Raw genomic sequence first — 121896 nt, 5'->3', positions numbered from 1 at the left:
AACCGATCTATTCCATACCTTTATCATCTTCGAGAAGTTGATAAAACGATACTTTCCAGTGTTTTTAGCACGGGGTATAAAATTGAGAATTTAGTATAAATTGTTGTATTTTTAAGCTGCGAAGATCTCTGTAATTATAAACGGAAGCTTAGATATCGTTGTTTCATTCCAATTATTTCGTAAGAAAATCTAACTTCAGCAAATCCGTTCGATTTCACTTTCAGAAGACTAGTAATTTTTACAAAGTCACTGAAACGATTGATCTTTCTTTTCACGAGTCAATTCAATATTTCAAATTGTTGATCATGATCAATGTTTGTTTAATGTGTAAAATTCAATATTTAATGATGCTAACGTCATAGAATAAGTTTTTCAGTCAATTTTTCGATCACGATCATCATAGGTTCTAACAATTTCGATGCAAATCGAAGTTAAACTTTTGTTGATTATTACATTATTTCTTTTTTTTTTTATTTGTATGAAGATCTTGGTAGCTTAAGTATATCATGATTTGAAAGTGATAAGGGAATAGTCAGCTGTTTGTTCACTTCTGAGACATATTGCGTGAACATTTTCTCTGTTGACCTTGAGTTTATACGTACGGTTGATAGTCTCAAGTGATTGACTGATAGGCCGTATCACCTTTCCCTCGAGGTCGTTGCCATCTGCAGTTGACTATTATTCGATGGCTATTCATTTTACGTCAGGTATGCCACAGCTGTGTTATCGTCTGAAGTGTGATTATTATCGATCGACTGAAGCCTGAGAGTTGAATGGTGAACCACACCATGCAAGCACGAAGGTTATCGAAACTAATTGTGAGATCCAATCAGTAATTAATACCAACGTAGCTTGACTCGATGAAAATGTCGAATAGATACTCGAGTCGTGAGCAAACTTTGGAGCAACAAGAATGCCTATCATGTTTCATTTTTTAAACCGATGGTTGTAAATAATACCTACTATCTTCAATTTATTCACAGCGTTGAACGATGATGTTGTCTACTTGTTATTTATGTCCGAGAAGGGTTCACGTCATAAATGTAAAATATGATGGTTTTGCAAGAACACGATGTTTCTTTTCAAATTCGATTACGTTTGTTCTGTATATAGTCGATGTTTTGATTCAAAGAAACCCGTTGCAAAGTCCTCTTTCCGAGCTCGTCTAGTTCGTGAATAGCTTCAAGCCTCACTCCAGGCTACATAACGCGACTCTTACGATTCAATTGTACGGAGTTTCATTGGCAATTTGTCGCGGCCCAGATAGAAATAGGGCCATACCGCGGTACCGGGATAACGAATAAGTCAGTTTGGATCTTAGAAACGGTAAGATCCGAATTGTAAATCCAATTCGACAAATCGAGCAATTACAAATTCGTTTTACGCTGTAATTTCTTATACCGAAGAATTTCATTCAACAGATGAACTGTACGAAGGTGAACTTGAATGTTACAACAATGGTATTAATTAACTGAAAATCCGTATCTGCTTCATTTTCACATCTATAACTATCATCAGTATGTGACCAATAAAACGTAATCAATTTTTGAGGCCCCTGAACATTAATGGAGTCGTCCAGTGTGAAGGCTGTTTCTTTGAAGGTTTTTTGGGTATTTTTTTAAACACAAACCACTGAAATAAAATTTATCGTAATTTGTACATTATATTTATTGACATATAAACAAACTTACAAATTTTTTGGAGACGAAATATTGAATATAACCTAAGTAGAAAAATCTTTATTATACCTGTACCTATCGCGTGAGATAGGATAATCGTGATTGGTTTGGCAGTTTTTGTTTTACGAGTAATATAAATGGGAAAAATGCAAACTTCAAATTTTTTTTCGTAAAGCAAAAACTACTGTAGTTTCTTACAGTCCTTGAAAGCTTTGGAATCCATTTTACTTCTTTCTAAACTTTTGTGATTTCTTTGGATTTTTCATGATATCTGTGTAATCCGTGAAATCCTGGTAATCTTTGCAACGACTTACAATTCTTGTGATTCCCTCTAATCTTGGTGATCTTCTCGTATTATGTGCAATTTTTGTAATCATTTGTAATCCCTGTAATCTTTGTAACTACTTGTGATCTGTGTAATTACGAGCTTGAAGTTTCTGACGTTAATGCGTAACGAAATGTGAACAAAAAAAATATCATGCTGTACAACCACTAGATCTTGGTCTTAAATATCTCAGACTGAGGAATACGACCCAAAATGCTTAACGCTCGGTACACAGTTATTTTCTTTTTCGTACCTATATTTCCAGGATTTGCAATAACCGATGAAAATTTCGTTAGGTGCACTCACGTGTCCGATTGAATAACATTTATTATCCACTAGAATGACTAGGGTGTTGATTACAATGTTTTACACCAAGTCCATTCTGCTTGTGAAACAACGAAGAGAGAACTTAGGTACGAAATGAAATTGCTTATATGTATAGTATAACGAATTTAGGATTGTGTCATCATGGTCGATGAACGAATCTAATAGATTTTTCACCGTTTTTGAACAATTTGAGTCAAAACATGCATGTCGAAACTTTAGTGTATAATTTTAGGCTCATTTATTACATTTTTAGGGAAAACACCGTAGCCCAGGAATGTAATAATGAATAACAGAAAAAGCAAAATTACTTTCCATAAGGCCGCAAGCTCGTGTAAGTTGCCTGAAACATTCGCGTGCACTACGAGTTAGTATAAAGTTCATACTAATTTGCCAATAGCGTGATCCAGTGTTTTGAAATAATTTTATTTAATTATCAAAGTCGTTCTTAATCAGGTCGTAAAATCTTATGCAGCCGCTGAATTTTACACATAGTTTCGTACGGTCAGTGTAGCGTGCACGTAACAAACTTCAACCTCATATTGTTCTTTATTCTAAGGAATAACTGTCTCTCGCTTTAATATTAGTCTTATCTAACGGCACATAACGCCGTTGGTGCAAGAACTGACTGTAAAACGCTGTGAATTTATATGTGTTAAAAACATGCAGCGTCGTATTTTCCATTATTACGCATGAATCTAGACTTTAATAAATTCCTTACACGGTACGGTTATCAAGTTTCCATGATCAATCATTCGGAATTACCTGACACAGCCTTCATCATGTTGAATCTGATGACCAATTGTTTAAAATAATTATATCAAAAATCATTGGATTGTAGTATTTAATGAACTGAGTAATCACATTTGATATTGTTAACACTCGTGACGTTTTTTGGCAAAACTTCTATCAAATAGTATAGTAATAAAATAATAGTTTGTGAGAAGTTGCATATTATTTGGGACTTGCAATAATTACCTGCCAACTCGTCTCACAGACCTGAAGTAAATGGTCATCTCTGGGAGACAAAACAGTACAAGTGAGTATTGTAGTCGTAAGTTTTTACGCCGAAAGTGAAGAAGTAATAATATCAAAGTAGTTTGCACTCTAATGGTTTAAATTGAGATCCTTTCTCCTTTCTTACACCATAAATTTCTCTTATTTATTTCACATATTTAGAACATTTTGTCAACGATGGATGTATTTAGTTATGTAATCCCATGTAGAGAGGCTTTTTTACTGTCAATTTATTTCTTACAAGTTCTTTGACTAATGTAATGTTAAGTCGTATTGCTTTCTGTGTCCTAAAAACGGTAGGTTTTCTTTATAAGTTTTGAGAAACAACTAATTGTACGTGAAACTTATCATAAGTATTTGTAGAAATGAATATACGTGTTATTTCATCAGAGTAATGACTGTAGTAATAGAACAACAGTATAATTATAGTAATTAAGTGGTAAAGATGGTAAAAAGACCAATTTCAGCAATCACCATTTTTCATTTCATTGAAACATTTTTAGGTGATAGCTGCAACCTCTAATTTTTTTTGTTTTTGTGTAAAAAATTATTTTTTAATTAAAATCCACGAAACCTTCGAGAAGTTCCACCTTTTTTTTCGAATGCTCGAGGAGTTATAAAAAATTTAATTTTTACCTCCGATCATTATTTAGGATTAGTCCCACAATTGAACGTTATCACTGATGTTTTTCAAGCGCAAAATTTGGATTTTGCAATTCCCGTAACCTCGCTTTAATCAACTTATCATCTTTGCAATCGCCATCAACGTACGCTATTACTAGTTAACAGAGATTAACCCTTCGATCAGCTCATACCAGTTATCCTCATAAACTGTCAACCAAGTGCACGTCGAACAATGATTTGTCCTCGTAATTGCGAATGCTGTATACTTGCAATTTACCTTCCAAACCGACTTGATATTTTCCGAGCATTGACCTTAGCTGACGGTGGTAAGCGAACCTCTGGAAAAACTGAGCGAACCAGAGCCGCCCGTGCATGAGGAATAAAAAAACTGATCCCAACTCGCTCCCTGGTCTGCTTGATGAAGGACCACGTGCGCTGTTGGCGGAATACCCTGCATGATTACCGACGCGAAGACACCACGAGGAGATTACCGTTGCGTCATCTCCCCACGGATTCGGTCCATTGTCCTTCCCGGGCTGCTGGGCCGGGTTCACGGACCATTATTATGCCTTCGGGTGTACGTGGACTATGCGAAGTGATGAACTAGTCCGCGATTACACCGTCTCACTACGATTTTTCATCACAATTGCGAGCCAATGTTTTGCAAAGAATTTTTTCGTCGCTGAATACGCAAGTTTTCATGGAGAGTTCCTATCCCATTGGATATAATAAGTAGAGTGAAAAGAAAAAACCTTTTATAACCATTTCAAAAAAAAAAAAGAAAAAAAAACAGTATGACAGTACTGATTATGGGTGGATTCTGTTAACAGATTCGAATCCAAAACGAGTCCTGCTTTCGAGGATACAATAAAAATGAAAATTACGTATAAAATTTTGATACCTCGTAACGCTTCGTAACGTTAAAAGGTGTCTCACGATCAGTTTGGAAAATTATTGTATAAAATATTTCATTTCATTTTCAAAACATAAAAAAAAAAGTGTTTTGCGCCAACTCATCAGCATGAAATCCTTAGAGAAAAACCAATATGACGGAATGATTTTGTTGCTGAATAAACACAATCCATTCTTGTTGGACAGTGTCATGAAACAGTTCACGGACTACCGTCTCTTGGTCTGAGGAAGGTGTCCGCAGGAGCAGAACGTTGTGCGCAATTTGAATCCGCAGCCAATGACAGTCTGGGAGTTGAACCGATGAGAGCGGGATAAAGTGAAACGAACGAGACGGGTGTAGAATGTTTTTCGTTTGTTTGTTTAAGACGTATCATGGGAACAGGACCCAGTCATGCGTGAGACGGCTTATTTCGGAGTATGCGATTCGTTCCAAGAGGAAGTCGTGGAAAATAAAGAATCGATGATGGTATACCGTTAGCTTAACCCTGGAGCACTGCACAAGCCGGCTGTAATTGTACAGTGATGTGGAACGCCTCTCCCGGTTTCGAGGCGTAGTATGCACGCTGTACATCATTCGCCTCTTGGTGGGTATGTGCAACGTATTTATATCAACTCAATCAGGAATCGTACTGACGCCGAGTAGCCTATGACGGTAAAATAGATATCGCAACGAGTCCCTGCCCGTCAATTATGAATGGACTGGTCACAGGACTTGCTAAAATTTGAAGTTGAAAGAAAAATTGAAAGTCTTACACCGAGTAGGTTTACTGAATTGACTATTGGAATAGAATTTTGGGCTCCGATGCCTCGAAACGCGACCGTATAAAGATTGATGTTACACTTAGGACTTATGAAAATTGTTGATAAACCTCAAATCAAAAACCACTTACTGACCGATTATATAAAAATGTTTGATTTCGATGTCTACAACGATCAAGAAAGCTTGACGACGCGTCGGTTCACACTGATTCAAAACCGAATACTTAATGAATTTTGATTCAAGGATTCTACGTATTCGCAGATCATCGACTTTCTACCTATATAGCCAATTAAAGGTGAAAGTAAATAAGCGATACTACGTCATTACGAAACGTTTAATATGTTCTTGGAAGACTGAACTCTACGTGAAACCTATGAATGGCCCAAGATATAAGTAGATATGTGTTGCAATATTCTGCGACAGTAACAAATGCATTCAGTCACGAACAAAATATTCCTGATTCGTATGCCTACGTTTGATTCAATTATCTACGTCGATGGACGCTGTAAATGTGATATTCGGAAACTTTCCTAAAAAACGACACATATTTCATCATGTTACGACATGTTACGTTACAGCACCAACAAATGTGTATTCCTAAATATTTCAATTTGACACGCCTGAGGCTTTATTGTGGTTCTCTTTTAACGGCCTACCTTAAAAGATGTATATCAGATTTCGAAAAGATGCCGTGGCCTCCATTTTTCATGCAGCTCATCGTAATTATGATGATTTTAATCTATTTTAATGCTCTCCAAATACTTGTACCTAATTGTAGTATGCCATCTTCCAGTAGTGAGTGTTAATTCTTTAATTACACCCAGTAAAGTTATACTGTATGTTACTAGCTGGTCTTACCTGCGACACACGAAGTTCTTCGTTCATATCTCGAGAACTATGTTTCGTATAAATTGCAATGACAGTAATGTTTCAAGAGTATAATGTATAGTTAGATATTTAACCGAATTTAAAATACGTTCTTGGAAAAATTCCTGAATATTTACTACGATTTCTTAACTCATGATTCACGTGAAAAATGGGACATCCTGGCGTAAAGAAGTGGAGGATCTTAGTCACCCAAAGATTGAATACGGATTCGAAGACGGAACTTATTACACTTAGTGTCACAATGTTGGATCAGACAGCTTAGCAAATTTTGGAACTCATTATCAAGTTCCATTGAAAAATTTTCAAATTGTCTTTTAATGACTAGCCGATGGGTACCAATTTTCCATATCCCTACCGATTACTCCATCAAGATGGTGGATATATAATGGATAACACCCAATATCGTACAGTTCTCTTCAAGTTTTCATTACAAGATGTTGGTGTGGTCAATCATATTATTTTCGGTGGTCGGACTAGCCAACCCTGCACCGGTACCGAACGTGCCGTTCTTTGGATTCCCATTCCCAGGTAGGCGGATGGTATTCCGGTTCAATTTGTAATTTTCACCCGACACCGAACTGCTATACACAAAACTACAAATACGCTTGAGTGTAAAGTTTTTTTTCGGATACTGCAATGACGTTTTGCTACGTCTTCAAATAATCCACGGCTTCTATCTAACCGTTGTCCAAGTGCCAAAGTGATTGTTTATGTTAGCCCCATTATTCATCCGACACATTTTGCTGAAAATCAGTGTTACATTTCATTCAGATTTCGGTATGAAATGCGGCTGCATATCGTCTCTTCAATCTTGGTTGTAGAATACTTGATTAATACATTCGTGTAGAATAATTTATGCTTCAGAAATAGCTGCCCATTCTAGTTCATTTATATCATTAGAATTTTTGTTCACGATTAGTTTCTCCTGCTGCCGCAGTCGTGCCAGAATTTTAAAATTACAGTAACAACCATTTTTAGGTGGTAACGTGGAGTCTTCGTCCACGTCGTCTCATTCATCCTCCTCTTCTTCCTCGGCGTCGTCGCAATCCTCTTCGTCTTCGTCTAGGTTCTCCTCTGGTTTGTTGCCGGTAGTGTTGCAACCGGCGATTGCCGTAGGCCAAGAACTCACAAACATATTTTCGGTCGGACAGGGAGGCGCGAATTCCCAGTCCAATATAGCAAAGTTTTATGGCAATGAGAACTTGAACGCCAACTCGCAAGGCCATTTCGGAAATGTTGAATCTTCCGCCGGACAGATCGGCTTGACTAATGCAAATACCAATTTCAATACGGGATTCTCGGAAGCAAATACGAACCTGAACGTAAACGCGCAATCCATCGGGCAAAGTAGCAGCTTGCTTCAAAACCAACAGAACTTGAACGCTCAGCAATTTTCGAACGCCGGTATTCAGCAGGGAGTGTCCGTTATTCAAGGTTCTGGAGCTCTCGCGAATGCTGGACAAAACCAAAATCAGGGATTGAATCAGAATAACGGAGCTGACAACTTGGGTGGAAAGATAAGTTACTACGCCCAAAGCGGACCCGTAGTACACATTGTCAGAGCTGACAATGATCTCGGCGTTACAGGATCAGGCAACAATCAAGGATCTGGATCTGTCAATGCCGCTGGAGCCGTTGTCAATGCGGTATGAACAATTCTGTTTTTGTATACATTCGTAATTAAGGGGGCTAGTATCGTATACGACATGCATATTTTGGATAATGATCATATCAGACAAACATTCGAGTTATTTTATTTTTCAGAGAAAATTGTCGACGACATTACATATCTCAACACTTCATTTCTGATATTGTATCGAAAGTTTTGTTCACTGCATAGCACTTCAATCGAAAACATATCGTTGCAGGGTCAAGTTGGCAGCCAATTTTTTCAGGGGAGCCAGAACAGTGGATCTTATGCGAACGCTGCAAACCAGGAATTCGAACACGCCGACGCCGATAAGTTAGATTTTGTGGGAACAAACACTGGCTATAGTAATCTCGACACGGCTGTGACAGGCGAACAGACCCAATTCGATGGAGCTTCTTCCCTCGATGTAGCCAACATTGGTCAAGCCGGAGGACACCAGAGTTCTTCATCCTTCTTTGAAACTAGCTCAAGCGGAAGCTTCGGCGGTTCCGAATCTAAAAGCAGTAGCTCGTCAAATTTTAATACCAATTTATACAACCGTGACTTTCCATTCTAATGCTTAACTCTACTAACTGGTTGGAGAACCTATCATTAAGATTCATTGCCTCAATACTAATATTAACTGCAGATTTCAGCCTTGTGTTCATGTATATTAATTTACAACATGTGACACAAAGGTGGTGCAGTGACTTTGCTTTCTTGTTGTAAACAATACACTATTTAACAAATAACAGTATTATATAAATATTTTCATACTTGGATAAACCCAGTTGCAACGAAACCAAAATTGACCAAGCCGTTTCAAACATGTGACAAATAAAATATTTGAAATCTCGTGACCTGCCGCATTTCCTATCACCCATATTATCACTGCCATTGAAATAAGATCTTCGGGCGATTTTTAAACATGTGTGTATGTCCACGCATCTGCGTTACGTCTGCATGAATAATATGAATATACTTCAATTGGTTGACAAGGTGGTAAGCATTCGTTTTCAGGGAGCTTCAATACTGCTCTCGCATTTTACACATTTCGCTTCAATTTTCAAAAATTAGTTATCATTCGGGTGGTTAGTTTAGAGATCACTAAACTTGCAGGATACGCTGGAAATCCGTTTCTCAATTCTCCACGTCATTTCTCATCCGGATCTTCTGGAGCTGTCAACACGAACACTGCCGAAGTGAACGTTAACGCTGGAACGAACATCAATTTGAACACGAATACTGATAACTCTGGCTCTTATTCCGAGACGAATGTCAACATGAATACAAACACTGCTGAAGTGAATGTTGATGCTGGAACGAACACAAATACTTATGACTCGGGCTTTTATACCGAAACGAGTGACAACGCGAATACAAACACCGCCGAAGTGAACGTTAATGCTGGAATGAACACAAATACTTATGACTCGGGCTTATATACCGAAACGAATGACAACGCGAATACAAACACCGCCGAAGTGAACGTTAATGTTGGAACGAACACAAATACTTATGACTCGGGCTTATATACCGAAACGAATGACAACGCGAATACAAACACCGCCGAAGTGAACGTTAATGCTGGAACGAACACAAATACTTATGACTCGGGCTTATATACCGAAACGAATGACAACGCGAATACAAACACCGCCGAAGTGAACGTTAATGTTGGAACGAACACAAATACTTATGACTCGGGCTTATATACCGAAACGAATGACAACGCGAATACAAACACCGCCGAAGTGAACGTTAATGCTGGAACGAACACAAATACTTATGACTCGGGCTTATATACCGAAACGAATGACAACGCGAATACAAACACCGCCGAAGTGAACGTTAATGTTGGAACGAACACAAATACTTATGACTCGGGCTTATATACCGAAACGAATGACAACGCGAATACAAACACCGCCGAAGTGAACGTTAATGCTGGAACGAACACAAATACTTATGACTCGGGCTTTTATACCGAAACGAATGACAACGCGAATACAAACACCGCCGAAGTGAACGTTAATGTTGGAACGAACACAAATACTTATGACTCGGGCTTATATACCGAAACGAATGACAACGCGAATACAAACACCGCCGAAGTGAACGTTAATGCTGGAACGAACACAAATACTTATGACTCGGGCTTTTATACCGAAACGAATGACAACGCGAATACAAACACCGCCGAAGTGAACGTTAATGCTGGAACGAACACAAATACTTATGACTCGGGCTTTTATACCGAAACGAATGACAACGCGAATACAAACACCGCCGAAGTGAACGTTAATGTTGGAACGAACACAAATACTTATGACTCGGGCTTATATACCGAAACGAATGACAACGCGAATACAAACACCGCCGAAGTGAACGTTAATGCTGGAACGAACATAAATTTGAACACGAATACTGATAACTCTGGCTCTTATTCCGAGACGAATATCAATGCGAATACAAACATCGCCGAAGTGAATGTTGATGCTGGAACGAACATCAATTTGAACACGAATACTGATAACTCGGGATCTTATTCCGAGACGAATGTCAACATGAATACAAACACTGCCGAAGTGAACGTTAATGCTGGAACGAACATCAATTTGAACACGAATACTGATAACTCGGGATCTTATTCCGAGACGAATGTCAACATGAATACAAACACTGCTGAAGTGAACGTTAATGCTGGAACGAACATCAATTTGAATACCAATTCTGGTGAGGCAAATTCTCATTCCGAAGTGAATCTGAATTCTGCCACTGCTGTAAACTCTTATGCACATGATGCGAATGTGATTAAGAATAATGGAGCGTCTGAGGCCGTGAGCATCGGTGGCAATACTGCTGGTGTGGTACGAGCCATTCTATTTTCAATAATACTTTTATGGGTACTGTTACCGGATGTTTCCTATTTTCAATTGAAGATTCATTTTTTATTGTTTTTTTTAACTTGTCCGTAACAATAGAATCATCACAGATCAACTATGTCCTGAAAATCGGTTATTTTAGAAATTATGAGTACTTCGCATCTGTACATTTCTTGGTTTCAACGAATGCAAATGTCTCAAGATGAACAATGTTGTAGCATCGGTTTTTTTCGAAAAGCTATATTTAATTTCTTGTACTAGAAGTTGAAAGGAATCTGGCAGCGATTGTCAACGAACACAATTTCTGTGTAATGTCACTGACATGATTATCTGTGCGACTTATGTCCACTTCTAAATGACGATCTGCCGTAATTGTAATATACTCTTTTGGCGAAAAAACGGACAGAGCCATATTCGAAAATACATTTCATTTTGAAATGACTTTTCCGCATATAATCGCCAATTACTACTAACTTACCCTGGATCAAATGACACTTTTTCACGTTTCGTTCTTGTATTACTAAATGTTTCATAAGCCTAACTCAGATAACTTTCGTTACAGAGTCAAGTTATCAAAAACTTTCAATCGGGCACGGAAATATCTAAATCCTCGAGCAACGTCCAAGGCCAACAGCGGCCCAATACGGAATTTGGCACATTTGAAGCAAAGTTTCAGCAGAGTAGCAGCTCTGGCACTGGCTCCAGCAAATCAGCGTCTCGCAACAGCAGCTTTTCAGTTTCAAGTAACAGCTTTCTCAATTTGACACTTTGTACCCATCTTTAGCCATCAATCAGTTACAAAATATTTTGATAACACGAATTGTTTTGAAAAATCGGACCTTTTCCACCAATGATCAATGTAGCAAAAGCTATAAAATCATATACCTACAATATTACTCAATTTTGAGAACCAAATTATGAAGTCTAAGGTGTCACATCGTTCTAAAATATGAATGACCTACTTGAGCTCAAGAAATAGAATTAAGCGGCTTTTGAAATTGCAGGTTTTTCTGGAAATCCTCTCCCTGGTGATAAGCTGCAATCGACATGGTCAACTTCGGTAGTGGGTTCAAAAAGCACGGGAGGCAGCCGTTTCTCGGGAATCACAGGCCAGCAACAAGTGAATCTACATGTTAATCCGCTTTTGAGTTCTGTCACTCGAAATACAGGCTCCATTGTTTCTACTTCCATAATGACTCCATCGGGGTCCCAAACCCGGTACGTCAACTATGGAGGAAACTTAGGACAAAGTTTGAATGAGAAATACGGAAGCGGAGTTAACATTTTAGTAACTGGCCCCGTTGATCACGGAGTAGGACGTTTTACGACCAGTCAGATTGGCAACATCAAGAATCCTGGCACAATTGTGCTACCCAACATCGTGAGATCTCCGGGTTTTACTACCAATCTGTTTGGTTGAACGCTTTGATATCTACAATGTGCGTTCTCGTAGGAAGGAGAATATACCTTATAAGAGAAAGCCCATATATAGGGACGGCTAATTTTGTATTGCTATGTTTTAAACGCATTACGACGATCTTCATCTAAAATTTCCAAGATCCAGATCTTGACATTCCTGGGTAAGAATTCGGAACAGGACCACTAGTTCCTATCCAACACAGCACTTTCATTTTGTTTTTCAATAACGACAATTATTTGAGCTCTGAAACATGTATGAGAAAGTTACTAATACGATACCTACAATCCAAGTAATGTAAGATTCTGGCCGATATACGTATTAATCATAACTGAATCGGGCTAAGAGCCAAGTATCGTTGTACGTCAGTAAGTTACTTTACATGCCATTAATGTCATATAATCGCTAACAACTGTGAGTTTTGTAATTTTTCGTAAATTAGGCGTAGGCTAAGAATTTGGCGGTCCAGGTTTATGCGTGTATTGTTCAGCCTATGTATCAAACTGTGCAGAACACTTCGTGTGGTCTAACATGTTTTTATTTCCCTGTATAACCGCTAAGTGAATATAGAAATAGTACATTTAGTTTCTATACCATACAATGAATAGACATTTATGCATGGCTTTCACCGAATATTCTTCATTTATTGACCACTTCTCAAGCCGCATTCAGGGAGCCAGGCGTAATTCAGTCACAACCATCGATAGATAGGATTTGGAGAAATCGATAACCAAGATCTGCAATATAACACCTGAGAGGTAGGTAATAGTTGATTGTTCCAAATCAATCTTTATAAGCTCTCTTGATCTGAAATCTCGGCAGAAATTTGCTTTGCGAAAATAGAAAGTAAATTCACCGAGAGATAATATATTGTAAAAATATAATCATCAGATTCGGCTTACAGCTACTGAACTTACGATCTCATCGATTATGTGTTAAAGCTAAGGTTTTACCAAAGATCCCACAACATTTCGGACATCGAACAAGTTTCTTCTTCAGCGGCTGGTACGTATCAGCGTGCACGCGATTTGAATAATCCTCTGGCGTTAATCGAGGTTGAATCAAGCACCGAGATAGTCGCAGAAATTAATCTGGCTGCTCGTGTCGGGACATTGCCGCTTGTTTTGGTAAGTTATTCACAGTTGTGTGTAAGTTTAAAATTTGTGGCACATTCTAGCAGAATGGTGAATTAGGTGAAAACATTCTAACAGCAATAACTCTGAACTGTGTGTATTTTTGGACAGGTCTTTGGTTAATTTTCAGACAGAACGAGTTTAGACTCATGCTAAATTATCATATAAAAGAATATTTGCTTCCATATCTATACCTACTCCTTTCTCGTTTTTACGCTTCTTATTAAACTTGGCGTCCGGATTCCGTGATGCGAAGAACGAGAGTACTCCTCTCCTAAACTGCTCATTTTTCGAGCAGTCTAAACTGAATAAGTTGACCATTATAATTTATCGAAGTGGCAGTCTGCGGCAATGAGTCATCTCGGTGAAGTCGTCGAACACAATGCCAAAGAAGCGATGATCGATTTCCACCCAGTCACGATCCCCGTGAGGATAGTGCTTACGGTGAACGTGAGATTTCAAACCCGTCAAATTGTCGAACGGTACAGGTGGATAGAATTAGTCTGTTACATTTTTATCGAGTCACGGTTCAACCACACTTAGGGATTAGCAAAACCTCGACAGTTCGAGTCGTAGGCTTGGAAATCGTATATAGAAAGAGTTTCAAAGGTTCGGCAAAGTTGGCTTGCATTTCTATTAAGTGAGTAAGTATAACAACTTGACGTTGAGCAGTTCAAGAAATCTGAAATTTCGACGAAAGTAGCGGAATTAGGTTTGCTACAAAGGATTTCGTTCGTGAGAAAGCTCCGTCTAAACGTCAGTAAAATTTCGTCTCGCATGAATTGCTCATCGGTAGGATTTTATTACAGTCTCAGATAGCAAAACGAGTCTAACATTTTATAGCAGGTCATAAAGGCTCAATTACAAAATACACAGAATGGCTATAATCGGTTACACTTTATGTTCTGATCAACACGGATCTAACACCCGTGAATGGCAATAACGATTGATAAAATCAAAAGAGTAAACGAAATAATGATTTATTGAATCTCTTGATATCAGATCAGTGTTTACGGAAAGATTCCAAGTGCCCGGTTGTGAGACCTTTGGAATTAAATTTTAGGTAATTGAATAGGCGCCTGCTAATTGGCTGAGGAGATCAGTGAATCTATAGTTTCAACGCCAGCCCAGCGAAAAGGAAATATTTTGACTAGTTGCTCCGGCTCTAGTGATTATACACACATGCGCAAGATTCTTCTCGAGATTGTGTATATATACGTATAAGGTGTATATATGTATACGTATAAAATGAGGAAGGAGTGGAATCCAAATGAGTTCATTACACAGGAGCGATGACTCCCAAGGAACGTATCCAGGACAAAATGTCATCTGTTGCAAAAACTTTGCGAAGTCCTCGCAGCGGTTTTACCAGGTAAAAAAGAGCTCGCTTACAATAAAAATTCTTGCTTTATTATTTACGTTTTTTTAATCGTTTTGAGCACTAATAAATATTGAATGATCAATCGTGTTCATCGTTATTTCTGCACTTCCTGTCTCGACTTGAAGCTGAAAATACATAATAATTTGTTAATTTCTGCCACGAATTACGATTGCATGGAACTTATAAGCGAGCCAGTCGAGCACTCGGCAGTCATTTGACTTCAATTAAAGCTTACCGGTAATTCTTCGTCACGCACAAAGGCACGGTGAACTCGAATTTGCCTTTCGGCTAATACGACCAGCTAGACGACTGAGCTGAAGCTTGTGCCGAGGATTGAGAGCCACCACCCCTGAAATAAGACAAGTCGTTTTACTCTCTTTCACTGTATTTAATACCTTCACGACACACGCACTCTCGTAAGATCATTTTTGTTTTCCAGTATTTCAAATTTCTCTGTGCCACACTGTGCGCAGAATTTTTTGGGGAATCGCTCGACTCATAGGAGATATGGTTGTGATTTTACTTGATGAATTTTCTAACTAAAAACTATGTATCTTACGGATTGTATTTTGACAAATTCATCTTTTTTCTGTATGTTTCATTTAGATCTTTAAGCAGTAAGTATACACTTGAAATCGTATAGTCTACAGATTACATTTAATATTTTTCCAACTTATTTTGGACATCCTGTATGGAAAAGGTCATTTCCTAAAAAATTTTAACACTGACGTGTCTGATACTTACAAACACTGAGATAAATTTGAACAATAATTGTCAGATATGATTACCTATTCGAATACTCAGACATATTACGAAATTATAAATTTTCTCATTCTAAATTTCAGGCAGTAGATGAAAAAATTCAATATATTTTAGCATGCTCGGAAAGTTTTTGATCTACAAATAGTTGGAATATGTCGAATTGAAAAGGCGTACCGATAACAATATCTACGTACAAAATATACTTGTTGAAGTTCGCAGAAGCTATGCTTGGTAACAGTTACAACGTTATGCCATTAAAAAATACTATAAGCATATGTGCATTGTACGGGAATGCATTCGAGCGATAATGTGAGCCCCTCTGTAATCGTCGAGAATAGGTACCGCGTTCAACTTCCTCGAGAGCAGAGGTGAAAAATTACTAGAAAGAAGTGGTCCATTATACAAGAATTCCGATTTTGACGTTGTAAATTTCACCGGGTTTCTTTACTTGCCCCCCCCCGCGCCAATCTGAGCTTGTCCGCCAACAATTATTAGACATTATTCGGCTTTGACGATGTTTTCAACTCCTGAAGAGTTTTTCGTTTTTTTTTCACAGAATTTAGTTTTGCTACCATCGTTCCCATGAAATCCGTTCACGCAGAGTTGGTCTGATGAAACTATTGAGATAGGACTCACCTTCCGCCTCCTACTGGGTAATATCCACCACCTCCATAGTTTCCACCTCCGCCCCCACCTCCGTGGTGTCCTTTGCCCCAACCTCCGCCGCCGCCGCCGCCATACACGCCGACAGGTACAACAAATACGGGGATTGCAACAGCACCATATCCACCCCCTCCTGAAAATAAGGTAGCAATGTCTAGATTGATTTAAAGTAACTTTGACATCCACTCCGGTCTATTCTCGCTCTGAATGGAACCTGCGCTTGCGGGAAGGTGAAGAGAAATTGAGTTTGAGTTAAACTAGAGGTGACTTACCGAAAAAAAATGGTGAAACTTTTTATCAGGCTGAATGACCAGCTGAAGAAAGTAATTGAACTCTACTTTATAATTATTAATAATATTTTCTAATAACGTATAACATTTTTTCCTCCAATTTGGCAGGGAAGCCAATGTACTCGTGAAATGTGAAACTCTCACGCGTCAAGTGATAAATCAAAATTGGGTTGTTATTGTGACTCTTGGTAGTCATAACGCAGACAACAAAGCTTGCGCATGCGCAATCAGAAACTTGAGCTGCTTGGTTTCACGATTTCCCCTCAGTATGAATTGAGAACGCGGAAGAAGAAGAAGGAGATGTCCGACTGCATTTGGAGAATTACTGTGAGGTTGAATACCCGAAAGGTTAACATCAATTGACACTGATTGCGAAGGTGTGAAAATCAAGATAGTGGCGAAGCAAGTACACCCGGAAAATATTCCTATCTCATAGATTGATTATTTTCCATCTTCCAGTTAAACATGCTTGAGGTGAAGGGCGCTACTTACTACCATAAGAACGATTTGGGTAGCCACCATATCCGCCACCACCTCCGCCTCCGCAGGAGTAGCATTTTCTGGATGGAGTTCTCTTGCTACGAATCTTCCTCAGCATTTTGAGTTTACCCACTGCGACATCACGGTTTTTAGAGACAATCGTCTCGACACCAATTTCTTTCGGCGTTTTCTTCGAATCGGTACTTTGAGCCGTAGCATAGTCTTCTCCTAAATTCCCGGTCAAGTCGTCTGAAGTGATTTTTTTGTTTTCTTCTTGGTCAATAAGAATTGCAGAAGCTGTGGGTCCTGTAATTGAAAGTTTCATTCATATATCGTATGTATTGCAAGCCATATTGCAGTGACGGTCAAAATTCTGAAATCGAATTGAATCCAGTTTTATGGTAGTTTTTTTTCACTAGAGCTTTGATTGAATAATTTTTGTAAATCGAACCTTCAGACTCTTTAGAAAAACGAGGTCGACGTACCGCCGATTTCGAGGATTCTGTATATGTAATACAAGTAAACGTTCACTTAGTAAATGATTTGAAATGAAATTCAATTCGAATGTCAGAGAGTCACGTCATGTGTTACGTAGTTTCATCATAATTTTCAGTAGAATCTAAAACAGTTTAGCTTTCTAAGCAGCCCGGCAGTTTTTAGGGTTACTTCCATGCACACGCAATAAAATTTCAAAGTATCTGTCCATCGCTACGAAAATTCTGTGAGTAAGTGTATCAGATAGAACAATCATTAAACATACCGATGATTTCCGGGCCGTTATCGACCTGGATATTTTCACCATTTTCCTCGGAGATGTCAGTAGTTTTGTTTCTGGCACCGAACTGATTGACCAGGTAAACGATTCCGCGGTGTTCACCCGCAGACGGAAGTGGCGGGGGCTTGAGTTCGGTGGACAGTGTTACCATATCGCCATCATTCGCAACAGTTGTACCTTAGATGAAAACAATAATAATAAGGAACGAAACGTAGACAAATTGACGAGTAATAGCTTGTATGATGTGCTTTCCTCCACATATGTTCAAGTTTCGCACACGCATCACTGAACTTAAATTATAAACGAATATCAATTTATTTGGCATATCCTGTTACAGAAGCTGATGCTCAAGTGCTGCTTGTTTTTGGAGCGTGAAAATTTTGATTTCCCTAGGACTTGTAAGTACGATGGCCAACGGCTTTTAATGCCTTCTATCGAAGAATATGTCTGCATGGCAAAATGGCATCTACAATAACCTCCAATTAAAGGTCAAGACTTCGACTGTACGTCATTTATCCGATCACTGTCCCGCGTCTCTCATTAATCACAAGTATCGCAGTCGCAGACTGTGCCAGTCGATTAATGGATCTACTGATTAAAGTTAAGTGAATTAGAAAATGATCTCTAACTTGCAGTACACTGCTTGAACACGATTCGCATTAATAATCATTGATTGTAAATGTGAAAAGTCGCTATGTCCTGTAAGCAGCGAAATTTCGCTATACACAATGAATGAGATCTACGCACTCATTGGATCAGGGAAAACACCGATCTAAAGACGATAACTTGTTAGCTGTTACCCAATGAGCAAAGATGCGGGATTTACGGTAGTGGAGAAAATTTAAGATGAAGTGGAAAATGACTTGACGTTAACCGGACCTTTATGAATTGGGATTATTCAAAGTGTATCGTGCCTACACGGCAGAGTTACTTGTATTGGGATACGCGTATGTGATTACGTGTGACACACACCTTCAAATCTGTGCAGAACTCGAAAACAATGGCTACCTGACATGCGCAGTACGGTAAGTCGGAGAAACGCCGGGTCAACACGTGCTGGCACGGGCAGTTGCTTGATACGCGTGAGCCAGACAGCACTCAGGCTCCTCTCCAATTTGGTGAGCCTATAATTCGAATCTCTGATTTCAACTGACGCTAAGTAGTATTTGTGACGATGGTTGTGTTGATACATAACTGAGACAATGCTACTGCGGCATAAGAGGGTCGACACTCGTCGTCGCTCCATGACATAGCGCCTCTCGGCCATTCAAATAGCGCCTCTCGGCCATAAAAATAGCGCCTCTCGGCCATTAAGGGAGCGCCTCTCGGCCGTTCCATCTCTCTCTTGTATTCCCACTGGGGAATTAATTATCGCCTTGATAATTATCGTGTAACTAGCTTCCACGCTAGCATCTTGTAAGGCGGTTGAGCTCACCCCTATTGTGTCTTCACTCGAAGCGTCACAATTCTCTCTCTAGATACATCCAGTGCACACATCCACTCATAAATCTAACATTCATTCACATACATCGTACACGATTTCGAGGAGGTTTTCACTCAGTTCCTGCTGAGGTTTTCCTCCTCTGGGGTAATAAACCATCTTCAATTGACCCCCAAACCGAGTGGGTTTATTTAAAATACCTAACCTTGCCCATATTAATAATTGTTATAAGTATTAATTTCAAGATGAAAGGGAAGTACGGGAATTAATCCTGGTGGTCAATTTCCGACAAAACACAAAGTTTACCTTCCGTTTGAACTGATCCGCCAGAGACGAAGACGAAGCCACAGCACCCCAGCAAAATGATACGCAGTACTTGATGTATCCACATTTTGAAATCTGTTATAGATGGAAACCAGAGATGCACTACGATGGATCCTTTGACGTTGCAGCTTTTATATAGTTACCGTTCTTCCCGCTGATAATTCATGGTAGTTACGCAATGTTCTACTCCCAACGCCTGTGTATCGGATATCTGTTTACTTTTTAGCCGCTCTCGATCACGCCTCAGTGCATAGTAATTAAAACTTCTTACAAGTCTAGGGAATAACTGAATGCAACCTTGTCTGGTGATCATAATGCTATCCCATAATCATATCGAACACTCCTAAACTGTAAAAAGAATCAAAGTAGACGATAAAGTTTCTTTATGTGAGACAAGGAAGTAACCTTGATCCCACTTATTTCGGATTCGAGTTTTGCATGATCTCATGCCGTAAATTTTCAGTTGTTGTTTACGAATTCTCTGCAAACTCCTAGGGATTTTATAAAATATTTAATATCCAAGAAATTTTGAACAGATTTTTTCTTTTACTAACGTAAAATTTTGGCGCCACATTTATCCGGACTCCACGTGGTGAAAAGTGATAAAAAATCCAACGTACCTGTTTTTCGGGTTTCTCGAAAACCGTAAATTTTCTACTTATGCTGAAAAATTAGCATCACTTGGATTTTATAAGAAATTACTGCAGCAATGAACTCATACCTTAGTCTTTCTACACTATCAGAGTTGTCGAGAAACCTAAAAAATCGAAGTATTTTTGATTTCCTCCAAATTTCCGGGGGTTGCCATATTGTTTTGTATGTTAAGACTTAAAAATTCACCATACTCTGAAACTGTCTTACTCCCCACTTTTACTTTGTATAATTCATAGTTTCAGAGTTATACAGGTAGTAGATCGCTTGTCAGACAATACCGATTTCAAAATGTGTTCTGTCGGCTGCTAACATCCGGAGGCTTTCGAATAAAAGTCTATAAAAATTACAGACTCATATATATTATGATTTCAAGGTATCATTAAAAAAAGCTCTGAGGTAATGCAGCTAATAATTTTTGTTGGTAATAATAAAAATTATTTATTTCGCAGCCTATCGTATTTCTCCGTGTACGATGAAATTTTCGTCATCATAAAATCAGGATATTTTGCCAATTATGTCTCAAGTGATAAAATCTCACCAGCGAACTTGGTACTCACACAACCGGTAAGAATATCGCGATACACCAAAATATGCAGAAACATTTGTCTTGCCGAGAACTTGAATCTTTTTTTCTGAAATGCGAAATCACCTTGTATTCATTTTTTCAATCGTATGAAATCGAAAATTGGATGAGGTTATTCAGATTACCTGGTGACCTCCAGGTGAATGAAAATGATTTATAATGAAATAAAATTATAATGCCAATGCAAAAAACGCTTAAGAGGTTGCTTATAACAGATTTTGTTTTGCTGCCATTAGTTCGACGCGTTTCTGTTCTAAGAATCTACATATCATTTTGTTTTTGATATATTTATATTTTTTTGTATTTCCATTTTGATTTCCATCCAGTCACGACTCTCGCGAGGATAATGTTTACGGTAAGCGTTTGATTTCAGACCGGTCAATATGTCGAACGGTACAGGTGGATAGAATCAGTCTGTTACGTTTTCATCGAGTCACGGTTCAATCATGTTTGGATTAGCAAAATGTCAACAGATCGAGTAAGATTGGAAATCGTACATGGCAAAGAGTTTCAAAGGCTTGGCTAGGAACAAGTTAGCTAGCATTTCGATAAAGTGAGTAAGTATAACAATATGCCTTTTGGCAATACAAAACACTTGAATTTCCGATGAAAGTAACGGAATTAGGTTTGCATCAAAACATTTCAGTCGAGAGAAACCTCCATCGAGAAGCTAAGATAATTTCTTCTCGCATAAATTCGGTTTATACAAGACAATCGCTCGTGCTTTATTGTCTGTTCGACATGAATCTAACACTCGTTGATAGAAATACCGAGCAATCAAAACAAAAGAGCGAACGAAATAATGATTTATTGATTCTCCAATATTAGATCAGTGCGTGAGATTCCAAGTCCGCGGTTGTGAGACCTTTGAAATTAAATTTTAGGTAATTGAATAGGCGCCTGCTAAAGACTGAGGAGATCAGTGAATCTATAGTTTCAACGCCAGCCCAGCGAAAAGGAAATATTTTGACTAGTTGCTCCGGCTCTAGTGATTATACACACATGCGCAAGATTCTTCTCGTGATTGTGTATATGTACGTATAAAGTGTATATACGTATATGTATAAAATGAGGAAGGAGTGGAATCCAAATGAGTTCATTACACAGGAGCGATGACTCCTAAGGAACGTATCCAGGACAAAATGTCATCTGTTGCAAAAACTTTGCGAAGTCCTCGCAGCGGTTTTACCAGGTAAAAAAGAGCTCGTTTACAATAAAAATTCTTGCTTTATTATTTACGTTTTTTTAATTGTCTTGAGCATTAATAAATATTGAACGATCAATCGTGTTCATCGTTATTTCTGCACTTCCTGTCTCGACTTGAAGCTGAAAATACGAAATAATTTGTTAATTTCTGCCATGAATTACGATTGCATAGAACTTATAAGCGAGCCAGTCGAGCACTCGGCAGTCATTTGACTTCAATTAAAGCTTACCGGTAATTCTCCGTCACGCACAAAGGCACGGTGAACTCGAATTTGCCTTTCGGCTAATACGACCAGCTAGACGACTGAGCTGAAGCTTGTGCCGAGGATTGAGAGCCACCACCCCTGAAATAACACAAGTCGTTTTACTCTCTTTCACGGTATTTAATACCTTCACGACACACGCACTCTCGTAAGATCATTTTTGTTTTCCAGTATTTCAAATTTCTCTGTGCCACACTTTGCGCAGAATTTTTTGGGGAATCGCTCGACTCATGGGAGATATGGTTGTGATTTTACTTGATGGATTTTCTAACTAAAAACTATGTATCTTACGGATTGTATTTTGACAAATTCATCTTTTTTCTGTATGTTTCATTTAGATCTTTAAGCAGTAAGTATACACTTGAAATCGTATAGTCTACAGATTACATTTAATATTTTTCCAACTAATTTTGGACATCCTGTATGGAAAAGGTCATTTCCTAAAAAATTTTAACACAGACGTGTATGATACTTACAAACATTGAGATAAATTTGAACAATAATTGTCAGATATAATTACCTATTCGAATACTCAGACATATTACGAAATTATGAATTTTCTCATTCTCAATTTCAGGCAGTAGATGACAAATTCAATATATTTTAGCATGCTCGGAAAGTTTTTGATCTACAAATAGTTGGAATATGTCGCATTGAAAAGGCGTACCGATAACAATATCTACATACAAAATATACTTGTTGAAGTTCGCAGAAGCTATGCTTGGTAGCAGTTACAACGTTATGCCATTAAAAAATACTATAAGCATATGTGCATTGTACGGGAATGCATTCGAGCGATAATGTGAGCCACTCTGTAATCGTCGAGAATAGGTACCGCGTTCAACTTCCTCGAGAGCAGAGGTGAAAAATTACTAGAAAGAAGTGGTCCATTATACAAGAATTCCGATTTTCACGTTGTAAATTTCACCGGGTTTCTTTACTCGCCCCCCCCCCCCCCCCCCCCCTCCCCTCCATCAATCTGAACTTGTCCGCCAACAATTATTAGATATTATTCGGCTTTGACGATGTTTTCAACTCCTGAAGAGCTTTTTTGTTTTTTTTTCACAGAATTTAGTTTCGCTACCATCGTTCCCATGAAATCCGTTCACGCAGAGTTGGTCTGATGAAACTATTGAGATAGGACTCACCTTCCGCCTCCTACTGGGTAATATCCACCACCTCCATAGTTTCCACCTCCGCCCCCACCTCCGTGGTGTCCCTTGCCCCGACCTCCGCCGCCGCCGCCGCCATACACGCTGATAGGCACAACAAATACGGGGATTCCAACAGCACCATATCCACCCCCTCCTGAAAATAAGGTAGCAATGTCTAGATTGATTTAAAGTAACTTTGATATCCACTCCGGTCTATTCTCGCTCTGAATGGAACCTGCGCTTGCGGGAAGGTGAAGAGATATTGAGTTTGAGACAAACTAGAGGTGACTTACCGCGAAAAAACGGCGAAACTTTTTAGCAGGCTGAATCACCAACAGAGGAAAGTAATTGAACTCTACTTTATAATTATTAATATTTTCTAATAACCTATAACATTTTTTCCTCCAATTTGGCAGGGAAGCCAACTGACTCGTGAAATGTGAAACTCTCACGCGTCAAGTGATAAATCGAAATTGGGTTGTTATTGTAACTCTTGGTAGTCATAACGCAGACAATAAAGCTCGCGCATGCGCAATCAGAAACTTGGGCTGCTTGGTTTCACGATTTTCCCTCAGTATTAGTTGAGAACGCGGAAGAAGAAGAAGTAGATGTCGGACTAGATTTGGAGAATTATGGTGAGGTTGAATGCCCGAAAGGTTACGATCAATTGACACTGATTGCGAAGGTGTGAAAATCAAGATAGTGGCGAAGCAAGTACACCTGGAAAATATTCCGATCTCATAGATTGATTGTTTTTCTTCTTCCAGATAAAAATGCTCGAGATCAAGGGCACCACTTACCACCATAAGAACCAGTGGGGTAGCCACCATATCCGCCACCACCGCCGCTAGGGTAGCCACCATATCCGCCACCACCTCCGCTAGGGTAGCCACCATATCCGCCGTATTTTTTGTATAGTGTTCTCTTGCTACGGATCTTCTTCGTCTTTTTGGGTTTATCTCCTACGACATCGCGGACTTCGGTCCCCTTCGGCGCTTCGTTTGAATTGGAACTTTTAACCGTAGCATAGTCGCCTCCCAAATTCCCGGTTAGGTCTTCTGAAGTGAATTTTTCATCATCTTCTTCGTCAACAACAAGAAGTACAGAAGCTAAGGGTCCTGAAGTAAAGGTTTCATTTACATATTGTATGCATCGCTAAACATATGGCAGTGATGGGTTATTTTTTACTCGGGATATTCAAAGCTGTTTTTATTTTTACGTAGTAATGAATGATCCTGGTTAAATTCCAAAAAATTATTGGAAAGACAATCAAAGATTTTGGGATTGATATATGGTCGGACGTAATCGTTGATCTAGTCCAACATTTCGAATATATTAGTCAGTTATAGATCAAACGTATCTAAAATTTAAAATTTGATCAAACCCAGTTTCATGGCAGTTTTTTTTTCTGTAGCGTTCTGATTGAATACTTTTAATAAATCGAATTTTGAGAATCTTCGGAAAAACGAGTTCAATGTACTGCTAATTTTCAAGATTTTTTATATGCAATATAAGTAAACCTTCAGCAATTAAACAATTTAAAACAATATTCAACCTTAATGCAAGAAAGTTAAGTCATGTTTTATTTTAATTTCGTTACAATTGTCAGTAAAATCTTGGACGGCTTAGCGTTCCAAACAGTCCTACCACCTGCAGAATCATTTCCATGTACACGCATTAAAAATTTACAGTGTTGTGTTTCAAAGTATCTGTCCGTCGTGACAAAAATGTTCTGTTAGTAGGTGTATCAGATAGATCAATCGTTAAACATACCGATGATTTCCGGGCTGTTATCGACCAGGGTATTTTCACCATTTTCCTCGGAGGTGTCAGTAGTTTTGTTTCTGACAGCGAAGAGATTGACGAGGTAAGCAATTCCGCGGTGTTCACCCGCAGCCGGAAGTGGCGGGGGCTTGAGTTCGGTGGACAGTGTTACCATATCGCCATCATTCGCAGCAGTTGCACCTTTGATAAAAAAAATAATAATAAGAAACGAAACGTTAACAACTTGACGAGCAATAGCTAGTATGATGTGCTATCTTCCACAATTGTTCAAGTCTTCACCCACGCATCACTCAACTTAAATTATAAACGAATCTAAATTTATGTCACACATCCTGTTACAGAGGCTGTTGCTCGAGTGCTTCTTGTTATCGGAGCACGTCAATTTTGCGTTTACGGAATTGTGACCTATAGGACTTGTAGGCAGGATCTTTAACGGCTTTCGAAGCTTTATGCCGAAAAATGTGTCGTCGCATGTCAAAGTAGCACCTATAATTACCTTCGATTCAAGTTCAAGACTCCAACTGTACATCATTAACCGTATCACTGTCCTACATCATACATGAGTTGCAATAGAATCGTGGTTGCAGACTCTGCTAGTTCAATAATGGATCTACCGATCACGGCAAAGTGAATTCGTTAAAACTGAATCGGATGAATAATTACCGATTGTAAATGTGAAACGTTAATACTATGCCCTGCAAGCAGTGAAATTCCACTTTATCCAACAACGAAAACACCGATTTGAAGATGATGACTTGTTAGATGTTACACAGCAAGCTGAGGTACCGGTTTTACAGTACTCAACAAATTTCTGAGACCGTTAAAATTGACTTGTATAACTGAACCTGAACTGACTTGATGAATTAGGATTACTCAAAATTACCTTCCGTTTGAACTGATTCACCGGAAACAAAGACGACGCCACAGCATCCCAGCACCAGTAGACCCAATACTCGAAGTTTCCACATTCTGAAGTCTGTTGTACATGGAAACCAGAGATAAACTACGATGGATCCTTTGATGTTGCAGCTTTTATAGCTACTGTTCTGCACACTAATAATCCATTATAGTTACGTAATCTTCTGTTCCTAACGTGTCTGTATCGGATATCTGTTTATTGTTTAACCGCTTACGATGCCGGCTCAGTGCCTAGTAATTAGGAATTTTTACAGTTCTAGGGAATAACCAAACGCAGCCTTGTGTGGTGATCATCCATGCTGTTTCATTATTATATCTACCAATCTCAAACTAAAAAAGAACCGACTTAGACGGTTAAGTTTCGTTGTGTGAGTCAAGAAGAGAACCTTGACCCTACCTATTTCAAATTCCAGTTTTACACAACCTCACACCGTAAATAATCGGTTACGGTTTATGATTCCTGTGGAAACTACCAGGGCTTTAGAAAAAAATCTTTAACTTCCTATAAATCTTGAACAGATTTCTTCTGTGGATTACGTAAGGTTTGCGTACTGCATCCATCCGGATTTACGTGGAATATTCCACGTGTAACCAAATTGACCAAAATCCTTACTGTGTTACAATCAGAGCCGGTTCAAATTGTATGAAATTTCTTCACTACTTAATAGAGGTAAGTGTGATGTTTTGTGAATTTGAACTTGAATGCGTTCAGACAATAATAGTTAACCTAATATTTACATTCCAGAATCGTCACCGTCCGAGTTGAAGACGGTGAACTTCAAAAACTGTACATTATACAAAAGAGTTGGGAACGAAAAAATTTCAAGTGAGTTTTGAGGTCATAATCTGCAAAATATTGTGTCTCTGAAGGTGAAAAAAATCAAAAACATCTTTGTTTTTTAGGTTTTTCTGAAACACTCATTCATTTCGATGAAATTTCTTGAGATTCTCCTTCGTTATTGTAGAACATTGTGCATGAATTCTAATATGGGGCTGAATTTAGTTCGCAAATTATACATTATTTGCTGAATTTTTTTCTCAAAAGAAAATATAATTTTTCAGCTCACAAAGAGCACTTTGCGAACTCAGAGACGATAAAGTAACAATTCAAAATTCTGTTTATGCTGAAAAATTACCGTTATTTGATTTTTTTTAAAACTTATACCGCATAGTATTCATAACTTCAGGTTTTCTATACTATCAGAGTTTTTGGGAAACCCGAAAAACTAAGATATTTTTGATTTTTCATAAACTTCCAGGGGCTGTTACATTGTTTTGTATATTACGATTTGGAAATCCATTCGAAAGTAAATTTTCTCAATTCCCAGCTTGTTCTTCGTATGATTCATAGTTTTCGCGTTATATACTGGATTGAAACTCAGACGTTGTCGATTTCTGAATACATTTTGTCAGCTTCTAACATTCGAAGGTCTCCGTATAAGAATCTATAGAAATCAGACACTCATATCTATATAATTACAAAGTATCATTAGGAAAAGCTTTGAGTTAATGCAACTAAGAGCTTATGGTGGTAATCATAAGAATTATTCATTCGCGTTCGACGATTTGTTGGTCACTTAAGCAATAAAATCTCACCAGCGTACTGGGTACTCATACGACTGTGTAGAATATCGGGGTACATCATACGCAGAAACTAGGTACTTACAATACGTTTGTCTCATTGGATTGTCAACTTTTTTTTCTTGAATGCGAAATAATCTTGGTTTCACTTTTGGATTTGTAAGAAATTGATACTAGCATCAGGTTATTCAGGTTGCCATCGAATTCCGGATAAATGGTCTGTACAAAAAATGTTTGAGAATTTGCTATTCATAGCAGACTTCAATTTTCTTCCAATAATTCGTTAATTTTTAATTTTCGTTAATTAATTTCGTTTTCAATATATTTATATTGATTTGTATTTCTATGAAAATCATCTTTATAAATTCCACCAATCGTCATAGCTGAATTCATCTTCTTGTTTACTGTGGGATTTTAGTGACGCGTAACCTTCAATCTACCATATTATAATCATGTTCTCTATGCGTTGTATAAGAATAGATGAGCCATCGATTGTAACATATTCAAAGCAAAGTAGCTAGTTAAAATAACTATTTGACCTGTCGTCAGCTCTTCACAACGCCTCGAGTTAATCTTGAAATATCAATCGACAATGTGAAACGACAAATTGAATTCTTGAAATTCTGCTTTGGATATGAAGGTGCAGGATTCGTAAACATGATCATTTCATTTAAGAGGCAGGCTAACAGATGATCATATTATCCATTTGGATTTTTTGTCTCGTGCCCGAGGCACAGGCAAAGTCTCGGTTAATTAATCGGCGCTGCGACCTCAAGGTTGTGATGCCGGCAAATTTACCAGACGGGAATAATAGTTATTTCAATCTTCAACTATCCTCACATTTGGCAAGGAACCGAGCAGCAATTACCGTTCGTGTGTGAAATCTGATATTTATTTCCAGACATCGATATTAATTTTTAATTCAAATTCAAACGTACGATTGGGCAATTTGGTACGGACGATTCTCATAATTAATAGCAATTCTTCGGAGGATTCCTCGGATGTAAGCGCGTAGTTACTCCATTTCAATCGCAGTCCCACACAAGTAGTATGCCAGTTCCAATCGTCCGTTATTAATGCCGATTAAAAAGCCGCGGTATAGATCATTACGTACAATCAATATGCGTATACCTGGATGACGCAGACTGCAGTGGTAGCCTGAAAGATCGGAATCAGAAACAGGAGAATCGCTGAAATCAATGAAAGGAAAGGTAATAAAGTCAAGAGGCGAAGCGTCTTCTCGCGAACATGCATCATCGATTCGATTTCAGTAATCGGTTGATTCAATTCAATGGCATCGGCATTAAAAGTGCTCAACTGGATCGTAGACGATATCAAATAACGCGCTACGCAGAAAGGTTTTCAGCTTCGTAGGACTTTCTGTACCTTCGTGCAGTGTTGCTGTAAATGGTAAAACAGACAGTCGTAGGATAAGGTCTACTGTAAAAGGCTTGGCACAAAACACTGCAATTAACATTCCAAGATGATAATTTCAGTACAGTAATTCAACTCTTCCCTGTGGATTAAGTAGCCGCACTTATAATAAGCAACGAGATTCCCGACTCCACGGTCAATGTTAAACGTTATGGTAGTAGAGAACATTCGAAGAAGATACGCTTTGTATGATTATGCTGTTTGCAATTATATGTACACACTGGTGTCTGAGAACCAGCCTTTCGAACTAACTACGAAGTCGGAATGCTCGAGAGATCTCAATCGGTAGGGAAACTGGTAAAAACAGCATATGGGATGAAAGCTTAGTGGCATCACTGTTCATCCGTAGGGTTTATCAACTGTGCGAGACATTTCAGATACCACGAAATCCAAGCAAATTAGTATAATACGCGCAGATGATGAGACTGTTACCACTATAAACGTACTAAAAATGCTAATGATTCGCTGAAAGCAAAACGAAACTTCATTTCGCGTCGTCGACGTGAGACATGTCTGCGAATAGTGATGATCATTCGTTGTGTTGTTGTTTTTTTATTTATATTTATTCCATGCTGCTTGCAAATATTATCGTTTATTTGCCACACTGATTGAGAGAGAGAAAAAAGACTGTAACATTTGTTTCCTTCAATTTCTGCCTGGAAAGTATGTAAGTGGCAAAGGCAATGTTTTCTGAAACAAAATTTAATTTGAAAAAAAAAAGAAAATGGCAGTTACAGACCTTTTTAATTCTCTTCTGCAATTAAAATCGTGAATTACCTATGACTCACTGGTAGAGCCAATTTAGTTTGATTGTGAATCCCCGAGTCATGGAGTAATTGTTGTACAACTTCATCGCAATATCTCTGTATAATTGACCACGGAGTATTCTGAGAAAAACTCGAACGCAAATATTAAGTATAGTACACATGAACTGAATGCAAACAATTAGATACGATAAGTTTTTTCTCTAAGGTAAGGCTGGGCACTGTTTAGCGAAGTTAATTTTCTTACCCAGTACAACAATTAGTACGTTTTTACGGTGACGTTGGGGTAATAGAAACGAAATGGCACCTAATACGATTTGATCCATGACAAATAATGAAATATCGTAAAAATCGTGAATTCATTCTTTTGTCAAAAATACACTCACCCAAATAAATACCTTTTTTTGTCACACGGTATCTCCGTATTTTTTTTTCTTTCTTAAATACCTGTGTCTTGATAGTTACTCGGTGGAATTTCAGCTCAAAATGTTGAAAATTAAATGAGTTATGATTTGTTTCAGTAGAATGATCGATTTACCGGTATTTTGTTGTTTTATGAATTTTTTTTTAATACTCAATACTCCAGTTTGCAAAAGATAACTAATTTTCCTTGAAATACAATAGTCAAAACGTGTCCCGAAATGTTTTCAAGTGTGTGATACGGAGTTATAAAATATTTAAGGCGCGCTAATAAACGGGTGAACAATATTTTACAACCCAACAAAACTCGAATAAAACAATGATTTGAATATTCGTGGGATATTTCTGCAGCGTTCGAATATCTTTAACTTCTCACGAGATTGAAATTTTTATTTTTTTCTCCATCGGTTCTTTCGGTAACTTCGAATCGTCTGAGATCTTCTTTCGTTCCAAGTGACGGTTACATCTGACACTTACCGTCGCCTTATTGTTAGTCGTAGAGATTAGCGTAGTCGCCAATGTCGATAAGTTACCGAAGACAGTAGCCATCGTTTTCGCCTTGCCATCGGCCAAGAAACTGTAGATGCCGCTACCGAATCTTTAACTTCTCGGGACATTGACCTTTACCTTGAAGTTCGAAACCTTCACCCACTTTGAGGATTTCTCCGGCGACCTCTATACGTCTTGGCTAATCATAAACAGTAGTTTTCGAAATACCGAAGATTGTAATGATTACTGAAGTTTTTGAGACAGTCATTGGTCGTCCGGAAAATGATCTTTTTTATCAGTTTGATTACGAGATGGTGGTACGTTGAATATTGATTAAATTTTTATATTAAAATCGTTCGAAAATGTTTGAAAATTTAGTAGATTTGTTCGATTTTATTCTATGATAGTGCATTTTATTCAGAAAACTATATTTTTCACAAAATCATTCAGACAGATTTCTTCATATTCGGTGTTCAATTCAACGTTTCCATTTATCCGACTACGAGGAAAAAAAATCTCAGTGAATGGGTAAAGAACAATTTTCTTAATAAAATGAGTCATGGCAGAGTAAAATCAAAAGAATATGCTAGATTCGTAACCTAAGAATAAATATAATAATCTGATAAATATCCAACATGTGACCGTTTCGTTATAAAATTAACAAAACGTACCTATCAGTTTTTGGCTGACTAACTGCCTCAGTGCATATTCGTTGGAAGATCGACGAGGGGTGTCAAGCTTTTAACATAATAATGAACTCACGACCATAAATAGAAGACACGTTTTGCATGAAGAGCATTAACGATTCCGGTCGGATTTTTGCTCGTAGCGAGAACAACAGACTGCATAAGACAGTACGATCGTATCCTCAATTAAAAATAAGTTATTCCAGAGTAATTATGGAGGAAAGGAGTAAATAATTCCGCGTAATTGGTTGAAAGAACTTTATCTTGCTACACGTTCACAGGATTGTTTTCAACAAGCAAACTAATGTAGGAAAAAACCTGTGTGCAAAACGCGCCCACTGTCAGGGTCTGAATAGACTCGATAATTCCACAAAATTTGGTAGTTAGTGCCAAGAATATGACAAAAAGTGATTATTTTTTGTTCAAATTTTCTTTCGACACATCATAGAGTAATTGTGAAAAAATTAGTCACGTCTTAAGTCACTGAATAAGACGATGCAAATACCTGTTGATACGATTTCGAATTTCTTCGAAGTCTTGTCAACACTTTGGACCGATTAATTAATTACACATTCTTAAGAATCTAACCGTATGCGCCTACGTGAAATTGGCTAAAAACATTCATACTCTTTTTTCACGAGACATTGTTTGCGATAACTAGATAAAACGAAGTCACCACGGCTCATTCGTCGCGGTTTGATCACTTCGATCAGATATCAAAGAGATCCGCAACGGAGTCTGTAATCTCTGTGATGATGGTGTCAACCGGATGTCTGTTCCTGTTCGTCTTGCGTCTGCGTTGATCTTCGGAGCGAGAAGCAGGCCGACTCCTGACAAACTCGCGGGGGATATTCTGACCAGACTCCTCAGGGAACCTGACGAAGCTGACGGATCCAGCATTGGCAGTTCCCTGAACCGTCCCGTCTCCCCGAGTGTGCGAGTCGACCTGTCCCACCGAGTGCTGCCCTCTGTTCGCCGAAACGGCGCTCCCGAAGGAGTTTCCGGTCCCCTGGGAGCTCGCGACGAGGGTCCCAGAGCCGAAGCTCGCGTCGGTTTGTCCGTTCGTCTGGCCCACCGCGGCGGCGGACCCCTGAGAGAAGCCCTGGGCGTTTCCGGACGTCTGAACCTTGTGGCTAGTCGAAGCGGAGGGTCCGTTGGGCCCCGAATTGCTCTGCGATACGGACTGGCCAAAGGAGAATCCGTTTCCGGTTGAGGAGGCGCCGGAGCTGGCCGAGGCTGCTGATATCTGGGTGGAGGGTTGGCGATTCGCGGCGTCGACGTTGTTTCCGCCTCCGCAGCCTCTGCTCGGGTCGAAGTAGTTCCCGGACCGGAAGTTGCCCCTGTGACGATATCCCGCGCAGCCGTTGTTCCGGTTCGGTTCCGTGTTCGGTCCAAAGTTCGTCCAAATCGGGCGACCCTGACGGTGACCTTGGTATTCGAAGGCCGAGGCCTCGCCGCCGGCCGAGGAGTGTCCACCACCGGCGCCGGAAGTCGCTCCCGAAGACACCCCGCCCACGTTGGACTGCGCACCGGATGTCGCGTGACCGTTGTTCGCGCCGCCGTGCGATGTTGCAGTCGCCTCGCCCAGACTGAACGAATTGCTGTTGGCTTGCGAGGTTCCTCCGAAGATTGGGTGGTTCAGGTTGAACGCGTTCGAGTCCGACGCTGAGATCCCCGTTAGACCCGCGGAAAAGGACGAAGATTGACTGGCTGATAACCCGGGTCTGAGATAGTGAGAGAAATTTTGGCTTAATTTTACCGGGATAATCATTTTGGCTACGAGTCTCGAAACCGAGATTAATGATGCATGGTACTTACTCTGAAACGCCGGGAAAGAAACGGTTTGAAATGTATAACTCGACTTAATCGAGTTGAATTTAATTAAAAGAAGTTCCTTGAAAATTGCGATTTTAGAAATTTTTGTTTAAACCGAATTTCAACTACGTAAACCAGTTTATTAACAACTTCACGGAAATCACATTACTCGCTTTTGTTTTACCGGATGATCGAAGTATTCTCCTAATTTGAATCATTCAAGTTCACTGATTCCCAGTTACAAGTATACGACTGGGAAAAAAACCTGTGCATATACAGTGACGATTCGGTGACTTTTCACTGATGTTTTACTGAATTTCAGTGTATAATGTAATATAATACAATGAATGGTATTTATTCGTGACACAATTTGATTTTCACACCCGAGATCTCTTTTACAGTTCAGTCACGTAAATTCGGGTGAGCATGTCAGGCGGCATAACTTATGCGGATGACTGAAGCAATTGCGGCTTTGATATCAAACTCTAATAATCTCCAATGGTGAACAGAATTTCTTTCTGGTACAAAACTCATTTTTTACACACTTTGATCAATAATTTCTCAACTTTCTCTACTAAAAACTCACGCACAGATATTTCACGTTTGAATAATGGCGGTTTTTTTTTATGCTAATACCGAAAGCGTGGGAAGTACCACTGATCATTCCAATGACTGTAATAATTAAGAGAGCAACGGGTTCAAATACTCGATAAGATTTCTGAGCAATTAACAAATTCTTTTCAGATGGCGAAGATCGATTTGAATTCATTACCTAATTATCTTCCCTATCGACCCTGAATCTGTTTCAGAGTATTCAACTGAAATAAAAGAATGGACGTACCCTTTACCGCCGAAAGAGCCAAAGCTGTCAGCCTGACTTGCACTTTGTGACAGACTGACTCCTCCGTCATTCGCCCCAACGTTCAGTGAGTGAGCATTATTCTCGCCTGCGCTTAGGGAAAATGATGCAGAAAACGGCAGGAATCTTCCTTGGGGATCTGCCGGTGCCACTTTAGATTTTCCAACCGATTCTGGTATGAGTTCCGGCGGCGTGTTCCACCGGCGTTCATCCTCAGCGTTGAAGAATATCCGATCATCTGGAAGCGGTAAAAGTGTAACTTCAACGCACGTTGATTTAGGTCGGTGTATAAAGTCCGAGTGAAGAGTTATTCGAAGATTTGAGGAAAGTAGAGCGTGGATGGTACATTTATTACCTGCCAATGTCCCGGCGAAACATAAGATCGAGGCACTCAAAAACACGATCGAAACGCGCTTCGCCATGGTTGAATCGATTCTACTGCGTCCAGTTGGACGACTGCCCTTTTTTAACAAGTATAAACGACCTTAGATCACTGATTGAGATTCTATAAGCGTCGCATACTGTGTAACAGCAGCGTCGTTATTGCCGCACAATCACGTAGTCATGTTGGAAGGAAGAAATGCAACCGCTCGATCGGTCTGTTCGGAAAAAAAATTCAAAGAACCTGCCTGAAATCAAGTTTACTGAACGCGTATCTCATGCTCCGTGCCACGACGGTTTTTGCATCATAAAAATCTCTCCATTTAAGAGATTTTAAGAAACCAAACGGACGGACCTAAAATCACGTCTACACACGTAGTCTCGGACCTTGGGGATTACCGAATCATTAAAGCATTGTCACTCGTGCATTTGTGTGGCGGGGCTGAGGCTATACTCGGAGTTAAGTAACAACTATTCGGAACTAATAAACATAATCCTAGAACGTATTATATACGAACTAGCTTGTACGATTGGTTACTCCGATACAGCTTGGTGTTTCATTATTACTCCTGGAAATACCTGGAACGAGATGTTGCATATTTCAGAGTGAAACGTTTACACATGACAAGCTTAATGTATGAAAATGTTGACACACTTTCATACCGTGTGGTAGCAATCAAAAAGCATCACCTGTGGAGACTTCGAAACACATCTCAATCATGAGGCAGCAGAAAATACCGCGGTCTCAATAAGGGGTATAGTCACTTTTAGTCGTGGAATCACCTCAAAGTTTTACAAAAAATAAAAATCTCTAACGCAACACATTTTTGAGGGGCACTTATTTTCGACGTTATTTCAACGAATATTTAGAAATGTGTCGAATACAATTTAGATCCAAATACATAGGCAGAAAATATTTGTTACAAGAACCTTTATTAATCGTTAAAAGAGTCATTCGAAAAAATTCACAGATTTAATGACGTGTCACCTTAACGCGAAATTGTTCTTAATTAAAGATAAATAAATATTTTTAAATTCGCATTGTCAATTTAGGCAAGTCGTTTCCGAAGATTAATAATTATATATTTTTTTCATCACTATTTTATCCTTATCAATACAGTATAGGGATACAACCAATCTGATATTTTGTTCTAGTCTAATTGTACGTTCTAAACTAAATCAGTCTTATAATGCGTGTAACTTTATATCATCTTGTCAGAAATGGTCTCAGTAAATAGTTTATCCTCTCCTCAACGTTAAGATAATTAGTTATTTCACATACCAGAAAAGTACAAGGGCAAATGCTTTGCTAACATTCTTTGTATAAATTTATAAACTTATGAAATCTGTCGTTGTTTGAAATCACAAAATCAAATGTCACAAGTTCCCTCATTGTATAAACCTAACCGGTTATAAAATATTAATATATTATTGCATTGAGGTTTCTTACAGAAGAATATGAAATTTCTATGAATAAATACACAGGTAATTAATCCTCGATAACAGGAAATCGAGATTTCGCGATTTCGAAGAAAAATAAAGAGTTGAAACGAAATCAATTATAGTCGCAAAGATAAAAAATCGGATGTTTGGCCTAGCAATTGTATTTATAGAATTTTATTTTACTAATTCCTAGATCTGCTTTGCTCTTTTGTAAATCAGGTGAAACTAGACCGAAGTTAGACCCCGGGCATTCACACGCTTGTATCAGCGGTGACATCCGAATCTTTCGAGTCCTTCTCGTCAGGAAACTCGGGTAATTTCATTGGCTGCGGCTCTTTTGGAGTGTCTTTATCATCTTTCGAACCTTCCTTTGAATTTGCCGGTTTCTCTTCGTTCAATACAGGCGTTTCGGCGTCTCTGTCCGACTTTGACGGTTTAGCGGGTGTCACGCGCTTTTCTGACTCTGCCTCCGGGTTCTTCTTGCTCGGCTCCTCTTGAGGAGAACATTTCGCGCACGGCACGACCTCCACCTTGATGGTGTGAACCGTAGACTCGGGAATTGACGAGACTTCGGGAGGGGTGAACGCCCTCGAAGGCGCAGGAGTCACTGGAGCAGAATGAGCAGTTGGTCCTGAAGAAGGCCCGGTTCCTGGACGCGTAGGAACTGGGTAATAGACGTAAGGCTGAGCATTTTGAGGAGCTGCGAGATTCACAATATTCGTATATCAGTTGGAATGTTACCGGACAGCGGTGCCTAGTGATAATTGATTCCGATGAAAAAGCACGTTAATGAAGCTCGATCTACGTACTTTTGAATAAAGCAAATCCCAGTTGAACTTTATAATTGGTTGTCGGAGTATAATTTACGAAAATTCATTCACTTTACTAGTCACCTACTTGTACGATATACCCCCTTAAACTGGAAGCCATATTATTCAGAAATGTGGAAATTGTTAAAGCGAGACAGAGAGACGGAGGGAAAGAGAGAGAGAGCTCGAATAAATGGACGAATGAATGAAATATGGTTAGTCAAAGTACTGGGCAAAAAGTGTATAAGCAACTTGATCGCAATTTTCTATAATAGTAAGGGAGGGAGAGAGAGCGAGGGTTACTGTGATGGAATCAGACGAGCTGTAAAATTTTCCAACGACGTCCGATCCCAGAGTGATTAGTTTGACGGATGCTCTGTTAGTTTCACTTTGGTTAATACCCTCGGAAGCCGATAATGATTTGCTACGCGCGCGATGGCGGTTGGTTAATTTTCCTGGCTGTCACAAGGAATTTGGTCGCTTAGCGTCTCACCAGAATTTTTCACTTGCAACTGCTTGATGAGTTCCTCTAGCGATTTTATGATGGCCTCGAGCTTCTTATCGGTATCCGAAGGCTTCGCGACTTCTTCTTCATCGTACACGGAGGGAAACCAGTACCTTTTCCTCCTCATAGGAGAGCCGGATAGTTTTCTATAAAGTGCAGCATCGGGACTTGCGATGTAATCTAGCTTCTCTGTTTGTACGTCTCTGCTTTCTCTGGCTTCTGTGATTATACATGTACACACTTAGTTCAACGAATGGAACTGCCGACTATTTTTACACCTTTTGAAATAACCGACGTACTGCAATCGTTATCATTGCATTATACTAACAGACATTCTTATAAACATGCTACACGTTGTAAAATGCAAAAATATTTTCATATTTCAGAATCGTGAAAAGGGGTTGCCGTTTTTAAAACGTGCATACCACATATTTAGAATTTATGCATATTCGCGGACTGCCAGGCTCCGTTAACACCGGAGGTCAATCAAACTACACCTGTTCAAGCTGGACAGCCAGGTCTCGGGGAAATAACCATGAAGATTCGAAAAGCTGGACGCTTCATTGCATATTAATATTATACGCCTTCTTTGTATTTGTGCTAGGTAAATTTCTTCTCGGATGATTGAATGCGACTGATAAGTTACAGGCCCGAGAAATTCACATGTTTTAGTTCATTTTTCGCAGACTTTACTCATGACTAAAGACTGCCTAGAAGTTTCGATCGAACGGATCGTGGAGAATGAAAAACTGTGTATTTACAGATTCACTGATGACCCTGTTTGAGTTGAGTGTAGTGAAAAAGAAATCTTCCATCATCATATTTAACAAGACTTGGAGACATAATTTATTTTACTGTCAAATCAATCAATAATTTACCAATTCAAATTTTTTTCACCATAAATAGGACAATATTTCGGGATACCATCAATGATAGAGATTCTCGATTCAGATGGCTTATCTTTATTCGATTTTGTTGCAAGACTTGTAACGTTTGATCGTATAGCTGTTATTTTTTCACTTGAAATACATTTTTCGTACATGATGACATATAAGGAGATAATATAAAACATACATTCAAACCAATCATTTTCTCAGAACACGAACAATACACCGTATAACCTGAGTCATAATTTCCGTGCGATGGAAATGCGAGAGAAATGAATCATTGAAAACATAATCTATATTTTACTCACTTTGTAAAGATTATTCTTATGCCGTTGTTGCCCAACTCAATAATCTGTCACGTCACGATTGACATTCATACATTCTCATTTGTAACAACACGCCCGTCCTCGACTTACCATTTTTCCCTAGCTGATGTCTCTTTGTATACCAATAATGGAAGTTTATTCAGATAATTCAAATTTATCAGTTACACGCTATACCACCTGACAAATATCACTGTCATTCGTGTTATGTGATTATCCTGGACTTGAATTCACGATTTTCCAGTCGACGAATGATTCTGTTCACTGAATATTTATATTTTAGTTCGATATTGCCAGAATTTTTTCAAGATCACTAACTGAGTGCAATAAGTAAAAAATATTCAATTGATGAAGCTTATGTTCGCAATAAAAAGATCATTTGTAAAATTGTTGTTGTCGACTGTCTGAATAAAACGATATCAGGCAATGATATCCTCGAGAATTTCCCTCGGAAATTGCGAACGTACTTTATCTAAAAAAGTATATAACTTGAATAGGAATCTAATAGCAATGACTACAGCTGCAGTGAATACAGACTTGATCCGTATAACTGAGCAGTGTCTTATAATTTTTTTTTTATCCAACAGCTTTATCTTGTTACAATAACGGTTTTTCGGTAATTATCATTATATAATTGTAATGAAATGGTTTTTTCGGTAAAATTATGTACTTGACAATCTGACGAAGCGTGAGAAACTAAATACGCGCAGAATAACTATGTCGAAAAAAAAATCTTAGACAAGGTGTGAAATTTATACCTTTAACCTCAGCGTAACTGACGACGACGATTGCCGCGAGAAAGAAAATGATTTTAAAATTCATTTTACCCTCAGGAGCACCTGATTTTTTTCGACTGACCAAACCACACTAAGGGACCGTCGTTTAAGGATCCGGTTTATATACCTTTCGAGTCCCACAGGTATTTAAGTTGACCATTAAGATAGCGAGGGTCTATCTCAAACTATCTCTACGAGATTAAGTCTAGTGCCGTTAGGCGTTGCCTATATTTTTGTTCGCAGCCCTGAGAGGTCTCCTTGCGTCCAGAAGCCAGCCCTACCTGAGGATAAAAAGAAGATAAATAACAGGCTAGACCCGGATCCAAGCTCATAATAGAATATCTGGATTCCTTAGCTGGTAAATCGTCGGGGTTGGTGACCCTCCGACATGTAACATCCATCCGATCCTATAATAATATTATCTTCTTTCATGCATAAACTTTCGAACCCTCAAATCTTCGAGAATGTTCAAGTCGTCTGTCATCTCTTGAGTAAACGTTTCCTTTTTTTTTCATGTGTAATGGAGAGAGAGACCTTTTGTTGTTTGTTTATTGAAATATATCAATAATTTCATAACAGAGTTACGGCCAATCGTTATCAAACTGTTTTAGATTGGAGGCATTTTTTTCTCTTGATTTTGACGAATCTTGGCTTGAAAGTTAGTTTTTGCCCAACTAAAAACATGTAACTTTTTCCCATTCAAATAGCATGTGGAATAACATATTCATTCCAGAATTTCCGCGGAATTTTTAACAATAATCCTGTAGTCCTATCTGACATATGGACTGTATTCATTTTAATATAAATAACGAGGTTTTTGTTTTCGTAGACCTTGGAAGGCCGGATTTAGTCCACCACTTTGAACAAGAGTTCCAAAAAGACTTGATTTATCTAATATAATACTTATTTTCTGGTTGTTCTTACGTAACACAAGCTTGTATGATCTTCGAAATTGATTCAATTATTTGCACTATTATATCCATACAAGACCCTATTCACGATTATCTTGCAAAAATCTCGTCAAGAAACTGGACTAAGCATATTGTTCTATACGTTATTTGAATGTGAAAAAGGCACGTGCTGTGAGATACCTATTTAACTTGAATTTGGATTTGTATTGGAAATTTATTGCCTCAAATTGAAAAAAAATTGAAATTGAAATTGAAAGTATTTTACAAAGACTTGGCATCTACCGCTAAACTTCACCCTTGAGTACTGATGGAACATGTTTTTGACAATCGGGGGAATGGTTCGACCATCACACTGCTGGAAACTGGAACTCGGAACCACTGGATGGCCTGAAAGAAATTGTCGATGTAATTCCAAAAGTCAGGGGTTTCGGTAGTGTTTAAAATTCATGTGCAAATAGCCCATTGCAGATTATCGTGACGGGATTTAACGAGGCGTGATTTGTTACAGCTGGACTGGCCGACCCCGTAGAAGAAAAGTTGTAGGTGAGAAAGATTTAAGACCGTCGGCGGTGAGGTTCTCGAGAATTAAACATGGAGTATAATCTTCGGTCGGAAGGTAAGCGAGTTTTGTCTGACATTCTCCTCGGGAATTTCCGAGCTTGCGTCACGCGGATGATCAGTTGAAGACAATACAATCCATCCGATAATATCGTATTATGGCCATTCGCAGCTGCTTACGTGGCTTGTTTTTACCTTTTTTATTATACGCCACTTCGCAGGCAGAGACTCTCCGTTATATGTGGACAAAAATTTGCCACAAGTAATTGTTTACGGTAATTACAGTTGGTAATCTTACATTATTTAATTATTGAAGCATTAAATATGGCTGCTTGATTAGCTACATTTTTTCAGACAGTTAACTTATTGTTGCACGATAATCAAATTAGCATAACGGTTGTAGAAGAAAATAAGTACAGTACGAGTGACCATGATCAAAAAGAATAGTAGCATGTACCAGATTTTTTAATTAGAGCCACAAAACTCATTTTTATTTCGTATCTATGACTACATTTTTTGCCTATGGTGAAAAATAAAAACGATTAAAAACTGTACAGTAACCGCAACTTGAAATTGTTTTTTCTTATGGCGTAATATTGTTGGGTCTGTGACGTTTTCATTACTCGGGCTAACGACCTGCGCCAATATTTTCTGGAAGCTGTAACATCAATGGAGGATCATTCATCTTTTAGAAAGTTTTGGATTCCAGAGGCCCCGACGTAATGCGTTTCTCAAATCTCATTCAATCTTCGAAATGTGACCCGCATCGGCTTATTCACGATGTAATATGTGTGAATGTCGAAGTTTTTCTCGTGGGATTATCACGTGTTTTAGAACTTGTTTTTTCGCATCGCATTGGTGTCAATTATCTTGCATTATGCGTATAATGAACGGTAAATTTAACGGTAATTCGCAAAATTTCAACACAATCAAACTGTCAAAAGACTGACGGATTGGGGCATGTAATGTCGAGTGCTAGTTATATTCCACTTATATGCGACACAACATATTAATAACTAGTCTAACTACTAATTATCGTGATTTGAAAGGCGTAGAGATAGCCAGTTTTTTTTTTTTTATCGAGATTACCGATAACTGCTGCCGTTTTGGGTCTCTGGCACAACTTCTGATGTCATTCAGCACTTGTTTGGTATTTCATATTTTTCATGCATTTTCAGCGCAGATGTATAATATCCAATTTTAAACATTATACCATTGATGTTGTGTACAGTTGGGATTATATCTGAATCTTTGTGCGTAGATCAAAATATTATGTGTACGATATTATTCATGTTCGCATAAAAGTATTTAAATTCTTATTGAATTTTATCATCCGTGATTCGATAATTTCAAGAATCTAAATGACGCTATGGAAATTTCAAATCACAGCATCATCACTACTCAACTATTGCATGCTTACGTATATTAGATTAAAGTAGATATTTGTAAAAATATTTTGGGGCGTGAAAACATGGTTGGAACTCCCTTGTTTTTTCCAACAAAGTTATAAGGATGGAAAAATAAACAAGTCAAAGTTCAACCCACAGGCGAGGAAAAAAACGGCAATCTCCTTCTTTATTGCATCCAATTATCACGTTTGCTGCTAGATCATGGTATACAAATCGATTACCTGTACCGTGAATTGATCGGGCATTGCAAGTATTTCAGTGTAGCTGCAAATTATAAAATCAAACAATAATTTGCGAGGATTGTTTTTATTTCTTTGCCTCCAGCTATTTAACAGTGAATCGGGAATTACATCTTATTAAATCTCGGTCTGTCAGTGAGAAGCATGCGCAGCTAATTTCCCACCAATCAACCAGGATGTTGGTTGAACCCGATGCGCAAGGATGCTGCTTACAATAAAAAAGGCCAAGGCCAGTATCCATCCAGATGAAGTAAGCCGTGTATCATTGAAATTTTCGTTTTACACAACGCCAAAGAAACGCCGGATATCTATGCGTATCACAACGCGATCACGATTTCGAAGAGTTAAATACTCGTTTTCCGAGTCACTGTAGAACTTAATTATCCGGCGCCGTTAAGGCTGACATTACACATGAGCATGTGGATGTATGATAATACAAAGTTCGCATACCGCATACTCTGGGACTTCTTCCATCGAGAGGGATCGACGTTTTAATCATGTTCATCGGTTACCACGAAATTGTGCAAATCTTTCACAAACCGAGATCTAGCAGTTCACAGAAAACGGCCTTGGCCATGATCTTGGATCGATTGCCACGGCACGTGACAGCCATGCGTCGTTGTTGACACCAACTATTGCCGGCTTTAAATAGTTTCTATCTCTGCGGGTCGTCGACTATGATCATCGGTCTCTGTTCCCGATGACCCTGACACGTAGACTTGCCCTTCGGGAGGAGAAATTGAAAAATGGGAACCACGATGTTCCGCTTCGTATTTTTTTTTCTTCGCATTAATAATTTTACGGATGATTCAGACAGCGATTGTGAACGTCGGATTCAATTTGTTACACGTTTGATCGGCGAGCAAGAAATTATTATTATTTTACGTATACCGTAGGCACAATATAGGATCGCAAGTTAGCATGTACCAGATCCATAAATTCACAGATCACGGTCAATGCAAAGAGAATCATGCCCCGCGAGGCCAAGAACTGACCCCTGAAACTTCGATATGCTCACGATTATTCCAGCCTGTTTTGCATAGACTTATTGCGATGTGGAAAATTAACAAAAGTATTTGTGTCTAATTGTCGGATTTACGCCGCAGCTGCAGTCTCGAGTCGCAATACTTAGTGACGCAGGGGTCGAGATGAAAATAAACGATGGGTATAACGATTAACTTAAGGATGTACGGGGTGTACACTCTGGTCACGAATATGTCGAAAAAGAAACATAACAAAATTTGATAGGACGCACCTGAAGGAAATTAAAGTAAATGTGATTAACAAAGTATCTGTTATTCGGGTCATTATTTTTTAACCATTGAATTTCCAAGGTGTAAACAGCTTGTTATTAACGTCCGGAAAAATTAACGTCGGTAAATTTAATTACGAATAAAATGAGCTAAAATATAATAAAAGAAAAATAGTAGAGTAACGTAATTTCTATGATATAGTTGAAACAATGAGGTGGTTACACTTTAAAATTTAGTGATTGAAAACTTTTAATTCTATCCAATGAATTTCTTTAGTTGGCTGTAACTAGATTGACTCAAGTGACACTGTCTACACCCTTGTTCCATAATGTTTTTCTTCCAATACATTTTTCAAACAGACTGTACATCCCATACATATATATATCCTTAAACGTAAATAATCGGAGTCGAGGTGAAATTGAGCCAGTGCGCGAAATAATTTTTGCAAATCGGTATATGAAAACCGGTTTTGAATCCGTTTCTTACTTTCATGATTTTCCATGCAAGCTAAGGACATAGTTTACAAGTTGCATGTACAGTTGCTCTTCGAGAAGAGCTAGAAGAGCTTCTTTTTCTAGCAAACAACATCAGAATTTAATCAATTCCGCTCACCCGTGAATGTATCTCAAAAAAAATATAGTCGCAAAAGTAATTATTGTCTACATTAATTAAGGCGCATTGATCTTTGGAAGTAAACTTGATCGCATTTTAATTGCAACGCTTCGGATTTTTCGAATACGAAGAATCATGAACGAGGCGAGTACAGACGTTCTATCGCGATTACTGATTAATGAGAAAACTGAGAAACAAAAATTGTTACATCATTCCGTCGAATTATACAGCCGAAAGATCAATGCTGTTTCTCTCAACACAGAAACTCGACATGGAAATTCGATGCTCGGATAAAAAGTTTCGTACTATTTCGGAATTTGAACGAATTTCAGGAGTTTCATTGAAACGGAATACATTATGTAATAGATATAAGTTTCGAACAACTTTTAAACATGTATTTCAACCCTCTGATTTAGGTACATATTATTCATACAAAATATTCGTTCACAATATTTTGAGCTTGACAAAAGCTGACAGCACAATGCTCGGAACTATAATAGCCCTTCACGTTAGATTAAGTGAATTATCTGATAAGGATTTTCACAGCAAAGATCAATATATGAAATATTGTTCTGCGATAAGATGTGCGAGGAAATCAGCATAATCTCGATGCAATATTTCCGTGTTAACTAGTTTGAAAATTCTGAAATACGAGATGATGCTGCTGCAAAAACCATATCAGTGCGACAATCTCGGGCAGTGTGCTTCACCTGGACTCTTCGAATCGTGCAATTGAGAGCTCCGGCAAAGTGTTGTTGCTTGTTACGTCGATCGAACGTCTGCAGAACTGAAGCGCAGACAGAGGTTACCGGTGCTATATAAGTTGATGGGCGGCCAGTCCCCGCAGTCATTCGCATTAGCGTCCAGAGTGTAACAAGACCAGACCGGTTAACATTCGTATTGAAGTAGCATAATATCGTAAAAGTTAGATAAGGAACCCGGCAAAGTTTCACTCTTTTCTCAGCTCGACGAGTTTTCATTAAAGAAATGGGTGTCAAGTGGATTTGCGCCCTTTTTCTCCTCCTGGCGATAGCAAATATTGCCATCGAGGCGACCCCTTCGAAACCCGAAACAATAAGTGAGTCGATGTCTTTCGATACCTTACCTAGTTCTTTTCAAAGTCTTCTTAATTTGCTCCGTCGGAATTCGGTGATACCAAATTTGTTTTTCACTCGCAATCGTGTAGACGCTGAGGTAACGACTCGGCGTCGGCTGTCCAACCGAGGAATTCACTTATCTCATATTTTAACGAGTATAAAAGAGACAGCACGTCAGTAAAACCCGGAACCACCGATAATTATGGTTTTCCGATAACGTCGGCTTCCGTTTTCATCTATGCTTTTGGGTACTACACTGATTGGAGAATTTTTTTCCCGAGTCTTGTTGCGATAGTTTTTGCGGAATCGCTGATCCAATCAGTCGGTCGTCAGGTTGGACGTAAACATGTAACGGAAGTGAGACGAGCCGGCGACGAAGAATTCCCACACATTTAGATGCCACTTTTTCGACGTAAAAATGCACGATGCGTCTCGTTGTGCAATGTCGTGTTTTACCAACATGGATACGCTACCTTGAACCCGATAACATCGCGTTAACCCATCAATGCGCGATACAGATATTTTTAGAACAAGTTTGCGATGCACCTTAACCCACGCACGCTTTATCTTTCAATTCGTGAATTTGATTTTATTCCTTTCATTTTCGCAAGAAATTTAATACTCAGTTGTCATTGTCAGATTGAACATTTTACACATAACAAGACGCTATGAGATCACCATGCAATTCCACCACAAACACCCAATATATTGTTAATGCATGTACCTATTTATTTCCCACAGAGTAAACCTAAGTAATGGGCATGTATTGACCAACAAATCGCTGTGCGTAGATATATCGAATAAACTTGCGAAATACGTGGTTCGTTTATTGACCAGTTAGTGTTTGCATTGAATGGGTGATATATGGCAATGAAGATATATATATATTAATAAATACATTACGATTATCCCTGAAACATATATTGGTTTCATATTTTACATATACTTACTAGTTTTTCTTTGATGCCACGTATCGCTTTTACGGTTTGATAGTGCAGCAGGTTTACTGCGCCAGCATGCATGGGTCGTCACGATCTTCTCAATTCTAATCTAATCGTTCTTGAGTCGATGGAAAGTCATAATACCGCTAATTGCTTACAGTGACACACATTCGTACTCGTAGAAAACATGAAATCGCAGTTTTATCGAAATTAACCTGAATTCGTGGAAAACTATTAGTTAGTGTTCGTGAAAGCGTTTTGCTGTTGAAAAAGACACAAGGGCGTGTATTTTTTTCTTTAAGAGAAAAAGGTCGTACGTACTTGTTGATACAACCTTTTACTACTGACTCAGCTGTAAAAACCTTTATCAACTATATCCATAAGATCGCATCTACCGAGAATAATTGTTTCTACTTTTGTTGACCTCAAGTATAAATTTATCAACTAAAAGCAAATGTACGACATATGCTGGTGGATGCGACTTTTTGCTCCTGATTAGAAATGAAAAAATTATCTACTACACTAATTGTGTAAGGGCATAACCACCCAAAGTTATTATTGTTATCCTTATAATTTCGATAATTAACGATTTGAATAATTTTCGTTTATAAAATCGACATCCTCACCATAAAAAACTTTGTTAGCTTCAATTTTTTATGTATTGCAGTAGTCTTTAAGGCGTTTGCCACCAAAGCCTTTTGATTGGAGAAAGAAAAAATTTGCGGTTACGATCATTTAAATTTATCGGCGATAATTTTTTTCTAAGATTTTTGAACTATCGCAGATTTCGATTAATCTATGCGTTCCAATGGCTTTTAGAGCAGTAGAAAAAAAATAAAATGGCGGTTACCTTTGTTTTCATGTATACTTATTAATGGAAAAAGGTTGCATCTGCCTAGCATACGACCGTTTACCTTTATATTTTCAAAATCTTGATTTCAATACAATTGTCCGTTTCGATCATGTTCAGAGCAAATATTACAGAATAAAAAATAAAACTCTACCCCCTTTTGCTACCAAATTGTATTTTTGGTCACTACGACCTTATGCCATTAGACACGCGCTGTAGGTATCATGTTGTTGCAGTGACGATGAGAGCTAAGAGTTCGTGAAGTGCCTACAATTAGTATACATAGGTATTAAATTAATTGTAAAAAAAAGTTGCGACATATATTGAGTTTATATTATAAACTCTCCAGCTTAGCCAGAGTGATGTGTAGACCCTGAAACAGCAAAGATCTCGAAAAAAGAGCTCGTTACACGAGAGATCTACGATCCAATCACCGTTTTGCTGTATAATTTTTCATCTACTTGTAACATGGCGCGTACAAAAATTTTCTAAAGCCTCTTTCTCCGCTGTCGGTGAATAAGGAAAAGCAAAACACGTACATAAACATGTTTACTGTCACATGATAAATTTAAAAATATCAACATCGTGCCATTTCGCGAATGGTTTATTCAGCTGCGTTATATTGTGGAAAACCGTTATTGACACGCATATCTGTATCCATAAGTTATATGACGTTCACGCGAGACGTGCGGTATAACCTTGATACAGGTTACCATAAGAGACTGTCTCGCGTGTAAACAAAATTCAGTTGAGTAAATGCGTATCTTTGTGATCGAGTGAAATTTTCATTATGTTGTAAATTTTTTCTTTTGCCAGTTAGAGAACGGCGAAGCCTCAGCGAGTTCGACTCGGCAGCCGCTTCGATGGTCAGGAAAAAACGGGCATTCGCTTACAGCAGTAGTTCTACAAGCAATTCAGGTAATCAAAGTCATAAGAAGTTGATAGATTGCAGTTTCGCATAGATTGATGGTCGGCGAAATAATATCTCCGATTTGAGATTACGGAGATAACTTTCTGGGAAGCTTTTCCCATTTTTTGGATCAATTGAATATTGAACAATGGCAAGATAGAAGATCGACACGTTGACTAACAATAAGTTGAGTTGGTCTGTTTTTCAATTCATTCTCGCTATTTACGGGAAATTATTCAAAGAGTTGCTGATAAAGTTTTAATCCGTCATCTTTATTTTAACGCTTTTACGCATGTGCTTTTATTCATAGTCGTTTCGATTTTTTAGTACGTTATGCTTCGACGCAAATGTTTTGCAATACATCGTGACACCGAGCACTTTTCCCCCGGGTAACGGATGAGCCGGTCTATCAACCTTCGACTAGCCTTTTACGGTGAAAATATCAAACTGACTTCAATTTGGATATGTTGCAAACACTGCGACATGACAATTGTTCAATTTTTGTTTCTTCAAGGCCTTATCCTTTATGAAAAACATATGGATCAATTTCATCACATTTTCGAATTCTTGGTGTTCCTTATGTGAAAAAGTCGAGATGAATCCTAAGGAACTGCCAAAAAATACGAGATCAGATTTTTTTAACATAAAAAACACGAGGTCATATTCTTTGTCTTTGACACTAAGTGCTGAACATTCGATGACCAAGGTTTAACGACAAAGACGCGACATAACTAATCAATGCTTTTCTCGTAAGCGATAATAATTGAATGCCTAAAAATTGAATGATTCCCGTATCTTAGTTTACACTTTAACATATCCAAATGGCTGCCAGTCCAAATTTTGACCCTTAGGGCCGGCCGAAAGTTGATGGATTGATGGATCAGCTCAAATGTAGTTTTACACTCGCCTGCAATATCAACAATGAACTTTTTCGTCTAGGATGCTGTCGAATTTCATGAGCACTGCTCAATTTCCGTAATTTCTACAGGAACAGGTCAGGGAACAACCCAAACCGTAACCAGCGGAGACGGTGCAGCGGTTGTATCTACAAGCACTTCCGGTAACCCTTCAGGAGGATCCTTCGCTTACTCGACAAGAACTGATCCCGATAATCCAGGACAGGTTATATACACGTACACAGATTCTACTGGGAAAAAAATTACCGGTCGCGCTCCAGCTGAAAACTTTCAAACCAACGTTGGTGCTATTCCAATTTATCAGTCTTTATTTTCTAATCTTGCGTACGGCTTTAACTTGCAAGCTTTCGTTCAGGACTATATCAAAAGCATTCAAGCTCAACAGGCGACTATTCAAGCTCAGATCCAGAGTTCCTTGCCGACGTAAGTTGAAACAAATTTTACTCTCAAATTTATTGCATGTGTATTATAGGAATTACGCTTGCATGTTGCTAATGATAAATGTACGCTGCACTCAAATAAACGTTCCCTTCAATTATGCTTAAGAATTTTACTTTATGTTCCTCCATTATCGTTTCGTGAATACTACGGTGACGGTGGCCTCTGTAATTAGACGGCCATTGTCCCGTGAACAAGTAGACATTTTTTGAACGACTTGTTTATACATTTACCGACACCACACGCATTTCTAGCTTGCATGAAACCAGCTATACATTATTGTAACTACACAACGGCTTATATTCTTACATTTTGACAACTATATGTGGTTTATTGGTGTTTCTATCTACTCCACAGACTGGGAGACTCGACCATTGTTTATTTATTTCACACATAAGATACAGTCATTCGCTTCTCAACTAATGAGCATCGTGACTGTTACCTTCGCTTTGTGCATGCGAGTAGATATCAGCTTTACGAGGAGTTTGGTTAAAACGGTTATAAGATATTTCCTGATTAATCACACGTCGGTAGGGCGAAAGCAGACCCTGTTTCATCGCACGCTTTGAAGCAGATACGACGTGAACGACGTGCTTTGGAAGTTTTCGTTATGTGTTTATTTTTCATCGACGCATTACAGACGTGACTGTATGACCAATACGCTTTCGACTAGGTTCAGCCCCTCTAAATATCACTTGACCTAATCGCAGCGAGGCTTCGTAAGATTGATAAAATATCAGGAAGAATTTCTCGTTGTTGAAACAAATAAATATCGAATGAAATAAGTACAAAACAGGCTAAACCCATTTGGGGCAACCTTTCATCCCGCCATTTTCTCGAGGAGCTTTTCACTTTCCTGTAAAAACTTCTCTCGGTGGTGGTTCTTCGGTACGTTTTTTTCTCTATTACGCTCCCGTTCGAAGCCGGGATAAGCGTAGCGGATACTCTTGGATCCGCGAACAGGCATTAATGACGGCCCTTTCCGAGCGGGTCCAGCCCAGGCCAAGGGTCTACCTGTACGCTTGAGTATCCAGGCCCAAGTTGACTATGGAAGAATCTAGAGGAGGTGCAGGTCATACAAGGCGGCAGCATGGTGCGCCCAATTATCAACTGGTTCAGAATAATCAGAGGTTACGGTGTCCTTGTGACAGGGTCAATGGACTAGCATAATAAAGTGAAATTAACCCCGAATACACATTGACGAAAGTACTCCCCTTATTTTCAACAAAGCGTTTTTTCTGTTACACAATTAACAGGTTCTACGGTATGAATAATTTCGGGGGATATGGAGGAGTACCAAATTTCTTCTCAAACAATTTTCCCTTCGCTAATAATGATGTCGTCCGCAATGGCATGAGCCACGGTCCCAGTGCCAACAGTGATTATGCCGCTTCCTCGGCCAGTGTCGGCTCAGATGGATCCTCACAATATGGTGTGATAGGCTCGGTGAGATTTTAATCATGGCATATTATATTCTCACAAAGGTGCAATCGGACAGTCGTGCTTAGACATTTCCGCGAATCAATACGTCCCATTCCTTACTTTTCTGTAAGAGAAAAGTGGCCGATCAACTTTCTGTGTCGAGTGAAGTTGAAGCACGAAATTTTCAACTGCTTAACAGGACTCCGGTGAAACGACCTACTATGAAACGGCACCTGCTACATCGGGAGGTAACTACCGTTCAACCTCCTCAAGCTCGTCGTCATCCTCGGGAGTCGGTCGTGATGGTAAGAGATACAGTCACAAATCAGCGGAGACCGTGGTAAATGATAACGGAAAAGTAACGCGCAAGAAGCTGGAAGAATGATTTGGAAAGAGCACATTACACGTCGAGCCTAATATTATACGACAGTTCAACGTAGTACATATCATGAGTATCGAATAATTAGATACGCCTAATGGTCAATTGTTACAAAATGTGATATTCAATGTTGGTAAATGTTTATACCCGTGCATATTGGCCAGGATATCAATGATATGAGAATAATGTTACTTATACCCTAGTGAAATTTCACTCAAGTTATCTCGACTGACTTGAATTTTATCTGGCAAGTTAGGAAATTCTGTTCTCACAGTTCTTTCGAAACACCGATAGGTGTCCGCATAAGAAGAAAAATGTCACCGGGGTATATTGATGAAATTTTTATTATTTTTAATATCGTTACTTACGTATGATTATTTATTTCGATCACTCCTGATCCGTAATCTAAATCTATTCTCGGCAATTATACCCACGTCGTGAAATCGCGTTCACTGTTGCATGGGTTAAGTTTTCACCCATACTTTTCAATCTCATGCAACGCGATACAACGAGCGAAATAGAGTGACGTTAAATTATTAGCAAGTAAAGCAGATATAATAATTACTTAAGAAGGTAGAATTAATTCGTATCAATTGTTGCGCGTATGCGTATAGCTCAATTTACTGGAAACAATTGTTGCAACGAGCTTTTCGTGTGTTATAAATATACATAGACTAAAAAATAAAAATACATGGAAAAAGAATCGTATATAAAATTTTCGTGCGCTTGTCATTGTCCAACTTGGAAACACGATACTGCCGACGGTTTTTGTTTCGCGGCATTGTATGCACAATGGATATTATAACAGGCGTATACGGAGGAACGCAGTAATTTCTTACGGGGCACTCCAAGGCCTTCTCCCCACATTCATCGCATCGTGCATTCATGACCGTCTTTTCTGAGGCTCAACTTTCCCCCGCACAATTTACCTCTGTATACATGTGCGCTCTTTGTGTGTTGCTCAATATGCGAGCAGTGTAACGAGAGCTAAAAAAATAACTAGTGATTCACTAATTATTAACGTGACACACGCTGTGTTTCTTGATCGTAAGACATCGTAATTGAATCAGACAAAAGCAGGTATGTTTCAATTGTAACGAGTCCGCTAGTCGATCGTGGATCATTTCGTTCTCGATCGTTTCTCGTTTTGCGTTAGATGATTTTCAGTAATGGGTTGCAATAAGATGAGGGTAACATTCGTTACACGTCTATAATTTCTGTTCACTTCAGAATCGTTACAGTACCCTTTATTTCTCATATTCAAATCTTCAGTCGATTCTATTTAAATTTGATACCAATGAATTAGTCATTTCGATATGAATTGAGTGGCGAGGACAGAGACTAGGTACATTCTGATATCACTTACCTCCTTCGATCCGGAATAAGAACGGCTGCAGAGGATGAAGCATTCGCTACTGTCGGGTAATCTAGCTCCACAGATTAGCATTATACCAGATAGTAATATCTTTTATATCCTACACATAGAGTCGGAAATATTGATTCTGTCGCGTTTTTTCGTGACTCATTCAACATGGAAGAAGATCTATTGAAGTATTGAGTATTTGAAACCTCGATTAAAATTCGTTGCGTAATACCGAACAGTTGTCTTGAAAGATGTTTGGTGTTGCTGGTAATATACCAGAAGTCCACGTCATGTCTGAAAATTGGTATCTGCACACGCGAAAAAGCTCAGTAATCCATTATTCTGCGTGTACGACTGCTACGGTGTGACGTAATTACTGGAATTGAATCTAATTGAAATCAAGTTGTACGGGAATGAAATCAGATTATACAGTGAGTCCATTGTGTACAATTAACACTACGCTATAATATCAGCACGTTGATAATATTCATGATAGAGTTAATTATTTATATTTGAGAATTAGAAGGTGTTTTCATCTGATATGTTTAGAATCGAGACAGTCGATAAATCGTTATGAAATGCACGTGTAATTCTTTGGTTTCGTTAATGATTCAGTTTATTTATCCAGCTGATTAAGAATGACTGCGAGTTTAGAACATACTGAAGAGACCAGTGTTAGCTAAAATAACATACGACGTAAATACATGTACTAAACGTGTATAATGTATGTTCTTAATTAGTCACGTTACAATTCTCATTTTCTCCGAAAGGTCATTTCTCAGAATGTGGACATAATTGAAGCCTTCTGACAAAACTTCACCTGAATTAGCTTGTTATCACCAATTTGCTGATGGTCTTCGATACGACTTGCAGTTTCATACCAGAATTACTCAATTACCAATTGTAATTGGATTTCAAGTTGATAATTTGTGAAATACTGATTGTGCCCCTAGAATTTTCATAAGAGATTTTTGTTCTCAACCAACCACATCACCCGGGTAGAATTTTTTTTATGACCAGCCAACTTGTCTCTGTATTATCATGGCTCTCGTATCACCAATCTATATTCAACGTCAAACTCAATTAATAATCTAGTCGTATAACTGGTAACGAATATCAAATACATCAAAATATTACGGTCTACATCGAGTTACGCTACTTGGCGTTGCTAGTAATTAAAAAGTTAAAGTGGACAGCATTATAATAAGATGAATGGTTTCACACAGCGTGGAAATTCTGAAAGAAGAACTTTGTCAAAAGGAAGCCGAAATAATACACGATTTTTCACATATATTTCTGTAGTAATATTATATCTTTTATTTGTAAAATTTTCTGTCCAGTTTAATGTCAATCAATTTCCCTTATACCAAAGTATGACTGGCCGTTTATTAATGTTCACCAATGAACCGTGTACCAAAGCTCTATGTTCCATTTCTGCTATGTACCTTAAAAGAATTACGTACAACTGACACGAGTCTGTAGTCTATATGTAGAGTAGATAGAATCTCCAAATTTACATAGTGCCCACTTGACCACCACCGGACAGTGTCATACGGTTTTTACGCAGCCACAGCTGCTACCATCAAATGTACCATCGACCATCAGTTCAGCTTTTTCACTGTAGCTACGGTTTCAAATCTACATCTTATCGTTAGGTACGTACATTGATAATAATAAGCAAAGCATTTGCACGCTCTATGTCACCTTGGAGCGAGCTACTTTGATAAGCTTAATTTTTTTTTTTTCTAGTAAGAAAAAACCAGCTGTTCAACTATTTATCATGTAAAAACGCGACGACCGTCAGAGCTGCTTCTGAGAAGTGGTTGCTTAGTTTAAACAGGTGTAGCCTGGTTCATGTCCAGCATTTCAGGTTTCCACGAGTATGCATGATATTTTAGAAAACCAAATGTCACACACGTGCTTCAAACTTTGCAATATGGTCCTTTCCGGCTTTTTTAAGTGCGTACATATTTTTATATATCTCGGAGGGCATGTTTATATTAATGTCCAAAACGTACTGTACTTGTAATGATTCCATTACGCCGTGTGTTTCATTGGAATAAGTCACTAGTAACTGATTCTGATACAAGCAGAGAACATTTGTTTCAGAAAAAATGATTCCTTGACCGTCGACTGGTTTGCAATTTCAGAATAAGTTTTTTCACTTTTAAAGGACATATCTGAGCATGGTTGACCACAGGTGACCTCTTCGCAGTGGTCGCGGTTTTGGAAAATAGTTAGTAATTACATTTCAGTGGATAATTTTTCTCCAATAAAGTATGATAAATAATTTCGGGATGAGGATCTACTCGCGTGACTGAGGATATTTTAGGAACGATAAAGATAGAAGCTGTTCCTTGACGAAGGAAGTTATAAGGGGTTTGAATGCTATTCTACGTAAATTGTATTATTTGGCACAAAAAATGATATTTTCGTTTTGATCTTTTGCCCTAGTAAAGGAATACAATAATTTAGGGCGATGTCTCAAATATTACCAGTAGAATACATTTTCGATGCATGTAATCTTATGCTCAATCCGTGCGAAGTGACTGACAATGAATATCAAGAAAGATGTGTAATTATGCATAATATGTTTGCAGAGCTGAACAATGACAAAACGCAATATATTATTGTTAAATAGGGTTAGTTTTTTTTACTCTTATATTGTAAGCTCTTTACACTTATGCCATAGCAATAACCAAACATTTGCTCGCGAAGCAGCTTCAAATTGCAACAAATTTCTACCACAGAGTTTTGAGGGTTGCTGATTTCAAACATAAAATTTAAATCTAAACGCTGAAAATGGAGGCCTGACTTTGTTAAAGTCCCTTTGAATTTCATATAAAAATGTGTAACTCGAGAATCGGAGTTGTTAATTCACAATTTTAAATTCGAATCCCAAAGATGGAAGGTGATTTTGTGGTATCTACCATTTCGTATCCCGTAGCTGTAGTCTAATTCTCTGAACTTCATCGTCGTAGATCTAAAACATTATTGGTAGAATGAGTGAATGAGTTTAGCTACCAATTCTGTGGCTTCAGTCCTTGTACCGAAATGAAACATTTTTCCTTCCACAAACGATTAGAAACGGCCGAAACAAGGCAAGCGTGTTTTGGATTTCTTCAAAAACAATCTAAGGAAGCAATGGAAGGTGATCTGGGTATGTATATACTTTTTCTTCATTTATAAATAACAATATGCCATTTATGAGTGATTGATCTGCTGTCCAGAAACCCCCAGAATACTAATTTTCATGGAATTCCAGCCAATATTGACAAAGAATGTCTGCCAGTTTGGGTCCTCCATTTCGAATTTCCGGATTTCGATTTTGGAATCTGGATCAGCGACTCCTCAAAGCCTAACGTAAGAATTATCATGAAAGTCGAACCGATTTTTCAACGAGGGTGATCCGCTATTTTGGATTGACCGTGTTGAATTCTGAAATTTTGACATCGGATTCGAAATCAGTGACGATAAAGGTTCTTGGCATTACTGTATTATTGAGAAAAATCTTCCCGCGACTGTCAGTAAAACGCAAATGGCGACAGTCTTTTCGTGGTTTTGAGTGTTCTCAAATCATTTGATTGAGAATTTTGACAATGCTTGAAAAGTATTGAACCTCGTTAAGCCAAACGTGCTGCTACAGACCTGAAGTGTAAACAGAAGCTACTGATCCTATATAACCTGATGAGTGGCTGCTTCCCCCAGTTATTAGCATCAACGTTTAGAGTGTGATAAGAGCATACCAGTTCGCAATATCAACAAGGTGTAGTCATACTGTACAAGTTAACGAAGAAGACCATCAAAGCTTTTCTATCCTTTTTAACACTACAAGTTTTCTGGCTAAAATGAGCGTCAAGTGGACTTGCGCGCTTTGTTGCCTTCTAGTGATGGTAAATATCCTTTTGCAGTCCGCTGGAGCAAAAGGTGCGTAAAATTTTTTAATACCATTTTGAATTGCTCCTACTTTGTTTAACACGTGCCATGTACGCTTATAACGATGCCGATGTCTCTCGAGTCTCAGCAAATTTGTAAGAAACAACAAATTGGTAAAATGAGGGATCACGGAGCATCTTCTGTTTCTGATAACGTCAGCTTCCATTTCCGTCGATACTTCCACATGATATGATAAAACCTTCTCTAGCATCTTGTTGCGACATACTTCGCGACTATTAGCGGCTCAATTTGCATGATTTTTACTGATATTTGGATAACGAAGAAACTAATGGAATTTGGAAGTATGAAATAGCGAAAAATTAGATGTGTCAGCTTCATTGAATCCCGATAACCACGCACTAATTGATTAGGTTTCGTTGGAATAAGTTAGCAATGTGTTGAGTACGCAAATCTATCTCCGTTTTTCTTCTTCTTGTTGCAGTTTTTATCTGAACAATGACACAGTCGTGATTTTGAATGTTATCTTCCATGGTCCGACGTTGCAGTAGATTTGATGCACCAGCGTGGGCATTTATGATTTTTATGTTCATAATCTACAACCATTCTATGGTCGGCTGGAAGACATGATTTGCCGAATTTTTTGTAATGGCATGCGATTGCATACCTTTTTAAAATGCTGTATCGTTGATTTGTCAAGTTGTAAAAAAATTGGAAGTAAAGTTTTGATCGTTCATGCGTTATTGAGTACCACATACATGATTTAATTCAAATGTGAGAAAAGGAGAGACCGAATAATTGTTTTAGTTACGATGATGGTTACAAGTCAAACAGATTAAAAAACTGCCTAATAATGGTATTTTAGCGGTTATTCGAGATGACATCTGCAATGGTTTAGTAGTAATAGATTTGTTAGAGAGTAAAAATCATAATTCTTATGATTCCAAATTGAATCCACTTGCCAGTCGAAAAGCCGATTGAAAATATGGAAAACGTTTTTACTCTCCAAGCGACGTACAACTTTCAAACCATTTAAGGTATTGTCTTGAATAAGCCGTTGAAATTTTTATCTTCCTTTAAAGAAGTTCGTAAAATAAAAAAGTAACAATTGTGCAAGTTGTCGAACTATCGATTTTAGTCTTTCAAATTAATATTTGGCGACCGAAAGATGATTTGAAAAATTTCAAATTCCTTATTCCAGAAAGATGAACTAAGTTCCAATCGAATGCTCACGTAGTTTTCGCTGATGCAACTTTTCAACCCCACAATAATTGAAAATTGTTGGATTTGAACAATTTTCAAACTTTGCCAGCTATAAAATCTAGAACGGAAGTCTGATTTTTTATTTTTTTTTTATAAATCAGGGAAGGTACTCTTACGTGGTACGACAAAATTTCAAATTTAATCTAAAATCTAATTGCGAAAAGGATGCAGAAATATCATAATTGTGTATAACAAAATCCCAAATTTTCATAAGTAGTGAAATCTAACTGAATGTCCAGCTGGTTGAATTTATCGCACTGAAAGATAAGAAAAAAGTAACACTTTGACTAACGATAAGTTGAATTAGTCTGCTTCTCTGTTATTCCTACTACTGTCGACAGCCTTCTAATCCATGTTTTTTACTCGATTGTAGTATCTTCGAAGAATATTACACATTCAATACTGTAATGAATTTTATAAATTTTCTTCAATTTTTTTTTCAATATTCATAGTATCCTCGCAGGAAGAATACAGCAGCTCAGGGATGAGTTTAACCAGGGACAGCAAGTCAACATACAGTTCGTCAAGCAGTGCATCGTCCTCTAGAAACCCGGGATCCTCCTGGTCTTACAAAGTACACACTGACTCTGAAAATCCTGGAGTGGTTAGCTACTCCTACATCGATTCCACTGGAAAATCGATCTTCGGTACCGCGTCAACGGAGGATTTTCAGGTGGACATTCCTGCTTTTCTTTATTAAGTCAATCGGTACGAAATCACTGATTTTCCATCGTACGGCTTTAACTTTTGTGATTTTTTCCGGCAGAATGACAATCCTCTCAAAGAGCAGCAGGAGGCATTCGGCGCTCGATCCAAGGGCCCCTTTCAACCGTAATATGAAACAAATTTTACTTTTCCTACAAATAAACCTAATACGCGTGTATTGCAAGAAGATCTGTATCTAACTAGCGATGAACATTTTTTTGGATTACGGTTCATATTCGTATTTCCTGTTCCTTCGGTATCATTTTGTGAGTACCTCTACTACATTAGATACAAATTTTTCTGCAAATAAGTCGGCGTTACTCAACCTGCGCCTTAATTTCAGCACCTGTAGAAACAAACCAGGCGTATCGTCACACTTATTTTTAGTCACGAATATGGTCACGTATTAATGTAACGACAAAACAGGTTACTTTGTGTTTTCATTGTCTCATGCAGATCTACTAGTGTTTTCATTACTTGCACGACTATGCGTTTTAACCATGATTTATTCTACGTAGTAGAAAGATACTGCGATTTCGGATAATCATACTCAGAAGTGACGATGACTTACCGGCTTGACCTTCTTATTCAAGAGCACGCGTTGCGTTGTTTAAACTTTCACTTCGTGTTTATTTTTCTTCGGTGTTTTATGAATCAGCACACTTAGCTGCCCGCCACAACTTTTCGAACGTGATAAGACGAGTTTCGAATTTCGAAGATTCGCCAAACTTCAACAATAACTTCTCATATAATATAACTAACCGAATCAAATTAGAAAACATGTAAAAGGGGTCAAACCTCTCAAAGATGATATTGAATCCAATCATTCTCTGTAATAGCCTTCCACTTTGATATATTTATTATTCTTGGCTGTGATTTCCTCGGCATTATGTCTCTTTCATATTATACTCTCATTTTTTGCACGGTGCTCTTAGGGGACCTCAGTCCCAGAGCACGAAATAAACAGCTCTCTCTCTCTCTCTCTCTCATTTGAAACGGTAAATGAACTAGCAACTAGGTATAAACCAGTAGAGTTGGGAAGTCCCAATAAACTAACACTTTCCACGGACGGAATTTGTTGAAACATATCAAGGAACGAAACTGTCCAGATGCACTCTTACTTCATTCTTGGACCCGCGGAGAGGCATTGATAGGGGAGGGCGGGATTCCTACTTTTATGCTTGGGTATCCAGACCCAAGCCGAGTATTAAAGAATCTATAGGAAGTGACGATATTCTGATGACACTCGGAATTTATTAACTTAACGTGACATTAAACATTAAACGTACACCCCCAGATGAAAGTCCTATCAATATCATCAACAGTATTGTTTTGTATCAATAGGTCCTTCAATCAGAATAATCGCATGCGATATGGAATTCCGGCTTATGTCAACTTTCCAAACAATTTTGGATCTGGAATTAACAACGTTTTCCCCAATGTCTACGGATCCAATTTCAATCACCTAAGTTCTGCTGGTAATACTGTCCAGGATAGCACCAGTGAAAGTCCAGGAATCAATTCGGTGAGCTTTTGAACAGTATAAGATGCTAATCGAAACAGCTTGATCGGGAAGTCACTTTCTTCACTTTTCTGAACGGGAGAGGAAGACTTGTTGGTCGACGCTATGTGTGAAGCGAAATTATGTAATTAAGAAAGTTTTCTATTTTTCGTTAGGCTTCACCCGGCGCCAAATCCAAATTCTCTCAAACAGCCTCCGGGTCAAAAAACAGCAACAGTTACTCAACCTTCTCCAATTCCAAATCGATATCGGGAATTGGTCCCGATGGCAAGCCCTACAGTCGTAAAATCAATGTCAAAGAAATAAATGATAACGGAAAGGTGACTATCGAGAGGGTCGAAGAATAATTTGACCGAATGCGGATACGTCGATGTTAATATTACGTCAGTTTATCCTAGTATTATTCATTGAAGTCATCTGCGCGTTTCGCACGATCAATAATTCCGTTCTCACTAACGTCCTGAAATCTTGTTTACTGTTAAATTGTTCGAATTTCCGTCCAATGTTTCCGCACCGATGAACCATTTAATATGGTTCTTCATAATGCATCAATCCTACGTTGTAAGCAAAATTGAGCGGCGTGAAATTCTAACGATGAAACAGATCAGATTTATGTACCTCAGCATGTAGAATTAGGTCGTAATCTGTTGTGCGTATGCATATTATTCAATTTATTATTAAGAAATATTGAAATTAGCTTCCAATGTTCGAAGATGGAAACGTCGAAATCGTAAATTCATGATTGTCTTTCTGTGCCGAGTGCCGCGACTTTCGTATGAAGAATTCTGTACGATGAACATATTGTTATTAGTTTTCTTATTCTAACGAGAATTTTTATACTTTCCCATGTAATGCAATCATTTATAAGTCTGATTAACAAGTGTCTTTGCCTGAAACATAAAATCGGAAGTTTCTTCCGTCGATTTTGTTCCTATCACGTCATGTTCCAGCTGTTTTCACAGAATATGCGTTCATCCATTTCATTACTGTTCTTCATCGCTATACACGTGAGCGATTTGTGAATTCGTTATTTGGTATACATAATGCACGCAGTATAAGATGCGTCAGAGTGGTAGCTAGTGATTTGCTATTGCCCAATGCAATTTCACGTACGCCAATATGCTCGGCCAGGCATCGTGATGGAATCGGACGAAGAACGTGTATGAGAATCACTTAAAATTAGAACAAGTTCGTAGGTCGATCTCGGATCGTTTTGTTTTGAATAAAGATTGGGTTCAGTTGGATATCACTCACCGAATTCGTACATTTGAGGAAATATGATCGATTATCGAGTTACCATTTGATTCGGAATAAGAACTGCGGAAAATGAAGCATCGGAAGTGTCAAATAGTGCCACTGCTCACCACTCAGATCAACAAGACAAACACGAAATAATCGCTTTAATATTCTGCATATCATAGAATTGAAGACATTATTTATGTCCCAGCTCTTCCATAACTAATCCAAAACCAGACGAAAATTTTGCGTCATCAATGATTTAAATTCCGTGAATATGAAATCTCACTTCCAAATTCATCAGCCAACGAATAACAATAAGTCAGGTACACAGGACCGGGAGTGGAATATGGTTCGGATTTTGGAAGATTTGGTAAGTCAATCAGGTTTTTATTTAATATCATGTCTTATTGATTACCGTTATTACTACCATGCAGGTATTACACCTACGTCAAGAATGAATAAAATGAAGAATGAGTAAGTCATTTAATGAAATGCGTAAAATAGACACTTCTGATCACTTGGGAAAGTCTTCGTCAATCCCGTTCGTTGCTGAGTTTCGTTTTACTGAGGGGTGGTTCGATTTTATCGTCAATAATTCCCCAATTTCCGGTCTCCGTCCACCCACGAGGGCCTTGCCAAGATCCGCGAGACTCTTTGAAACCTCGGTCCAAATTTCTCCCGTAATACCAAACGGGTCTGGCTCTCTGAAAAAGGGGTTGCGGCTGGTGATACCAGGAGTCAACGTCCTGTCTGTGAATTGGAATCTATAAGTGAGAAAAAGTTCAGCAATCCGTTATTCTGTGTTGTACAGCTGGCACAGTTTCACGTGATTATCTGAATTGAATTTAATTAAAATTAACGTATATGGAAATGAATTTAAATTACACAGGCAGGCGTGCTATTAACGTTACACCGCATAATAATAAGTCGTTATTTCAGAACGTTGTAGGATTGTTCAAAAACAGTAATTGTCGTTCAAGCGCTACATCAGCACTTTGATAATTCGTAGCGAAACTGAATATTTATGCTTGAGATGTAAAAGGGCTTTCCGTCTCACGCGTGAGAAGTTGAGATGCTTAATAAATTATTCTGATCTGCACCTGTAATTAATTGGTGCGATCAGTCGTTCGATTCATTTTTTCAGCGGTTTGGAACTAGCCTTGACTTTTAACGCGCAATGACAGCAGTGTAAACTAACTTGACAAATATGGTAGAGACACATAATAGATAGTATATGGTATATAGTAGAAAATATATATAGGAATTAGCCGACGTTACGAGTTTTCTGGGCGAAACTCACTTCAATTTATTGATTATTATCAATTTGCAAATGGTCTGTCATGCGAATTAACAAATAAACGTTTTTCACCCAAATTACTCGATGATCGAATTAAATTAGATGTAAAGTTCATCGTTTGTCTCAGCTTTCGATTCACCAAATCTCTAATTATTTTCAGTAAAGGAATCTACAGTCATATAAATATAAAGATTCATCAACGTGATCCGTGATAACGGAATTTTTTTCAAATAGTTTATCCACAAATTGAATAAAATTTGTAAAGAAAAAATGAACGGCAACAAATGTATCATCGGTGAGAACGCTGATAAACAAACAAAACTGAGTTGAATATTGAGCTAACAACAAACTGACCAGAAGAAATTGTTAATTAATGTCAAAAGTTGAAGAGAACAGGAAAAATAATGTTTCGTAATTTTAACATCTTATTCGCACATCGAAATTTCACGAAAGCAATTAGATTAAAATATTTTTATTTTGTGAATCATAATGTTTGTCTTTTACTCTAAAAAAAAATATTATACTTCTGATGAATAAATATGAAATTGTCACGTGTAATTCTTCAATGGATTGACGTTGAATCAATTCGTTTCTCTGAAGTAGAGGTGTATGAATCATTCGAAAACCGAATTTTTAATACACATTAGCACGAAGTAATCTCATTCCAGAAAGCAGATACATTGTTGCGAAATTAGGTATCATTACCTGAGGAATGTTGTTGTCGAAGAAGGAGCCAGTGTGCCGAACATTTTGATCGACAAAGTGAAAAGCCGGGAGCTGATCGAAATCGGGACTTGGTAATCCCGCCGTTCCTTCAATCACAGGAACATCGGTAACCTGCACCGGCGGCTTATTCAACTTGGTGACGACGCTCAGGTGAACATTTGTTATCACGTTTCCCTCGGCGTCGGGTTTCGAGGATACCCTGACGTCACAGACGCCATTTTTGCAGCCGTTCACTCCGGGCCCGGAGTCGTTGGCGTTTATTGTTACGTGAATGTTGTTTATAATCGTTGGCCTAACTCCAGACTCAGTTCCGTAAAATCCCTGCACGAAATTGGTCAACCTTAGTCACGCGATGTATTTCTCTAGTCTAAGAGTTCTTGGAGTTATCGATACAAGTACAACAACGTAGGTATGCCCTTTTTCATTTTCCATTTTTGTTCTTCAATACCATCAATTCTTATTTTCATTTCAATGTAAATTCATCGGGAAATTCAACAATGTTGAGAAAAGTTACATGAAAACACATTTAATGTATACATATATAATAGGGTGGTCTTTATTTAGGGCTCGGACAAATTTTTTAACATTAATCCCCCAAATCGGCTCTAAATAATTTAAATACAATTCCCTAGTGTGTTCTAGTGATGATAACGATATTTTGTTACAGAGGTTTCGGAAAACTTGAAGAATCGTCTCCAAGGAGTTATGCATGAATTTGAAAAATATTAAATATTTTACGAGTAGAACTAAAATTTTTCCATGTTAAATGAATAGATTATTAAAATTGGCATGGCAACCTGTTAGACTCAAGGTAGACAGCTTATCTTTCGGCTTATCTTAGAACTGTCATTGGAAAGTTGAATAGATTTTATTACGACGAATAAACATTAAGTTTAAGTTTCTTGATTTTATTTTCCCTTATTCGACTAACTATAAATCGCACGGAGAACAATTGTATAACTCTGTGAAAGCTAAACTTGTGAGAGCTGAACCTCTTCAAAATCCAGTCGAGCGGCGAAAAACAATGCCGACAATTTTGATTACTGAATAGATATCCCAATGAATTCATGGATGGCAATTAACCCAGAACTGCTAAAACATTGAATTAGATAATCCCATGGAGTGGTAATAGCTAATTCAAACGTATTCATAGCCGATTCCGCCCAATCAGCGAGTCTCTTCAGTCCTCTTACCTGACGGTTGGCGGCAGGTGAACCAGTCAAAGGGTTCTGATGAATCTGCTGCCTGTTTCCCTCGAACAGATCATCGATGCTGACGAACTCGTTCTCGTCGTCATCGTCCTCATGGTTATTGGCCGGCCTCCCTGCGGGTTGTCTGAATCCACGTGGCGGCTGTTTCGAAGAGATTCGTTGAGGTTTAGGGCCGAGTCCTCCGCCCTGATTGATGTCGACGTACGCCTTCAGCACGGAGGTGCTTAAGGTGGACGGCGGTGTGGTCAGCTCCTCGTCGAGGTCAATTTTCGACGATATTTCAGCCCCGCGGGCCGGATAAGTTACGAAAACGGTAAGGCTGCAGGTAATTAGCAGGGAAACGATCCGCGAACTGGGAGCCATGCTGCCTAGCTTCGCAGAGTCAACGGACGTACTAGAACCGACTGGAATTGTGGATTCCAGATCTAGACTATAAGAATCATTTGAAGGTGAACAACGGAACAAGGCGAAGAACGAGCTGCGGCACAAAGGAGGGATAATTGTCTTAGGATGTAATAATAATCTCAAGTAAATTGCGATGGCCTCCGCAGATCTGCGGTTGCGATAAAAATATGAACAGTACATCTTATGCATGTTCCGCCGTCTAGTAGCCTCGTCTTCAGGCTCCCTATATTAGTTAACCTCCGAAAATACCGTACAACTTTAACTAACCAATCACAGAATTTATACATATAGCTCTCACATTTCCCATTCCAAACTATAAACCGTTTCACTATTTCAATGACGTGGTTTGGTACATTTGATTTGTTGATTATTCATGCCGTACCGTTACATCTTATGGCCTTTATTTATGTCCTTCGAGTATGCGTTTACTATCTCTATGTCCGTCTATATCAGTTTTTTCTTTTGTTGAGACAAAAAAAACATCGGCTCTAAAAATAAAGACGAAATAAGGCTAACCCCTTTGCATTTTTAGCGAAAATTTTCGCAATTTTGAGAAGTGCTGGAATAAATTCTTACATATACCAAGCCGACGTAATTTTGCGAGAGAAATCGATTAAGCGCAGTCCCGATACGCTGCGAGCAGCGAATCAAAAGTTACAGCCGAGAAACAAAACCTGTAATTATATGAATCCTTACGTAATGTTTTTGATGTGTTCTTATACTGAAAACATTTATTGCTATTCCAGGTACAACCCGAGGTGGTTATCGGTGGTTGTTCGAGGTGGTTGGCGATTGTTGGAGGTGGTCGGAGGTGGACGAGGAGGAGGACGAACTGAACTGAGTCTCAAATCCCTGTTGACATAAAAGCAGCTATTCGACAGAAATTATAGTTTATAGTTTACACAGCCCATTGCATGATATTTCATTACAAATACATATGTTTCGATGTATTTAGGAATAATTTATCAAATATACGATAAAATTGATGCATCGGATCATCGTCGACTTTAACTTTTGAAATGTCCTGACATTTCCGAACACCTCCAACCATCCTATTTACCTATATTACCAGATTAGCTATGATATGAAAAGAGAAGAATTATTCATTTCGAAATGGGATTCTATTCGACGCGCGCTCGATGTATTCCATAACATTAGTATTCATAATTATTCCAACAACTTTTCATTTGCTCTCTCGATCTTGAATTTTCATAGGCATAGAATCGAAACGTTGTTTTAGCTGGTCGCAAGTGAAGTATCTGCGTTGGGTAGAGGAGCAGAATTGTTTTTCGAAAAGTATTCGGATGAAAAAAAATTCAGAGTAAATGTAATACATCCCGGATGCGCTGATTTTGAACGAGATGAAACGGATGCTTCGTATATGAGACAGTATTTAACGCTGCGTAGTGATTTGAAGACCTAGAAAGGTGATAGAGAGAGAAAAAACGACGCTTCTTGACATTTCGAGTTTATTTTAACACACATTTGAAAGATACGATCGAAATTTTTCATCATCCAACTGTCGCAGAACGGCAGCGTTATTAGCCCACCCGTTCACTGAAGAATATATCTTGAGTCAACGGCTGACCATCGAAGGGCCTGGCCGCTTGAGTCTGGAATCGGCAGGAGAGATAAAGTGCGTATTTCTTGTATGAAATGTGAAAGCTAAAATCATTATACATCATATCATATCATCATACATCATACATCATACATCATACATCATACATCATCATACCTAGTATTACAGTTCGAAACCAAAATTTGAATTTTCGGATGTTTGGAAAGTGACGTCACCAATCTAAAATCGGCTAGCCGAGTTCCTCAGTCTGGTAACAACCGCGCAGTAGAGCGGACGGTTGAGAGTCGCGCTCCGCAAATTTCGAGGACCGGGTTCTCAACCTCCCGGATCCCGCGCTTCGGGTCCGCTACGCGGTGAAACTCGACTTCCAGGATAAGCGCTCCGTGGTTCCTCGTTCATGTTTACAATAAATTATTTCAATTCGTTTTTCGCGCAACCCCAAATTCGGTAGCTGTCAGTCCGCTAATAAAATTTCTCGACATCCAGGATAAGCGCTCCGTGTTTCCTGGTTCATGTTTACAATAAATTATTTCAATTCGTTTTTCGCGCAACCCCAAATTCGGTAGCTGTCAGTCCGCTAATAAAATTTCTCGACATCCAGGATAAGCGCTCCGTGTTTCCTGGTTCATGTTTACAATAAATTATTTCAATTCGTTTTTCGCGCAACCCCAAATTCGGTAGCTGTCAGTCCGCTAATAAAATTTCTCGACATCCAGGATAAGCGCTCCGTGTTTCCTGGTTCATGTTTACAATAAATTATTTCAATTCGTTTTTCGCGCAACCCCAAATTCGGCAGCTGTCAGTCCGCTAATAAAATTTCTCGACTTCCAGGATAAGCGCTCCGTGTTTCCTGGTTCATGTTTACAATAAATTATTTCAATTCGTTTTTCGCGCAACCCCAAATTCGGTAGCTGTCAGTCCGCTAATAAAATTTCTCGACTTCCAGGATAAGCGCTCCGTGTTTCCTGGTTCATGTTTACAATAAATTATTTCAATTCGTTTTTCGCGCAACCCCAAATTCGGCAGCTGTCAGTCCGCTAATAAAATTTCTCGACTTCCAGGATAAGCGCTCCGTGTTTCCTGGTTCATGTTTACAATAAATTATTTCAATTCGTTTTTCGCGCAACCCCAAATTCGGTAGCTGTCAGTCCGCTAATAAAATTTCTCGACATCCAGGATAAGCGCTCCGTGTTTCCTGGTTCATGTTTACGATAAATTATTTCAATTCGTTTTTCGCGCAACCCCAAATTCGGTAGCTGTCAGTCCGCTAATAAAATTTCTCGACTTCCAGGATAAGCGCTCCGTGTTTCCTGGTTCATGTTTACAATAAATTATTTCAACTCATTTTTCGTGCAAGCACATATTTAGTAGCTATGAATAATCTCGTACAATTTACTATATTATTAATTAATTATTTAATCAATTACGCAATTATATTAATCCTTACACAATATTTTCGATGTGTTCTTATACTGAAAATATTTATTACTATTCAAGGTATAACCTGAGGTGGTTGAAGGTGGTTGGAGGTGGACGAGGAGGAGGACGAGGAGGACGAGGATTTATGCTGGGTGAGTAAAACACTTTTATAATATTTGATGGCAATTGTAATTTTATTTCATCTGAAATATAACAAACTTGTCACGTTTACAATAAATTATTTCAATTCATTTTTCGTGCAAGCACATATTCAGTAGCTATGAATAATCTTGTACAATTTATTATATTATTAAATAATTGATTAATTACATTATTCCTTACACAATATTTTTGATGTGTTCCTATACTAAAAATATTCATTACTATTCCAGGTATTACCCGAGGTGGTCGGAGGTGGACGAGGAGGAGGACGAGCTGGACGAGGAGGAGGACCAGGTGGACGAGGAGGAGGACGAGGTGGACGAGGAGGAGGCGGGGTGGGTCGTAGGAGAGGACCTCTCCTCTCCTCAGAGGAGGGGTGGGGGAGGGGCAGGGAAGGGGGAAAGGTGGGTGGCGGGGAGGGGGATGGGGAGGGTAGCGGAAGAGGGGGAGGGGAGGCAGGAGGGGGAGGGAGGGCGGGAGGGAGGGAGGGAGGTAGGGAGGGCGGGCGGGCGGGCGGGCGGGCTGGGTGGGGGGAGGGAGAGAGTGAAGGACGGATATCGATGCGAGCCTGTTAGAGTTAATAGAGCAGTACACCGCCCCCCCCTCTCGCGCCCTCCCTCCCTCCCTCCCTCCCACCCGCCCGCCCAACCTCCCTCCCTCCCTCCCGCCCCCGCCCGCCGCCCTCCCCTCCCCTCCCCGCCACCCTCCCCGCCCCTTCCCGTCCCTTCCCTTCCCTACCCTTCCCCCTTCCCGCCCACCTCTCCCCCTTCCCTGCCCCTCCCCCTCCCCTCCTCTGAGGAGAGGAGAGGTCCTCTCCTACGACCCACCCCGCCTCCTCCTCGTCCACCTCGTCCTCCTCCTCGTCCACCTGGTCCTCCTCCTCGTCCAGCTCGTCCTCCTCCTCGTCCACCTCCGACCACCTCGGGTAATACCTGGAATAGTAATGAATATTTTTAGTATAGGAACACATCAAAAATATTGTGTAAGGAATAATGTAATTAATCAATTATTTAATAATATAATAAATTGTACAAGATTATTCATAGCTACTGAATATGTGCTTGCACGAAAAATGAATTGAAATAATTTATTGTAAACGTGACAAGTTTGTAATATTTCAGATGAAATAAAATTACAATTGCCATCAAATATTATAAAAGTGTTTTACTCACCCAGCATAAATTCTCGTCCTCCTCGTCCTCCTCCTCGTCCACCTCCAACCACCTTCAACCACCTCAGGTTATACCTTGAATAGTAATAAATATTTTCAGTATAAGAACACATCGAAAATATTGTGTAAGGATTAATATAATTGAGTAATTGATTAAATAATTAATTAATAATATAGTAAATTGTACGAGATTATTCATAGCTACTAAATATGTGCTTGCACGAAAAATGAGTTGAAATAATTTATTGTGAACGTGACAAGTTTGTAATATTTCAGATGAAATATAATTACAATTGCCATCAAATATTATAAAAGTGTTTTACTCACCCAGCAACCTTATCCTGGAAGTCGAGAAATTTTATTAGCGGACTGACAGCTACCGAATTTGGGGTTGCGCGAAAAACGAATTGAAATAATTTATTGTAAACATGAACCAGGAAACACGGAGCGCTTATCCTGGAAGTCGTGAAATTTTATTAGCGGACTGACAGCTACCGAATTTGGGGTTGCGCGAAAAACGAATTGAAATAATTTATTGTAAACATGAACGAGGAACCACGGAGCGCTTATCCTGGAAGTCGTGAAATTTTATTAGCGGACTGACAGCTACCGAATTTGGGGTTGCGCGAAAAACGAATTGAAATAATTTATTGTAAACATGAACGAGGAACCACGGAGCGCTTATCCTGGAAGTCGTGAAATTTTATTAGCGGACTGACAGCTACCGAATTCGGGGTTGCGCGAAAAACGAATTGAAATAATTTATTGTAAACATGAACCAGGAAACACGGAGCGCTTATCCTGGATGTCGAGAAATTTTATTAGCGGACTGACAGCTACCGAATTTGGGGTTGCGCGAAAAACGAATTGAAATAATTTATTGTAAACATGAACCAGGAAACACGGAGCGCTTATCCTGGATGTCGAGAAATTTTATTAGCGGACTGACAGCTACCGAATTTGGGGTTGCGCGAAAAACGAATTGAAATAATTTATTGTAAACATGAACGAGGAACCACGGAGCGCTTATCCTGGAAGTCGTGAAATTTTATTAGCGGACTGACAGCTACCGAATTTGGGGTTGCGCGAAAAACGAATTGAAATAATTTATTGTAAACATGAACGAGGAACCACGGAGCGCTTATCCTGGAAGTCGTGAAATTTTATTAGCGGACTGACAGCTACCGAATTTGGGGTTGCGCGAAAAACGAATTGAAATAATTTATTGTAAACATGAACCAGGAAACACGGAGCGCTTATCCTGGAAGTCGTGAAATTTTATTAGCGGACTGACAGCTACCGAATTTGGGGTTGCGCGAAAAACGAATTGAAATAATTTATTGTAAACATGAACGAGGAACCACGGAGCGCTTATCCTGGAAGTCGAGAAATTTTATTAGCGGACTGACAGCTACCGAATTTGGGGTTGCGCGAAAAACGAATTGAAATAATTTATTGTAAACATGAACGAGGAACCACGGAGCGCTTATCCTGGAAGTCGTGAAATTTTATTAGCGGACTGACAGCTACCGAATTTGGGGTTGCGCGAAAAACGAATTGAAATAATTTATTGTAAACATGAACGAGGAACCACGGAGCGCTTATCCTGGAAGTCGTGAAATTTTATTAGCGGACTGACAGCTACCGAATTTGGGGTTGCGCGAAAAACGAATTGAAATAATTTATTGTAAACATGAACCAGGAAACACGGAGCGCTTATCCTGGAAGTCGTGAAATTTTATTAGCGGACTGACAGCTACCGAATTTGGGGTTGCGCGAAAAACGAATTGAAATAACTTATTGTAAACATGAACGAGGAACCACCGAGCGCTTATCCTGGAAGTCGTGAAATTTTATTAGCGGACTGACAGCTACCGAATTTGGGGTTGCGCGAAAAACGAATTGAAATAATTTATTGTAAACATGAACCAGGAAACACGGAGCGCTTATCCTGGATGTCGAGAAATTTTATTAGCGGACTGACAGCTACCGAATTTGGGGTTGCGCGAAAAACGAATTGAAATAATTTATTGTAAACATGAACCAGGAAACACGGAGCGCTTATCCTGGATGTCGAGAAATTTTATTAGCGGACTGACAGCTACCGAATTTGGGGTTGCGCGAAAAACGAATTGAAATAATTTATTGTAAACATGAACGAGGAACCACGGAGCGCTTATCCTGGAAGTCGTGAAATTTTATTAGCGGACTGACAGCTACCGAATTTGGGGTTGCGCGAAAAACGAATTGAAATAATTTATTGTAAACATGAACCAGGAAACACGGAGCGCTTATCCTGGAAGTCGTGAAATTTTATTAGCGGACTGACAGCTACCGAATTTGGGGTTGCGCGAAAAACGAATTGAAATAACTTATTGTAAACATGAACGAGGAACCACGGAGCGCTTATCCTGGAAGTCGAGTTTCACCGCGTAGCGGACCCGAAGCGCGGGATCCGGGAGGTTGAGAACCCGGTCCTCGAAATTTGCGGAGCGCGACTCTCAACCGTCCGCTCTACTGCGCGGTTGTTACCAGACTGAGGAACTCGGCTAGCCGATTTTAGATTGGTGACGTCACTTTCCAAACATCCGAAAATTCAAATTTTGGTTTCGAACTGTAATACTAGGTATGATGATGTATGATGTATGATGTATGATGTATGATGTATGATGATATGATATGATGTATAATGATTTTAGCTTTCACATTTCATACAAGAAATACGCACTTTATCTCTCCTGCCGATTCCAGACTCAAGCGGCCAGGCCCTTCGATGGTCAGCCGTTGACTCAAGATATATTCTTCAGTGAACGGGTGGGCTAATAACGCTGCCGTTCTGCGACAGTTGGATGATGAAAAATTTCGATCGTATCTTTCAAATGTGTGTTAAAATAAACTCGAAATGTCAAGAAGCGTCGTTTTTTCTCTCTCTATCACCTTTCTAGGTCTTCAAATCACTACGCAGCGTTAAATACTGTCTCATATACGAAGCATCCGTTTCATCTCGTTCAAAATCAGCGCATCCGTGATGTATTACATTTACTCTGAATTTTTTTTCATCCGAATACTTTTCGAAAAACAATTCTGCTCCGCTACCCAACGCAGATACTTCACTTGCGACCAGCTAAAACAACGTTTCGATTCTATGCCTATGAAAATTCAAGATCCAGAGAGCAAATGAAAAGTTGTTGGAATAATTATGAATACTAATGTTATGGAATACATCGAGCGCGCGTCGAATAGAATCCCATTTCGAAATGAATAATTCTTCTCTTTTCATATCATAGCTAATCTGGTAATATAGGTAAATAGGATGGTTGGAGGTGTTCGGAAATGTCAGGACATTTCAAAAGTTAAAGTCGACGATGATCCGATGCATCAATTTTATCGTATATTTGATAAATTATTCCTAAATACATCGAAACATATGTATTTGTAATGAAATATCATGCAATGGGCTGTGTAAACTATAAACTATAATTTCTGTCGAATAGCTGCTTTTATGTCAACAGGGATTTGAGACTCAGTTCAGTTCGTCCTCCTCCTCGTCCACCTCCGACCACCTCCAACAATCGCCAACCACCTCGAACAACCACCGATAACCACCTCGGGTTGTACCTGGAATAGCAATAAATATTTTTAGTATCAGAACACATTAAAAATATTACGTGAGGATTAATATTTCAAAAGTGCTGGAATAAATTTTTTCTGGTACTATTCAGCCGCAATTTCGCGAGACAAATCGATTAAGCGCAGTCCCGATACGCTGCGAGCAGCAGATAAAAAGTTACAGCCAAAAAACCAGAACCTGAGTTTTCGACATTTTTCAGCAGGTGCTTTTTCCTTCGTAATTTCCCTCCTGTTGATCCCACGCTCTTTTCGCTGCGTTCTCTGAGTTCCTGGGGGACCAATTAGTCAGGACAGGGTCATTTGGATCGAATCTGAGACCAAAAATTTTCGGCTCCAAAAATGAAGAAAAAGTAAGGCTAACCCCTTTGCATTTTTGGCGAAAGTTTTCGCAATTTTGAAAAGTGCTGGAATAAATTCTTACATATACGAAGCCGACGTAATTTTGCGAGAGAAATCGATTGGGCGCAGCCCGAATACGCTGCGAGCAGTGGATCAATTGTTTATTACGTATCGTTACAGCTTCGCGAATCCATGAGTTTTATGAACTATGGAGTACCGTTGTTCTCATAATCAGCCACTTCGCGAGAAAAACTCGATTGAAACACGTCAGAAGATGTCTCCAACTAAGGAGTCAACATTTCTCAGTCAAGGAAACTAATTCAACGAGCGGATGATGCAGAAAAAAAACCGATTGCCATGAAAGTGGTAATGGAATTCTAGACGAAACTTCAGCAAGTAATGCGAGTATCATAAAACGCCAAGAAAATTTCTACAAAATGTAGGGAACTGGTGTTCAAATTATGAAACTTTTAAATTACTGCTTGTACTCTCATGGGAGAGAATTCCAATCGAATAAGGTACGATAAGTATTGAATTAGATCTTCTCACTTCCTTTCAAAGACCCTAAAATTTACTAAAAATAGTAAACTAAAGGACAAAAAATATTTTAATGAAATAAAATAACTAAAAAGGCAAACAGCATCTTGCAGAACTGTTGTAGATATCTTCATCGAGTATTCTCAATGCTATTTTCACTGATACGATTAACGGGTTTGGATATAAAATTGCAGGCTTTTTCTAGACATGAAATTTCTTACCATATACTGTGAGTCATATACCACGATTTTATTACAAAGATTGAATGCAATGCCACACTTGTTTCAAGAAATTCTTTCTTCTTACGTTACATATCCACACTTGTTTTGTAAAAATGAGCACTGCCAAGGAACAGAGAAATACCTAATGCATATTATATTCCATTATAATGATTGCAAACGATTTTTGTGCCATAAATTACAAAAAATTTGCTCCACTCACGATTAAACGGTTAGTAATATTTTAACTTCATTTACGTTTCGAAGTAAACGTGAGTCGGAAGATAAGATGCATTTTCGCCTATCCCTTGGCAGAAAAGAATTCAGAAAATAATATAAAATAAGATTAAAACTGAAAATGATATGGAGTTATGCACCCTCTGGATTAATCGTTTCGGCGGCTTCAGAATTCTTTGGCGGCAATAAAGTCGTCCCCTACTTTCGAAGATTGAAACGAACAGGCTTTTGAGCCTCTCTATTGACACGAGGAGGGTGCGAAGCAGAATTCTACACCCTGCAGTAGCTTGTGGTTGTCTCGAAATGAAATTGGCAGCTCCATAAAAACTTTTCCTATGCTGAGTACAAAACACTGTCGTTTTCGGTGAGCGGTAACCCTCCGAGGATTCTACTAAAGTTTCCAACAATCAACGGGGGTCGAATTGTCGGTTCCATACAACGTCACGCGTTGCGTATGGGACAGCTTAAAGCTCATTGAAATTCATTGAAAATTTCGTAAGTTCAAATATTTACGCAACTCACTCGCGAGATTAGGTTCCGGAGAATATTGACGTCTGAAGCCCGATAAAAGAAAAACGGGATTTCAAATTGCATGAACCTTCTGATCTTCTCCGTATATCGTGGCGTGTATTATATTCCTATATACAAAAGTACGAGGAAAAAGAAGATTATTTATGCCGTGCATGCATGAGTCAGGGAGCCGAGATTATACAGGCTGTAAACGGTTAACGTATTATTTTTCGTGAGAATCTGTTGAGTACAACAATTCCCGACAAACACGACACGCGAAATCGTTCGGATTTATCACGCCTGAGATACGTCGCGACGTACACATGCCAACATTTTTTTCACCTCTCCATCTTCTTCTTTTTCTCCTTTTACTGGTGGAACGTATGGTTAGACAGTCACCTTCCGAAGTCAAGACCTGCAATTACAGCAATACGCGAAGTAAATTGCCTAGCTACCTATATGTATTACATATTCATACACAATTTATGTACATAGCGCGTGCAAGTTGCGCAACTTTTGTGGCAGCTCGTTCTTAAAGATGTTTGTAACTATTCAAACTCGATTTTCCTCTGTGTAGTTTCGATCCGACTTACAATAGATGAACTTACTCTATTTCACTCAGAATTGTTCAAAAATGACCAATCTTATGCATAATCGTGATAATTTTTTCCAACCATATTATGGTCCCAAATAAAATCACGGTATCCTTTATTTCGTGGAAATGGAGTAGTTAACTGACATCGTAATTCATTTCTACCTAGATACAAATCTGCTGTTCAGCTTCATTGCTTTTGACGTTGAGAAGTTGAAATCAACACCGCACTTCAGCAATACTTACAGACTACTATGCCAACTACTCATACAACATTCTTCATTTCCAGATGGACGTAATGTTCAATGTACTCCTTTTTCCTTACGTGATAGTCAGATTTCTTATTTGATATTCAATGATTTTTCAACATTTCCTTGTGACCTTGACTTGAATATTATTTCACATCTTCGGAGAGTGCTGTACATTAACGTACAAACGATTGTCCTAGTGTTAAGGCATATTAAATAAACTGAAGCTGAAACATTCTACCTATGCGTTTGTGATTTTGATTCCCCACCTAGTGTAGCTTGAGTCTGGAATCGGTAGGAAAGATAAAGTGCGTATTTCTTGTCTGAAATGTGAAAACTAAAATCATTATACATAATGTTATATCATACACAGTATTGAAGTTCGAAACCAGAGTTTTCGAACCACCCCAACTACCTGCTTCCACCTCCGACCACCTTCGTCCTCCTCGACCACCACCAAACACCTCCTACCCCCTTCATTCACCTCCAAACACCTCCTACCCTGTCCAACCACTTCCAACCTCCAACCACCTCCTACACCTCTTACCATCGCCAGGACCCTACCCCACCCTACCGCACCCACCCTTAAGTAAAGTTTATTTTCTGTTCGCGGTTCACGCATCTATACAACGTGTGCAACGTTTCCTTGTAGAACCTCTCCTCTCGCGTTTAATCAAGTTTACAACTTTATATCGCAACATAATGTATAAAATCGACTGAAGTGATCCGCATCCGAGATCTCGATGTCGGTTAATGGACAAATTTGCTCGGAGTACCTGAACTTTTTACTGCCAGAGTCCAAAGGCTACGATACGTAAAATCAATTTCTTAGAGTAAACGGGTATAAGTTCGTGGGAACATTTTTAAACATTCGTGAGACTCGCGTTAGACTTTACGTACAGTCTGAAGTATACGACGGCTATTTTCGGGCAAAAAATATCAACGAGATACTTAAGTCAATGGTAGAAGTGAAAATCAACATTCACCTTGGGCATCACCTGTACTTACTCATATTATAATACACATTGAAGTGTATCGCATCGGTCGCCGCCTGCGGATATGGATTATGTTTATTTTTTGGAGATAAAATGACCGCAGAACCTCGGCCACAAATTGGAGTCACGTTCCGATAGCCGCGTTCGATGACCGCTCCTCTTCCATCTCATCGTTATATGCAGCTTTGTACATTGTACTTCGTACCTCATGCCAACGGCCACGTTCTGGGTCCCATATAATTGACCCGCTTGGGGCTGAGTCCCCGTGATTTGTTCCAAGAAGCGACACGCGTGTGTCTATCTGCATCTTACATCATGCGTTGTTTCGTTTCAATGTCAATCGATTGATATTCTCAATTTGACAGTCACTTGAATGTCAGTTCAGCCGTTCACTGCAGGTGTTGATAGGTCTAAAAAGGTTTCTCGTGTTTACGAAATTTTGGCTGATCCAGCAACCTTCCATCAGCTTTTTGAAATAGGTCGAAATTTCGATCCGGCTACAACTTGGATATGTGCAGTGTACATTGATATCGGAATATCCTCCAATGTTCAAACCTTCATGTTTTGTACCGTTTACGAGGAAAACATTTAAAAATCTTATCGCATTTTCTAATTAAACCTTTGTCCTTCCTAGGAATAAATATTCCAGGGATATAAACAAAATGTCTACTTCTTTACACAGAGAATTGATCACAATTTATTTTTCATTCCTTCGCATATTTACAAGACGAAAAATGTAGAAAAAAAATATATTGTCTGGCAGTTCTTTATGTATAAAGATTAATATTAATGTATATCAATTAATAAAAATTAGACCACCGATGTTTCTGTTTTAGCAAACTGATATAAAAGACAATCAAGAACTAGCCTTTTCAATCAAATTATTTGACTTTATCGACGCCGCATACATGTATCCTCAATGGTGTTTTCAAATAGATACGTGAAATTCCCTAAAAAATATCCTAACTAACTGTTATATACCTGACAGTGGATCAGCGGTGTAGGTTTTTCACACGTTCGAACTTCCTGTTGGCCGGGTCGTTCCCAAGGCCTATGAATTGCAGAGGGGCCTAGTTGATAAAGAACTGAGGCTAATGTTCCGTGACTAATCGATGCCATAAGCATTGGCAAAATGACAGCTGGTAATGACGGCTCGAATATGTCCATAGATCGATGGCCGTTTCATGCAGAAGTAAACACATCGCAAGCCGTAATTGCTCACTGTACGATTTCTAAACATGGGAACCACCAACGCGTTTATCGCATTCTTTGAAAATCGACGTGTTGTGCGTTAGGTGATTTAATTCATGCTTCGAAAGCTCCCTCTTATTTCTATGAGTAGTGGCCTTTCGGAGATCAGTTGCATAAAAGTGAATAGTTTTTATGAATTTCATCATGGGATATCCGCAAATTTATGATTTAATAAATTATCATATTTCTGAGCTGCGAAAATTGCCTGAAACTGTTCAAGGGTTTTACCGCAACGTCATAAAAACGTGTTGAATCAATCGACACACAGTGCTTTTGAACTTTCCCAGGACTTTCTCAAAACCAAAACTTAGGTTCTTCGGAATATTATTATCGAATGGATTCTCTTATTTACGAAAATTGTGCAAAACTGACATTTGCTAAGAAAAGTTTGATCGAGTATACAATAATACGCGTTGCTTCTAATTCAATATTAAATTTTAAGAATTCCTACATAGGTGCTTCAATGTGATTTGATTTATTGAAAACAACAAAGTGTGCAGCAAGACTACGACTCATTTTTTACTAACCTTTTCTCATTTTTCACCCGCAGTTTGTGGCGTATGAATTTCCTCCTTTTGATTTTCACCTGAAAATTCGTAACAATTAATTTCAAGTTCGCAATTGTAACACATATCAAACCAGGAATTAATTTTCAAATGATCACCACATTGAAGCACCATGCGGCATCACGTCTAAGGAAATAGAAAAGGTACCGAAAAAAAGAAAACGAGAAAATGAAGCATGTGCCAGGTCCCTTCTCATTTTTAACTCGGCTGCAGATGTCACGATCCTTTTGAGAATAAATTTCGTTTGATATCCGATTTCAAAGAACGTTTGTCATTTGTCATTTTAAACAAGACGTCACCGAAACACCATTAATTTCGTTACCCAACCCGCCCACTAGATATGAATTACAGGGTTGGGAGCTCAGACAAGACATATTTCATAGCTTGACGAATGATTCCTTCGTGAACGTCCTTTTTTTCGAGCTATTTTATCTTCAAGTGCGTGAGTTATTTTTCAGTAGTTATTACTAGAATATTGTAAGAAAATCTTATTAACTTATGCGAATAATTATTCAGGTTAACTAAATAAAACCAAACAGAAGAATGACGCGGGTTACAGAGACAATGATACGTATATTGTAATCATCGTGTAGTTATGTTGTTTAGTACATGTAAAGTTATAGTATGTATTTATCTATTTACAAAGGTATTTAGGTTATAATAAATATATACAAAAATACAAAAATTGGCACATCGAACGTTCATATTTTTTTTTCATTTTTTTTTTTTCACGAGCAAAGTGGTATACAAAATTCTCATATACACATCTGTAATCTAGTCTGAAGTGTATATTTTCTTTTATTATCTACTCTCTTCAAATTTCAGGAATAATAAAATAAATTTGCAAAATATTGGCAGTGATGAATTGCCAACAGCAAAAATGTTTTCTTTCTTTTCCTTAATTTAATTACGTATACGTATATCATAGGTATGCTTATAATTCACGGGCACCGAATTTGCTTTAGTAAATTGATCGCAGTCAATCTTTTGCTAACTTTTTTCCCCCTGTAACATAACTTATCTTTTCTCATCGCGTGAAAATCTTGGCCTTGGACGTGTTGTCAAATAATGATCGATACGGAATTTAATAGTCAGTTGCATACAATTCTGCGCACGTAAGCGTAAGTAGCGATAGTTACAATCAACGAAGAATTGTTTTCTCTCTGATCGCATCGAGACCAGAGCGTCAACTGAAACTTGAAAGTCAATTTTCCAATCCGTCTCAAATTCCTTTGTTTAGGAATACCGTCTTTTATTGTTAGTATTTCCCTTCAAGTATAATAGTTCGCGGAAAATTTTGGAAGAATATGAGCATACTGTATACTTGTTTAGTCTCTTTAATCTCGTTTAGTTATGTTACAATTCTAAATTAAGTATAACAACCGCGAATCATTGTCACTTTCGATTTAAAACTGAACTTCACTGTGGTTCGTATGTACAGAAAGACAACACAAAACTGGAACTCAACACACCCGACTTTAATCGTGACATCTATCGTCTATCGTTTATTCACGACTTTCGATTTTACCGACACATTCTTGGACGTTTTCTCGATAACTTAGACATTCTTCGATTTAACCCTCAGTTTCAGGGTCAATTGACGCCCGGCAAGCTGATAATCAGATCTGGACTTCTTCGCCCCTTAAAGTAGACCCGGCAATTAGTTATTCGTTATAAAATTACAACACACACTAGTCGAAAAAAAATATTTACAGATATATAGATCATACAGCAATACGTGTTGAGATTTCTCGGAATCAAACTAAATTTGTACATTTGTTATTGATTATTGTTTTCGTTTTATTCTTCTGCGTTTTTCAACTCTCCTATTTCCCCCTTCGTTGTCGACTCAGACGTATCTCGTCAGTTGCGTGTGAAAATCCTGCAGGCATACAATTAGCTGGCTAAAAGTCGGCCTCTCGTCAGCGGACATCGCCCAGCAGTATGCCATCACGGCGAAAAGCTCATCCGGACAATTTATCGGCTGCGCCAATCTGTATCCGTCCCTCAGGTACGCGGCCATTTCGAAGGGATCGACTTCGACGTACGGCTGTTGTGCCAGGGTGGTCAACTCCCATAGAAGAACGCCAAAGGCCCACTGAAATAAATATAAGCGTTATCCCACATGGAGTGGGACTTTCAGGGAAAAGAAATGGTATATCGTGTATCTAGGGCGGCTAGGAGGCGATTTTTCACATTCCGCCCGTGGTGTACAAAATACTTTCTGTCCGCCCCTTTTGAAACGCGTCATTTCGTGCATGCAAAGTAGGCTGAAAGTAGCGCGTTTCAGGCCAATTCGGAAGCGGGCTGACATGGAATGACGAGTTTTTAAAGGGTTTGGGAAAAAATATAATTTTTTGTCATAAGTTGGTAACGAGATTTGGTGTGATTTCCATTAACTAGAACTATGACTTTTTAAATCTTACCACGTCTGAAGCAGTTGTAAATGTTTTGTTTGTCAGACTTTCTATGGCTAGCCATTTGATCGGACGGTTTTCATTGTCACCCAGGCAATGGTAATCCTGAGGAAACAAATCTCTGGCCAAAGCGTTGTCCGTTATCTGGACTCTCAAGTCGTCGTCCACTCTGAAATTTCGAAAAATGGATCATGTTAAATTTTAAGGCGTTTATACTTCCGATGAGCGGAATAAAAATAAAAAAATCTTGAAAAACTTTTGCCGAACCTCGCGCTTGATGATACAATTGGAGATACCAACGTTTCGTTTTAAATTTAAGCAAATACTTTTATTTAAGAATGAATAAATATGTGGTATGATTAGTTTGATTTCACTCCACGATGACTCATTCTATTCAGAAGACTTTTTCTACAAAGTCATTAACAGTCAGACACTTTTTCTCCATCACGTTGGCATCATGAAATATATAATTTTACTACATTGCACCGAAACTGATAATGAACAACAAATAGCAATATTGAATTGACACCCGAAGAAAAAAGAAAATCTCTTTGTGATTCCAGTATTCTACATTTATCCACTTTTAAAAGATATCTCTTCGTAACTTACGCGTATAATAATAAGATAAATACTTAAGTTACGACTATTTCGTAACAAAATTAATAGTAAATATGGATTTTCGACTTGCATCCTTAATTGAACAAGCTGATCGGTTTGTGAGACGATAAAGATTAGACGTAAAACAAATGCGTCGCATAAATAGTTAGAAATTGAAAATACTCACACGCAGTTTCTCGCGGCCAAGTCTCTGTGCACGAGGCGTTTCTTGTGGAGGTACTGAGCACCTTTGGCAGCCTGTAGAGCCATCTCTACAACACCCTGAGTAGTAAGAGCTCTGGGGGGGCCTTCGCTGCTCAATTTGCATCTGACCAAAAACCTCTTCATGTTCCTGTAGCCGGTGTGCGGATACAAGAGGAACGGCGCGCCTCTGTCTTCAATGGAGACACCCAAGACTGGGAGCAGTGCCGAATGACTGAGTCCGTATAAAGCCAAACCCTCGCGAAGCAACAAAGCGACCTGTCAAAGAGCAACGGTATTTTGTCGTTTAAAGCGGATTTAAGTCAGTCCGGCTAAATCGGATTCGATTTGAAAAGTTTTGAGGAGAGAAGGAAGTCAAGTTCACGGATAACCCAGAAAGAAGTACCTAATGTTACCTTCATTTTTCTGGTGATTCTGGAAAATTAAAGAAGAACAAACATTTGCAAATGTTTCGAGACCCTGTTGACGATCTTTCTTTCGGTCTGTATTTTCTTCGCCGCTGCTAGTAAATCAAGATACACTTCTCGCAAAAATTAAGGGAACAACAAAATTTTCGAAATTTTTAGGTGATTTTCAACAGGCTGTATTTCAGTGAAAAATGGTCGTACAAGAAATAAAAAAACAAAGCTTTTGAAGCTTGAAGACTCTAGTTTTTGAATTTTTTAGTTAAAAATTTTTCGAAGCACTATTAGCCATGCAATCCTTGGATAAAGCACGAAGAAAAAATTTTCAAAATTTTTTACATTTTTTTTTTCGCTCTACGGGCATGGAAAAATTTTTCCGAGCTAAACCAATGCATAGGTCGCATAGCCTGTTTATTCAGCTTCAAGATGCTTTTTTTTAAACCTCGATACGATCACTTGTCTTCGAGATATCGAATTTTGAATGCCAAAGGATCCTTTTTCACTCAACTGCCGATATCTCTGGAACTACTGGTCGCACAGCGAGCCGAAGGGCCGTTTCTTTTTCTGTAGAAAATTTCCTACAAAAATATGTCAAGGTTGATGTCAAAAAAAAATTTTTTCCACCTGTAGCGTTAACGTGAAAAAAGAGCAAAAAAATGCCATTTTGCCTGTTTTTGGATAATCGACTGTATCTTCGTCAATATTGGGGGGAAAGCATAGGTTAGAAGAAAATTTTACAGCCTAATGTACCCCAAAGGTCCCTCTAAATCGGTAGATCGATCGGTTCAGCGGTTTTCCTGGACCGATTGATTGAAATTTTGAAAAAATTAAGAGAACAAGGTCCCTTAAGAAACAAAAACCTTGTTCCGTTGATTTTTTCAAAATTTCAATCAATCGGTCCAGGAAAACCGCTGAACCGATCGATCTACCGATTAAGGGGGACCTTTGGGGTACATTAGGCTGTAAAATTTTCTTCTAACCTATGCTTTCCCCCCAATATTGACGAAGATACAGTCGATTATCCAAAAAAAGGCAAAATGGCATTTTTTTGCTCTTTTTTCACGTTAACGCTACAGGTGGAAAAAATTTTTTTTCACATCAACCTTGACAGATTTTTGTAGGAAATTTTCTGCAGAAGAAGAAACGGCCCTTCGGCTCGCTGTGCGACCAGTAGTTCCAGAGATATCGGCAGTTGAGTGAAAAAGGATCCTTTGGCATTCAAAATTCGATATCTCGAAGACAAGTGATCGTATCGAGGTTTAAAAAAAAGCATCTTGAACCTGAATAAACAGGCTATGCGACCTATGCATTGGTTTAGCTCGGAAAAATTTTTCCATTCCCGTAGAGCGAAAAAAAAATGTAAAAAATTTTGAAAATTTTTTCTTCGTGCTTTATCCAAGGATTGCATGGCTAATAGTGCTTCGAAAAATTTTTAACCAAAAAATTCAAAAACTAGAGTCTTCAAGCTTCAAAAGCTTTGTTTTTTTATTTCTTGTACGACCATTTTTCACTGAAATACAGCCTGTTGAAAATCACCTAAAAATTTCGAAAATTTTGTTGTTCCCTTAATTTTTGCGAGAAGTGTAGTTTTGATCGCTTCTATATTTGAGGCAAATTTTTTTATCTTCATTTCGAACGGTCGGAACTAGGACCGTATATTTTTAAATAAAAGTTCGATCAACCGACGACTTTTCATTCTCTACATATTAATATAATTCTGGGCAATTCGCATTAGCGCAAACAATTCCTGGCGATTTTTTAAAAGTTTTTTCTTTCTCTTTTCGTAACTTTTCATTCCGACGATGCGACACATTCATCGTTATCAAGCAATGAGACTTCATTCCTCTCCCAAACTTTGACACATTACTATTCTTTCTTACGTTTTATTTATTTTTGGAACTCGATATTCACCTGTGATTGAGAGGCGTGTTCGGCGGCAGTTTTGACGAGAACGTCCCTCGGCGCCTGAGCGCCTTCCTCGTGATAGCTGCCCCTGTATACTCGACCAAAAGTGCCCTCTAGTTCGATGCTCAGTAGGCGAACTCTGCACCTTGAGATGGGAAGGAATACTGATTGAATAAATCATACCAGGGGACGCGTCAATGGTCGAATAGTTGTTCCACGTAGCGAGGATCATCGACATCGATCAAGCAGCCCTTTATTTTCGAAACGGACTAAATTAGACCAACTTACACGTCGTCCTCACTCCGTGTAAAGACTATAGATCAACCTATTGCGTTCCGAAGCTCTGCACAGAGTTTATTTCAGGCATCGAGCTGTTGCTCGTTGTACCTTTTACGTCGACGCGGTTCTACAGTGACGTGAAAAATCGTCCTTAACTCACGTCCGCATGCTGAGAAAGCACTTTTCGCCCTGAGTTGGAACTATATGTGCATGACATTGTCGTAAATATTCTAAAGAAAGATTGGTAACATTGAGCTCTGGAGATAGAATACAAATACTTTGGACTTTGGCGAGGGGTTGACCGCGTTTGGAACTCGGTGTACATTACTCACGAAATCACGCGAAGTTATTGGAAACCTCTTGAAATCATTTGAAATTCCATAAAATCTTCTGAAATCATTTGAAATCTCTAATATCTTTGTAGTTCTATAAAATATTTCGAAATTCCATAAAGTATTTGAAACCATGTGATATCTTACGAAATCGTACAAGCTTGAAATCTGACGTATATATACAAAGTGGCAAGTGGTCAAGCACTCGGACTTTGGGGATAAAAGTAGTATTCATGAAATTAGAACCCTAACAATGAGTGAATTTTACAATCACATTGCCAGCTCAGAAAATGATATTACATCGAAATATCCAGTAACTTGCAAATCGTGATAGGCCGGAGTAAGATTCGGCAGAGAAAAAAAACTATTGTGAATTCCGGATATTGAGACAAATGTCCCTACATTTTCCAGATTTTCTGAACCTTTGAGAACCCCGTCACAACAGCTTACGCATAAACCATTAACAAACCTTTGAACGGTTATCTCCTGGATCCTTTCGTGCAGTTCTCGGCTGGGTCTGTCGTCCAATCTCCTGTAACTGGAGGTTGAAGCAGCCGACAAAGGCGGGGGTGTTTCCGGAGGTAAGAAGGTCTGAGCTGGACCAACACCCGCGCCCCTTTCTACGCTGCAGGCAGAGCTGAGGCCCCGTGACTCTCTGGAGGCGAAAGATGAAAAGCCGGTTTACTTTATCATCGGTCGAAAAGTTCCAACCATTTTCACTCCTATCCAAACACTGCCAAAGTGGCGCATAATATTCCACCGGAAAAATTTTTCGAACTTCGTTTACCAGAACTAATGGATGAACGAGTTAAGGAAAAGTGCTTCGAGAACGTAAAATTTCTAGCATGAAAATTACAATCGTTCCCCATAAAGAATGCAAAATTTGATTTTCCCATGTCACAAACGGAAATTTAATAAATTTCTCCTGATACAAGATTCTCCGACATCCTTAGGTTTCTCAGGATTACTTACTGCAGAGGATCTCTATGTCTTCGGGTCTTCTTGTCCCTCACATAGTACGCGATGACGAGAACACATATGGCCGCAACGAAGGCGCAAGCGCAGCCTATGGAGGCGTAAAATATCTGGCCACTGGAACTGGACCCGGGGGCAGCAACGAGGACTTCTTCCGGCCCGGGATACCCGTTATCCTTCAGGCATATTTTCTTCCGGCGAAGAACTACGCTCGTTGTGTTATAACGAGACCGCGAAACGTCGATGCGAAGCGCAAGATCAACCTCTGCGTCGTATGGCCCACAGTTTAGAGACAAGGCCCAAGTTTGCACTCCGCCTATTGGAATTTCACCAACTTGAGAGACGTTCAATGAACTGGTTAACGCCGACGGGTTGCTGATGTTCACCGACATTGTATAAGGTAGCTGGAATCAAAATGGTTGACAGTAATTGAAAATTTATATAATTTATATAGATCAGCCGTCAGAATTTCTTCTTTATTTGAATGTTTATTTGAAAAAATTTGACACAAGGTAGGGATTTTAAAGTGAACATGTAAAACGAGTCATTTTGACTGGTCTGGTAGTTCTAGTGTTAAATAAGACAATACCGCGAACCAGAATTTGTCTATTCCGAACCGCTGTTCGTGCAAAGGAATCCGAAAATCATCCGTCTGCGTTTTGTTGAAACTAAAATCGCACCACAACGAAAGACATTACAGTTTTAAGTTTAGTATCGAGTGAGTAATTCATGAGGAGAACACGCATGATGTGACTTCGAAAACCAATCGAAATTTGAGATGAGATAATCTCCAATTTAATCATCTTCATTTTTCATGTTGATACAATACAAATGCAATATCCTTGCAGCCCTCTATTTTTCTCCGTCCCAGCGGGTCAATTTCCGCTTCTATAGGTATATACGTATATATAAACTCGGCGAGTACGCGCTGATCATAATAGTCTAGAACGATTTGTGAAGAAAACAAAAAGAGAAGGACATCCGGTTGCACAGATCGGTGCTTAGCTGCGAGGAACTCAAGCGTTAAATGCAGTTGGCAAAATTGGCGACGAATCGACCGCTCATCGTGCTCTGCAGTTCGAAAGAATTCAAGTTCCGGTCAAAGTGACTGTGTTCGCATCGTGCGCCGTGTGCGCGTATCGCAGGTACCAATACCACTGGTCAACCAGCCGAGGATCGCGTGTTCGGGCCTTTTAAAGCTATTTGGGACACCGACCGCGTGCGTTAAGTCAAGACGTCTGACAGATGTCTTCGAGCAGCTCGTCACTCTTCCGTGTCAACCCGAAGGAGGCTCAAGCCGTGGCTATACTTTGTCCCCTCCCGGGTGGTTGTGGATTTCTTTTAAACTCCTCCTGAACGAGTCAATCCGACACCGCGAGGTACGCCACATGCCGTGAATTTCGGGGCCCGTACAGTCTGCCATTCCTTGAGAGCTGTAATTCTTCACCGAAGACTCCCGCCCCTCACTATTCCGGAGGATAAGCGCAGTGCATAGTTTTCCAAGAAAGTTACTTGTGGTCGTTTTCAGGTTGTCCAACAGCTGAGTTCACAATGAACTTCAAGTTTCCCGGTTCAAAGTAAATACGAGTTATCAGGGGCATTAGGGGGACAGACCTTGCAGCTAATCTCCTTACGTTCGATCTTCCTTCTCCTATCCCAAGAACCTAGGTGCATCGATCATTTCCCGAGATCATCGGAAGCAATACTGTGATTCTTTGGGGGAAAAAAAAACACTTTCGTCTTTTCCACAAGCTCGTCGCAATCAACAGATTCCGGATTGCTACAGTAGCGGGTTTTCCGTGATACCCTTATACGATTCGTTTTGCGTCATTGGGCAGCAGCGCGCATCAGTAAGCATCTTCACCAGGTTACGGAACGGGCGGACGAAATGGGTTGCAGAGTTGCGCGCACGCTTCGATGGCTGGGTTAACGATAAGAGTGGATACACGCGGTCTGCTGGCTCGCGAATGATGCAAGGAGCGGAGAGTCGGAATTATATACGCTCGTGTAACCATACGGCGAATCTTGGAAGTGTTTTGCCAGCTTGGATGATTACCGAAGGGTACACAACCGCGGCTGCACTTTACGAGCTGAAATATATACATTTTACCCGGAATGGTTACGGCCGGGACAAGCCGTACATACACGTGCATTTACCTGCCCACAAAGAATATCAGTTCATATTTTGCTAGAAGGTACGGTGCAATTGTTTTCAAACGACTTACCGGTCTACCTGCTAGACTTTCCCATGTAAAGTGCAGCTTGTGAACCTGCGCCGGTACCGGGACCACGAACGTCATTGCATACTCGTTGATTACACCGCTGCGAACGTAGTAAAGCTCGGCCTGAAGTCCTGGAACAAGATGGAATTTTTTATGAATGGTTATGGTCAAGTCCAATGTTCACAAGTATGTAAGGGGGTAATAATTTTCTAAAGAACTGCACTATTTTTCAAACAGTAAATCAGCTTTCTGGAACTCGTGATCCAAGCGTATTTATCATTGCAGCAATAGATCTGTACGATTTCGTTCCAATTTTTACGGTCTCGAACACTTGAGAAAAGAAGAAGCATTTACCGTACGAATAACATTTTTCGAGACTAATTCCGTAAAATAGGTACACAAATGATCCTCACGCGACTTTTTCTTTACGGGCGTAGATGGCCACGAAACGAATAACAGCAATATAACAATTTCCTTAACAACTAGTCAACTCTTTACTTGTATAAATCTAGCGCCTGCTTATGATTAATTAGCTCAAATGAGTTTCAGACACTTTGAACGATTATATTATGTCAGTGATTGTTTTGAATAGTTTGATCAACTCTAGTTCCTCGGATTATTACTGTCTGTTTTCCCCATTTGTAGACGTTCACTCATAAAGTGATTCCCTCAGGAATTTCCGAAGACAAATCTGTGTTTTCGTCAAAGTAGGCACTATTATTTTATGGAGAACAAATTCGTATTATAGGTCTATAAAGATACGTAATCATATTTTACGACAAGTGTTATTGGCGCCGAATGCGACCACGGGACCATTTCAATTTGCCGCAGTAATTAACTGAAGAGATAAAAGTACGACGACCGAAGGGCAAAAAAAACCACGATTACCAATCACCAACGGATCTTTCAATTTTCTATATTCTTTTGGCTTTAATCAGAGCAGATTCAAATCTAATGCATCTCAGTAAAATCAAACGAAACTAGGTCCGTCGTATTTCTAAAATGCACCATTCGTTTATGCGTTTAAACATATTAGATGACGTCACGTAACACGATATGAGACGTCAGAGGTTGGTGTGGTGACTGTTTGAAAGCAGCGTAGGGGGGCGTCGGTGGGCCAGTGAGTACATTATTGCCAGGGGCAGCATAGTTGGTTTGTTTGATATGTCGCGAGGGAGTCGTCGGGCGTTTATCGAGAACCCATCGCCGGAGAGAAGGGATCCGACAAGTAGGCTGCTGGACTGCGATGCACTGCACTACGGGCATCGTGTATCCGATAACGAACGAACGAAGGAACGAATGGCCAGCAGGATGAGTCAGAAAATAAAAGCGCACTATACCCGAAGGTTGGTCCGTCGCCCGAAAGGTCCCCGGAGATCTTGCCCTTCGATTACACGCCAGGGACCTCGAGGAGAAGCGACGTCCTCTCCAGGGTAAATCTGAGATACACGAAATTGGCATATCCCATGGTGACCCGAGGGCTCGCAGCAACGGAGCCGGACGTCGTTAGGGACCAGTCCTCACCCCTTGGCCATTTCTTCCAGGTACGGAGTTCAGGATCACGTTTAAATCTGGCGGTGATCTTACAGCGATGTTTTTTCAATTAACAAAGCATGATGTAAGGAAATAAGGTGTGCTGGAACTGAAGACCGATTTTCGCTCAGTCTGCGCATATCCAAGGTGACGTCACAGAAATCACGGAAATAGGTTACTTGAGGTTACTTATTTATTTCCATATATTCTGATTGCTGAAAATTGCCAATTGGTGCAGTCAAAAGTTGTAAAAATGATAATGTAAACACTAAAGGACAAAATATCGAGCCTACATGACGTCACCTTGGATATGTTTTCTGAATGGTTCAACTAAAGTGTATGCGCATTGTTTCACCTTATTTCCTTACATCATGTGACAAAGTAGAAAACGAGAAGTCTTCAGGATACCGAAATTAACCACGTTGGTTAGTTTTTTTTTTTTTTTTTGTTGGCGGGCACTACGAACGGCTGAAAGTGATGCGACTCGAGGTTCTGATCATGCTAGAAGTTAGACAGAATCCGTAGAAATTATTCATATTCACTTGAAGTAACAAGTGTGACTATGAATTCACTTGAAGTGTTGCAGTTCATGTCTTGGAATCACACAATCTCAGCTGACGACGAGTTTGCGGTAAGTTTATTCTAGAACAATCGATTAAAAACCGGCGTGTAAGTTGCAAGCACGATATCATGGTGCGAATTAAAATTCTTGGTACGTAATTTTTGTGCACTCGTGGAAATGAAGGCGGGATCTCGGTCTTTCATGTCAGACTGCATAGAGTGAATTTCGTGCAATCGATCATTACAGTGAAAGGCACTTCAAAGCCTGTTCAAAAATTTACAGAATTACAGTCTATTGATTTGCTCGCTTGTTTGCGGGTTCAGCCTGACGCAACGTACAAGCGATATTTGATATCCGATATATATTCGACATTCGATATTTTATAGACCCCGGTTCTGATTACCTCGACCGCTATGCCATTCCAGAGATGAAAGAAACAAAGGGACCGTGAGTTATTGGACTTTGGGCACACAAAATCAGGGACTATCGAGGTCAGACCAATTCGCAATAAATTATACGTCCAATACTTTCAATGTGCCGGAGGATCGAACTCAATACGGCCCCATTAGAGCTAATTTTGTTCAGCTGCCTCCCTCGCGATGTCGAGTAATTATTGTTATACCCCGATTGTAAGACGCAGTGGCATTGTTGGGAACTGAACTTGAGTCGACACCGAATGGAAAGAATCAGAGGAGCCGGAGTTTTTCTGCTTCGAGTAACAAGGATATCCTCTTCCTGATTTAGGGAGGCTGTCAATAGGTCCTGACAGGGAAAATAAATAACAACTCCACCCCGGTTCTCGCGCCGCCGGCCTCAGACTCCCCTAACCGTGAAACCTCCGAGTTCTACCACCGGCACACATGCTGGGCAGGTGTTGCTCCGCTCGCACCGGAACGCCTGCATGTCGCGTGCATTCCTCGACGTTTCTTACGAGAGTGCACACCACTGACGAACCGAGGTTTCCAATTTGACGAATGCTCTCGTCTGCCATTCAACAGCATGCATCCCATGACTAGGAGATATTGATCAATCCCCCTCTTATGCGGTGTCACGCGAATCTGATTCGCAAGATTAAGGGGGATTTCCAAGAAACCTTTGGTCACGAGTGATTGGACTGTGCTGACTGGGTGTGTGCCAACCACGGGATACGTATGTTTACGTATCTATAGTTCTAGTGAAGATTATGCAATAATTATAAAGGAATATGTAAATATATTCTATAGTAAACGTGGAAAATTTCGTAGTTACCAGCTTAGGATAGAAGAAACGTTCCAAAGCTAGCAATTTTTAGTTTCAAAAGGTTGACGGGTGAATGGGATTCACTGTGAATAAAAAAAAAAAAGACTTATCGTTGGGTAGAGGAAAAGGCGCGTCAAGAAATCTCCAGCAACGATATTCCCACGAACGATGGTATACACGAATGAAATGAAAACCTTATCAAGTATGAGATAAAAATGAATCTGAGCAAATTCGAAGCACAGGCTAATCGTCAGATAGCAAGGATTGAAGCGGACGTTTCATAATTAGATCATTCAAAATGATTAAACTCTGCTGTTTTTGATCCGAGTCTAATGTTTCTGGGCTTATTTTGGTCCATTACAAGATCGTCAAAACTTAGCTGAAAACTGTTGTGCCGTACTTACACAAATCTATTTTTATCCACTCTGGAGAGGACTATGGGTGAATTATTTTTTTCAGACGATCTTTCGAGATCTTCATGATGAACGAAATAAATCCAAAACATAAAAATCAGATTAAAAGCACTAGTTTAATCGTTTGGAACGTGATGATTATGAAATCTTTTTTCAAATTGTTGATGTCTTAACTCTTGTTACGCGAATTCGTTCATGTTTATTTCTATTACATAGTAGTATAGTAATGTTTTTACATTCTGGTTCACCGTCAACGACGTAAATAACGTTTCTGGATATTCTTGAAACGGTTTTCAAATCCCTTCGTAATTTTCGATGAATCGTCATACGGTGTAGCTTCTGCTTGACGGTGCAAAAACTAACGAATCTTAACTTCCGACTGGCCGATGCCAGCACGGGTAAACCAATTCCTGCATGGACCCGGACGCGAGTTGGGCCCGGAGAGAAAACGAAGTGCGCGAGTGAAACCCAGGAGTCGGCAGCACCGGAGGAGAAAGAGAAGGAATAAAAGGAAGGAGGGCTGAGGGCACACGTTGGGTCGTGGGTGCGATATCTGATGCAGAAAACCGGTAAAGGCCGATCTGCTGCGGTGAAACAAAAGGAATTCGTGCGACACGGTGGTTCGACCTCGAGGCGAATGTCTGCATAAGTCGGTATGCACACTTATTCCACACATCGGCGCCCCCGCATGGCTCATGCCTTGTACCAGGTATGCAGCAGCAAACAACGTACACAACCGCGTGCATTCAAGTCACTTGAAAATTTCCTCTTCGTGTCTCGTTACCGGCTCGCAGGTTACCCTCGACTACTCGTGCAGCGGTTCGACTCGGTTATCATCGCCATTCGTTACCGGATCCCGACTCCGGCCCGAACTTCCTTTAATCTTTCTCTATACGGGGTGGCCACGAAAAATTGAATCTTAATCCTACGATTACTTTTCAAAGTATAATTCCAGAATCGACATTCGTAGCGTCCACGATCTGTGATGTGGATTTATAACTTTTGATTCGCGGGTTTTGCAACGGTTTTAATGTTGCTCCATTCACCTTCGTCGAAAGAACAATTTTGACAAAAAGTACTTATTCTGTGCGGCTGAGTTATGACAGTATTTTCGGTTGAGGAGTTGAAACATTGTTTGACACCACACAAGACTATAGAGCTTAATGCCTGAAATTTAGGGATTTTCGAACTGCCCAGATTTCATTGATTTAGTTGTGCAGAGAAAAAATATCTTGTTATACACTAAAGTCAATGACTCGATGTCAAGAATTGAACTGAGTTGAAACCTCGGCACAACAGTCACCAACACTGTATTCCAATAACGAAATAACAGATTATTACCCTGAAGTCCGCCCATTTATGCTAACCAGGTTTAAATGACCCATCAACAAGTAACGACTTCGCAACCAATTCGCTATACGGTATATCATAGATTTTACTTGAGCGAGAAAATAGCCCAGAAATATATTTCCTGAGTTTCGCGAGCCCCCGAGGTAAGATAGCAGAGTGTGTGTATATATATATATATATATATACATATATATATAGAATGTGGTACGGAGTTGGAAAGCGAGTTCCGCCACAGACCTTTGATGTCTGAATTTCCAGGGCTCCCCTGACTGCAAATGAAAAGTACGACCCTTCAGAAGTGCTAGACCTCGACAAGGGTAGCATTTAGGAAGGTGGGGGTGAAAGCTGCCATTTTCCAAAGCCTGCGGCAGCGAGTTCTGCACAGGCATGTAACTCACCACCGCTCTCCGTGATGGAGCAAGTGCGTGGCTGTTTTCATGTCGTGACGACTCGATACTCGGGCCTATCCACCTCTCGCACCCTGCTTTTCTACACACGGCACAATGTAACTTTGCCTCAAATACAAGTACCAACGACGGTATAATAATGCCGAGGTCCTTCTGGGGAGAAATTACCACAGAGCATAAAAAGCAGGGCTGTGTACCGAGCTGCATGCGTATCGACTCCTTCTTGCAGAGTGAGTTAAACCGGCCGGCTGCGTGGGATCAGTGCCAACGAGTCTGGCGATGATTGCAGGCCATGGTAGTTACCGAGATGCTGACCACCCTGCACATAGAGGCAATTATTTTCCGCGCAATTGCCGATTTTTTTCGAGCGGCGCATTATAAGTAAGTCATTTTCAAACAAATCGCAGAACGCGCAGTTAAACTCGGGAAAATTATTCTTTCAAGTTTGTTGAGAAGAAAGAAATTTCATCCGATTCATTCACTGTGCAGTGAAATGTCATTCGGCTGGATAAATTTTTGCTTTCGTATTTGAATGGATTATAAATTCTAAATATTGAATGGATCTAAATTCTTTGACGTTTTTCATCTTTCAACGTCCGTCGCAATTTTGAATTGGCATACTTTTTTTGTAAATAGTATTGAAGTAAATGGTATATACCTACTACATATATCTACAAAGTGCCTGAAGACTTATTTTCTGAAATTACTTTGGAATCTGAACTCTTGTAAGGTCGGTAGCGTCGCGAAAATCATCGACATTATTGCACAAAATTCTGTGACCTTTCAGGAAATGTCCAACATACGGATTTTCGACGAATATGCAGGGTAACTACAGAGAGAGAAAAACGTTATTTTAAATTCGCTGTATTCCCGCAATCAAAGTATAAATTCTCCCATGGCTATTTCAAAGCAAGAATTGACCATAAGTTGTAAAACGTAGCGAGGAATTTTGTTACTTGGAATATTTCTATTTACTTCCATTCGCGACAACGAGATTAGCCATATTCATCATTGTCGCAGGTATACTTCTTTAGAAAACTTTCCCTGCCCGTAGCTAGAATATTCTGACATTTCGAAGGCTGAACTATTCTTTGATACGTCCAGATATTTCATAGTTCCTTCAACAGAATCGAGCACTGTCCGATCTTAAAATTCTCCGCAACAACGTTCACCCGAAACCTGCAGCGCCGTGTATCTGCAGGCGTAAAAACACGACATCCCGAAGAGTTATCAGTTATCAGCATAACATAAAACACAAAACAGTGAAAAAACGACAGTCCCACTCTTCTCGAATCCCGGTTTGCACATGAAATAATTTCTCTTTTAGTCCGTCTGCCGGAGGTTGCCCAGCTTTTTGCGGGAGCAGCAGAAACTGCTATCCGCAGGCTACAGTGAATCTACGGTAAACCTCGACGCAAACGATGTACAAAGTGAAGGTAAACGCAAAATTATTAACGATGCCGTTAAATTGAATTACTGCGGTTACCAGGTTCGAACACTGTCCGTGCAGGTAAATACACGTTACGTAGACTCGCGTGTATACATATATTGAATATATGTTGTACCTGGGGTACATGCGTAGCTGGTATACTCGCATGCATGGGTAGATGAACTTCAAACCCTTTGGATAAATGAGCAGGCTTTTCAATTTATTGCAATTTCAGGCACGAGCGCGTGTCAACATAAATCACAGCTTCAGATGTCGTGGAATTTTCAATAGCTTGCTGCATGATTTAAAGGCTCGCATTTTAGAACTAAAAGCGATGCAGCGAGTTTCAAATGATTTCGTACATTTTCACTTAATACGTGGTTTGGTCTAATTGATAACTTTTATTTAATTGTATGGCTGATTCATTGTTTCGTCAGCTTTCATTCTGCAAATTGAAAATATATAGAACGACACTCGTTGCACAGAGCTTGATTCGAGTTTCTGAAAAATTTTTGCATTCGACGTTCTCGAACTTCTTCCAATTTCCAAGATGATTGCCAATAATCCCTGACACATTGACGAGTGATTTTCATTAATGCATGAAACGAATGACAGGAAATAATCGATTCCAGGTGATAATAATATTGAAATATGATATTGTCGCATGGGAAGAGCGTAGTTGAAATGTTTACAATAATGTCGAAGTATACGAATGAATATAAATTTTATATCTCCGTTTCATAATCAGAATTAAGAAAGGTTTGAATACATGGAACAACTTCACCCCGAAATCGGTAAAAATTCATTTCTCGCGAATATCGAGGAACGAAACATCCTAATATGAAATACAAAAATACGCCGTGAAACGAGTTATTCTCGGCCGACAAAAGCAGCTGCTGCAGTTTCGAGTACAAAGGGGACAATTTTTTCGAATGGAGGCCCGAAGCGCACTTTCGGCTGAACGATCTTACGGCCTATGAAAATAACCAAAAGACAATAAATAAATACAGTCTTGAGATATATTTTACCAACCATTTCGTAGCAGGAGGAACAACGGTGCCCGGTATTTACCGAAAGCGTTGCACACAGTGTTCAAGCGTCGCAACTTAAGAGGAACGAGTCGACGGCGTGCAATTAAAACGAGGATAACGAGTGGCGGGGAGCAATTAAGTTTATAATCAATAAACACCTGTCGTCTCGAAGCGCCACCGAGGCTCTTGCTGCAAGTACTTGGCACAATCGACTATAGAGGGAGAATTTCTGTCTTTTCTTTTTTTTTCTTTTTTTTTTTTTGGTTTTTGCGAGGCGTGAAACGGCCGGGAGAATTTTGCAGGCAGCCGTGTCCCCCGCTGTCAAAATACTCTTTTCACTCGTTTGACGAGCCGAGGCGAAGCCGGGCAAAGAGAGAAATTTCGTCTACAATAAAGACCCGGGGCCCAGTCTCTCAGGGATCGGTGTGAATAGGCCCAGAAACCCGGCACCTTCGAACACGAACCCTGCGCCTCCTACCTCCTTTTCAGCCCTGTTCGGTCCTTCGGTGTGCAGGAGGACGAATAAGGAACTGCCGTTCAAGGGACCGAGTGTGAGAGAGAAAAAAAGGAAGAATGAGAAAGAGAGAGAAACGCGCCGGTTGCAGAGTACGGTATATCGGATCCCCACGAACCAACGCCCGCGCACAAAGGATGACTGTAATTTCATTTTTCGGTGTCGCTTTTGCCTCTTTTTGAATTCTCGTCTCTCGGAAGGTCCCTTTTCAAATTCGCGCAGGACGGTTGTCAGCTTCGTCGACGTGGGACGAAATCTGACTCGAACCGATCTTCGAGATGTAATCGAGAAGATCAGAGATCACGACCGATGCCCACCCATGGCACGGTTACAAAATCGAAACTTGCCAGCAAGATTCTGACCGCGGCTTTGCTCGCTTCGGTGTCGTTACAACAAGCAGCTCGATTCAGCCTTCACCTTTGGATGCAAGGGTTTATAAGACTATACTTTTTGAAAATATTCATTCACAAGTATCACGTTTTTTCTTAATTAAGATTATTATTTGAATCGAAATCCGCAGGAATGCAAACTCGACGAACTACAGATTTCTCAATTTCAATACAGGCTTTCAAATTACTTCAAAAGACGTGTAACGAATTATTTCCGAAATTCCAAAATGGTTTCAAAACCTGTCATGAAATTTCTAAAGCGGTGAACGCTGAACTCAAGTAGTAGATATGCGTAAAATGTAAAATTTCAAATTTTTTTCATTACTGCACGTAACTTTCGTACGTCAGTAACGTATTTAGGTAGAATAAAATAGTTGTTTCTCACATCGGTACCTACTCTTCAACAATAACAGACCACTTGGAAAATAAATGAATCGAACGACTTGTCCGCAACAAGGAAATAGGACTTTAATTTAGAGGACGGAATTACTTCATCCCAACTTTTGTTCCCGCCCATACAGCACTAATCGGAAAAGCATGGTATTACAAGACGATTTGGACTCTGCAAGATCTTCGAATCCGTGGCGTGTCGTATTTACAAGATAACGTAGCCGTCAGGCCGGTGCTTAGCATATTTTCCGGTAGATCCTAGGGCGGCTCGAAGGATAAGGGTGTAATTCAGGGAATAGGGTGGAAGCAGGTCGGTCTTTTGAATAACGCATAAGTCTGTATACACCCGAAGGTCCTGAACGAGTATAGGAGAGCTTGAGGACGAGGAAACAGCCTGCAGTCCAGGAAGGCGTAAGTTAAGTGACACCGGTCGTAACTCACCTTGAGACCTTGCTGTATAAAGTTACGAGAATAATCAAGCACTAGCTGGGCTTCTTGCTTTACGAGAATTGTCGTTAAGGATTATAAGAAACGGGAGACACGGCCTGCAGCAGCCGCACTCCAAAACCCTCCGATATATCCGGTTACCCTAAGTTTTCAGAAATTTCATAGCCGTAAAACTCGGCGATAGTGAAAAAAACGGCGAGAAAAAAATTACGTTCTCACCCGTTCTTTCCTCACCCCGACCCTCGTGATTCCTTCAACGCCAACGAGGGTCCCAATTCTAATTTCCACGACATCGTCAAGAGTCCCTCGACTACTTTTTACCCTCTTACTCTTTGTGCACATAAACTCGTCCTGTAGGACCCGGCGATCTATCAGCAAGGGAATCGGTATATCAGCTAAGTTCCAAAAAAATCAATCCAATCCACGATCACGTTACACGTTCAAATTCTTGACCACTCGAGAGTAGTTGCGGTATTTTTGCGAACGTATCAGATACGCGACGTTCGTGTGGTAGGAAAATGTAACGAATTCTTAACGAAGTATGATACAAAGTATTCCAATTAGAAAAATCAGTCCGTGAGTTGAAAGACGTCGTTTACTTCGAAAGATCGGAGAGTTCGGACAAGCACTTCCATTCCTGATGCAGCACCCACACGCCATCCGTTATTTATCCACACGACACTGGTATTTCGGATGAAGACTGTGAGAAAATAAATTTTGAGTACGTCATGCACCCGAGTTCTGAAGAGTGTACGCAGTGCATGCGGTAGGTCCACGCAAACTCAAGTACCAGCCTCGTTCACATCTCTGTTATTTGTTCACACGAGTAGTTTCAGGGAGCCTGCAGCTCCCAAAGTAAATAGGACAAATTCTTCGCCCCACCAAAAGAGGAAAAAGTAATAAGAATAATGATAACAGAAGGAACGCTAATCAACTGTTCCTCATTATTATTCCAGCAGAGAATTCAACCAGCATTTAATTGCGTGCAGGTGGCACTTGGCACTTGGCACTTGGCACAGGGGAGCCGATTGATCCGAGAAATAATACCGCGCATTGTTCCATGGCTTCGTGTGACAGATGGAAGCGTGATTGAGACATTAGCGAACAATGCCGAGCATATGGCCGCTCCGAAAACCGCAGCAGGAAGTGCGTGTCTATATTTTTCACTGTGCATTTTACCATTTTGAAACAATATAGTAACAAATACAAGTCCAACAAAAGTTGACCCAAAATTAGGAATACCCGCATTAACGAGGCTCAATTCTGTGCCGATTGTGCAAACGGTGATTTGAATTTTCACCCTATTATGTATTCAAGACTGCTATCCTTATACCTGGAAAAAAAGTTGCTCGATCATGCCTCGGAATTTAGTTATTGTGATAAGCACCTGCGGCAGACGTGACATTTTTTTATTTAAGAGTGTTCATATTAGTTCGAAAACTCACTGAAAAAAATACAAAATATTTTCAAGGGATACCATAATTTCACCTCACGTTTACGTTCATTACCCAAAGATCGAAAATCCAGTTGAAATTTTAAACTTTTTGAACAATCACATCATTGGTGATTATCCGCTAATCTTCTCTGTTTTCAAACTCATGAAATGAATATTCAACATTCTCAAGACAATAGCTGACAATTCATGTTTCACGGTAAGCATGTTGTCTTGTGAATAAAGTTGATGTTCAAAGGTGAAAAAAATATTGGCAAATGGTTGAATCGAACTCTTACCACTGTGTCGTAATACTTTATTTAACTAACAAGAAGTTTACATGATTTCGTGAAATTATACGATTCCCTAGTAAGTTTAAGACCCTGCTAGTTAATTCCGTACGGCAAAACAATTCCGTGATTCTAGAATTTCTTCCAAGATACGATGATCCGGTATAATTTCAGTCAAGTGCCTGGGTTCGGGATTCCAACGTCGCAAAACAGTTGACGCTTACAGAATGCACCTTTTTCTCCCGACGTGGGTTCTAGAGAGAAAGATGCGGCATGGTTGATTAGTAAACGAACAACAAGAGAAAATTTACGAATAAGTGAACCGTAGCCTCTCCATTATTCAAGAAAATTCTGACAGGCGCGAGTCAAGATCCAGCGGAATAATCCATTTTTATTCATCATGTTTCTACCCCTGTCGTAGGGCATAAACTCCGAGTCCCCTCTCGACTTTGGCCGTAATCATTATCACGAAAAGGGACGGAAACACTGACCTACCCTGCAGACGTGACGGTGACTATTCGGAGACCTGACTGGAGATCGGTGGAGGTTTCGTTGTATGATACATTCGTACACGAATGTACGCACACTTGAAACGCCCTCGAGATCCTCGGATAGATATATCTTCCCTTACCGACCGACTCCCCGAGGAGTGTACAGGGATTGTCGCGTACCATTTATCACTTTGCCTGCAGGACAAGGCGGCCGCCGCTCCCGGGGGATGAGGCTCACACTAAAAAGGCAGACTGGCAGACAGGGTCCATATAACTGCACCAGACAGGGCTGTTGGCCCCCCGTTGGCCCGATCCCCGGACGAGATATCCGCGTATACTTTTTTCCCCTTCTTTTTTTCAAACGGCAAAATTTTAAACAGCTTTCCAATGTTGCTCCTTTTCCGTCGAGGACGCAAAGCCGCCCAGAGGTCTCGTGCATACATATATACATATATGCGTAATTATACACGCGCGATAAGAATCACCTTCGGCTTGAATTTTTTTAATTTCAATATTTGTAGGTTTTCACCCTTTTTTTTATAGTTTTTATTGTACGTGTGACGAAAAATGTGAAAACAGTTTGTATGGGGACTAAAACGTATGCATCAGGTTCCGGGAGTTCACACAAATTTTTTACCGCGTGCGACCTTTTCACCAAATTTAGCATAAATACAAAAATGCATATTTTAAATTAATGGAAATACTTCAGACACATTATCAAACCTACTCATTCGCTTGTTGCCTGTGAATTTTCATCAGATAATAGTCGAGACACAAAGACGGCCCGACAGAGGGAATGATTCAAGACGCTCAAGTTAATCAACAACGTTGAATTGTAACGACGCATTTTTATGAAAAATCTTTCTTTCGCAATTTTGGAATTCTCTGAAATTCAACAGATTGTAATAAATCTTAACATAAACTCATATTTTGAATACTAAGGTTCTTCAGAGTCATTGTTGAATTGCAAGATAGTAATTTATTTTCCAATATTTCATCGCGTTAATATTGCCAGTTTAGCCTTGTAATAATTCAGGTTTTCTAAATCATCAGCAAACGTTCTCATGAATATTATAACATATATTTTGGAGCTGATTAGAAATTCCGATAAATGTAATTCATTGGGCAACTACAGCGGTGTGAATAATTTATTTTGATGAAAAAAGAATGAAAATCGCTTGTATAAAGCATGGTTTATAGGTTATACGCCTTACCGATAATTCTCAATATCGAGATAAAAATTTCATAAGATTCATAAAAGAAAATCTTAATTATTCCAGTCGCAGCTAATCTATATAATATTTATTACAGAATCAACTACGCATCTTGATAAAATCAGATAACGAATAAAAGCATGCCAACGATATTTTAATACGCTGCAAGAACCAAACGTACCTATATAATAACAATAACAAATGATAAGCCATTTAACGGTTTTGATTTAAAATGCCTGATGTAATATACACACGCATATATATATACACGTGTGTGAAACTGAAAAAAAATGGACCGAAAAAAAGAAGAAGTATAACAGGAAAGCGGAGCTAGCCGCCGCGGCTGCAACATACGAACCACTTAAACGCTGATTTGTCAAAAGCTGTTTCTTTCAACAAAAATATATATATGTGTACAATGTACACGCACGCACACACTTATACACGATACATTCGTGTATTCGAAACCATCAGAGCTTCTTGTCGAGTCACCTAGCATAAGGGTTTGTCCGCCTTGCCGGTAATGGAAAAATCACCCCTCCCCCCCCCCTGCCTCGCAACCCAACTCCACTTCACAGTCTCGTTAGCTGCTCCCTTATGATCCTCCGACTTTGGTATACGTGCAATGTATACTTATACAATATATACACGCGTGTGCGTATAGGTATGTACAAGTAGACACAACAGAATTCAACATCTAAAAGCAGTCGCGACTTGCAATAATGATGATAACAACAGCGTGATAGAGAAAATTTCATAAGAGAAGAGGAAAAAAGAAAAAAATCGTTCTTCGAAATTGAACATGTAAAATAGATTTCGGTCCGTTGTGGAATGAAATGAAATATCAATTAAAATATAAATATATTCAACTGGCGCGCCGCCGCGGTGTAATGCATATAACAGTAAAAAGTTACGACTCATCTTTGCGGGAGAAGCCGGAGATGCTCGTTAAGATCCTGTCACTCAAACACGTTTTACTTTAACTTACGGTCTCGGGGCGATTTTGAACCTGCACGTCACGTTGGGGTACCTATCACATATTTTCTATCCCGTTTATAATACTTTTTACGTACAAAGAAAGTGTACATAATGGCACACTAGAGTTGAATGGGACGTGTTCGAACGTTCTTGCTACGGATCAAAAATTATGCTTTTCAAGAGATTGCCTCGCAAGCTTGCGAGGTCTGAGAACGAAGAATAATGTTTGGAGAGAAGTAAGAAACGTAACGAGACGAAGAGAGAGAAAGAACCGAGATTGACAAATTGAGAAAATATATACGGGTCTTATACGTAATAGTCACGTTTTATTTGTTATAATTTTATTTAACATCTACAGTAAGACATATATATATAGCTACCTAGATATATATATATTTCAGTTGATTGCTGCTCTAATTTAAAAGGGATTACAGATAAATTTTTATTTTAAAAATAGTTATTACCGAAAGGCTTTTCACTTCGAAGTCGAAGGAATAATTTCAGTTAATTGACATTGATTTCGATAACTTATCACGTGATTTCCACTGACGTCCAAAGCTTGCTATGAGACTTGTTCGTCGTTATCATCCGATTTCAACTAACCCGCAATGATTTTCAGTGATTGCCATTATCTCTATTGACTTCTCGTGATGTCAAACAATACTTCAGTCATTCAAGTTCCTTCGCTGATAACAATTCTATGTCCATAACCGTTCCATTTGTGACTGAATGTAGTCAATGGTCTCTCTTTTACCGTGCTAATACACATATCACATCGCAGATGTACAAAGAATTGCAGAACGTCAAGTGGCTCAAGTTGAATCAAACAAATTTACTAGCCGTACAAGAAGAGACGAATGACCAACTGCAAGTGGAAGACTTGGGCTATACATCAACCATGAATTATTGTCTGCGAAGACGCGTAATTTCCGGTTTCACTGGCTGACTTTGACAGCGAAGTAGCTTTATCGTGAAGGGTTCGAAACGAATTGAGTTAGGGTCGCAACGCGAAACGCCCTTCTTTTTAAACTTTCGAAAATGGGGTGACAGAGGGGTGTGAAATTATTTCGTTTGAATCGCCGTGTAATGGAATTGACTCTGAGCTCCCCCGATGCCCCGAGGGATTTCAAAGACACTCGACCAGGTACCCACTACTCAAGAACTAGATATACGACCGAGAGGGCTGAAACAGTCTCTGGCGAATATCCCCTGAGCATTTGCGCCAATGCAACAGAGTCCGCGTCCGTTCCGCACTTACTTTTTACCAATTCAATTCCCGGAGAAGCTTATAGAGGAAGGGCATCCAATGTTTGTCTAGGGATGTATTTGTTTATCGTGAAACCTGTTTTCCAACTACTCTGCGTAATTTCTTCGGTGATAATTTTCCCTGACAAATCTTTACAGATTAATGTGCCGAGAAATAAAAGGAAAAACACTCAGTGCAGGATGCTTTTTAAAATGTTTCCTGTACAGAGTAACTTTTTAGAATAGATATCATTTGTCATTTCCGTCAATTTTTAACTGTGGGAAATTCCATAAATTGACTTTTGTTTCACCGTTTTTGTTTCTTTCTCTTTTTTAAAATATCAAATTTTGTGTCGAAATTTTAGGCACCAATTTTTCAAAACTTTCCGCCTTGTTTCAATAAAAACTCACACACTTTAGGTTTGTCCTTAAATTGATTTAAGATTGAGTCGTTTTCTCAACTACTTGCTTTGACATATCGCGTTTTGCAATATTTTCTCTATATTCAAAAACGTTAGAATTGAATATCCAGTTCATTAATACACGAAAGAATAAATCTTAAATCTAAAGCACGTACCTATAACATATTCTCGTTGTTATTGTTATCATCTTTTACATCTTCTATACAGATGTATGTTATAACAATCGAGTGAGCGAGTATTAAAATCGTGAAGAGTTATTCTAAATCAACACTACAATCGTTGAGGAATTAAAATACCGCGTCGCATTAAAAATCCTAATTTACAGATTTTGTCTAAACCAAGAGAAATCCCTGACGTTCGCTAAGGTTTTTCAGACGAACTGTGGCCACCCTGACTTTTTACGCAATATGAAAAATTGAGAAAAAAAAAATATACTCCAGTAGAGAAGAAAAAACAAATAACCATTGTCGCCGTAATAAAACTATTTCGTTGGAAAAAAAAACTCGTGTCCTAAAAACGAACATATTATTTGTCAGCGGATAACGATCGGTTTTACAGGTGTAGTATCTTGTATATATGATCTACGCGAAGAAGATGAAGGAGAAGAAGCATAACCGGCATTCGAAATACACAAGTAGGCACATAAATCGCGGTGAGGTTACAGGTACATAGGCGTATATAATATGTACAATAATAATCCGTGGTTCGTTCGAGATGAGGAATCGACGGGGGTCCATCGCCGGGTCGACCCCGAGCATGTAAATGTCCAATATTCCTGATCATTGAGCGAAGGTCCTTCGCGTGTCGTCTTCGTTGTTCTTTTTCTTATTTCAACGCAGAGCAGGAAGGGAAAGGGAGAAGGATATAATCAGGACACGTAGGACTGACACACGCATATTTCCGAAGCTCATCCTGCATCGCGCATAACGCGACCGTCTTAACGAGGAGCTCGGAGATTGATGGAACCAGAGGCGTCGCTGCTCGTTCCTCTCATGCCGTCCGACATCTCGACGTCCCTCGACTGCGGTCGTTTCTTATTGCCTGCGAGACGTGGGTACGCAAAACGGCGAACATCGTCAGGCCTCATTCTCAATTATATTGCAAACTGACAATAAGTCTTACGCGGTGATAGATTGGAGTTAATCCAACGCCGATGCTTTGTACGAGTCTCTCTCTTCCCTGTGGAAATCTCGTTTCAGACTTGGTGATTTGTTCTTTTTTTTTTTTTTGTTTTCAACGTTTTTATGACAACTGATTGAACAGTCGTAATATCGCCGAGTTTTCAAGGTATTTGCCGGGAACAGTGAACTATTTAACCCATTATTGCATAAATTATGATCGAGATAAAACAAAGATTTTACATTTACTCAAATAGTTGGACGGTTGGCACTTATAATGTGGGTTTGTAGACGGTAAGGGGTTAATTAGAAATGAATGGAACTATCGATGAGAAAATTTTCTCGACGATACAAGAATGGCGACTTTTTCATTTGGAAAAGTCACTGAAATATTTTAAACGCACGAAATTCACCACAGAATTATTTAGATGACGTTTTGTAGTGAATTGTGTGCTTTGACGTGGTGGATCTCTATGCCCGACTGTTCTTGAAAGTATGTAGGTATAATTATTTTACTCAGAAACGCTGAGATCATAAAACTTTAGTACTAAACTTACTTAGTAGTAAATTATTGAAGGAGACAAGATATCCTTTTGAACTGAGAGCGTAATTAATCTCTTATGGCCTCAATTTTATTTCCAGTTGACTAATCCTCCAAATAAATTTCTGAAATTTCTCATATATTATCTGACCAGGCTAAGGTGATTACGTTTCTTTTGACAGCTTCGTATTTATGGCATACGAAAAATATTCGTCGAAAAGTCTTTTGTACGATTGCGATAAAAAGTGAGTCAAATAATAATTTTGAGAACACAATGTGCCAATAATTAATTCAAATTGAAAATTTCTGCTTACATAAGAAAAAGTGGTCACATAGTCATACTTGTATACTTACAATCAGTCTTGACTGCGACAGTGAAAAACTACGATTTTCGAGAATTCATTCGTTACACGCAGGTTCAGAAATTTTTTAATTAAATCTGAAGAAATGCCAAAGTTCTCAATCTTCAAACTATTTTCCATGATAAGCATAATAAATCTGAAAATAATTCCAATCCTTAACCAATTGGCTGGATTTGAACAATTAGATATCGTTAAGCTTTTAAACTTAATCGCGAGTCTCTGAAAGCTGATTTAATGATAAAGTAAAGAAACGCTGCGAATACGAATCTCGAATCCGGACGATATTTTTCGTCGAAATTTGTTCTCTCGGCGCCTATGAGCGTACATAAACGTTTTCACGGGGTCCCAGCGGGCCCTTTGAGGTCTCCCCCACTCCGCTGGTAACATCAAGATGGGCCTGTCAGACCCTAACTAGGTAGGATCCGAAAGCCCGACGCACAACGCTAAGCCAGGCTTTTGGGTCCAGCGTTGCGGGATCGCAGCGTCCAGCCAGCAAGCCAACCAGCCCCTCGCCTCGGTGTGTTTTAGTGTTTTGACACTGCCCCGTGACAGTTGATTCCTGTTCAACTTCCAGTGATTTGACGTGGCCAAATTAAACGGGATTCTAATCTCGGATGGTTATTATTTTATACCCCAGCGTTTTTTTCCCGCCTACGGTTCCCTCGACCCGTAACGTCGATCCATCAGATATCTATAAGAATATTCGGCGTATGATGAGGATCGATGTTGGCTGACGAATGATTTATGTCACCCCAAGGTGATTGATTTCACCGGTTATACTCGACTGTACGGAATTATTTTCGAAGCTTCTCCCGAGCTGTAATTGCCTCGTACCATCTCTCAATTTTCGATGACTAAAAGGTCGTTCAGTTGGATTTGACGAAAACGTCATCGTTCTGAAATATGGACACAATCTCACGATCCTGTAATCAGCGGCGAAATATCCTAACACGAACGACACGTCATGCGTATAGTTGCTGATTTGAACATAGTAGACCAAAAAATTGTTGTTTTTATTATGAAAAACTCACGTCGATTGTGGTTCGGGTTAATGAATATATAATTTCACCGGCGTAATAGACACTAATTTTTGAAGTAGCCAATTCTACTATCACGAGTCAATTCAGAAGAAAGTTTCAAGGTAATGGACGCTCTTTCACATACAATAAGGAGTGGCAGTTTACCCTGGATTAAGCTATTTACGAAAAATTGCATCCTATGATATTACTTCTTGCTGCAGGCAGTCTTCGTCAGACGTGCGTGATGACGAGCCAGGTGAGATTGAACCTCAGATTTCAGTTGCCAATGATGATATAGATATTATACACGCAATGCACGTGAATAATCCTGTTACAAGTCGGCTCGATGTACGCACGTGTGTACCGTAGTTGACGTGCAGATTGCAACGCCGCTGCATTTCAATCAATACCTTAAGTTTGTGATCAAATCGCTAATTTGTATGAAATCTATTCGTTTCTATTCGAGAAAATTGTAGTCTTTGCTTTAGTTCAGTCAAAAATTCGCCACAAAAGCGAATTATGAAATCGCAAACAAGTTAAAGCGGAACTTGGAAAGTCTTTTAGGATACCGGATGACTCTTTCAGAGACCAGAGGTATTCGAAAAATCAATTTCCTTTTAAGCTCAACAGTATTTAACAGCGTGGGCTGGACTAAAAGGCGCCTGATTCCGGCGGGCAGGGTTTAAAACTTGCGATTATAAGGGGCGCATGCCAAAGATTAGTTCCGTTCGAGTGGGTCACCAGAGGCAGGCAAGCAAGCCTTATTTCGAGACAAATTTCAGACTCTCTTATCTAAATAGGATGCCATATACGACCCTGAGGTGCCGCCCTGATCACAGAATCCCGGTGTTGTTAGATAACGGTCAGATTTTTGGAACCTGTTTATACCCCGCTACCTCGATTCTCATAGGCTGCAGCACTAATTTTATCGATTCTTCTCGCCGCCGTGGGTCACGCTGTCAGGTATGCGGGATCGTATGCCATACTTTGGTTTGACATTTATTATACAAGGAATCTCGAGATGAATTTGCACGAGTTCTTGGAAATTCAGATAAACTGTTATACAGATGAAGGTAAAAACCGATCGTTAAATAATAAGGATCGTAAAAAAGTGGTTTAGACATAAAAATATTTATTCATGTGAATCTTTAGTCGAGTAATTTATTTGCTTGTCAAAAAACCAAGTCGATATTGTGAAATGAAATTTCATCGTTTCGTCATTTATTTATTCTAACGAATAAATTCGTTCATGATATCGCGAAGAAAAAAAATTTCACGTTACTGGAAACACATCGACTACTGGATTAATATATTAATATTTTCATTAGTTCGAAACGAAATTCCAATCATGTATTCTTTCGTTAGCTCCTGTCTCTTACGACACTATTTTTCCACCAATAATAACGAACTTTATAAAAACGAACCATCGCCTAGCCACACAATTCGTAACAAAAATATCCTAACAATTCCAAGTGTTCAAACTTTCATTTTTTGGGCAAATCATTATAGAAATATACGATCAACGTTTATCAAAACCGTGTAAAAATTCGCTATCCTTGGTAACACTAGATATTTGATGAAAGCGAGAGAAAAACTTGGGCTATCTAACGTGGTGTTGAAATATTACTACTATTATTATTATTATTAGGCGCATATTTTTTAAGTCGACAACTTGACGGTATATTTTGCAACGTTATAATCAAGGGAACGAGCAATCAATACGGTGGTGCTATTTCCAGAGTTAAACTTCAAGCGTATGAATGTGCGTTACACGTTGCGTAACATACTCAACCGATATTGTTAACTAAGTGGGATAAAATTAAAGCGGAAAAAGCGTGCGTTGTATAATTACTCTGGTTTACGTGATTATTAATGCAACGATACATCCAACGGTAATAGCTCTTAGGGTGATGTGGCTCGTGCGCATAGGCATATCACATCTATTATACGTGTATGTCTATTCTCGATACGTATTGTACGTAATTGTGTAACTTTGTCAAGCGCGTGCTGGTGCAACTGAATTACCAACCACACGCGTACAATGCGTATGTAACAGCCGTCGACGTCGTAGCGTTGATTAATATAAAGTAGCGCCGATTACAACTATGTACCTTGTCCTACACGGCTATAGAATATTAATTTATACTACATAGTAGGTACGGTAGGTCGCCCACGTTGTATCGCAACTGCTGACGCGAGTATGGCTGTACTGCATTAATCTGCATTCAGGTTTGATCGAAATTTTGTCTCTTTTACGTCTCGTTAACATTCCCTCTAGGATTTTTCATAATTTATTTGAAATTCGCAGCTTCGCGTCTTCGCAAATTTCATTGAGGGAAAATTCGTCAACGCGACGCGCCTGTGAGTTGAATTTGTTTGGAGGAAATTTGAAATGCTTGACTAATTGATTAGGATTTTAAGACTGGTCGAGTAATAAAAAGAAATGTCACAAGTAAAAAGAAAATACATCCTCGTAAGGATATATTTTCCTGACCAGCAGCAACAACGAAAAAATAATCCAAAATTCATAGCACTTTTCGAAATGAGATTTTTCTTTCTTTTCAATCGCGGTTCTGTTGCGTATTCACGAAACAGCACGGCTGCATAATACTCGTGTTAATTCATCACGATCAGTTACCCCAGAGAACGCCCATTCGGGAACCCTAGTAGCAAGTTCGGGTTCGAAATGAGAAACCCAGTTTTCCTTGAACCAGAGTCTGGGAGTCCATATGGGCAGCGGTCAGAAAGAAGTAGGTATATACCAACCCATCGTCTGCATATATATACATCGGGGAGTAAGCATCCGAAGGGCCTCTGGCCCCCTTTCCGTAAGGCCCACCGTAAAAAGAGAAACGACGATTGGGAATAGGAGGAAGAAGAAGAAGAAGAAGAAGAAGAAGAAGAAGAAGAAGAAGAAGAAGAAGAAGAAGAAGAAGGAGGAGGAGGAGGAGGAGAAGAAGCCGCGGAGCGGGAAAATAAACAGAAAATGAAGAGAGAGAGAGAGAGAGAGCGGGAAGAAAGGCGACGAGAAATAGAAAGAGAGGGCGAGAGAAACGAAGGGAAAGGAAATAAAGGACGAAAAAGTGACTGTCGATTATTCGGTGTCTAAACAAACTAGGACCGGTCCTGTTGCGCCCCACGCCTCCACGGTTTAACAAGGCCCTCGTTATAATATTTTATTACAGCCCCGGTGTGTGGGTACCTACACTGCAGAGCTCGGCACATACGTCGCCTGGCTGACAATGAGCTGGCGGGGTGAGTCGAGAATAATGGATCGTAAATATTCCGGTTATAGTATAAGGTATGTATAATATTGGATGTGGCGTAAGTCATCCCCGATCGCGCTTTTCACACAAATTTCGAATATCGTATTCTCACCCCCGTCGCTTCGAGGATGAGAGGCAAAAGTTGAGAATGAGACAAAAATCGTTTGGAAAATCTTCAGCGATGCTATTTTCGCTGATGATACGTGAATGCGAGCGAAACAATTAACGTTCCTGATGTATGTAACACTGGAAAAAAGATCTTACGATTCGAACGTTCTAAATAATTGAAATCTCGTGTTTTTTTAACGGATAACGATCACATTGGCGCTTTATAACTTTACAATCTTACTTTAATGCAGGATTTTTGAAAATGTTTTTTCAGAAAAATTTCGAAGATTTTCAGGGCTCAGTTAGTGGAATGATTGCAAAAACATTGGAATCGGTCCAAAGACACCAGAGTTTAATCATATTGAACGTTTCAATTATCAAACCTTTTCCTAAATCCCCCCTACCATAAAATCAGATCCATTAGTACACGTACGGCAGGGACGTTTTTCCGTTTTTCCTCGCAACTTTTTATTCAGACGGTACGGCCGATTCATCTATAATAACGTATCCACTCTGTTTACGCAAACAAGAGTGCTACAGGTATAATAATTTTCGCCGAGACTGACCACGCTCCCTCTGAAAATTCATTCCGTCCATACCCTCGTCTTTGAGAAGCTTTCCTGCGTGAAACGTTCAACAGAGCGAACAAAATTTCGCAGGCTGCCCACTGAGCCGCAATAAACGCAAATGTGCGATCACCGCAGAGTCAGGCGGATGTTACGGTAGGAAATCTTCCCGGATGATACCGGATGCGAATTGCAAAGATTAGGCGAAGCAACGTCGGGATTTCCGCAATTGTTTTCTTTCACGTCTCTGCTTATCCCGCTCGGTGGGTAAATGATGACTGCCGAAACGAGCGATCGGCAGTAATGCGAATACGTGAATTTGGTTCTGAAAACCGATTAATTTTTATCGTTCGTTCGATTCCGTGAATCGATGCTCAGGGTAAGAAGAACGATTCTCCAAAAATCGACAAATATTTCCGTATCACTTGAAGCGAGCCGTCTGCGATGAGATTTAACGCGTGGCTCGCTTCACGTCGCGTGATTCGTTAAAAGTAAGATAATCCGTCGCGCCATGAGATTTATTTGATAGAATTTAAACTATGCACTTGAGAGTTCGAGTGCAGCGTGTACGTGAGTTGAAACAGACGAGTGATGAGATAACTGGTAAATAACTTATGTAGGTAGGCAGTAGTTCTCGCCGCACGGCTTGTGGCCGGCTAATAACACCGTGTGTCCGACTTAAGTCAACTCCTTCTCTTTCTTCTTTCTTTTCTCAAGCATCAGGTGAATCGCACGCCTTTTCGGATCCTTTTATTTTTTGCTGATATTGGCATTGTTAAAGGCGTGGCTGCGTGTACCTGACGGATACTTTTCGTCGCATCACGATTCAGATAGAATCGTTTCCATTTCGTCTTTTTACCAGATATTCACGGATGTTTGGTGGTTCGGTAATCATTTTTTATTTGACTTTCCACCGGTTGTGTAAAAGAACTTGCAGACTTGATTCATCTATGTACTCGCTTATGTGTGGTAGAACAAACCATAAGTTTATCTTTTATCTCAAGGTTTTTTTGATACTAGGCATTACGAGTTCAACTTTATCCGTAAGATTAGCTCCAAAAGCAGTAAACAAATCATCAGATTTGATTTCGCTATGTAAAGCAGACGAATTCGCGATGGAACGAACGTGTGAAACAATTTTGAATGGCTTTCATTTCATGACAACTTTTTCTACTTGCGTTTAAACTAGATTAGAATCAGATCGTCCAGAGTAATAGTAAATCGGCTTACCCATTAGTTTTCGAACCTCTGCCTGGCTCAGGAACAAGTTGAAGTTGCCCGCGCCTTGGCGAAGGATCAGGAAGCAAATTGCAAGTTTGAAGAGCGTGGAAACCATCTCGAGATCGGACAGTTTTAAAAACCGAAAAAAACCCTGGAGTCGACCCGGGTTGACGAGGGAATCATTACATATTATTAAGCGGTTAAAACACACTTGTCAATTGTCACGTTCGGATGGCGGAAGAAATTTCAGAGTCCAGAGTGAAGCACAAGACCAACAACAACGAAAACAAAAACAGAACTGTTCCCGTTCGGCGATTCAAATTTCGCGCGTTATTCCCGCACTCGTAACAGCCGCAAGCTCTCTCTATCCCCCTTTCGCTCGTTTGGTGTTGACATGAAATTTGCACGAGTTTTCCGATCGGGAATGAAGAGTGTCTCGAATGCAGCCGCCGAGAATAGCTCCGAAAATAAACCGAGCGTTTGACAGCTCGGAGCGATGTAGAAATTCGTCGATAATAGTGAATATTGGCCGACGAGAATGCTCGCGGGGCTTTTTACTACCCTCGGTGAATTCGTCGTCGCGAATTTCCCCGGTTTCGGTGTCTTTTGGAACCCGCGTTTGTCTCTCAAAGATCGAATGCTGGTCGACGCTTTATATTCGACGACGCGAACGATCGCGTTGCTCCGTCTCTACTACTCACAACCAGTTGTCTGCTCAGCCATCGGCTTCGCCCGCTCACGCTGGCCTCGCGTTTCGCCGCTGATGACGACGACGCCCGAACGCGGCCGAAGAGACCCGAACGACCCGGCAGCACCCGCTGTGCCATGGTGCATTCGCCGTAAGTCAGCAAAGCTCTGCTCTTACGGTCTGTTCGTGCTTACTTCGGAGTAATTTCTCGTCCCTAGAAACGTCGCGTCGCCGCCCTTGCCATCGTTGAAAAAATAATTCTCACGAGGGGGTCCATCCTTCGGTCCTTGAATAAAAAAATTTCGAAAGCGCACGTAACAGAAAAATCGAAAATAATCAAGCACTAATGAAATATTGGAGCGAGCACAGCAGGATATTACAATATCAATCAAATTTGATTGCTTGTAAAATACAAAATTATGTTTTGTAGCTCAAACATTTTTTTTTTTTAAAGGACTCGAGTGTCCATCTTGAAATCGATTAAGGCTTTTGTAGGCGGGTGAAGGGTTCCCAAAATTAAACGCGTATATCCTTATATCGAAGTAATTTTGGTTTTATTAAAGTTAAATATCATGATTGAAGGGGATTAATGAATTATCATATCAAGGGTAAAAGACGCTAAGAAATGTTCATTGCAAAAGTTGTATAATCAAAATAAAATACGAGTCATGGTAGTCGATAATTTTTTCATTCAAAATCTTTTAGTTCGCTTTAACGTTAACCTGTCAATCGCCTTTAACTGATGGTATTGAGTTTCCTTGGGGGGAGTAAATAAATTGGAACAAGGATTCAACCGATTTAAAAGTAGATACGTGTTTCATATTTGGTACCTTTTTAAGGGGGTGCCCTGTTTGATTGCAACATTGCCGTATGTATCACCAAATATCAACGTCCGTGTATCTTAAACGCAAAAAAGGCCTACGACACTTAGAAATCGACCAGGACACTCCTTTAAACGTCTCATATAAAGTTTCATTATCCGATTATAATCGTATAAAGACGGACAATTGAGCGTGTGCTCGAAACAGTAGATAGCATTATTTCGCTTTATACTCTATGGCGAGTTCTGTAAAATATTTGATGCTAAATCATAATCTCGGCCGAATTTTGCCATCGTTTTATTTGGCGTCCAATAGCGCTTGACAAGTTGCCAGTAGTTGGAATAACCGTAGAGGCGAAATAAAATTTCAAATGTATACGAACGGCGGTGTCACGTTGGAAGTTATTGCTTGTGATTTAGGTCTTGACATACACGAGTTATTTTCCACCAGTTGCTTGAAGCTATCTTTTGCAATTCAAATGATAGCACGTCATATAGTCGGTGACTTCAAAAAAGTTGAGAACTTGGTGATATTCATTCATACGTTTTTTGAGCGTAACAAGTATCTCGCCGAAAACAAGGCACAATTGTTGAGGCCCAATTTACAGTTAGCCACTGTCCCAACAGTTTACTTAAATATGACTATTTTTGTAAACAGCAGTAGAAACATAGCATGAAAAACACTTGAATTTACATCGAACCGAACGAACGAAACTATTCAAAAACGTAGCGTAGGCTACTGTATGCCCAGTTAGTAAATTTTTCTCCAACTGTAATTTCGTTCGTTTTACATTAGTACCTCACATTTCCATATTAAGGATTCTTATTCAAGTTTAGGGCATAAATCACGATGCCTGATATTTTCTATTCTGTTGGAACAGCACGGAGATCTAAAATTCGGATCACGTTAAATTTTGATGTTTCTTCTTCGGGTTCCGACTTGGGGATAGCCTAGGAATCTTTAAATGCCTTGTGCCATACAACGCAAGCGTTTCTTCTAGCTGAACTCCTCTATTTTTCATCCTCGTATGCATATTATATCCAAGTATGTGAGTCATTATACGAGCTCGACAACCGAAAGTAAGCAATGCGTTGGCGTAGACATACGTGTGCTTGAACCTTATACTCTTCTTTCCTCCGCGGCGTCGTCCATTGAAAAGGAAAAAAAAAGATAGGAATAAAACATCTTGAAGAAAACATGCACTGGGTTCAAAGGGTTATCCACTCTCCGATGATAGGAAACGCCTCTGACCCACTGTACGCACATGTGCAACGTTACTGTTGGTACAGTGATCCATGAGTGCATTGCATTGATAAAAAGTGTGGTATTTTTAATACAATGTATCTTAAAATCGCTTCAGAGAGTTGAAACAATTAATACAAAGCGTGGATATAATTTTCATCGAATGTTGTAAGACTGGACATAACATCGAGCTGTAAAGGACAAATTATATCCAACTTCTGAGTGCCAAGTCCTATTAACGTGTGTGGAACACGCATCTGTATACGTACAACTTGATTCGTGTTATTGAAGGAAACATTCATTCATTCATCCACGGAAGGCTCGCCAGCGAGGAGACTGCAGTAGTTTCATTGTAGGGATAAAATGAGATTTTCTTGCCGACAATAGTGGAGTAACAACTTCTCGGTCTCGCTCTAACTCCTCTCTCGCCCGAGAGTCCGTTTGCGAAGGATCAGAGAATAGGATAAGGGGAGATAGTTCCAACACTTGTCGCAGTGGTATCGCCAGCTGTGGCGAATCGGCGTTACTGATCAACGGCCAAAAAAATGAAGTCCATAAAATTGGATTCCCATTTAGAGCCGGCTTGGCGCGTCCGATTGGTAACAAACCACAGTCCTTCTCCTACGAACTTCGGACAGAGTGCATCCCACTTCCAGCATCGCATCCACATCCCAACAAGCCGACGACTACTCCAAAGGCGTTTCCGATCAATCCGGGGATCGTCCTCGATTCATTCTTTCTTCGTACGATTCTTGTGATCGTCGATTACCGTGCCAAGATCCTCGTTTGATATATTTATGTGCCAGTCTGTGTGGCCAGGGATGCGATTATGTCGATGCGCCGAGCGTTACACTTAAGTATACGATGCATGCGGAGAGACCGTCGCATAAGTAATGAACGATGGAACGTTGGTGGTCATTACTAAAAACAACTTTGCAGCATGGCGGTGCATCAAGATCTTCCAGCAATCCTCCAAAATGGGCTTAAATTTGGTCATTTGTAAACGCGGGTTGTTACACCAGCAAAATCGATACCCTTTAAATTATGATCGTTACATTACAAAAAAATTGTCTCACGAATAATTACAGGTAGTAGAAAATTTATTGCTCTGATACACGATGCGATAAAGCTGAATTAGAATGGGATTATATTCCAATTGTTAAACAAGCTTGAATAGTCAAAGTAACTAACAATTAGTGTTTTCTCATTCCATCCCCCAAGATCCTCTAGTTTTAACTCGTAATTCAATTGTTCCAGATGAAGTTACGTTATACGCAGTTAAATTTCTTCACTAAACGTTCAAATTGCATAACTCTTTGGACAAAGACACGTTCATGGAATATTTTTAACCCAGACGATTACATAGACGCAATTATAATATACCTAACGTAAAGCACGTTTCCTTTACAAGGACCTACCATGTGATGGTATTATTATTATATGAGTGAAAAGCCGCGCGGTAAGTACGTTATCAGAAAAATTCTCCCGAGTACAACACTCCAGTCCGTCAAAGACAGTCATCCAATTTCACGGTATCACACACCTATACGTATCCTCTCAAGTTCTTCTTCTCACTTGTCCGAACAGCAGGTCGACAGGCAGTGAATGGCATGAAATGAAATGTATCAGCCGTTGCGAATCGGAGAGGCAAGGTGACGTCTTCTCAAGTGGATTGATAATCTCGCGGTGCACCGAAGGGTCTCGGGCTGTTATGGCTTTGTGCAACAGATACGTGATAGAGGAGATTATCGAGCCCCTGCTACTGCAGCTGAGGAGTCAAAAACGTAATCCGTGATACCGTAACTTTCAGCCCTCAGGGCTCTCGTTTTCATTGCTCCACTGCAGCCGCGTGGATGGTGTAATACCATTGCCTACGTCTAGTAATTCGTGCCCGATCAAGAAGGCTGCCGTCCAGGTGAGGAGTTAGCACCCGAGAAGTTACGCATGCCGCCATTTTGTTATTAATTTCAATGAAAAAAAATCTAAAATATTCTTCAAACTATAAATAATAAAGCCCTTCTACTGAAATTGCTCTAAGTGGTTTCATTTGCTTTAAAAAAAAAAACTCCCAAAAATAGGTATGATTTTAGACCGTCCAAGATGTACCCCCCCTTTCCCTTTGCGACTCGTCCATTTTCGACGTCACGTTCCGTCGGTCGGACGGAGGCCTGCTTTATCATTTCTTGATCCCTTTTTTTCATCAAGGAAGAAATTACCGGACGGCGTGATCAGCGCACCGTTGCACCGTATACCTACTTTGGTGCACATCGTGAGTGAGCCGGAGGGGAAACTGCACGACGAGATCTCTCCTCTTGGAGAGGATAAGTTAAGGACTGCGAAGTAATCGCCCGGTCTGAAACTTGTTTCGCAAATTTGCAGCTAATTGAAAACTGTTAAGGTCGTGCTGAAAATACGGAACGACGAGGACGACGACTCGTCGACTCCATACTTATAACTTATAATTTCATCTCGCGTCTTTGTTCCCTTTACCCATATATCTCTCCGTCAGATCAGACGGCATGGGTACAGCCTATTTGAAAAATAAAAGATTTTCACCCTCTTCCCCCCTCGCCTCGTGCTGATTTCACAGACCACCCGGACGCCTAACAGCCACCATCCCTTTACTCCGTTCCCCAACAGCTACGCCTATCGAATGCAAAGGCAGTTTTTACTTTCGTACATCCATATGCACGAGGTGCGTTTAGCAGCTTCAACGAGGTATGCATTAGCGAATTTTTAGCCGCTAAACAATTTTTTTCGCCAACTTCTTGAATGTTTGTTATAGGTCACATAATTGCAGACTGTATGACAGTAATCGTGAAAAAAAAAACTGTGTGCCTTGTCCGTTCTGACTTTTAATCTCGTATAATGTCCGTGGTATCTCAAAAACGGCTTAGTTGATTTACTTTGAATCAGGAGACAGTATTCCTGGTCGTTCTATCCTCTCTCTCACGATTCCTTTTTTAAATTGTTACGTTTTTATGTTGAATATAAAAGAAACTTGCAAGCTTTGTCCGAAAAATCCAAGCTTAGCTCAAAACTGACGCCGAAGAAGATGAAATATCCAAGAATACTATCTTTACGTTTAATTTATTCCGTTCAGTCATTTCGCGGTATTACGGGCATCGCAAAATATCCGACCAAGAGAAATAGTTTACGTTATTGTCAATAACAATGTTTCAGATTAATTTGTTGTACTACAAAAATAGGCAAATGAAGCTTGCTCTACAGAATACTTCCGAATAAAACAAAGCCCGAAGGATTGGCTGTGAAGATATAAATTTCCAAAATTCACCCACCTTTTCATCCGTATACTCGTACATATGCCCCCTTGACATTTAAAACAGCACGGAAAGAGAGAGGCTCGTTTCTTTCATACCGTGGCGACGATACGAAACTTGCGAGCTTTCCCCGCGCCCCTTCGAAGATTACGAGCCGCGCCGCGTGACGTTTTGAATTTTTTCTGAGGGTAACGTAAACAAGGCCCCAGAGATAGGAGGCTTTTCTTAATCTCGAGCAAATGCAGAGAGCCGCTTCGGTTAAATCAAGACTGAGTTAACATGGCGGCGCGCGTAAGAACGAGCTCCTTTGTCGGGCCTAATCTGGGCAAACAGCGGTATATCTACGGCTACTACCGCGGAGTTTAACCGAGCCGCACCTACCGCGGCGGATTTAACGCGAGATCGAGCCGCGACCGCGGCGCTTCTTCCGTCTTTGGCGCACCGAGGATCTACAGCAGCCGCAGAGCCCACCAAAGTTTTTGTAAAGGTAGCCTGCGCCGTTATCGCGTCTCTTTACAAGGTGACAATCCGCCTTGATTGCAGCGTCTGTAATTATCGCTGAGACACGCCGACGCGACGCCCCTGCGGAATTACTCACCCATTCCGCAAATTTCCGGAAACGACAAATGAGAACGCTATCTCTCTATCGAGACTTGCAGTTTTCTGATGAGCTTGCAGTTTCATGTTCTTTCATGCTTGACCCGGGCCTCAATGGTTCGGTTTGCCCTTTTAATCCACAGGAATTAGTTGAAGGAATTTTCATTCTCTTCGGCTGAATGATATTCCGTCAGGTTGAAACGAACGTCACCTCAATATACGTGTAGAAATAAGAAACAACTATTATTGTACGGTGCAGCAAATAATTTTAGTTGGAAATTAATTCATCAAATGTTTCATCTTTTCGGAAATCTCAGCATTGCAATTGGTGAGAAATAGAGTATTCCGAACATTGGATATATCCTATATTTGTGCATTTCTCAAATTTATTCTCTCATTTTTCATTTGTTTCCTTCAAAACCTTGCGAAGCTTTCAAACCATCGGTCTAAGTTTTCTTATAATTTTTCTGAGAGAAATTTACGGCACTTTAACAACTTAAATGACGGGTAAACTTCAAGTATGATCATGAGGCATATTATACTATATATATATATATATATATATAGTATATATATGTATAGTATATATATATATATATATATTACATTGCTTATGAAGTTTTCCTGCACCAGCCACTCAACGTCTTGCCTTTTAAATCGAGATAAACGTGTACAGCGATGGTTACGGCGAGACAAAAATTCGTTCCAAAGACACTTTATACTTGCTTCGGCATCAAGTATATTCACAAACATAATCAGCCATTAAATCCTTCAAATAAAACATGACGCGTTACACAGGGATCCTAATATAATATCAAACACTTCCGGAATGTTATTTGTATATTAGGGGCTGTCCATAAACTACGCAGCGTAATTTCGATCACTTTTATATCATCCTCCCCCCTCCCCCTCCCGCTAGTAAGGCACGTGGGTAAAAAAAAAAAAATTCATAAAAAAGTAGTTCTTTTTGAACTTTTATTTTTCGAAGACATTCGAAAGAACAAATCGCGAGACTAGCCACGCATATAAATTCTTTTAGTGAATCTATTTTACCTAGACCAATCACAAATTTCAGCACAGCCAACTTAATTCTTCCGCACGTTGTCAAGGTGAGCGACCGAATCTCAAATAAACCGTTGAATTTGGTGCTGCAAATGACCGCGAGGTGTGCCACCAGCGTGACGGCATTCGGCACCGGCGAATCACAGAACAGCGCGGCAGACGCGAAGGAAGCTTGAATATAGATTAAAAGAAATACTAACGAGAAGCTCTCATCTGTAATTCGGCAAAGAAACCCCGAGGATCACGAAACGCAAGAGCTGCCGGGATACGGCGAGCGTCCGGTGTGTGTTATGCACACAATTTTTCCCCAAATAGTATGCAGCCCCGTCGGTGCTACTTGTTGTTGACATACACGTGAGAGACGTGTGCATATAGACATATTCCTACGGGGGATACATGTATTCATACGGTACCATACGCCCGCTCGGCGGGTTCTCGTATTGTTGGCTCACCCCGCTTTGGTTGAACCTGCGTGACCCTGGATGCGATTCAAGGCGGAGGAAAAAGGACGAGAGGATACCCGCCGACAACTGGGATAAATAGAAAAAAAGAGGGAGTGGAAAAAAACAGCGAGAGTGTGTGTATACATATAGTTATCGAACGAAGCAGCGGAGCGAGGGGAGAGCGGGAGGGAAGAGAGCATGTTGGGCTAACAAGACGACGGTACCCATTATCATAATTGTGGGCTGCAGGCAGCGCTGTGCCCACAAACCAGACTCGCTCGCCTCGTCATCTATCTCGCATCTTTTTACTCAAAACCTTCTACGATGCGCTGCCTCTTTCCAGCGTTACGAGTCTGCGTACACGACACGAGTCGCATGGAGGAATCTCCCTCTATCCGTCTCTCCACGCTCGATCTATCAGGCGGTCCATGGTTTTATAGACATCGTATAGAGCGTGAATTTATCACCTGCGACTACGCTCACCTACGACTATCGGAATTTTAACTGCGCGATTTGGAAAGGCCACGCACCGAAAACCTATCGCCGTGATACAAACTGGGTACAGACGAATCGGAATATTGTGCCATGTTTCAAGGGAAGCCGTGACACAGAGTATGTATAAAGATCTTTCGATCCAAGTCGATATCAAGTGTCGTGGATGATCGTTTTTCAAAAAATCATGTTCATGGGTATGAGAAACTTTTCGTCGAGTACCGCCGTGAAATTATACACCTTGAGAGAAAAATTCTTCTAATTAGTTTTGTAACCGAAGCCAGGAAGTCTGGCATGTGCTGTATTACAATATAAAAATCTTTATTGTATGATAACGATACTCATTTTACGAAAATATTCTGACAATATTGATAAACGACATTTTTTTCAGTCTAGAACCTTCAAGTCAATTTTCAGAATTCAAAGTGAGAAATTCTTTACGTCTTATATACACAGGCACACTCATCGATGTGTTTGCATGCTTTTCACACATCGAACGCGTGTTTGAGATCGTTAGAAAACATATAGTAAACTACTTTGTACATGCTTGACTAAAAGGGTTTCCAAATTTGGAGGCTACACAATGATCAACTTCTAATTAGAACGTACAGACGGTTCCAAGATTTAAAAGGATTTTCTAAACTTTGACGTATTTGAAGTGTCGAAATTTGAAAAGATCGCGTAATAGTTTTATTGAAAAATTCGTTAGTTCTTAGAGGGTTAAGAGTGTCGATGAGCACTGTTATAAATTTAAATAAACTTCAACAAGTATTGGCAGTTTATTAAAAAATGTATGGGATTTAGTCATTTAAATTTTTAAGCTTCCGTCGATTGCAAATAAATTCACCTGATCTCAGAGATTCACAACAAATGAAAGCTTGTTTTCAAAGAATTTCACGAATTTACACAAAGTTTTGCTAGACTTCTAAAATATTTCGATTTTCAAGATTTTTTTAACACATCAAAAAATTTTATTAGGTCTTGTGATGTTCCGGTGGATTTCACTATGGTATCAAAAAATTCTCCATTATTTCAAAAAAATTCCCGTAACCCCTGGAGATTTCACACGGTATTGACGATTTTAACGGTTCCTCAAAATCCTCCAACCATCAAGAGAGTCCGACGTACGTAATCTCAAAAGTTTCACGCATGAGGTACATCGGATTACCAGAATCTAGTTAACCTCCGGTTAAAATAACTTAAGGCTGATAATCCTGGACCGAAGAATCGTTTTTCACGTTGATGAAAAAGTAACTTCAGAGTACAATTTCATACTTATCAAAGACCGAAGCAGCACATCCGATTGTCGTCAGAGTAAAATGCCCACCTCAATCCACAATCGCAAGCGTATCGGTATCAAGCTGAGTGCAAGAGGATCTAATCACGTCGGTATTTAGGTATTGTGTGTCTGCAACGTCCAAGCCGGAGTGCTTGCGGAGCGTTGACTCAACGTTACAAGGTAGTAAAGGTCTCGCCA

The 121896-nt window shown here is 39.6% G+C and overlaps 9 protein-coding genes and 1 long non-coding RNA gene across 15 annotated transcripts; 4 read left to right on the top strand and 6 right to left on the bottom strand.

Annotated features, from left to right (window-relative positions):
• Positions 1-6951: 6951 nt before the first annotated feature.
• LOC124180702 (putative uncharacterized protein DDB_G0282133) lies at positions 6952-13163 on the top strand. Its single transcript, XM_046566448.1, has 6 exons — positions 6952-7057; positions 7508-8175; positions 8398-8683; positions 9279-11029; positions 11607-11787; positions 12049-13163. Exons 1-6 carry the CDS (start codon positions 6964-6966, stop codon positions 12462-12464), a joined length of 3396 nt encoding a protein of 1131 aa, XP_046422404.1. The 5' UTR covers positions 6952-6963; the 3' UTR covers positions 12465-13163.
• Positions 13164-14982: 1819 nt separating this feature from the next.
• On the bottom strand, positions 14983-19843 carry LOC124180130 (keratin, type II cytoskeletal 1-like). The gene is made up of 6 exons (XM_046565240.1): positions 19693-19843; positions 17931-18122; positions 17183-17476; positions 16374-16533; positions 15211-15324; positions 14983-15100 (listed from the first exon to the last, which is right to left on the bottom strand). The coding sequence occupies exons 1-5, from the start codon at positions 19775-19777 to the stop codon at positions 15264-15266; spliced, it is 792 nt and encodes a 263-aa protein (XP_046421196.1). The 5' UTR covers positions 19778-19843; the 3' UTR covers positions 14983-15100; positions 15211-15263.
• Positions 19844-22154: 2311 nt separating this feature from the next.
• On the bottom strand, positions 22155-26394 carry LOC124180129 (glycine-rich RNA-binding protein 7-like). Its single transcript, XM_046565239.1, has 6 exons — positions 26239-26394; positions 25344-25535; positions 24371-24688; positions 23565-23724; positions 22384-22497; positions 22155-22273 (listed from the first exon to the last, which is right to left on the bottom strand). The coding sequence occupies exons 1-5, from the start codon at positions 26321-26323 to the stop codon at positions 22437-22439; spliced, it is 816 nt and encodes a 271-aa protein (XP_046421195.1). The 5' UTR covers positions 26324-26394; the 3' UTR covers positions 22155-22273; positions 22384-22436.
• LOC124180133 lies at positions 24075-24654 on the top strand. The gene is made up of 2 exons (XR_006870214.1): positions 24075-24205; positions 24338-24654. It is a non-coding gene; the product is annotated as an uncharacterized LOC124180133 (long non-coding RNA).
• A 5497-nt stretch (positions 26395-31891) lies between the features above and the next one.
• LOC124180126 (uncharacterized transmembrane protein DDB_G0289901-like) lies at positions 31892-34796 on the bottom strand. The gene is made up of 3 exons (XM_046565236.1): positions 34677-34796; positions 34304-34559; positions 31892-33371 (listed from the first exon to the last, which is right to left on the bottom strand). The coding sequence occupies exons 1-3, from the start codon at positions 34741-34743 to the stop codon at positions 32357-32359; spliced, it is 1338 nt and encodes a 445-aa protein (XP_046421192.1). The 5' UTR covers positions 34744-34796; the 3' UTR covers positions 31892-32356.
• A 959-nt stretch (positions 34797-35755) lies between these two features.
• On the bottom strand, positions 35756-39514 carry LOC124181743 (titin-like). The gene is made up of 3 exons (XM_046568595.1): positions 39428-39514; positions 37448-37678; positions 35756-36845 (listed from the first exon to the last, which is right to left on the bottom strand). The coding sequence occupies exons 1-3, from the start codon at positions 39489-39491 to the stop codon at positions 36397-36399; spliced, it is 744 nt and encodes a 247-aa protein (XP_046424551.1). The 5' UTR covers positions 39492-39514; the 3' UTR covers positions 35756-36396.
• Positions 39515-45266: 5752 nt separating this feature from the next.
• LOC124181740 (uncharacterized serine-rich protein C215.13-like) lies at positions 45267-52084 on the top strand. Of its 2 annotated transcripts, XM_046568590.1 has the most exons (6): positions 45267-45505; positions 48132-48233; positions 49214-49422; positions 49498-49565; positions 50837-51026; positions 51202-52084. In XM_046568590.1, exons 1-6 carry the CDS (start codon positions 45415-45417, stop codon positions 51385-51387), a joined length of 846 nt encoding a protein of 281 aa, XP_046424546.1. In that variant the 5' UTR covers positions 45267-45414; the 3' UTR covers positions 51388-52084. The 2 variants fall into 2 exon arrangements, with proteins under 2 accessions (XP_046424546.1, XP_046424545.1); XM_046568589.1 differs by having other exon boundaries at positions 49214-49565.
• Positions 52085-52218: 134 nt separating this feature from the next.
• On the top strand, positions 52219-62065 carry LOC124181741. Of its 4 annotated transcripts, XM_046568593.1 has the most exons (6): positions 52219-55904; positions 56010-56217; positions 58354-58574; positions 58668-58732; positions 59951-60131; positions 60284-62065. In XM_046568593.1, exons 3-6 carry the CDS (start codon positions 58386-58388, stop codon positions 60473-60475), a joined length of 627 nt encoding a protein of 208 aa, XP_046424549.1. In that variant the 5' UTR covers positions 52219-55904; positions 56010-56217; positions 58354-58385; the 3' UTR covers positions 60476-62065. The 4 variants fall into 4 exon arrangements, with proteins under 4 accessions (XP_046424549.1, XP_046424547.1, XP_046424550.1 ...); XM_046568591.1 differs by lacking the exon at positions 56010-56217; XM_046568594.1 differs by lacking the exon at positions 52219-55904 and having other exon boundaries at positions 55936-56217.
• On the bottom strand, positions 61734-65031 carry LOC124181739. Its single transcript, XM_046568588.1, has 3 exons — positions 64584-65031; positions 63370-63711; positions 61734-62131 (listed from the first exon to the last, which is right to left on the bottom strand). The coding sequence occupies exons 1-3, from the start codon at positions 64962-64964 to the stop codon at positions 61901-61903; spliced, it is 954 nt and encodes a 317-aa protein (XP_046424544.1). The 5' UTR covers positions 64965-65031; the 3' UTR covers positions 61734-61900.
• Positions 65032-79044: 14013 nt separating this feature from the next.
• LOC124181192 (tyrosine-protein kinase Dnt-like) lies at positions 79045-112515 on the bottom strand. Of its 2 annotated transcripts, none has more exons than XM_046567509.1 (8): positions 111803-112515; positions 87820-87947; positions 85592-85998; positions 85089-85274; positions 84015-84147; positions 81665-81957; positions 80890-81049; positions 79045-80561 (listed from the first exon to the last, which is right to left on the bottom strand). In XM_046567509.1, exons 1-8 carry the CDS (start codon positions 111906-111908, stop codon positions 80313-80315), a joined length of 1662 nt encoding a protein of 553 aa, XP_046423465.1. In that variant the 5' UTR covers positions 111909-112515; the 3' UTR covers positions 79045-80312. The 2 variants fall into 2 exon arrangements, with proteins under 2 accessions (XP_046423465.1, XP_046423464.1); XM_046567508.1 differs by having other exon boundaries at positions 84015-84153; positions 111803-112514.
• Positions 112516-121896: the final 9381 nt, after the last annotated feature.

This window comes from Neodiprion fabricii, chromosome 4 (assembly GCF_021155785.1).
Source record: "Neodiprion fabricii isolate iyNeoFabr1 chromosome 4, iyNeoFabr1.1, whole genome shotgun sequence".
Taxonomy (NCBI): Eukaryota; Metazoa; Arthropoda; class Insecta; order Hymenoptera; family Diprionidae; genus Neodiprion; species Neodiprion fabricii.
The sequence above is the reverse complement of the archived record's forward strand: the minus strand, read 5'-3'. Positions and strand labels throughout refer to the sequence as shown.

Bases quoted from the DNA above. Each gene is read 5' to 3' on its own strand.
- LOC124180129 (XM_046565239.1), bottom strand. From the start codon at position 26,323: ATGTGGAAACTTCGAGTATTGGGTCTACTGGTGCTGGGATGCTGTGGC. The intron at 24,689-25,343 runs GTATGTTTAACG...CCTTTACTTCAG, and splicing joins TAACAGCCCGGAAATCATCG to GACCCTTAGCTTCTGTACTT. The intron at 22,498-23,564 runs GTGAGTCCTATC...GTGTTATTTCAG, and splicing joins TACCCAGTAGGAGGCGGAAG to GGGTGGTGGCTCTCAATCCT.
- LOC124181743 (XM_046568595.1), bottom strand. From the start codon at position 39,491: ATGAATTTTAAAATCATTTTCTTTCTCGCGGCAATCGTCGTCGTCAGT. The intron at 37,679-39,427 runs GTATAAATTTCA...GTATAATCACAG, and splicing joins CAGTTACGCTGAGGTTAAAG to AAGCCAGAGAAAGCAGAGAC. The intron at 36,846-37,447 runs GTGAGACGCTAA...TGAATCTCGCAG, and splicing joins GTTGCAAGTGAAAAATTCTG to CTCCTCAAAATGCTCAGCCT.
- LOC124181741 (XM_046568591.1), top strand. From the start codon at position 55,799: ATGAAACATTTTTCCTTCCACAAACGATTAGAAACGGCCGAAACAAGG. The intron at 55,905-58,353 runs GTATGTATATAC...CAATATTCATAG, and splicing joins AGCAATGGAAGGTGATCTGG to TATCCTCGCAGGAAGAATAC. The intron at 58,575-58,667 runs GTGGACATTCCT...TTTTTCCGGCAG, and splicing joins CGTCAACGGAGGATTTTCAG to AATGACAATCCTCTCAAAGA.
- LOC124181740 (XM_046568589.1), top strand. From the start codon at position 45,415: ATGGGTGTCAAGTGGATTTGCGCCCTTTTTCTCCTCCTGGCGATAGCA. The intron at 45,506-48,131 runs GTGAGTCGATGT...TTCTTTTGCCAG, and splicing joins TTCGAAACCCGAAACAATAA to TTAGAGAACGGCGAAGCCTC. The intron at 48,234-49,213 runs GTAATCAAAGTC...TAATTTCTACAG, and splicing joins TAGTTCTACAAGCAATTCAG to GAACAGGTCAGGGAACAACC.
- LOC124180126 (XM_046565236.1), bottom strand. From the start codon at position 34,743: ATGGCGAAGCGCGTTTCGATCGTGTTTTTGAGTGCCTCGATCTTATGT. The intron at 34,560-34,676 runs GTAATAAATGTA...TACCGCTTCCAG, and splicing joins TTTCGCCGGGACATTGGCAG to ATGATCGGATATTCTTCAAC. The intron at 33,372-34,303 runs GTACGTCCATTC...TCACTATCTCAG, and splicing joins GGCTCTTTCGGCGGTAAAGG to ACCCGGGTTATCAGCCAGTC.
- LOC124180130 (XM_046565240.1), bottom strand. From the start codon at position 19,777: ATGTGGATACATCAAGTACTGCGTATCATTTTGCTGGGGTGCTGTGGC. The intron at 18,123-19,692 runs GTAAACTTTGTG...TTTTCATCTAAG, and splicing joins CGGATCAGTTCAAACGGAAG to GTACAACTGTTGCGAATGAT. The intron at 15,325-16,373 runs GTGAGTCCTATC...GTCTTATTTCAG, and splicing joins TACCCAGTAGGAGGCGGAAG to GGGTGGTGGCTCTCAATCCT.
- LOC124181192 (XM_046567508.1), bottom strand. From the start codon at position 111,908: ATGGTTTCCACGCTCTTCAAACTTGCAATTTGCTTCCTGATCCTTCGC. The intron at 81,050-81,664 runs GTGAGTATTTTC...TCGAAATTTCAG, and splicing joins TTGGCCGCGAGAAACTGCGT to AGTGGACGACGACTTGAGAG. The intron at 80,562-80,889 runs GTAAGATTTAAA...TATTTATTTCAG, and splicing joins TTACAACTGCTTCAGACGTG to TGGGCCTTTGGCGTTCTTCT.
- LOC124180702 (XM_046566448.1), top strand. From the start codon at position 6,964: ATGTTGGTGTGGTCAATCATATTATTTTCGGTGGTCGGACTAGCCAAC. The intron at 7,058-7,507 runs GTAGGCGGATGG...AACCATTTTTAG, and splicing joins CTTTGGATTCCCATTCCCAG to GTGGTAACGTGGAGTCTTCG. The intron at 8,684-9,278 runs GTAGCTCGTCAA...CTAAACTTGCAG, and splicing joins CGGTTCCGAATCTAAAAGCA to GATACGCTGGAAATCCGTTT.
- LOC124181739 (XM_046568588.1), bottom strand. From the start codon at position 64,964: ATGGCTCCCAGTTCGCGGATCGTTTCCCTGCTAATTACCTGCAGCCTT. The intron at 63,712-64,583 runs GTAAGAGGACTG...AATTTCGTGCAG, and splicing joins CACCTGCCGCCAACCGTCAG to GGATTTTACGGAACTGAGTC. The intron at 62,132-63,369 runs GTAATGATACCT...TCTCACTTATAG, and splicing joins TCGACAACAACATTCCTCAG to ATTCCAATTCACAGACAGGA.